At 44.6% G+C, this 104,200-nt stretch overlaps 3 protein-coding genes across 16 annotated transcripts; all 3 read left to right on the forward strand.

Annotated features, from left to right (window-relative positions):
- Positions 1–352: 352 nt before the first annotated feature.
- kat6a (K(lysine) acetyltransferase 6A) lies at positions 353–30,433 on the forward strand. 6 transcript variants are annotated; one of them, XM_019265989.2, is made up of 17 exons: positions 353–794; positions 2,224–3,720; positions 13,913–14,021; positions 15,178–15,293; positions 15,825–15,906; positions 16,037–16,151; positions 16,366–16,682; positions 17,864–17,976; positions 19,224–19,339; positions 19,736–19,877; positions 20,597–20,758; positions 21,200–21,293; positions 21,454–21,685; positions 23,102–23,303; positions 23,405–24,112; positions 24,310–24,568; positions 24,681–30,433. In XM_019265989.2, exons 2-17 carry the CDS (start codon positions 2,983–2,985, stop codon positions 28,049–28,051), a joined length of 6,876 nt encoding a protein of 2,291 aa, XP_019121534.2. In that variant the 5' UTR covers positions 353–794; positions 2,224–2,982; the 3' UTR covers positions 28,052–30,433. The 6 variants fall into 6 exon arrangements, with proteins under 6 accessions (XP_019121534.2, XP_019121540.2, XP_019121522.2 ...); XM_019265995.2 differs by having other exon boundaries at positions 16,366–16,640; positions 24,307–24,568; XM_019265977.2 differs by having other exon boundaries at positions 354–794; positions 24,307–24,568.
- A 2,375-nt stretch (positions 30,434–32,808) lies between these two features.
- Positions 32,809–40,520, forward strand: ap3m2 (adaptor related protein complex 3 subunit mu 2). The gene is made up of 9 exons (XM_019266090.2): positions 32,809–32,946; positions 34,224–34,508; positions 34,606–34,777; positions 35,236–35,373; positions 36,108–36,193; positions 36,499–36,632; positions 36,738–36,945; positions 37,186–37,330; positions 38,901–40,520. Exons 2-9 carry the CDS (start codon positions 34,236–34,238, stop codon positions 38,999–39,001), a joined length of 1,257 nt encoding a protein of 418 aa, XP_019121635.1. The 5' UTR covers positions 32,809–32,946; positions 34,224–34,235; the 3' UTR covers positions 39,002–40,520.
- A 1,207-nt stretch (positions 40,521–41,727) lies between these two features.
- On the forward strand, positions 41,728–83,231 carry tet3 (tet methylcytosine dioxygenase 3). Of its 9 annotated transcripts, XM_027273284.1 has the most exons (14): positions 41,728–41,829; positions 44,004–44,092; positions 44,200–44,294; positions 44,377–44,777; positions 51,955–52,014; positions 64,169–67,103; positions 69,814–69,904; positions 72,188–72,281; positions 73,178–73,386; positions 73,918–74,068; positions 74,214–74,303; positions 74,704–74,841; positions 75,713–76,067; positions 76,346–83,231. In XM_027273284.1, the coding sequence occupies exons 4-14, from the start codon at positions 44,403–44,405 to the stop codon at positions 78,148–78,150; spliced, it is 6,303 nt and encodes a 2,100-aa protein (XP_027129085.1). In that variant the 5' UTR covers positions 41,728–41,829; positions 44,004–44,092; positions 44,200–44,294; positions 44,377–44,402; the 3' UTR covers positions 78,151–83,231. The 9 variants fall into 9 exon arrangements, with proteins under 9 accessions (XP_027129085.1, XP_027129076.1, XP_027129079.1 ...); XM_027273275.1 differs by having other exon boundaries at positions 44,004–44,294; XM_027273278.1 differs by having other exon boundaries at positions 44,004–44,247.
- Positions 83,232–104,200: the final 20,969 nt, after the last annotated feature.

Genomic DNA, 104,200 nt, shown 5'->3' on the forward strand with positions numbered 1-104,200 from the left:
TTGCTGTCATTTAATGAAATGTAACATAGTGGATCGCATAATGTTGTCCTCTGGTGGGAAAATAATACTGATTTCACAGTCTGACAAGCAGTGCATAGGTGAACTACCCTGCATGGACAGGTAATAATAATATGCTTTATCATGTGCTGTAATACTACAGATAGCATGTGATAAGTGGGAACTGGATGTGTGTGGCTCGCTTCCCATCATCATCTTAAAAACACATACAGCTGCTACAATAGACTGCAGTGTGGAGGGTGTCTCACTTTGATCTTTAAATACCCTCTAACGTTAAGGAACGCTCATTGGTTTTGATTTTTTTTTTTTTTTTTTTTTTTTTTTTTTTTACAACTGTTAGGCAAAATGCAGACGCTCCCTTGAATCTCCCCTTATGTAGCTGTAGTTCAGAGAATGCGTGAACACCTATCCCTCCCTTTCTATTTTTCTATTTTTTTCCTCCCTCCACCACCACCACCATCTGTCCCTTTCTTCCATTTCATGTGCTCAAGCAATATTCACACCCCTCTCATAGCAACAGCACAACGCCGCCGCCCCCCGCGCCTTGCAGTGAATTTTTCTTCCCCTGGATCTTCGCCTCACACCATGCAGACGGTCCCTTGGCCCTGCCTGACGGTTCAGTGTTCCCCCCTCCCCCATCAGCCGTGCTCCTGTTTCACTCAAAGATGGCGTCGGCTCTAGAACCCCTGGTCTATGGCTGCATTTTCAGGCTTGTTGTTGTCTCCGTTTCGCACGGTTTTGGCACCTTCTCCTTGGCGGCTCGACACGAAATTCCGGTGAGTAGCAGCGGAAGCCGGATAGAGGAGGGGGGGACGTGAGATTTTGTACACGGTATGCTTTACCCGAGCTTCCCTCGGAAACCAGAACCGGACCAGCTCGGGCTTTCAGGGGAACCGCGAGAGGTAGAGGGAGAGCGGGGTACGGAGGGCTGATGATCGCGGAGGTGGGTGGGGGGGTGGGGGGTGTACGGAGGGGGAGGGGGGAGCCGAGGCCTAGCTACGCTCCAGCGGCCTTGTCTTCACCGCACCGCAGGCTGTAGCGTTACGTGGGAGGGCGGCTGGTGGAAGGGAGGAAGTAAGCGAGGTGGGGACCGCTTGTACGGGCGTGTTTAAGCGGGTAGAGGCTCCTCGCTCATACCGAGGGCTGGGAAGGAGGCCGCAGAGCATGTAACACTGCAGAATCCGCCGCTATCATATCTTCATTTTTGCACTTGCCCGCTAGCCCGAGATGGCCGTCTGCAAGTTGCATTGTGCCTTTTACAAGGCCGCGGTCTCACGTTAATATCGGAATGACATTCAAAATGAGATTATTTGCTGTGTTTCCAGCGGTGTGCTGGTATGTACGGTCCGAAACGTCGGCGGAAAGGGCTAAACGTTGTGTTTTTGACCCGGAGCGCTGGCTAACCTCTCGTTTCACGCTGTTTACGTTTCGGGTTAGCGAGTAATGTTAGTAACATAACCGTAACGTTAGCCCGTCGGCTAGCTTTTTTTTTCTTTCTTTCTTTTTTTTTTTACGTTAGCTCGCTAAACAACAGCTGTTAGCGGGAAGGCTTGTTGTCAAACACTTAGCAGCCCGATATGATATCAGTGAGGGGAAACAGCACCGCGGGAAACTGTTTGGCAATGCGGCAATTGATTTAGCTTTGATTTTTGAGCTAGCCTCTCGGCTAATGTTTGCTAACAGTCTGTGTTTTGACTGCATCATGTTTACGTTAGCAACCCAACTAGCCCACCGGTCAACTTGCCAGCGTAGTTTTCAGTTTGATGTTTACCTCACGGTTTCCGTCCTTATAGGGCACACCTGTGCCGTTTTTAGCGGTTATCAGGTGTTTGCTTGTATCTCCATGTTGTGCTGGCTTTGGTTTTTGGCAGTTGTGTCCTTGTAACATGAGGACTGCACGGTTGTTTACAAAAATGATTACCAAGCTGTGAAGATGTGACATGTATCAGTAGAGTTAAGAGGAGCGTGGTTAAACCCCATGGTGCTCTGTGAGGGCATGCGTGGCTTTGTTTATGTCTGTGTGAGCTGCACTGCAGGGTGGACCGGTGTTGTTACAAAAGTTCTACTCTTTCTGAGGTTACCTGCATCTTCTCTCAAACTTGTCAAAGATATTATTCCGTTACTACTTTATCAAAAGATGTGAAACTTTTTCTTTTCCTTTTTTTACCCTCTCACTAATCTGTGTTTTTTATTCTTCTTATGCAGGGTTCCTCAGCTACCGAAGTGCAACAGGCATGAAGGTGATCAGCTCTGGCTGCTCCCTGGGGTGAGATATCTGTTCCGTCCCAGAACTGAGAGGTCCAGACTGCTGGAAGAGTGAGAGACGGCGAGAAAAGAGCACAAGGAAATGTGGATGTGGGGAATAATCTCTGAAAATATCTCTGCTGTGTTGCCCTCGCCTTTGTCACTGAAACACCAATTTCACGTTTTGGAGACTATGATCATCTTCCACGACTTGCACTGAGAACTGGATTGTTTTCCACTGACCGGAAACTGAGTGAACAGGTTTTATCGTCCATGTGTAGCTATTTTACGACAGGAAAAGTGGGAAGCGCCTCATTTTTCTGAAAGCCTCTTTTATTGACAACATCTCTTCTATCCTGCCTTGTGTGCTGTTGGAGTTTAAGTTGCCAAAACACCTGCTATTTCCTCCATTCCCCCTGCTTCTCGCCAGGGACCTTCTCCTGGCTGGGAGTGGGAGGAGGGTAGACAGCATTTTACCGGGTTGGCTCAGGGGGTTTGTGCTATGGTCAGCTGCTCATTACCGTGCTGCTCATACTCAGCTTCTGAGGGACTCTCTGTGCGACCCCAGGACAAGGGATAGTAATCAGGCAGAGGGCTAAGAGGAGGAGGCGGCGGCGCTACGGCGCAGGCCAGGTGTTTCCTTGGCTTACAGTCCGTGTTTTTTGTGTGTGGTCATTGCCGTAAGGCCCCAGGGCCTCCGCACCCACTCAGACCGCAGCCATGGTGAAACTGGCCAACCCAATGTACACCCAATGGATTCTAGAGGCCATCAAGAAGGTGAAGAAGCAGAAGCAGCGACCATCAGAGGAGCGCATTTGCAATGCTGTCTCCATGTCCCATGGTCTGGATCGCAAAACGGTTCTGGAACAGTTGGAGCTCAGCGTCAAGGATGGCACCATCCTGAAGGTCACCAACAAAGGTCTCAACTCCTACAAGGACCCAGACAATCCTGGGCGCTTGGCTCTGCCCAAGCCCAAAGGTAGTGGCAGCTCTGGAGGAGGAGGAGGAGGAGGAGGTGGTGGTGGCGGCGGTGGCGGTGGTGGAGGAGGAGGAGGCAGCAGCGGTGGTGGTGGTGGCGGCGGCGGCAGCAGCAGTGGTGGTGGTAGCTCTCACTCCCATTCAGGAAAGAAACCGGGACTCGACTGGAACAAATTGATCAAGCGGGCACTTGAGGGACTCCATGAGCCTGGCGGCTCCAGCTTAAAGAACGTTGAACGCTTTCTCAAGTGCCAGGCTGACGTGGCGGCTTACCTGTCGGGCAGTGGCTCCATGGGGCCCGGCCTCTTCCACCAGCAGCTGAGGGTGGCCCTGAAGAGGGCCGTGGCCCACGGACGCGTGGCCAAACAGGGTCCAATGTTCCTGCTCGTCAGCCGCAGCAGCTCCCTGGATGACGGGACCGGGACGGTGTCTCTGGAATCACTTCCACCTGTCCGGTTGTTGCCACATGAGAAAGACAAGGTATTACTTCTGCATGCACCGGCACCATAGACAAAGGTGTGAATGCACCTCAGACATACACATGTAGGTACATACGTGTAACAGCTGGGCACATTGATCTGACACTTCACTGTTGATGGTGAAAGTTTCGTAAAAAAAAAAAAAACATTACATGCAACACCTTGGTGTGTTGGCATCCGATGTTGCTGATAAGATTCTAAGTTTTTGTAACAACAGAAAAAAACTGGTCTGTGAACAGAGCACAAAACCAATTTCAGTCCTCACAACATGCATTCTTGCATAATATCTGCTGCACACCCAGAATTGTCCAGATCTATCTACGAGCTGTGTTCGGGATGTTGGCACAGCGTTTTCTCTGCTTGTTCAAATTGGTCATGCCCTACAAGGCTGTAATTTACTACAGCACAGTAAGGTCTTTGACTGTGTGAACGTTAGTTGTGAGTACTCGTCTCTTGCACACCAGATCTCGCATTGCATATTTTTTTAGAAGCAGCAGAGACACGTTTGGCAACGTTTGTAAGATCAGGCAGATGCCAGAGCGAGCATCTTTCCACACACTGGAGTGTGAATCTTTGTGTTTAGGACGTGTGCTGGAGAGACCACCTCCGAGTACTAGTTAGTAAGACTTCTGTGTGTGTGTGTGTGTGTGTGTGTGTGTGTGTGTGTGTGTACTGTTGTCCAGACGAGTAATACTAGAGTGATGTTGGGTGGGCGGCTGGTGGGCCAGTTTCTGCTGAAGAGGTCAGGGGAGAAAGTATCATGGCTTTAAGCCTCCTGCAGGGAGTGTGGACCAGCTGCAGGGCTGTTCCCTGTCAGGAGCTGTCAGGAGATGGGAGAAAGAGAGAGGGAAGGGGAAGAACACAGACAAGTGAAAAAAAGAGAGAGAGAGGTGGTCTGTAGTGGTGCCAGAGGAAGAGGCCTGGATGACGCAAGCTTCAGGCCTCTGTAAGCAGAAAGGGAGAGAGAGGCAGAGACATAGAGGGAGAAGAAAGCGAGAAAGGGAGAGAGAGAGAGGCAGACATGCAGGCGACAGAGGAGAGCGGGAACACACCCACTTTTGTAACCTGATCAGAGAGAGCAGCCGGCTGTTACCCTCTGCCTCTAAGGGCTACGGACATGTGTATACACACACACACACGCACACACACGCACATATGAAACCATACAACTGCATGCAAAGAAAGAAACACAGGATGGCATACACAGACATAAACATAAGCTGAGAGCATGCTGACATGAGACCACACACACACAGTTTGCATGTTATGAATCGTCCAGTTCACACGACCACAGAAATGCAAACATGCATTCTGACTAGCTTGTGAATAAACCTGTTATAGCTCCACGTTACTGCCAGCCTAGTGGCCGTCACTGGGTCATGTGTCGCTCCAGTTATCAGACAGCCAGGAGATCTGGGAGACATGAGATGGGCCCTAAACACTGTTTTGACTGGCTTTTGGCTTTGTGTGGGTGTGGGTGTGTGTGTGGCTGAGCAGCCATTGAAGCTCCTGGTAAAGACAAAGTAGGATTAGCCTAGAGAGCAGGCTGGAGTCACATGGGGTCTAACACAGTGACCCGCTTGGCTGCAGATGTCCCTCTTAAGACGAACAGAGATCAACCTCCTTCTTTCTCTCTGACTCAGCGGCTGATCGCTTCGCTACTACTACCGCCGCCTCACCGGACCGAGTGAAAACACAAACAAAGGAACGCATAGCTCAACGTGAGAACACATTTCTGATGTAACTTCACATTGCGCCATCAAATCCCTTAAATTCTCTGAACCTGTCAGAGGTTATAAATGAAATGCATGAACGTGAACAGCGAGGTTTTGATTATTGTTTGACTTTCATCTTCGTGCTCGATGGGGCGTGAAGAAACTGCTGCAGCATTAAGGAAGTTGACATTTGTGTCTTGGCACTCGCGCGAGCCTGTTTACTCTCGCCTTCCTGTGATGCTGCCTTCATCTATCTCTCCGGAGGATGCAGTCGTAACACTGCTCGATCACATGCACCTTGCGTGTGACTGTCTGTGTGTCGGCGTATACGTCAGTCTGCGCCAGCTCGAGCGGCACATGCGTCAAAGAGATAGTAAGCGCGCAGCCAAGGCAGAGTCGGCTGTTGCATGATCGTTCTCCTCCACGCTCTTAGTCTTCCACTGATGCATCATTGCCATATTGCCCCGCATGATTGCCTAACAGTTATGAGAGTGTGAGTAAAGGTGGGTTGGAGGGTGGGGTGGGGAGTGGGCAAGGAAAATCAAAACAAATGGCTAAGCACTGGCTTTGACCCCATTTGCTGGGAGATTTGTGTACTCAACATGCTGGTGTTTGTGTCAGAGCACTCCATTCAAACGGGATCCCAGACCCTATTTCTGTCTCCCCCCTCCTCACCCTAATAGGGTACCATTGCCAGGTCATGAAGGGGGACGTGAATGGGGGAGGGAAGTCATCCAGGGGTCACTGATATATAGATGGCAAACCTCATTGCCTCCCTGAGCGCCCGTTAGCCGTATGAGCCTATGGTCATTAGGTGGGATGGGCCCGACGCTGAGCTTTTGTGTGTGTGTATATCCGCGTGTGAGTGTGTGATGTTCATCCCGTCATAATAGGCAAGAGCAATTTCCCTGCCCCGCGGTTGCCCCCTCTTCAACAGCTGGAGCGGGGTGAACCAGAGTTCTCGATGTCGACGCGCAGTGTCACGGTGAGGACGTGTGAAAAACAAGTGACACGCGCACACAGTCACGTTTTCTGCCCGTGCATGCCGTTACGCTCACAGTGATTTCCCTCCAAAACGTCCCACTGACCCCTTAACAGGCCGGCATCCTGCAGCTAGTGTTTGCTCCGCTCATAGTGGTTGTGGAGCTGCTACATTAGGCAACTCTTATTATGAAGCATAATGGATATATTTATCCGCTGTAATTCATTCCACTTGCCGGTATCAGATCAACAGCTCCCCCTCTCCCATCTCTCTAACATCACACACACTAGCTCTGCTTGTGTTTGCTCAAGGTGAAGACATCATGTATCGTCTCTCAGAGCACCGTGAATACAAAATACCCTCAGACATTGATTATGTGCCTCGGTTGCAACCTGCCCCCCTCCGTCGCTGCTCCATCATGGTGTACAGTCACAGGAGATGATTTTGTGTGTTTGCTGGACAGATGGAAAACATTCTCAGGGTTAGCACCATGCCACAGGAATGCTGGGAATAATGACTGAGCTGGGTGCCATTGTCAACACTCTGTCAACTTCTTTAACTGTGCCTCCGCTTCCTTGATGGCCACTTTCCATTTAGCCAGAGCACTGGCCTCAGCTGACCTAGTATTAGTGCCTAAAGTTAAAAAGGCTTGTTCCACTCGCTGATGGCACCAGCGCTAACCTCACGCTGCGCTGCCACCTAGGGCTGCCACAAACGATTATTTTGATAGTCGACTAATCACCGATTATTTCTTCGATTAGTCGACTAATCAGATCGTACGTAAATTGACTGTAAACATACAGCTTATTGCACCAGCATGCAGCTGATCAGATCATTAGCCTTCAGCTTGACGTATGAGCTAACTCAGGGGTCGGGAACCTTTTTGGCTGAGAGAGCCATGAAAGCCACATATTTTAAAATGTATTTCCGTGAGAGCCATATAATATTTTTTAACACTGAATACAAATAAATGCGTGCATTTTTAAGTAAAACCAACAATTTTAGAGTATAATAAGTCTCTAAGTTTATTCTTTTTAAGCTAACCAATAATAAATAAAATACTACTTCTGGTGCTGCATGGACCCGATCGTGCACCGATCACCATAGCAACCGCTGTGTTTTGGATGTAGACGCGCATACATACTCACGTACTGCTGAGTGAACTCTCCGGTCATTAGCTCATAAGCAGGTTCTTTTCCGAGCTTTCTGTATCGTTAAAATTGAACAAAATGACACGAAACACAACTATTTACTCTCCTACTGATTTTAATTGGGACATTTTGCAAAAAACGTAAATACATTAAACGTGTGGTACGTTTCGAAGGCTGGGTGCAGAGGAGACCACCGGGCTCTCTCCGAGGGGAGATGCCTTGCCAAGGCTCCGTCCAGCATGAACTAAAACACAGCACGGACAGTTCAGAAACAAATTGGAATGAGTTAAAAGGGATTTTTAAACAGACAAAGTAGTTTTCAAGACTGCATATTACTAGCGGATCATTTTCTGACCCTGAGTGCTGCCATGACTGGTTCTGAATGAGGGCTTTATAGCAGGCAGTCGCTCCCCCATCTTCCTGGTACTGCGTACCGCCACTGAATGTTTTAGTGGTACGCAGTACCGGACCGGCTTACTTTCACCCCTGTCTATGAGCCAGATGCAGTCATCAAAAGAGCCACAGGTTCCCGACCCCTGAGCTAACTGAAAATAAAAACAATTAAGATGATAGCTCATTAACTCTTTAATGAGAGCCCACGGCCCCGGAAAACGGGGGCGCTGTAAAGCTCGCGGCCGGAGCTTTACAGCCAACCCAGAGCCGGTCACGGCGCACCGCCACGGAGGAAAAGCATCCGGCGGGGGCCAGCCAACGCCGGGGAGAGGTCCCACGAGGGGATCCTGCCGCACCGTGCAGCTGTCCCTGACCCGAGTTGAATCCCCCGGCAGACTGCGTAATAAGCGTGACTAATCGTGGCAGCCCTACCACCACAGACCCAGTTCTTGTTTGTTTCTTGTTAGTGGTGCACACCAGCAGAAAAATGGAAAAACTGTTGAGCATTCATTTGTTAAAAGGCGCAGTCCACACAAATGTGACTGAACATCATTTCTTCTTAACTTTAGTGGCGTCTTGTCCTTTGTGTCTATGTATGTGTGTCTGTGTGGATTTTTTTTGTGATGCCTGTCACCTCAAATACAATCACAAGAATGGAATTTCATTTGTGGTTCTCAAAGTACTGCAAAATTTGGAAACTCATCTATTTGCAATAATCCACAGACCTCACTGTCTGTTACGATGTTTAAAAAAATGAGTGAGGTCTGTGTTACATGCAAATGATGCTGGACACTGTTTCCACGGTGCCAAAGCTTTGCCAGTGTGTAGCCCGAGCCATAATTTGTCTTTTTCAGTGAAGGTGTTCCAATTGGCCCTACTGGCTGCAGGAGGACGCCCGGGAACAGGACGCGCTGCTGTCCACAAGTCTATAGAAACAGCATTAGAAGCAGTGTCAGAGCCCAGGAGGGAACAGTTACCTCGAGCTCACCAGCGACTGTGATGTGAATGGCATTTGGCACGGGAAGTGTAGCTGTGTGAGGCCTTGCGTATGGCTAACCTCACCACCCCGCAAATAGAGCCAATGTGTTGAACAGCTGTGGAAGTGACGGCTGGAGCATGGCCAGGCCCGCTCCGTTTGATGCAGTGATTTAGCTTTGTGCTCTCTGGCTAACCTCTGTTTTTTTCTTCTTCTAATGGAGGGTGATGCTTGGCTGAAAGGAGGGCGTGTTGGCACGACGCAGGGTCTTCCTCAGGCTGTTGTAGAAGTCAAGAAAATGTAGACCAGTTCATTTCCAGGCTACAGATCCCCGTCCCATCCCTTCTACCTGTCAACTGATATTCACTAGATACATCCATGCGTGCATGTTTGTGTGCTCTTCCATGAAAACGCGATGATGACGACGCGCCAAGGCGTGTCTAGTGACTACTACTGCAGAGTGTGTCTTTGCATGCGTTGTCTCAACAGTGATCAATGAGTTTGTGTTCAAGGTGGGTGCAGCCGTAAGGGAAGTGTAGTGTAGTGTAGTGTGTGTGTGTGTGTGTGTGTGTGTGTGTGTCTGGTGGGGGGGTTGCTGAGATTGGGCCTCCCATGTTAATGAGATCCTTGACTTGAGAGGAGACAAGGACAACAGCAACGCTTTTCCCTCTTTCTCTTTTATCCCTCTTATCCATCCCTCTTCCTCCATTTCTCCTTTCGCCCTTCCTCCATTGTTTTCTTTTTCCTGTCTCAGTCTCACGTCCTCTGTCTTTGGTTAACAGAGGCCAGCTTCTAAAGGGGAAACTGGGCCACCGCTAGTTGTTTTCTGTAACCTATTATCTGCCTGTGCAGCGTTTGAGACGGTGCTACACGTTGGCTCAAATGTTCATTTGAAAATAAAAATGGAAAGAAGTGGCTCACGCTCGAGCACAGCGCTACAGGATATATGGTGGGAGGGGCATTGCAACCGCCATAATATTGTGTTAACAAACCATTTACTTCACTTTAAAACATAAAACAACACATGTGCTTATAGTTTACATGCCTGTATTTCTTAGTGTATGAACTGAAACTCAAAATTTTGAGTGGGTGGAGACCAAGCAGCAACCTCCGCGCTGTGAAGTGAAGCCAATGTGGAAGTGCAGAAAACTGCAGTTCCTTGAACGTCCACCCGAGGCTGGCTGCAGAACCAGTCAATCTCCATAAGTCCCCATATTAAAATGTCCAACTTCACAGCAGAAACATGAGGCAGAAAACGTGTTTGCATCCCAGTACAATGCGCACATGCTGTCAATTCATGGCGGCTCGATTCCACCGGGTGCCTTCACCGGTCTGCATGTAGGTGTGTATTTGTCGAGGAGCCTGTAACTTGTAAGACATGTTTGTATGGCATTTCAAGTCCACCCAGTCGTTGCAGCTATTTGCTTACAGTTGTCACAAGGCGTGCCTTTTTGGCACAGGACAACATTTTGTTCCTGAATCCTCCCCCAACGTTTGGGAGGGAGGGAAAGCGCATGCCACACACCGGCCTTAAAATAGACACGGACGCCTCCACACACACCTCAAGTCAAATGTCGGCCACGACACTTAACTCAAACAGTCAGTCAACGTGAGAAATTTCTAGAGCAGCGCTCGCCGCGGTGTAAGAACAGTCCTGGCAGCTAGTGCTGGCTGAGGTAGAAAAAAGGCTGAAACAGGGAGGAAAACAGCTCTCGGGAGGAATCTGAGGATTGTGTTTCACTGTTCCAATATCCCTGTCATGGAAGGGAGATTAGCTTTTCATTTTTTAGTATCTGTTGGGGATTAATTTACAGTGGCAGCTAGTAACTGAAGCCTCACTGCAGCGTGCGTCTCTATACAGGGGGTGTGTGTGTGTGTGTGTGTGTGATTGAGAGAAAGGCGGCGTTGCTCACTCTTGGCTCGTGTTTACTCGAGCGCTCACAGGGCGAGTGGGAGCTGTTGACCTCCTCCAGCGGTGAAGGGGTTAAGCGTCAGGGATGATTGAGGTGTCGGTCGCACGCAGGCTGCTCAGAGGACTGCCGCTGCAGATTTTCTCTCTTTTCTTTACACTTTCCATTTCCTTCGCTCTCTTGCCCTCTGGATTCTTGTTTTTGTCCTCGCTCTGTCATTTCTCGCACTCCTCTGCTTCTCATCACTCACTTCCATTTCTCTTCACAGAGCCTGTTGGTTTTGTTTTTTGTATCGTGCACATGCAGCTTAATAATGCCTTGTTTTGGAATGTTGCAGTATAACCTGGTGCATGATCACCATTTTCTAGCATTCTACCTGTGAGAGTGTAAAATGGTTTCAGAAATAGAGAGCCAGTGTTCATTCTCCAGTCAGGCTCTATCTTCCTCTTTGCACCCTGCATGTCTCGGCTTATCAGTCCCTCTCTTCACTTCTTGTTCTTTACAACCCTCCTCTCTCTGTTTACCTCTTTCTTCCCTTTCTCCCTCTCTCTATACATTGGGAGGGGGGGGCTGACTCAGAAGGAAATGAACCCAATAAATCAAGCTCTTGTCCCTGTCTTCTGCCTGCCAGGACCTGCTGCCTGCCCAGCTCTCTGCAGCTACGTGCATTTACACTTGTCCCGTAGCAAAACCTCGCAACACCATCTTCGGTGAATAATTGGATTGTTCCCCCGTGGGTTTAAGTGCAAATTCTGACCATAGGTGTGCTCCTCTTAGAAAGTTTTCCATAATTTGGAAAAAAAAGTCATTTGCACCTCTCCTAAAAACAGATTCAACACATTACTCAGCACAAGCTACAGCCTCGTAATGAGTTGGATTAATTGAATCAACATCTGGCTGACACGGTCTCAACACAAAGTAAACATGCTCTGTAAGCACAGTGTGTGTTGCAGGTCGCTTCTTTCATAATATTCTAACACGTCCTGTGTGAATAAAGAAAAGCATTCTTTGACTTGGATACATGAAGCAGACACTTGGAGGCTTGGTGTGTTAAAAGCACATTTTCTACAAAAGATGTTTTATTATAAAGTGACATGTGTATCCTGTTTCACAGTATTAAAAGATCTGGCTTTATCACACGCGTTAAAAGCATTCATCGACCCGAGGCTATCCTTTCCACTTTTAATAATTAGTTTTTTTAATAACACAAGAAGAGGAAATCCAAGTGAAAACAAATCTCTGAAGATCGTGTCCGGATTGATCTGTGAAAGCTGAGACACGAGTCATGCTCTTGTCAAGTTTCAGGTGAACTGAGGGTGGACAGCAGGCCGATGTAATGACGGTTGCTTAGAGCAGGAAAAATCACACAGCCCATTGCCCCCTCACCAGTCTTTGATTAGAAACTGTTGAAGTGAAGTCAAAGTAATAAAATCCTGAATAAATAAATGTAGGTCTGAACATCAAACCATCTTCCAACAAAAATCTAAATGGGAGCGGTTTGAGCAATTTTATTATTTATTGTACATTACTCATTGTTTACATTATTTTTTTTAAGAAGCACAACACACACGCACAGTCAGCGCTCAATACAAAGTTCATCTAACAGTGAATCTGAACATTAAAACTCGGGAAGCAAACAGGAATACTCAGCTGACGGCCATGTGAGGCTAACTTAGTGATACTCTGACATCTCTGGACTTTCACCTCCTGTAGTCGGACCAGTGCACCGCTGATGACTGCAGGGAGTCGAGAACCTGGGAGCCTGGTGGTTCCACAGAGTGAAGAAGTCAGTGGATGGAGTTGGAGTCTTTGTGTCTCTGTGTGACTGGTGAAGGAGCCAATTTTGTCCAATAATGATCATTTTAAAAAACGTCCCATCAGTCGAGCTCTTTATTTAACCTTCAGTCATTGGTCACAACTTGATGAGACACAGATGAGCTTGATTCGACCCAGTATGTGACTAACACTAGCGGTGACGATATAAGCAGTTGGTTATTTTGCACTTTAAATGTGTGCTTGTATCTGTTTGAAGAGATTTGAAATCGCAGTTACACTTACTGTTGTTCAACAGTAACACGCGAAAAGGTCAAAAGCAGTTTTATAGACCGCTGTATAACACACGGTGTAAGTTTTTGCGTCCTTTGATGTGACCGGTTTGTACACTGAACACTTATGCGAGTTGTGAGTATGAAGATTTTTATAGTTCCATTGTGAGTGTAATACATTTTTCGTATCTGCTGGCTGCTGCTCAGCAGTAAACTTAATGTGTTGCTGAAAATGTGGTGTAGACCGGAGAAGCAGTGAGCCACCGCTTCCCCTCAGGGCTTCCTGGCTCCAGCAACTTTCAAGGAGAGTCACCCCACGGCCCCCCTCCCTCTCGCCTGTGTGAAGTGCACCTGCAGCGCTTCAGGGATGTGATTTTTTTTTTTCTTCTTCTTTTTTTCCCCAGCTTTATTGGACACACACGTCCTATTTGATGTCTCACAACATGCTAAGTGTTGTCCTGCCTCACTGTTTTCTTGGCTCAGTTCTGTGTTTGTGTGCACATCAGACACAGTGTTTGTTTTGTGTCTGCGGCACACACCTGCTGGCATGGTTCGTGTTTTTCGAGGACACGCTAAAAGATTTTCTGCAGCTCCAAGACTGAATGTCTGATAGCATGTTTGAGAATAAGTGTGAAAATGGGGACACTGGATTTAAACTCCACAGCCGGTTACAACCCCCGAAGAAACTGAGTCACATCTTTTGATCCACAACACAGTCAGCAGAGACATCGGGAGCCTCTAACATGACATGTCGCATAAATTATGCAAGCTCACTCATCACAGCTCTTGTGCTCTTCATTATCCGAAAGTCTCTGTTCACAGATCCTCATGCTGTACGGCGTCATTGTAGTTTTCAGTCTGTTCTCATCCACGGCAGCAACAGTCATCCACTGTGGAAGGACACACAAGGCCACTTTGTTGTTTTCATTTGTACAATTAAGCTGTTAATTTGACTGACTCAACTTTCTCTCCTCTCTCCCGTGTCTCCTCCTTTTCCCCTTCTGCTCTGTCCCTCTGCCAGCCGGTGGCAGAGCCCATCCCCATCTGCAGCTTCTGCTTGGGGACCAAGGAGCAGAATCGCGATAAGAGGCCGGAGGAACTCATCTCCTGCGCCGACTGTGGCAATAGTGGTGAGTGCTAGGCAAGCATCCCATGTCTCTGTCGTATTAACATCTAGAAGGATGAATTTAATTTGCCAGAGACTCACCCTGTTTTCCCTCTAAGAGATTTCACTGTGAACAAAAAATCTGTGTTGAAACAACATTTAATTTAAGTTCATGTGTTTTGCTGACACTGTAGTGTCTCTTTTCTCAGCTCTGTGTGTTTTCGCTGATGGTGGTGGGCACACAGAGCGGGGCAGAGGGGATCCAGATGACTGTACCAGTTATAAATGACACAAAAACACACTGACGTATTCTGTATTTTTAGCCGAGAATATTCAGTTAAAACAGACAAACATGCTGTGTTGCCCTCATTGTTATCTGTGAAGTTTGAAGCTGTGTTAATGTGACGTGTGAAGAGAGCACTGCATCGGACTCTGTTTAAAACAAACAAACAGTATCAGACGTTAACCTCCGGTCTTTCTTCTCTCTGATTGCTTGACTGCGTTCATTCGCTTCCTGTGCTTACACTTGCAGCTCGGTTTATCACACGTTTTTCCCTCACGCGATGAATGTCAAGTATCAGTTGAAGTTAAAGTGCTGAAAGCACTTACACCTCGAACTGCTTTCACTAATTGCATTTAGGCTGCCAGATGATTCTTAGCTGTGAGCACATTCAAATGTTCTGAAGCATTTTCTACTTGGCTCTAAAGTTATTTTTATAGTAAATCTTCTATTTGCCATTCATAAAATGAATGCACACAATGGTTGAATGCACATATTTGAGCACCTTCAGAAAAAAATGGGTTTTCTTCCAGATCAAGTTTCCTCTGTAGTATTCTGACTAAGCCTTGACATTGCTTCATGAAAGCAGATGAGAGATTGTGTTGCTCCTCTTCCCTCAGTGGCTTTCTGTCCCAGACAAGGCCGTCTTGTTTGCTATTCTTCAAACAGAGCAAAAGCATCGTTCTGACAGATTGTCATTTATGTTTGAACACTCTTTAAGCAGCCAGGTTTGATTCAGTGAGGGCTTTCAATTCCAAAAGGAGCTTTTTTTCTTCTCTCTCCTCCTACAATGATGCAAGTGGGTCACGGCTGTCAGTCAGCAGCAGCACCAGCAACAAGAAAAAAAAAGTCTGTGACGTTGACGCGCTTGTTTGTGTATGTGTGTCTGTCTTACCTGCAGGCCACCCGTCCTGTCTCAAGTTCTCCCCAGAGCTCACAGCACGAGTCAAAGCTCTGTGGTGGCAGTGCATCGAATGCAAGACTTGCAGCAGCTGTCAAGATCAAGGAAAGAATGCGGTGAGTGGATCAGCGAATATGGCGGAGTGGCAGCCTAACGCTGTCTGCGAACGCTCTCTTGTCTGCTTAAGTGCCGGATAGAGATGCTGAGAGACATATCTATGGTCCTAGGATTGAGCTATTTTAGTCAGCCCCTGCACTCTTTTCTCTGACTTGTCAAGCAAGGAATCATTATTCACATGTTTGTGAAGACAAGATGCATGACTTAATGAGGACGGAGAATCGATTGAAAACAAAGAAGATGCTAAAACCAATCAACCAGTGTTGGATATTTGACTTGTAAATACGGTATTTTAGTGTCTTTCTGTGCATAAAGCGGATCAAAATGTGTCATCAGAATGAGCTCAGGAGGGATGAACGTATCATCAGACAAAGTGCATTACATCATTCTCACTGGACACGGATGACTCACACTTGAGTTCATGAAGGCCGGATGTATCGTTGTACCTTTTCGTGTGTGTTTATCATGACTCGCCTTGTCTAAAATACATGCCGAGTGTGACTGACTGTGTCTGTGTGTGTACTGCACAGGACAACATGTTGTTCTGTGACTCCTGTGACCGGGGCTTCCACATGGAGTGCTGCGATCCTCCCCTCACGCGGATGCCAAAAGGTAAATAAACAGGGCCGCGTCCACTGCTTCATTATCGAGCGAAAATGTCTTTCTATATGTGACAGCATGTTGGTCTTGCCTAAATCCAGCTCAGTGTGTGTGAACCTGTGTTTTCCTCTTCCTCTTCCAGGCATGTGGATTTGTCAAATCTGCCAACCCAGGAAAAAGGGAAAGAAGCTTTTACATGAAAAGGCAGCACAAATCAAACGGCGCTACAACGCACCGCTGGGACGGCCCAAGAACAGGTAAAGAAACACCCGCAGCTAAAGGCAGAGAGCCGTAGCAAGATGACATGTATCTGCTTCACCAGAGTGCTGCAGCAGCTACAACGCCTACTCTCCAGACTGACTGACTCTTCTGTCTAATTTATAAATATGTATATGTGATATAATATAGCGTAGGGTTCAGCTGTTGACTGTGTTACCTCCCGACACAATCTAATCCTTTCTCCCTCCGCAGGCCGGGACGGCCCTTCAAGAAGCTGGGCGGGCGCGGTCGGCGGAAGCGGTCGGCCTCTGCCAACTCTTCCTCCAGCTCGTCCTGTGAGGGTTACCCCGGCGATGACCGGCTGCTTTTTTCGCTGCGGGATGACGATGACCTGTCGCAGAGCGGCCTGCGCTTCAACAACAAGACCAAGGGCCTGATCGACGCCCTTACTAAGTTCTTCACGCCGTCACCCGAGGGCCGCAAGGCACGGCAGGAAGTGGTGGACTACTCTCAGCAATGCCGCATCCGTAAGAAATCCCATCGCAAAGGAGAAGGAGACGATAGAGGGGGTGAGGAGGGGCCGTGTTCTTTTTTTTTTTTTTTAGTTTACAGATAAACAACTCAACCATAAATTCCGCTAAACGGATTGGTCTGAAGATTGGTCGAAATTTGCAACCGCTGAAAGTTTTGTTTCACTTTCAACAAAATCCAAGATGGCGGAAAATCTATCATGGCGCATTATGACATCATAGGGTGCGTTGAACTTGTTTTTGAAAATCGGGCGGGTCAAAAGTTACATGCACAAATGTACCTAAAACTTTGACCTGTTGGTGGCGCTAGACCATGTTTACTGCCAACACGTAACTCCGTGAAATTAAAGATCCAACTGTTCTATGGGCTGCCATAGACTCCAATGGCGGAGTCACAATGTATTCCCGCAGCTTCGCTGCTTGGACCCCAGTGAAGTAGGCTATGAATTTTACCATCTTAAAAACTTCCACATCATAAATTGACAATAGTTGCACTTTAATGAGTCATCAGCATCACTGCATTATGAAACATATTGCATCCTTCCAAATGCTTTTATCAGGCTCAATCTGCGGCCGTCAGCTTTGCTAACAAACACACTCTGCAGCAGCAGCTGTTACCGTGATGCATGTTCCTCCAGAGTTTATACGTCCTGTTTTCAGCCCTGTTGTTATATTTGGAACTCGTAGAGGATAAAAATGTAAATTGATTTGTCACTTTCTGCGTCTGTAGTGTGGCTTATGCATCTAAACAAATTGCTTTGTAATATGAAGTGGCCACTAGCAGAGGACACACACACACACACACACACACACACACACACACACACAAACAAGAAGAGCGTAACTGTGACACAGCAGATGCATCAGGAGCTCTGTGTTTGACCCACTTTGAAAATGTAGTCATACAATGGATGAGCAGGTTCAAACATATCATCATTCAAAAGCAGCATCAACCATAATGATAGCTTTCATTAAGCGTGTGTTTATCTGTGGTGATATGGTAAATATAGCAATCTATGCTTACCTTATTTGTATTGTTTACTTGTTTGTGTGTTGGGAAGCTCACATCCAGCACAAACATGCACAGTACGTTAACACTGAACCGTTAATTGCTGTGGCGGCAGCACCATTGTACAAATCAATCAGCAGACATCCTGGCACCCCGTCTAGCAAGCCTCTCGCCAGATTTGCATTAATATCGACTGCGTTTGGATCCACAGACAATCAGGAAGGCAGCGACTGGCGTGATGAAGACGACAAACTACCGGGCCACGAGAACCTGACAGAAAAGGACATAGAACTGTTCAGACACATCCAGGAGCTGGCACTACAGGTACACAGACATGATATGAAACGTCTTTTAAATGTGGTGAGTGAACAGAGGTGGGACAGTGGAGTGGAGTGAGACGGCATCAACAGGGGAAGCCAAGAAGAGACTCGTGATTCAATGGAGAAGAGATTATGTAAACCCACACAGTGCTGTGGGGTCACTGGATTGGAAGGAGTAGAGTCGACAACACCCAGGTTGTAAAGGAAAGAGAGAAAGTCAGTGGCTCAGGCAAGCTCTGTAGGATGTAGTTGGCATGTTTGTGGGTGGAAATGTCAGTGAGCTGCCATTCTGTTTCAACACTGAAAGAAATGATTCTGCCAGATTCAGCATGTATATTAAAACCAGCAATTAGCATATATGCAGGGCAGACGATGAGCGTAGGATTCGGTGAGGGTTTTAGGTGTCCAGTAGATGCAAATAACAAGCAGTAATTAAAGGACAACAGCTTCACTGCAGGGTAATTAAAGTTTTGCGATGTCATTGGAAACTTGCTTGGATTTCACACACTTGTGATCGAACAAACCCTCGTCCACCTCCTCCTCATTTTAAAGGGCAGAGCCGGTGAGTGTAAGCAGTGGTCCAGAGACTTCTACCATGTCTCAGTTAAACACATAAAATTAATGATAGTGTCCAAGAGCATCTTATGTTAGGCCAGCCAGGGAAACATAAAGCAGTCACATTAACGTCCCCTTTCATGCTGATTAACTTGAGTTTGGTCAGCGTCATTGGTATTATAAAAACTATCCCCGACCCAGACTGAAACATTCACACCGGCGTTTCAGTGTTGGATGCGGCGTAGTAAGAGTTAATGATGTGTGAAAAGGCTTGATGTGATTATCTAGGCTGAGTAGCGGTGGATTAAAATACATCATCATAAACGACAGGCAGGGACGTGGTCTGGCAAAGAGGTCTGTAAAATTCCGAGGTGGCGCATATTCACTGCTCCACTTAAAACTCCATCAGCATGCTAACAGGTAGCACGCCTAGCCACTGTGAGGAATTAGTCAGGCTTTTGGTCGATTAAATGTTTTAGCTCTCGTGCCATCTTCTTTTTGGGCCCCGCTGCATCGCCTGTATCACTTACATGTAGGTGATGTTCTCTATCTGTCATACTGAAGTGTAAGATCCTAGGCCAATCGTCCTTGGTGTGTAATCCGTCTGCCTGCCGCATGATCTGCTAATCTCTCCAGTAGTAAACAAAGAATTGACCTCTCTCTCTCTCACTTCATCTCCGTTGCTCACCCAAACAGAAAGTCGGGGTGACAGGTCCACCGGACCCTCAGATGCGCTGTCCATCTGTCATCGAATTTGGCAAGTTTGAAATCCAGACGTGGTATTCGTCTCCCTACCCCCAGGAGTACAGCAGGTAAGCCAACGCTCTGAACACGCCGGCGTAATGTCCTGCATATAGACAAAGAAATCACCACAAGCGTACTAGATCAGATTTAAGGTTGTTTACAGTACCACCCACTTTGGCAGGTAACCAGCCATGTATGTGTATGTAAGTAGTGAATATAATCTGGTCTAGTATTCTACTTACCAAACCAACAAACAAAATTCTAAGAAGTATTCACACGTAATAAAAGACTGACTGACTCTGTCAGAGCAAAATTATCTGTTAACCCTTAAAATGTCCAAACATATTCATTTTACTATCCCAGAACACAAAGCAAATATCCAAATCTGCAAAGAAGGTACCAGAGGATGCTTAAAAATGACAACCTTTCATCAAATTCTTTCATTGCTCCTCTTCCTTTTCCAGACTACCCAAGCTCTACTTGTGTGAGTTCTGCCTGCGCTACATGAAGAGTCGCAGCATCCTCTACCAGCACATGAAGAAGTGCAACTGGTTCCACCCCCCTGCTAATGAGATCTACAGGAAGGATGATGTCTCTGTATTTGAGGTCAGGAACTGATCAGGATCAGATTATGTTAATGAGACGGTTAATGAACTAAAAGGTGGATGACAGAGAAAGATAGGCGTCCCCTATCGAAGACGCCTTCCTCCATCTCTTCATCTGATTTTACCTCAAAATTACTCCTACTGTTCTAACTCCAACCCCAGTGTTCCACTCAGACTAAGTAAAATTGTCGAACATGTTTTCCATAGACTATCAATAGTCAAACAGTAATTAATCGCCAATCTTCTTTTGTGTACGTCATCAGGGGAGGTCACTGTTAATATTAGAAGAATTAATAATTACAGGTTTACAGTGAAGCTGTTCTTCTGGGTGTTGTAGCGCAGTGGCAGATTAATTCAGTGGATTGTTGTCTGCAGGCCATGGCCACTGCAGCTCCCGTTTCCCCGCTCTGCAGTCTATCCTCGCTCGGAAGAGAGCAGAGATGACTGGCGAGCTGCCAACCCGAACCTCCCTCCTCCTCTGTCTCTTTACAGCTCTTTGTTTCTCCTCTCCACCCTCTCTATCTGCCGGGGTCTCCGGAGACACGGCTGAGATCATTGCCTGACACTAACTCCTACTCCGTTCACCTTCACTTTGTTCTAACAGCAGCTTAAAATATGTGCTTTTGGACACAAGTGTTTCTGGAAACTGAACAGTAGTCATTAAGGAACCTTTGTGTCGTTGTGTTGTACTGATGTGTTTTGTCACTAATCCCGCAACAGGTTGACGGGAATGTGAGCACAATCTACTGCCAGAACCTGTGTCTGCTGGCCAAACTGTTCCTGGACCACAAGACCCTCTACTATGATGTCGAGCCCTTCCTTTTCTATGTCCTCACCCAGAACGACGGCAAAGGTTGCCACCTTGTCGGTTACTTCTCCAAGGTATGGACAGGATGCTCCCAGCCTCATCCCTGTGTCCACCATCCATGCCTCATTCAATTTCAAGGAATACACTGATATAAATTGCATTCATCCCACACAAACTTAATGCAACAACCGCATCAACCAAAATGGACGGAAACATTGAAATGAAATTGAAATGCTTTGGCATCACTACTGCTGCATTTCTACAAACATACAGATGCTTGCGTTGTGTCCCAGATAAACACTGGGTGCTGTGAGCTCCGTTGCCCCCTCTGTGGAGTTTGCAGTCGCAGGTGCTCCCATTAACATGCCTCATCTCTGCCAAAACACAGCAGTTAGTGCGTGTACGCAGCATCATCAACACCCTGCTGTACACCCACATAGGCCTGCTCTGTGATGTAGTTTTCATGATTTGTTTTCTAATTGCGGAATGTGTCTGTGCCTTTCTCTCTTTTCCAGGAGAAGCACTGTCAACAGAAATACAACGTATCATGCATCATGATTCTTCCACAGTATCAGCGCAAGGGCTACGGGCGCTTTCTCATCGACTTCAGTAAGAGCTTCAACGCACACAGTGACAACACTAATAACTGTGAACTGTTTCTGTTTATACTCTATTTAATAGACAGATTAATCAAGTCAAAAACAGAATAGTGCTTTCCCTCTCCATGGCTCATGTTGTCTGCGTCCTTGTTTTGCCCCCACCCCTGCAGGCTACTTATTGTCCAAGCGCGAAGGTCAGCCAGGATCTCCAGAGAAGCCTCTGTCAGACCTCGGTCGGCTGTCCTACATGGCCTACTGGCGCAGCGTTGTGCTGGAGTGTCTCCACGAAGTCCGCGACCGGCAGATCACCATACGGCAACTCAGCAAACTGACGGGGATCTGCCCACAGGACATCACCACCACCCTGCACAGCCTCAACATGCTGGAGCAGAGAGGAGACAGGTCAGAGACAGCACCGGCACACACTCAGTACCTTACTTAGTACAGTATATTAAACTGGTCAAGGATGCACTCCTGTCGTTCATACTATAATCCCACATAGTTCCCAAGTTTCTCCAGATAGCATAGTGCTAGAGGTACATTATGAAGTGAATGAGATTCTCAGTCAGCTGTATATTATTTTTCACTTACTATGGTGCTATAATGCAGTGAGAGACAAAAGGAGGATCTGGTTGCCAGACGGTACGCAGTGGCAAACTATTAAAGGCTCTTGTAAAGCGGAACCCAAGTGAAACCAAATATTGCCAGTGGCCCGGCACGCGTCTAGACATAAGTGGGATCATTGCTCACATAGTTCGCATAATAACGTGGAGGCAGTTGATTAATTTAAATTACAGTTTACAATTCCACTTCAGTGGTGACAGTAGGAAGCATGATGGGCAGTTGGCTAAGTATAATTCACACTGTTTCAGGTTATACTAGTGTTTGCGACTCGTCGACATAAGGACATTGATTGCAGAAATATGTTGATACGTTGCATAACGTGCACTACTTTCAAAGAATGGATTCTGTCCAGGAACGAGCTGCAGCTAAAAAGCCTCACCCACCATTATCCAGCTGAAGTTAGAGCAGCGTTTTTAGACGGAGACCCAACATCGTGGTGCTTTATAAACTCTGCAAACTCTAAATGCATTATTGCTTTTACACAGCAGCAGAGTAACAAAACTAAAAGTCCTGTTTACTTTTTGCCCCCACACAAGCACAATCTATTGTAATATTTCACATGATACACAAAACAGATTTTCTAAATGTTTCTTCCTCACCCCCATGATAACACATCTTTTCTGGTAATGTAACGTTACACCATGCATCATCTGACGTTGCTGTATTTCTTTGTTTACTACAAGCTGCTACACATGATTAGAGGCGAAAGTGTTCTGCGCTGGCTGTGCCATTGTTTTGCCATGGGGAGAGCCGTGACGCCTAACGGGGCGAAACGGGGCAACCGAGAGCTGTGCTCACGCGAGCACAGCCAATGAGATCACAGCTGTATGTGACACATCCACTGAAGGAAATTTAACTCAGACCCAAACTCGCAGGGCTGAAATGCTAAATCCAATGCTGAAGTGATCTGTTTATGTATGTAGCTAGGCCAGGTAAACACAGCGACAGTGGATATGCTTCGCCTCACAAACATAGTTATATAAACACTGGTCACAGAAAATATTAACTTATAAACAGAAAGTCCCATCATGCTGTTGTTTTTGGTGAAGAAGTTCTAAGAAGTAAGAAATAACTTGTATGTTTGCTGTCGACACTGCACTTTGTCTCAAGCACTACGAGCTGTGCCCTACCTCACAGTGAGCAAAGGAGCAAGTCTCTCATCGTGTTTCTCTGTGCTGTGTTTCTTCTTTGCAGGCTGGTCCTGGTGCGAAGAGAGAAACTGGTGGTTAGCCACATGACACGTCTCAAGGCCCGGCCACGGCAGCTAGAGGTTGACCCCGAGTGTCTCCGCTGGACTCCCGTCATCGTGACCAACACTGTGGTTTCTGACGCAGATGGAGACGATGATGACAACGATGAAGAGGATGAGGAACCAGAGGAAGACAACCGCAAGGAGGTTAATTACATTGACTTTACATTTGCTCTAAGAGATAAAAGATTGATTTTCTATGCATTCGCAATTAATGAATTGTTTTATTTTACTTCATCTGTAAATAGATCAAACCAAGTCACAAGGTCCCACCATTGTCTTGGCACATGCGCAAAGGGAAGAACAGGGACGAAGAGGAGGAGGAAGATGAAGAAGAAGAAGAGGAGGAGGAAAGGAAGGGCTTCCTGGGATTTCCCATTAGCCAAAGCTCTCCAACTTCCCCTCCAGTTCGCTGTCCACCCCCTGTCCCAGAACCAACACGACCCCCTCCTGCAACAAATGGAGAACGCAGACCACGAGGACGCCCACCCAAGAATTGGCCTTGGGGCAAAGTGAAAGACAGTGCACGAGTAGGAAGGCCACCTAAGGTCCGCCCGGTGGACGACGAGGACGATGAAGATGAGGAAAGAACAGAGGGAGGAAAAAACACAGGTTCTGCCAGCAGCCCCCCCTCCCTTTTCTCCCTGGACAAGGAGTCCACAGCCTTTCACCCGCTCGACATGGCCAGGCACCCTTCCATAACCCCCACGCGGAGAGGGCGACCCCCGAGGAAAAAGAGAGGCCCTAAGCCCAGACTGACGGAAGGGCCCGGAGAGAGCCTGGCACAGCTTCCTGCGGTTTCCAGGTTGATCGAGTCTCCGCCTATCAGAAAGAGCTGCTTCAGTGAAAGCAGTGAAGAGGAGGAAGATGATGATGATGACGACGAAGATGATGAAGAGAGGAGGGCGTGTTCCCCGCCCATCCTCACCAAACCTGCCATGGGGCTCAAATGCAAGGTAAGAAATGGAATGTGTCAGTGTGCCCAGAAAATAAGAATAAATTAGCATTCATCTGTATTTTTGTATTTAGAACTTGATTTATGTTCTTGCTGTCAACTTTATTATAATTATCTTGATCTTATGGTCTGTAGTTGTCATTTTTCTACTAAATTTCAAAGGCACACCTAATTCCCCGTCCTGTTTCTACCTAGAAGCCACTGAGGAAGCGTCGCTTTCGCCAGCGCAGCCACCCTCACAGCAGCGTGGTGACAGAGACTATTTCTGAGACCACAGAGGTGTTGGATGAGCCCTTTGTAGACTCCGACTCAGAGAGGCCCATGCCCAGGCTGGAGGAAGAGACGCCCCTGGGCCACCCGCTACACCGCTACCACCCAGGCCGCTCTGCTTTGAGGTTGTCTGACCCAGCACCCAAAAGAGGCCGTCACTCCAACCTCACAGATTCAGAGGAAGACGGTGAGCACACAGACACTTTTGATGCCAGGCTTCACAGGACTTTGTGAAGTGGTACACACAGACATGTATGCAGCTGTATCTAACACTGGCTTTTCTTCTTTCCTCCTCTCAGAATTGACTCCTGTGCTGAAGCCTGTGGCAGCCCTGCCAGCAACGCAGTCAGAGACCCTAACGTCCAACCCTGAGGTTCCAGTCAAGAAGAAGAAGGGCTGGCCCAAGGGAAAGAGCCGCAAACCGCTGCACTGGAAGAAACGGGGGCCTGGAAAACCACCTAGTGGTGGGCCCAACCAGCGTGCGACTGCAGACAGCCAGACCCAAAGTGGGGATCCTCCACCGCCCAAGATCAAGATGAAGCCTGGCCGCAAGCCTCGGAGCTGGTATCTGCAGCGAGCCCAGGAGGAGGCAGAGAGGCAGGAGCAGGAAAGACAAAGGCTGCTGGAGCAGCAGCTGGACAAAGATCCTCAGCTGCTCCAGACAGATGACCGCAAGCGAGTCTGCAGAACCAACACTGACAGAGACAGCAAACAGAAAGACTCTGATGAAGAAGACGACTATCTCCCTAAGCCTGTTGAGCAGAAGGTGCCAAGGAGGCGAGGGAGACCGCCCAAGAACCGTGCCCTCCGCCAGCCCCCACAGCCTGCCCCCAAACCACCTCCCACCTCTGAGCCAGAGGAGGAAGAAGACGAGGAGGAGGTGACTGAAAGAGCCTGGGAGGAAGACAAACCCAGCCGTACACCATCTCGTCCTCTGATGTCCCCTTCTTCTTCATCTTCCACCTCAGGGCCCCGGGCCCCGCAGTCCCGGCCTCAGGACACAGATATGGGTAACAGGGAAGAAGACGATGACGACGAGGAGAGGGAGGAAGAGGAATGTGGCAGCATGGGTAGCAGCAACAGGCGAGCAGCAGTCACACCAGGTTCAGGAAGCAGGCGCAGCGAAGACCACGACGCAGACGATGAAGGTGACGGACACTTGGAGAACAAGAGCAACGGCAGCAACGGCGGCAGCAAGAAGAGAAAAAGTCAGGACTCTGAGGACGAAGATGACGATGAAGATGAAGAGGAGGAGCCTGCATCCCGTGCGAGCTCTCCTCCGGTCAAAGAAGAACCCCAAGGTGCGGAGGCTTTTTTAGACATGGAGAACAGCGTGGCCCGGGAGTATGTCAGCAAGCAGGAGGAGGAAGAAGAGGAGGAGGAGGAGGAGGCTGAGGAGGAGGTGCAGGAGGCCAAGTGTCGGCCCTCCTCAGCCGACCCGCAGCAGGAGGAGAGGCGGCGCAGAGAGCAGGAGGAGTCCGCTGCAGCAGCCGCGGCAGTGGAAACAGTTACGGCCATGTCTGTTCCTTCTGAGCCAATGGAGCTGCAGCCTCTGCACCCGGATGACAAGGACGTCACGCTGTTGATGGAACCCCAACACACACACCCACACTCCCACCCTCACCAGCACTCTGACTTCAAAGAGGAGCTAGGCCACCATCACTCACACCACCCCCATCATCACTCCAATGAGCTGGACCTGGAGACTATGCAGGCCGTCCAGTCCCTGACACAGGGGGAAGCCCAGGACGAAGAGACTGAACCCCAGCCTCACCACGGGGCTTACCAGGACTGTGAGGAGACCTTAGCTGCCTGCCGGACCCTGCAGAGCTACAGCCACACAGGGGAGGCCGAGGAGGAGGCGCTGGCCTTAGTGGAGGAGTGTGGGGCCTCCCAACACAGCAGTCCCCTCCCGAATCCCCCAGTGCCACCCCTGCCTAGTCAGTCTGTGCGCTCGGTAAACAGTCCAGGGCTGCCCTCCAGTATCATGGACACAACACCAGCAGGGCAGAGGGGAGGGACGCCTGGCCCCACTGGTGCAGGGGGCAGTGGTGGAAGTGCTGGAGGAGGCTACACCCAGATCACACCAGAGCATCCCAGTTCTCTGTCAGCCCCCTCTCAGCAGAACATGGAGACGTCGCCAATGATGGACGTACCATCTGTGTCAGACCACTCGCAGCAGGTGGTGGACAGTGGCTTCAGTGACCTTGGCAGCATTGAGAGCACTACAGAGAACTACGATAACCCCAGCAGCTATGACTCTACCATGGGTGGAGGGGGCAACGGAACGGGAAACGGCGGGAACGGAGGGGGGTTATCAGCTGCTGTAGTTGCAGGAGCTTCCACGGCTTCCTCATCATCAGCCTCCTCTTCTTCAAGCTCGGCCACGCCGTCGTCCTCCCAGTCTAACAGCTGCTCCTTTGTGCCAGCACCCAGCCTTACATCTTCCACAGGAACTGCAGGATCCCAACTAGCAATGGGCAGCTGTAGCCTCATCCAGCAAACAGGACCAGGGCCCAACAGTGGACCAGGTTCCAGTAATGTAGGCAGCGCTGTTCCCCAGCCCCCGCCACCACCACCGCCGTCCAACACCCCCAGCTGTGGCATTAAGTCTCCTCAGAGTTGCGGTGTGATCGAGAGGCCGCCCAGCACCAACCAGCAGCAGCAGCAGTCCCAGAAAAAGGTTCCTCAGCAGCCTCCACAGCAGCAGCAACAAGCCCCCAACCCTCAGCCTCCACCTTCAGCCCCACCGCCACCGCCCCAGCAACAACAACAGGCCCTATCCCAGTGTAGCATGGGCAATGGCTTTGCCTCCACACCCATGATCATGGAGATTCCAGAGAGTGGAGGTGGAGGAGGAGGCCGCACCCTGTATGAGCGCATGGGTCAGGACTTTGGCACAGGGGGCTACGCCCAGCCCTCAGCAACATTCAGCCTGGCCAAACTTCAGCAGCTCACCAACACCATCATGGACCCCCATGCTATGCCCTACTCCCATTCAGCCTCCGTCACCTCCTATGCCACCAGTGTTTCTCTCTCCAACCCTGGGTTAGCCCCTTCACCTCACACTCCTCTCCCACAGGCACAGCCCACCATGACCCCACCTCCTAACCTTAGCTCCGGCTCCATGAATCTGGGTGCCCTGCAGTTGCAGTGCAACATGACCCCCACCAACATCGGTCTTGGACCTCCACCACACACACAGCGGATACAGGGCCAGATGGCTACAGTCAAAGGCCACATTTCCATCCGGTCCAAAGCCACTCAGCAGCTGGCCCCGGCCCCACACCAGCAGCAGCTCTATGGCCGCAGCTCAGGGGCTGTGGCCATGCAGGGCACGCCACGCACCTTGGCAGTGCAGCGCGGTATGATGCCAAACCTCATGCCTACGCCGGCTCCATACAATTCCATGAACATGACACCCCTCAATGCCATGTCAGCTGGCTACCGAATGCCCCAACCCATGATGAACAGTGGTTATCACGGCAACCCCCCTTACATGAATCAGCCAGCCCAGTACCCCATGCAGATGCAGATGGGCATGATGGGAGGGCAGGGTTACCCGCAGCAGCCTATGCAGCCCAATCACCATGGCAACATGATGTACACAGGCCCCTCCCATCACAGCTACGCTGGTGTTCCTAAACAGTCACCTTACATGAGCAGATGAGCAGCCAAGAACTACAAAAGGAGACATGGGGACCAGAGCTAATACTCGCTGTACTCTAAATGTCAATTACTCCTGTTCACCCTCTCCAGTGCCATAGCAGGCACAAGTGAGAGGAGGTGACTGGAGACAGAGAGGGTCCTTGGGTTTCCTTTTTTTTCTATGTTGTCATTTTGTTTATTATTTGGGCTCGTTCCCCCTCCCCTCCCAGCTGGCTGTGTATGGGAGTAGGTCTGTAGGAATTCAAGGCCGGGGCACGTGTGTGTGTACATGGACCACGGCTGTACAATGCTGCTTCAGGCCAGGCTTACACAGGTCCTCTGTAATGTGGTTTCTCACATGGCCCGGGAGTCTCCTCCTCCTCATCATGACGTGCAGGAGGAGAGCAGGGGAGGACAGGAACGACGAGGAGGACGCACAGAGAAAGACAATACAGGAATACCTTTCTTTGTCTGACTGCGAATGAAAAAAACAGTGGTTAACTGAATATATTCAACCATGCACACAATCTTTTAATTGCTATGGGAAGCCTTACCGTGGAAAAAAAAGAGACAATGAAACATTGTAGGCGGACTCTTGTTTTGTTAAACATAATGTTGAATCCTATTTTTGTTGTCGTTGTTTTTGTTGATTGTTTTTTGAAATACTCGTGTGCAGTCCGACCTCTTATATGCTTTGGTCTTTATATGTGTGGCATTCTGAAATGATGATACATCTTCTTGCTCTCTCAGAAATACCCAAACATCTCCGTGGCCACGTGGTCAAGACAGCTTTTCACCTAGTTCCAGAAAAGCAGAGGTGTTGGACCTACGGTGTTTGAGGTGTTGAGTTGTTTTTTTTAAAAGTCTCTGGCTTCCCGGGTGGACAGTGTTGTACCAAAAACAGCAAAGACACAGAAGAGAGGAGCACGTTACTGTCTTATTATATGTCCATAAATGAAACAAGTAGCATTATTTTCCAGTTTGCCGCCACTCTGAAACGTTTAGATGTAAATATTCTGGTACTTCCCAATATCCAACACACACACACACACACACACACACACTCACACACACTGACTAGCTGTCGCCAATTGGTGGCTAGCTCAGGAAAGTGCAACATTCAGCTGTTCTTGTCCACACTCCACTGACAGACGGTGTACTATGTCAGCCTTTTTTAGCAGTTTAGGGGATGCAGAACAAACAGTGGGATATCCATTTAACTGCTTTAAGGAAAGTCAGTTAACTATAGCTGACTTCTCCCCTCCTTAAGTGTTAGTGACCCAAAGAGGTCGAGGAGTCTGCTTTTGAATGGTGTATTTTTTCTGTATTTTTTTATTTTTATTGTACCTTTTTTCTTTTTCTGCAAAATTCTGCACTCCCATTGGCTAGAAATATGGCTGTAGACAGTTAGCCTTTATGAAAGGTGTGCCTAAATGCCTGATCTAGTGCATGGTTTGGCCCTCACATAGAGGCACACTCATATAAAAGCAGGGTCGGAGGTGAGGAAGTGTTCGAGGTCCTGTTGGTAATGGCGTTCAACTGGCAGGGGTGAAACGGTTGACCTTGTTGCTCCATGTACCAGTATTCAAAGTCAAAAGAGGAGTTTTCATTTTCTTACAGACCTGACATTGCATACTTTCTTTGTGTGTATTGTTCTGTTCTGTACTTCTTTTTTGTTATGTTTCTTTCTGAATTTTATCAGACTGGGCAGCTTTCTTTTATGACACAAGCTGACTCTTTTTGACTTTAGAAAACCTATTGTAGAGAAAATGTTTTTTCTATAATATAAAAGGAAACTCTGACATTGATATTGGTACTGTCATTTTTTTCACTTCTGTTTCAGGAAAAAAAACAATACATATTTTTTAGCTCACCTCTTGGGTAATAATTACTAAGAAATTAAAAATTTAAAAAAATTACCACTCACTTTTAGTGACTTTAAGATGCCTTTAACCTCTCCATTCCATCTCATCTCTAGAGTTTTTCTATCTTTGTGTAGTATATTAATGCTATTTTAAACAAAAGGACTACAAATATCTAAAGGTCACTTGGCATTCTTTTCTTTCTTTTTTTTTACTTGTGTGTGTATAGGATGACTTCCTTACATTTAAGAGGCATGTAAAAAGGAGCTCAGTATATTTCTGTCTGTTTATATCGCTTCCCTTTTTGTATCCTTTGTAATTGTACATGTTGCGTTGTATGCTAAGAGAGAGCGCAAAATAAAGAGAGGAGTGACAGCTGGGCACAGTGAAGGTTGATTTGCGCTCAGCGGCCTCAACTCTCAACTCTGTCCCTGTATGTATTTCCATTTATTCTGTTTTTTTTTTCTTTCTTTCTTAGCAAGTACTTTCAAAGAACTCTGTACATTTTAACATAAAATGAAAATAAATTATGTTGAGCCATTCATGTTTTCCTTGAGCTCTTTAAAGTTTTGTCTGGGTCACTTTTATAATGAAGTTTTATCATTTAAATCCGCTCCTTCCTGATTAGCTCCAAACGGATAAAGATGCTATAAATATGCTAAATACATGCATGTTTTCCAAAATATGACATTTGTATAAAATTAATATTTTATGTTTGGAATTGGTTTTAATTACTAGGAGGTTATTAGCATACAGGTTAGTGATGTCAGGCCCTCATTTATTCAAAATACTCAGTGAAAGAAATATACTTTGCTATTCATTTTGAAAGTTTAAAACTTAAACTACAACTTACTAATTAATGTTCAGAATAGGACATTAATCAGAATTAATCGGAATTGTGTGTGGGTGGTCTGATTAGTGATAAAAGGTTGATTTGAAAAAACACCTCTGTTTTTATTGTCCTAAATCATGTTTTTGTGCACTTGGGTAATATGAATCAAACTAGTGTTGGTTTATTCATTTTAATTATTGTGCCATGTTTTTGCAAATGAACTCCTCAACAAACCCACAACTATCATCAGATTCTGGTTGGTGCACAGATGTGACATTTTATCACAGAACCCTGCTCATTTCAATCCACTGTAAACAAAAAAAGGTAGGGCAGAGACACACATACAGTTAAAATAACCAACAGTGTTCCAGCTCTGTCATGTTTTCATGGGTCCTGATCTCTCAGAGCTAATTGAGAAAATGGGTCTTGAAATACTGCTCATTTTCTACATTCATACTTCAAGTTAAAAATCTAGGTTGATAGTCAGAAATTCATATGAAAAATATTTTTGCCACATGCCTTTTAAGCTCCTCTTCTACTATTGAGGATTAGGATGACTTCTACCATGTATTCTGATAAGTAGTGATGATCAAGAATCAAGATCATGAATTAATTGATTCATTTTACCCCAGATTTTACCATAGTAACATTGATAATGGACTTAGAGGCATGACTTGATTGCTTTGAACTCCTGTGGCCACTAGATGTCCATGTAGAACGTGAGAGTGTCATGTCAAAAAGCACTGATGTGTTATCTCCTCACCCCACTTCAAACTGTCTCCTTGAGTTTTGCTGGGTTGTGAATGAATGTTCACTGTTACTAATAAAGGTTCAGTTCCATTCGGGTCAAACAGTCAGGGTGCTGCAATAAATAGAACTGAACCTTAATTAGTATAACTAGTAACACCTCTGTTGACCCTACTACTTCATGACAAAATGTCTGCTGTGAAAAAGGTCTTTTGCACCAACATACTGAAGCTGTTGTTCTCTTATACGCACTCGTTATAAACACAAACTTCAGCGTCATTACAATTTGGATAATAACTGTATTCATCCACATTTAGTGATCAATTCACTACATTTAATGCAGAAAGTAAATGTAATCATTGTAGGTTTGCAGGTCCTTAGTAAAAGCAGTGTTCCACAGAACAGGAGAGACACTACTTAAAGGCAGCAGCTCGTATACTTGCTTCAGCATCATCATCACAAACATATACAGACCCAGTACCTGTTACTTACTAACACAATGTGCAGACTTACAAGCTGACCTGTGCTGGTGTATTAATCACAGAGTTGTCTGAATCAACACTAGTCAATAGAGATGCAGATTTTTCTGCATCAAGAGGCTCTTCATGGTCATAACTGATGGATGAGGCTGTCATCTTGCAGAACTGATTTCAGTTTAGAGGTTTGTTCTGGTGCCTGTGCTCTTGTGTTTCATACGATTGAACTGATCAACACTCAGGATAATATTTCTCATAAGCTCGTTGTTTGCGTGTGTGTTGAAACTTTATCTTAAGGGCGTGAGCTGCGTTTGGAAAGGAGGTGGAGCTGCAGACCGTGAAGTCTCAGACATTTTATTCATTGTGTACGCAGCTTTCTTTCGTCCATGTATGTATGCTCTTTTGTATAAGACCAGCTGAGACATGGCTGAAGGTTATGACACTGGTATCTGCCGGGTAGTGTGCACTACACAGTTCACACAGAATGTCGTATTTATGGTTATTTGCAATGAGTTTTCATCTATATTTAATATATTCTGCAAAAGACATTTAAAAGAAAACAGTGAATAGACCATAAACCTTTCTAAGTACTGTGTCTGTTGCTGTTTATTGACTCTAGGCGTGTTCATATCATTCTGAGTGTTTGAATGGAGAGTAACTCACAAGATGAAATCTGATACTGGAAACAAAATGTCAGACCAGCTACATCTCAGGGCCAATCAGGGGGCAGCGTAACTGCTGTTTACTGTAGCTCCTTCTCTCGTGATCCAATCACAGCCAAGTCACGAGTCAGTAGCTTCCGTATTTTTGACCTATGACTCTCTCCAGTGGGCGGGATTTTTGCAGCTTCCATGGATTCTGATTGGCTCGTTTCACTCCTCTATCCCTTCTCACATCAGGATCCGCTCCACCACCTAACGGGAAGCAACGACGGCTGCTTAATCTTTCAGCGGGGGAAAAGGGCGACAGGCGAGACGGAAACAGAGAAATTTAGTCTTCGGTAAGTCTGTTGTCATTTATGAATGACTCGGGGTGCAAATGGTATTTTTTCAGACCGAACAGCCTCGTTATTTTGGTGTATTTCCATCCCTTGTACCGGGTGACGGGGCTGTTCCTCCTGTCATGAGACCGTGCGGGGCAGGAGGAGGGACTGATGTAGCATCTCGTATGGAGACGGAGGCCTTCAATTGCTATCCGACATAGACAGCTGGTTATTCGGATGAACGTGTTTTATCGCTGTAATAATTATTTGTAACCTGGCTGCACTTAGTTCACGTTATCCGAGTTAAGCTTCATCCGGTACGAACTCGATAGCGTTGTCGCATATTTAATGGATATTCCGGTGTCGTGTTACCCAGGCACCATAAGTTGATGCTAACTGAAGAAGACTTAACTTAATGGTACTGCATAAAGTAAAACAATAGATATGTACAAGCCAAACCTTTTTTAAAAAAAATAATTATCATATTATTATATTATTATTATTTAATTTAAAATGTATTTTTTTTATTTATATTGAGTGAGTGAGTTTTACCTTTTTCGTCGTAGCCATCCTGACATGACGTAGTAGGGTCAACACAGGTGTTTCCAATTATGCTTATTAAGCTTTAGGTCCATGTAGTGTAGCAGAGACGTCCCACCATGCACCGCAGCAGCACCCTGAATGGAACGGGGCCTTAATTAGTATCATTGCTAACACCTGTGTCTATTTCATGTCAAAATGGCTGTCGTGACAAAACTCTATTAACAATGTTAAAATGTAAAATTGTGTACTAACACCTGTGTATGTGGCTGTGGATTTTACGAGTAGCATGTACTACAGGCTTCACCTCTGGAGTAAGAGAAAAGCCTTGCACTTCAGCACATGAATAAACAAGCGTGTAATTACATGGTGTCCATATGTTAAACCGAGTAACACACAGCACACAGACCCATCCTCTGCTACGGAAGTTAGCCCAGTGACTGAGCAGCCAGAGCTGGCTTTTATCAACCAACAATGTGTCACGTGAGAGCAGGAAGGGATGTCCTTTAAGGCTGGGCAAAGAATTACTGAAAGACTGTAAGATTTCATTCAAATGTCACTGACTTGAAATCCCAAATATTCTTATTATAGTCGCACTAAAAAGACTGCAAAAAAATAAAAGACTGAATAACTGCATACAAATCATTTACCAATATGTAAAATACTGAGATTTACTCTTTAATAACTGATTTTTTTGAGTAAAATACAAATCCTCATGTGAGCTGCCTTTTGTTTTTTCTCTTTTGTATCGTCAGCCTCCAGCCAAAATGATCCACAGCCTGTTCTTAGTTAATGCCTCAGGAGATATCTTCCTGGAAAAGCATTGGAAGAGCGTTGTCAGCCGCTCTGTGTGCGACTACTTCTTTGAGGCACAGGAGCGTGCCACCGAGCCGGAAAACGTCCCACCGGTGATCCCCACACCTCATCACTACCTTATCAGCGTGCTCAGGCATCGTATCTACTTTGTTGCAGTCATCCAAAGCGAGGTGCCACCGCTGTTTGTTATTGAGTTTCTGCACAGAGTCGTCGACACGTTCCAGGTTCTGGCTCCCTTCCATTTTTCAGTCCACTTTCAGTTTACTTTAAATAACACACATCTGATTTTCAATACCCGGTATGTGTTTTGTTTGTTCTCAGGACTATTTTGGAGTGTGTACAGAGGCTGCTATTAAGGACAATGTAGTAGTGGTCTATGAACTACTAGAGGAGATGCTGGACAATGGCTTTCCGCTGGCCACAGAGTCCAACATCCTCAAAGAGCTCATTAAGCCTCCCACCATCCTCCGCACAATGGTCAACACCATCACAGGTACAATCCATCCACATGTTAACCACAGGCCTGTAAAAGTCCAACTGAATTGGATACATTCACTATTTATGGAGCAAATAATGTTTAGAATAATATGTCCATAAATAATCCAGGTAGTCCAGGTAATTTGTGTATAGCACTTAAAGCGTCCAATTAACATTAAATTACCTATAGGTTGAACATTTGTAAAGGGATTTGCCACCAGCTTCTATGTTGTCACACAGTAGGAACAGATTCACATGAACTGCTGTTAATGTGATGTGCAGTGTATATATGCACCTTTTAGAGGTACATGTCTGTATTCATGAGACAACACATCCATTCAAACCAAGTACTGTAACAGTCATGTAGAAAAAAAGAGATAATGTGAGGTCTAAGTCACACATGCAGCAAAAAATACTATTCTGTGTACTGTGTGAATGTGCTTGTTGTACATTTGATTAATGTATTTATTACAGGCAGCACCAATGTTGGTGAACAGCTCCCTACAGGCCAGCTGTCAGTGGTCCCATGGCGACGCACCGGAGTCAAATACACCAACAACGAAGCCTATTTTGATGTGGTGGAGGAGATCGACGCTATCATCGATAAATCAGGTATTGCTCTAAACAGCCTCCTGGTCAAATTCAGCCTCTCCGTTAGTTATGGACCTGTTAAGGTTCCACATATCACTTCATGAAAAAAATGCAAATGTCAGGTTTCTTCCTATTAAAGGGGCAATAAGATCAAATTTGTCAAATTATTATTAATTACTATATTATTAACTTCGGAAGGTACTTTCTTGTAACACCAATTGTGCCTCGAGAGGCGATAGTAAGTCACTATAGCGTTCCATCTGCTGTTAGTCCAACATGAGGACTAAGTAGAGAACCAAGGGAGCGGAGGGACAGAGCTTCTGCTAGCAGACAGTCAGCTGCTGGGGCCGGCAGAGCTCCAGGAAGAGACGTTAGAGACAGACCGAAACCTCTTGATGAATGAACACCCTGCTCTGATCTGCAGCTGTGTACTGGCAGGATGGAGGAGAGCACACACATTTCTTTGTTTTGTTTTTTTAACTTTTCGGATTGAAGAGTGCTGAAGTGGAAATACAGACATACACCTTTGTTATTATAGCTATCTGTGGGCAAGCAGATTGCTTGAAGAAATTCAAATCAAAACAGAAAAATCAGTTTATTTTGGGTTTATGCTGCTATAACATTAGGGAGTGGGTTCAGCGGTTCATAGTTACTTGCATGAATAAACATTAAATATATAGCATATTAGTACATTTGTTTATCTAAATGTTTTTTGCCTTTTCTGCTTTCTCACATGAACCCCCACCCCTCTTCAGGCTCCACTATCACAGCAGAAATCCAGGGAGTTATTGATGCCTGTGTCAAACTGACAGGCATGCCTGACCTCACTCTGTCATTCATGGTGAGTTTTGTCTTTTCCAGAATTTTAACAAATACAATATTTTTAATTAAAATGTGGATCTCTATCAGACTCACAGAGAACATTTGTAAATACGTACATCATTGCAAGAAAAATCTAAAGAGTATCAAATGCATCTTTAGGATGGGTACTGTCTGTTCTTACCAAACTCAACTTTTTTTTCCCTCTATTCAAGTCTGTTAAGTCTATTCAAGCAGCTGGAAATCAAAAATCAAAAGCCATCAGCAAAAGCATACAGAATGATGAGTATAAATATGCTATCCTGGCCTTCTGACTCTATCTCCCAGAATCCTCGGCTGCTGGATGATGTCAGCTTCCACCCATGTGTTCGGTTCAAGCGCTGGGAAGCTGAGCGGATCCTCTCCTTCATCCCTCCTGATGGAAACTTCCGGTTGCTCTCCTATCACGTCAGCTCTCAGAAGTCAGTGTTTTTTTTTTGGTTTTTTTTGTTCGTGTCACTTATAGAGAGGAATTTGTATGACTGTTCACTGATGTGACACTTTGTGCCGGCTTACTTTATCTTCAGCCTGGTGGCGATTCCAGTGTATGTCAAACATAACATCACCTTCCGGGAGGGAAGCTCCCAGGGACGTTTTGACTTGACCCTGGGACCCAAACAGACCATGGGCAAGGCTGTGGAGTCTGTGCTAGTCAGCAGCCAGCTGCCCCGGGGAGTCCTCAACGCCAACCTCAACCCCTCCCAGGGAACATACACCTTTGATCCAGTCACAAAGGTACTTTGAAATTGTAATTGTGAGCATGTTCATATGCTTAAAAGATGGAAAAAAGGGAAGTGTACATGAACATAGGAATGAAGAATGATCGCTTTATAAAAAAAGCTGAAGCTCTCAAAAAGCCTCATATTGTTTTAACTTAGACAAATCTACTCCAGGATCAAATATGCTACCATTTGCATTGGTAAACTGTGGTGTTTATCTCATATTGCCATCTTAAATGTTTTGTGTCATGGCTAGATGTTGTCATGGGATGTTGGTAAGATCAACCCACAGAAGCTTCCCAGCCTGAAAGGCACCATGAGCCTGCAGGCCGGGGCCTCCAAACCTGACGAGAACCCCACCATCAACATCCAGTTCAAGATTCAGCAGATGGCCATCTCAGGTACATACACCGAAAAACACACTCCTAATATCATTGCCATTTTTATCATGTAATCATGGTGGTGTCCTTCCAGGAATTAACCAAACCGCCAAACTCTCCCACACATCAACATATCACAAATGTCTTCAGTAACTAACAAATCATTTCATTTATATTTTGAGTCATTTGACCTCATCCCCCACACATAAGATAAGCTTTCATCACAGCCTGCTCAGCTGATAACCACCTGACTGTCCCAGTCTGTGAGCACAGTAACACAATGACCACTAGATGGTGCCATATACAACAAATGCACCTCCTCACATGACATCAGAAAGTACTCTAAAAGCAGGTTTTTTCAGGTTCTCTAGTATAATTATTTTTCTTATTTTAGGTTGTTGTCAATGAATTGTGTGTACTTATATTAATATAATATGAATGTAATATGTTATATATTAATATATGGTATATGCTTTAATGGCAATCCTCAGCTATGGAGTGATCTAGCTCAGTTAGCAGACAAATTTCACAACTTTAAAGGTAATATTACTAGCATGCATTTTATTTTAAGTAGTAAATTAGTAAGTACAGTGGTCCCTTGTTTATCGCGGGGGATACATTCTAACAATAACCCGCAATAGACGAAATCCACAAAGTAATCAGCTTTATTTTTTACAATTATTATACATGTTTTAAGGCCCTAAAACCCCTAACCACACACTTTTATACACTTTTCTCAGACAGGCATTAACATTTTCTCACATTTCTCTCTTATTTAAACACTCTCAAAGTTCAAACTTTTGCAGATTTAACAAAAATAAGTACAATAGTGTATTAGTAAATTAAACCAAAGATCAAAACCTGTTTTCAAGCCCAAACGTTTTTAACAAATTTAATTTTAATGATCAATCTACGAGGTTTGACACATAAGAAATTATTACCAGTAACTCACGCATATTTCACAGTTCCTCTGACTGCAAACATACAGCACTTCAGAGTCACACTGCTAGCGATTTCTGTAAATCTGGCTAGCCGAATGCATTTTGTACAGTACTCCCTTAGCTAATCAGGACGCAGAACACAATGCGCGTTCATACTGTACGGTACGCTGTAAAAAAAAACCTGCAAAATGACACAAAAAAAATCAGTGAAACAGCGAGGCTGCGAAAGGTGAACCACGTTATAGTGAGGGTGTATAGTTTTCTGTGTTTAAAAAAATACATTGCCAAGCTCAGATGTGATTTGCCTTAGCTTATTTGAGTCAGTGTCATGCAGTGAGCATATATTCATCCAGAAAGTTAAAAGAATCTTAAAGGAGTCTACAAATACTTTGTGAACAGTGGTGCATTAAATGACAGTCTGTAAGATCAAATGCTTTGTGCTGTGACTCTATTGTAACGGTAATACTGAGCTGAGAGTGGATGTAGGGTGAGGTGGCGTAGAAACCTAATGCTGACATCTCTGTGGTTGTCGTACATCCACCACTCGTTTTGCCGTTGCTGCCAGCGTTTGTCCTTGTCGAGTATCACCATAACAAATTATGTGCACATCAGACTATGTGTATTGAGGAATTGTTGGTATTCATCAACAGGGTTGAAGGTGAATCGACTGGACATGTACGGTGAGAAGTATAAACCTTTCAAAGGCATCAAGTACATGACGAAGGCTGGAAAGTTCCAGGTGCGGACATAAAGACTACTACTCAGTGACTACTGGACCAAACCACCATGAGACTGAGGGGGGATCTGATTGGGGAAAACGGAGTTGGTACATTCCCTGTGTATATGCATTTTCAGGATTGACCTACAAATATTGGAGGCTCCTTGTAGCAGTTAAGAATGGACCATTGCACATATAAACCTCTGTTTAAGCATACACATCAAACATCCACTAAACTGCAGTGTGAACAAAGCATAAAAAAAACATGGATGGACTGAGATAGACAGGCATTCCAAGCGATGGACAGAGATGGAAATGTCTGTCCATCCCAGTCCATCGCAGGCACAAACCCAACAGATCCTGATGTGTATATGTAATATACTCCTGATATATACTGTTAACAGCATTTCTATTGATAACTTTAATCCTGAGGACAAAACAAACCCAAACGGCTAGTTTGTATCCATTCAGGTTCCATCATGTTAAGACATAAATCTTTACCAAACAGGCCACAACCTGATGCTGTTCAGCTGCAGGTATTGAGTTCAAATGTAATCTGTCATCCACCTTTCCACATCTGCATAGATATGTGCAGGTTTTTACACAAGAGAGCAGTGAACCAATAGACAATAGTTTCCTTAATAATAAATTGATATAGCATGAGCTGTACATAATGACAGATATTCAGTATTTTGGTGGATCTGCTGTAACAGTGTATACAGGCCTGTGTTACTTTTCTCTGATCTTTAGGAACAAGTCCTCATTGCAACCTACCAATGAAAATGGATAGCACTATTTCTTATCCTTCTTCTCCCCCCTGTTCTTCTGATTCCTTTTCCAGCATTTCTTCTGTGTGCTTCTGTTTGGTCTGTTCTCACGCTCTCGTCTTCGTTGCAATGATTTGATGGTTTTGTCTGCAGCACTGGAGTCAGCACACTGACATATGAGAATGTGACACTGGAGCCGTCCTCAATCATGCACTTTCACATCTGCTGGTACTAACATTTCATTTTGATGCAAGTGAAATGGATGTAAAGTTAGAGAACTTGTTTATTGCAATGAAGAAATTTTTCAAGTACATATTCATCTGTTTTTATTCAACTTTCAATATTATTTATTAAACAAAACAAAGGACCCATTGTCTCGTGTACAACGTTTCCCATTTCTGCATACTGTCAATTCTTCAAAGCTTGAACTCTACAGAAGCTTATTATTCAGCCATATTTTGACCAAACAATATGACCTATTTTCACTTTGAGGATCTATGATCTATTTCCCAGATTTTGTTCTCAGCATATAGAAACACACGGCCAAGATAAAATGTTTTGATCTCGTCAATTTGGTGCTAAGTACTGTGATCTAAAATGACACACAACCCTTACAGTCAGAACAGCTGGTTAATGTGCATCTTAAGATCTATTTAGCAAATCAAAATAGAAATTTCCTATTATGGTTTAATGGCCAGGTACCTCAGAATAAATGTTGAAGGTTTGCATTTTGTGTGTGTGTTTGTTAAACAGCCTCCAATGGAGTGTTCTAATGGTGTAAAAAATAAAGATTTGATGTGTTATAACTGAGTGCTAACATTAATTATTGAATATGTTTTATGCTCTATGCTATATTGTAAAGACCTTTGGGAATGATTACTTCATTTCAGTTGTCAGTGTTGATATGTAAATTGTTAGTACCCGTACATGGTCAGATGCACACAGATTCATGCACAAACGTTTTTTTTTTTTTTTTTTACGTCAGAACCATTAACAGATGCACAGGGTGCACTGATATGATGCAGCATTATAAAGTCTGTATTGTGCCGTCGTGATTATGGGAAGAGTGAAACCACAAAAGTTGTTTCTATTCTGTTCTGACTCTTAATTTCATATTCAGTATACAGCAGCTGCATTCAACTGAATCAGCATCAAATGTTATTATGAACAGAGTCCTTGGAGTTTCTGTATCTGATTATATTTGCAATAATAATATCTAATGCTGCTTATATGCAGTACTTTGGGGTCCATAAAGGATCAATAGCTGACTCTGCTAGTATAACTATATGCTATATATTTTCAGATGTCATCCACCTGAGCTTTTCACTGCTGGTTTTTTTTTATTTTTTATTTTTTTCAAAAGGCCTAACAGTTACTTTTTTACTGCCAGGTTTCTTACCAGGTACTATTTTTTTCATGAAGGGATTTGAACCTCGCCACCATCTACTTAACTCATAATATTAGCCCTAACTGCTCACCTTCTGAACAGAGCTGGCCAAATTTGTCCAGGGAGGGAGACAGGGATTCAGACATCATGATGTCATAACATCTGGTTTAAAAAGCCACTCATGACATCACAGGAAACCACTCTAATCTGCTCTCTGACATTAAAGTTATCTATTAAGGTGTCATGACAGCATCCTGAGGACAGCTTCAGACCATGTTCTGGAACTCGGCATCACAAAGGCCACTTTTAACCTCCACATCCCCATTGCCCCCCCACCCCTTGCTCCAGCTGGTTGGACTCCACTCCATAATTTCCTGAGGACTTTAACCCTTCCAAAAGATGCAACCTCTCTCTCTCTCTCTCCCCCCCCCCCCTCTCTCCTCCTGCACCATCGACCAGACGGCAGCTTTAAGTCAGAGATTCGCCATCGCGCTCGAACTTATTTCTCCGTCTCCCCTTTTTGACTTGACTTTATTTAAGTGAAAAAAGTTTGTTCTAGGTCCATTTTTAGCTCTCGGATTATTTTACGAGGCTCTCTAACGACTTTTGTTCGCTTTAATTTGATTTCTTTTCATTTTGCGAAAGTCTTGAAAGGCTGAAGTAAAAAAGGAATAACGAGCCATTTAAAGCCCAGTTCATCGCGGGTGGTAGGTCGCATCTTTTTATTGATGATATTATGAATGTTCTTTTGTCTGTGCAAATTTGTTCAATTTACATATGCATAACTCACTTGTTTGTCTGCAGGACTATAACAAAAACTTCTGAGCTGCATTATTTTGTTAGTTTATATAGTTTATATACCAAACAACTGGAAGTTGTGTGGAATTATAGTATACATGACATAATTCACAAGTTAACTCCATCTAACTTTTATTAGTTATCGTGTCGTGTGGATGTCAATCAAAATGTGTTCCCGCCGCTGGGTGAAAGTGCTGTTTTTGTCACCTCGAGCAATTATCCACTCACAGCGCTGATGTGCTGTGTGTATCCCGCTGTAGATAATGACCATTATCTTAATGTAAATCTAAGGAAGTTAGTTTTTATCTGCTGGTGCCTTTGATCGGTGTGGGCTGACCCGGGCTCCCCTTAGGGATGTTTCCCTGTCGGTAACCACGTGCACATACAGTAACAACAGAGCCGACGACGTCCCCGCGACAAAAGTGCTGATTAAACCGCGTGCGAACCGCGCTGTTGCTAAGCAATGCCGTTTCCTGTAAATACTCAACAGAATCTGGGTTTTTCAAAGATATACCCATTAATATACAATTAATAAGCTCATTAAACTACCATAACATTATCATTGGTTAGTCATTGTCTAATGTCACACTGCATTAAGGGCATTGATGTTTAGCCAAGTAATGGAGGGAATTACAAAATTTGGGTTGGACACATTTGAGTCATTATGATGTGGTTGAGTCTTTGTTCATGTATATAACTAACTGTAAAAACTACTAGTGTGAACTTCACACAGAGTAACGTCAAATAAGATACACCATGGCTCTCCATATGGTAAGGTGTTTGTCCTAAGCAAAGCTACAAACAAGCTAAATGTTTAATTTTACGTTTTGGGTATACATTTAGATGGTTGAATTGTTGCATTTCAACACTGGATTTTTTTTTATTGACTTAGTAAGTTGTTAAGTCTTTTTATTTATTTTTTTTACAAAGTTGCAGCCTGTGTTATGCTGATGGCCAGAAAGCAAAACAACCACAAACATTAATTCTGTTGGGATAAAAGCCAATTACTGACTTTCCCGCCTTAAAGGATCTACCATTGCTATATGGTTTTTAACATTTTCAGTCTATATCAAAGGAGAAGCCCACTGGGTGATGTTAAATTAAAGTTGCCTACATATTTTATAGTAAATTGAATTTAGGTGGCTTTTACTTTGCACTGCATTGCTGTTAACTATCTAAAAACATGTTCAGTGCAGGCTGTGAAACCAGTCAGTAGCAGAGAAACAGTGGGCTTTTTCAACACAATTCACTTTATTGACGGTTGACTGGAGCGTGTGACCACAAGACAAAAAGCACTGTCCCTGGCATCAACTTATCAACCCCCGTCTTTCATTCAGGGAGACATAAGCCCCCCGTCCATGTGGGGTCTGCCATTACAACACACTATCTTATCACACTGCTCACGTAGGCTCGTGTGGCTATGAACCAACTGGATGCACGGCACCGACAGCTGTGTTTGGAAACCAGACATAATGCAGACAGCAATCAGGGGTGACAGACTGAACTCCTACATAGGGAAATCATCTATTAACTATTTAAGTACATGGACGGTTGTAAAGTCACTAATAAGATCATATTTTGTTAATCTGATAAGTGATATATGTAATACAATAAACTATTCAGTTTTCTTAGTTCTACAACTTGATTAAAGCATGCTCTGGTGTGTAGGATCAACCTGTATGTGTAGGTTACATCCTGGAAGAACCTCTGATATAATTGCATCTTATTTTATTTGTCTTTCTTAGTTAGACATTTTTAACAAAAGAACATGCTTACCCCAAGGCCTATAGTGGAGAAATGTATCTGTCCCACCCCACCTCAACCCTTAATATTTAAAATTCTTCTTAGTAGAAAGTCTTCAGTACCCCTAACAATGTGCTCTCTGCCCATGACATGTAGGCTACAGTGCAAGTTTGTTTCTCATTTCCTAAGGTGAAGTGTATCACAGACACTCCCAGACTCCCACCGACATGGATACCCTATGGGTACCAATACCTGTATTGATTTCTTTAGTGTCCTATCATTAATTTTGAATGTTTTGTCTTGTCCTTCTGTTGTCTGTTCTGTCTCTGTACACTTCCAGACTTTGCCCAGGCTGGGAAGACAGTGCCATGACTCCCCAGGCTTCAGCTATGCTGGCCAGACTGTGGTGGACCGCCAGCCATCCATCGGGTTAGTTGGGAGGGATGGACACCATACTGAATATTACCACCATTCTCCAAGGCCACCTGGGTGACCAAGAACACGATATAGTAAATAAGTTGTCCCTGGATGTCCAGTGTCGTTAGCATCTAGATAGACAAGTCAACAGCAAAGACTGATCCAAGGCAAGTTATCTACCTCCCAACTGTTGTTAGGACCAGTGAAAGCTACAGTGAGTGCAGCCAGACATTCATGATACATTTGGGTGGTGTTGATTTTGACTCTAATTTTTAAACTTAACTGTGATTATTCAGAATAGGCATAAGGCAAGACTGTCACCATGCCCAGACCAAAGGCAGCACCTGCTCCACCACCTGAGGACATTTCTGAATTTTCCATGGACATGGAGGAGGCTCAGTCTTTCCGCTTGCATAGGAAACCCTTAGAGACAACGTCTCCTCTGAGCAAATATATTGAGACTGAACACCAGCAAGCAGGGCTCTTCTCTCTGTCTCCCTTCGATGCTTCCCTTGACGCCACTTCTGACCTCCAGAAAAAAAGGAGGAAGAAATGTGGTGCCTGCACTCCCTGCCTCCGCAAAGAGAACTGCGGTACCTGTGTGAACTGTCTGAACCGCAAGACGGGCAAGCAGATCTGCAAGCTGCGCAAATGTGTCCAGCTGAAGAAGAGACGGAGCGAGTGGGAGGTGAACGAGGTACAGATATGTTTATTGTCTAATAATATTACATTTATTGTTTATGGGAATACTGTGTGAGTATATCAATGGTATTTATGTTTCAAGGTAGATCGTTGGAGTTGAAAATAGTCCATGTTTTTAATGGTAGATTCAATTCACAAATTTCAGTAATCAAGGCTATTGGAAACATATTAGTCTCAGGCTCAGCATGTCTGTTTTTGTGAAAAAAGGCATGTTTGTTACTTACATGTGAGCATTCATAGATTAAAAAGTAGGAAGACACCCTGGACAAATGACCCAAAAGACAAATGTCAACTTAAAATTTGTTCTTACATCTGTCTGGTAAGCAATGACTGATGAATGTAGAGAGAAATCAATAACGCTGATGATGGGGCAGGTAATGTTGGAAGTTTACTGAATTATTATTGAATATTGAGTCGTTGTGGCATTGTGGCACCATGCTCACAATATTCTAGCAGAAGACTAAATGAGAGCAGGGAGTGTATCCATCCACCCACTTGCTGCAGTGCTTTCATTATAGACCATTACAGGCATCACAGCTTCTTGTTTGAGGTGTCCATTCAGACAAATAGCTTTAAGCTTTGTAGCTGCCGGTGCTACCATTGGCATTCCTTTTCTGTCAAGCCTTGACCTGCATCTCCTCAGGCTGGATTAGGAGGACTAGTAAGTTGCACGTCCCTATATATATATACATATATCTCTATACTATATATAATATATATATATAGAGGGACGTGTCAACTCAAATATATTTATAGAGCTCACTTCATACAACGATGCAATGTTGTGTGCTTTACAAATGTGATTAAAAGATCTGGTTATAATACAACTACTAAAACTATGAAAAAGATAAAGAGAACAACCTTTTAGTGATTTGTAGTCATTTTTTACGGAGACAGTTACAGTTTGCATCCTGGAAAAGTTGATAAAATTGCCTGACACTACTTGTACTAGTAAAGTGATTGAGACAATTTATTGGTTAAAAAGAAATCAGAAATGTACAACCACTTAAATCAACCTTAGATATAGTTATTGAAGTTATAAATAGAGTATGAATGCTTATTGTGTGTGTGTGCTGAGGATTCAGATGGGTAATTTTCAAAAAATCATTGTGGTTATAGATGCTGTCTCACATTCTACTTAAATATTTTCCTCAAGAGTGAAAAGGTTTTGGTTTGTTTTAGCAGACTGAGTGGACAGTGTGTGTGTGTTTGCCTGGCTCAGAGGCTACCAAACAGCAGCAGTGGAGAATTCCTTCAGTTGCCGGGGCTTTGTCCTTTGACCTCTGAGGCCTTGGATAAGGGGTGGGGGTTAACCTTAGGCATTTTGTATTTGTGTGTGTGTGTGCGGGTGTGTATGAGTGGGTGGATGGGTGTGTGTGTGTGTGTGTGTGTGTGTGTGTGTGTGTGTGTGTGTGTGTGTGTGTGAGTGAGTGAGTGTGAAGAAAGAGAAAGAGTGAATGTTTTTAAAGTGTGCACTTGTGTGTTAATGGAAGTCCACGCGTGTGTGTGCGTGTGTGGCTCTGTGTGTTTGTTCGTGCATCAGCATCTTAAACGAGGGGGGGATGGGCTGTGAAGTCAGGGAGGACAGGAAGATGCAGCTAATGGTCAGCAGTGTTGGAGGGAGAAGGAGAAAAACCAGACTAGGCTCCTGAAGCATGGCCAAGGAAGGAACACTTACTGCTACTGCAAGGGTTAGCAGAGCACAACACCGCTGTTTTCCCAAATTAACCAACTATATATATATATATATATACATCCAAGCTATTTAAACAAATGAATATGCAACACCTCACCACTACACATGTTTGAAGAGTAGGGTCACAAACAGGGAATCAGGTTTTCCATCAGCATTGTAGAGACCTGTCCTGTCCTAATGGCTAAGAGGTTTCTAAAGTGGGGGTCTTGTTACAGGAACACAGTTCAGTATTAAACCAACAAAAAATAACTGTGGGACAAAATGAGCTAATGTTACTTTTTTATGACCCAAAACATGCAAAAAGACTCAAAGAACTTGCTCATACCTCTTAGACTATTGTACAATGGAAGAGCTCTTCACACTCACACACAATAACACATCATGATAATAAAAACTCACTTTACACATCTTTTGTTTTGCCAAATAGTCTTGGGAGTCTTCAGTCTCCTCACAGTTTGATTACACTGCACCTGTCAACAATTCTCAATGAAAAAAGTAGGCATGTGCATTAACATAGAAACTTGAGAATATAAGCAGTAGCAGCAGATTAATCTGAACTCCCTTTTGTATTAAAAAAGGAGCCTTCAAAAATAATATTTTCAATATCATTTGCGACTGAAGTCGAGGAATTATATGTAATTGCTACTCAACTAGCTGTCATATTTATTAGCGTTACCGTTAACTCCATTACCTAGGCCACGTTTGCTTTCGAAATAGTTTTTTTTATCACTTGCTGCTGATCTCTGCCTCCCTCTGCCTCCCTCTACCATATTGCCAAACAAAAGTAACATTGGTTGGCCAAAAGATGTTTCCTTTCCCTGCCTAATGTTTTTCCACAATTCAATGCAAGAGAGATTCATTGTAACTTATTATTTATTAACTTATTATTGTCCAGCTGAGGTCAGAAAATAAACAATCGACCTTAGTCTGCAACAATTTGCTTCAGCATTTTGTTGTCGTGGCTGCAGACTCTTAGTCTGATAAACAGTTGCATGCTTGTAATATTGGAACAACACACCGTTTCAGTCATTACAAGTTGCTCTGTGTATGTCAGATAAGTAACCACAATGTAAATGTAACATGGGGAAAAAAGGGACCAAATTTTCAATCAGTACGTTTCACTAGATCTGTCTAGTCATGCTGTCATATTTATTAATTATCTTAGATCCCAACACTGGCCAGTTATGTTGTCTGGCTTGCATAATGGATATTCTCCCAGACCATAGCCAGGCCAAGCCTCTTTGTGGCCTCACTCTGCCTCTTACACTGTCAATACTGTTCTGTACTGTACATCTTCATTGGTCCGCTGTCTCTGACAACAGTGAGTGTAGTGAGTTGGAGCATCAGAAGATGTGCAGTTGGTGTAGCGTTTCTCCATACACAGCTTTTAAACAAAGTGTCTGTCCATCAATCAGTCAGTATCCCTCCTCCACAATCCCTCCATCTCTGCCCTCTGACCTCGGCATGGATATAGCAGCTGAGTCCCTTATTGCCTGGCAACCAAATCCTCCATCTTCTTTTGTGACACCTGCTCTCTGCAGCTCACCGTTGTACAATGTGAATTTAGGCAGTAGTTTTAACGTCTGACTGTTCAGAATACACACCACTAACCAGTTTCCTTCATCAGACCAAATGTGTACATGAAATATGTGCTTTACCCATGAACCTTTACTTTCACATAACTTTTGCTTACCTGATAGCTTGGTTAAGATTCCACACAGTCAATAATGTGTGGATTACAGTATTCTTTCCAGTTACACCCCTTGAGACAGGTTCATGTGTGTGAAATAGAGGAGTGCAGTGCTTTTGTCAGGATAAAGGGTGGGATAAACTAGCTTAATCAATACCATTCATTAGACTAATTAGTCTAGTTTCAGGCAAACTACCCCAGCAACCTCATCTTCTTCCTCTTCCTGTATTCTTCCTTTGCAACAAATTGCAAATGTTTACAGCGCGCTATCAGAACGTCTGTAATGAGCCTCCCTTCTCTGTGTCTGTGTGCAGCGAGTGTGTTTTTGTTACATGTCTGCAGGTTTGCAGACTCTGAGCTCTTCTTAAATGTGAGCAGACAACAGCATCAGACAGGATGTTGGTAAATAGATCTAATGCAGACACGTGTACGTCAGGATTATGACGCTGTCTACGAGTAGATAGGATTAGCTTCTGTGTCTGATTTTGTTGTCAGTGATTGTCAGGTGCCCGTTGAAGTTTGAAAGAGGAGGGAAGGTTTGATCGATGAGAGATGTGCCGGATTATGTTTCTCCTGATTCTTCTTTAGGGTCTTGCACAGACACTGTAGATTATTCGATCAAGCCCCTGTGACAGGTGCTGCTAGCAGCTAAATCTGTGAGATAAGGATGTAACAGAGGACTGTATCAGTTCCTCTACTATCACTATTATTTTTAATCTTGCTCTACCTCTCTATTGGCTTTCTCTATTGTTATACTACTACTTTTATTCCAACAATTAGCGTTAGATTCATTACTTAAACTTGTATTATTTATTCCACCACCTGTTCTAATATCATAACTACTTGTCCTACGACAATAGTGCTACTATGACGACATAAATATAAATATGCTACGACTACTACGACCCCGGCCACCTGTAACGAACACACTGAAGCCTCTCTCTCGCTGTCCGGCTTACCACAAACACGCCTGTGCTCACACGTAAACACACACACACACACACACACACTTACACACACGTGGCTCGTCTGACGTCAGCAGAGGGGATTTCCCATGCCATAGGAGAGCGTCAGACAGACACTACAAACGCTGTGTCACTGTGTGGCTGCCTCGCCTCACCACGCCACACTTCAGCTCCCCTCTCTCCTTTCGATTCTCCCTCTGTTTCTGTGTCTCTGTCTCTGCCTCTCTCTCGCTTGTCTGTCCATTTCGCTTCAATCCGCCTGCCTGTCTTCGCCAGCCTGCGTGAACTTTCGCTGACTTCGCCTCGTCTTCCGGCGGTTACTAATTCAGCAGCTCTTTTCACTCTTGCACCTCTTTGCTCATATCTGAAACTTCCCATTTCACAAAAGCCGATCAGAGACAATTTTTTTTAAGAGGGCTTCATTAAAAAAGAGAAATGCGTCGAGGCAGCAGTACCCGGTTGCTGATTTGGACAAAACCATTTCCCTTTGGCTTTTGTGGTTATGTTCAGCACTTGGGCAAGAACGTGCACTGATGTCTGGTTGAAAAAGGTACAAGCTGGAGAAAATCCTTTGCACTCAGGATGTAAACATTATGCAGGCTACCAAAATATGCTTGGTATGTCATTCTCGCGCAGAAAAGCGATCGCAAGCCCCCGGCTGCTTAGGTACTGTTTACACCTGTATGCTGCGCAAATCACTTATTCATACACGTGAACACGATCATAGCTGATGATGTGTGATCTTGTGAGGACATGACAGCTTGGCTTATGGCACTTTGATGTGCATCTCTTTCATGAAATCGCACAGTATCAGCGGCGCTGTGCTCATTTTCAGTGTCTTCGCTTGCTTTGAGTCAGCATGTTGGACTTTGCTGTGTAATTGTGGATTTTGCCAGTCGGAGAGGGGGTGGGCTGTATGTGTGTGTGTGTGTGTGTGTGTGTGTGAGGGGATGGGGCAGCGAGCTTGCTGGAGAGGGTGGTCTGTGTGTGATTTAGTGTGTGTGTGTGTGTGTGTGTGTGTGTGTGTGTGTGTGTGCTGTGCAGTCCAGTCCAGATATTGCAGGCAGCCCTGACACAGATGGTGCTCAGCGATACCACATACCAGAGGCATTGTTTAGGGAAGGCGAGTTCGAGGAGATAATTGACAGGCATAGAGAGGACCCATCCCCCCCCCCCCCCCCTACACACACACACACACACACACACACACACACACACACACACCTCCCGTCCACCTCCACTTAGTCTCTTTATGTCAGCCTCTATTTTATGGCGCTGCTCACACACACACACACTAAGACACACGCAGACACAGACACTTTTTATTTTAACCTCTTTTTACTAGCTCCAATTTTTCTTCTTCTTCTCTCTCTCTCTCTCTCCCTCCCTCTCTCTGTCTCTCTCTCTCTCACCACCCTCACCCGCTCTCCTTCAGTTTCACCCTAGCAGCAGAGCCCAGCCTGGCCTCTGATTGGTGGACGGACTGCCTTTGTGTGCTATCTCTAGCGTGACGTCTCTCCGGCAAGCTCTGTATATGTGTGTGTGTGTGTGTACATTTGTTCACGAGTGTGTATGTTTAAAGAGAGAGAGGAGGTGGGGGTGGGGGGTTGTTGAGGGGGCATTCACATCATGTACATAGAAGGAGAAGAGAAAAAAAAACTGAACAAGGGTGAGGAAGAAGTGATAGCGATAATAGTGTGTGTGTGTGTGCCTGTGTATGTGTGTGTGTGAGCGTGTGTGTGGTAGACCTATTGGCATACTAGCAGGAGAGAGAGCGACCAAGCAAGCGAGAGAGAGAGAGAGAGAGAGAGAGAGAGAGAGAGAGAGAGGGAGGGGGTAAAGCAAGAGAGCAAGCGACAGGGAGAGAGAGAGAGAGAACGTGCGTACGAGGGCTCATGTAAAACCAGATTAAAAACACAAGATGGCTTCCTGAATGGGCTGCTGGAACACAGACGAGAGAAAGAGAGACCGAGAAAGAAGAGTGGAGAGGTAGAGAGAGAGAAAGAGTGAGCGAGAGAGAAGAAAGGGATAGAGGGATAGAGGTGAGGACGAGAGGGAGCCCGATCCTTCTGATGGGGATACGGCCAGCGGACGGAGGAGTACAAACCAAGGCAGCTCAGAGGCTTGGAGGGTAAATATTCATCACTACAGACTATTTTAGGATTGATAGGTGGGTGGAGGAGGGAGGGGGTTGGCGGGACTGGGGGAACAGCTCGAGACAAAACACATCATTTAACATTGAGACAGCCAATGCCAAATAGACAAGGGGGACATGCTGTGCCACATAAGAAGATGCTTTTCTTTTAAAACATCAACCCTGCTCTGGTGAACCATTTCCATCCATTCCACCTTACTTTCAGCTAACCTATCCACTAACACTTGTGTGTACATTTATGCCAATTGACCCTGACAAAAAGCTGGGTTATGCAGACTTTGTCTAATGCATATATTAGGGAGGCTGTGCCAGGTCAGGATACAGACATTACATAATTCTATAATTGAAATTGAATCTTGCTTTGCTGTCTCTTATTCTCTGTCCCGGCAGTAGAGGGAAGTGCCGGCTCACTGTTTGAGCACAAATCAAAGAGATTTGTGTGCGCTGCTGCTTTTTGATGATGGCTGAGGATGACAGGAATGATAAGGGGACGGTGTTTGAAAGAGCATGCATGTTGTACCTGGTGGTCCTCCTGTCCTTAATGACAAGTCTTTTTGAGCAGGCCCTTGTCGCATTATTCTATTGATTGTTATTCTCTCCCCCTCCCATCTCTCTCTGTTTCCTTCTCACTCCCCCCTTCTCTTGTTCTCTTGAATGGCTGTAAAGGTGGAATATTTTGAAGACAACAGTCGAGGCTGCTTGGGAGACTCTGAACTGGCAGCTGAGGTAAGAGATTGTGTTTCTGTGCAGTTTCTGTGCACATGTGTCATCTCTGTCATCTCTGTGTAATGTCTGTCTATGTTGCTTTGATTCTCAGCTGTTCGTCAGTGCTGTGAGGCTCCTATGAGGTGTAAATGTAGTGGTTAGTCAAGGAACTGGTTCCTCTACTCATTCTATGTGACTGTTCACACGTGCATGTCTACAAATGTGGCCTATGCTCGGTTTTCCTGTGTATGTGTGTGCATGTATTTGGGTTTAACTATTGATACCTATTATGCAGAAAAAGCTGCGACTGTCACCACTGTGTTGCTGGGATGTCATTTGACTATGGGCTTCACTCTCCGGCGAATACATAAGTTCATTATATTAGCCCTGATATCAACATGGGGTGGAATAAAAGTGCATTAGACTCCTTTAGTCGCCTGTCCTCCCTTACGAGTTGCCCTCCTCGGGAAGCTAAATCAGCTACTTCGGCTTTATCTCCAAGCCGCGGTGTGCTGAGCGCCTCAGTGATGAAGTGGCGGCGTCCTCAGTTTAAAGCGTCCCACGCTGCCCGCTGATTGGTGCCAGAGCCAGGCATGTGTAGTTACAAGAGACCAGGGAGAGGAGGAGGGAGGAGGAACTCTACACGCTGGCTCAGGAGCCAGGGGGGCCGTCCTTCTTCTCCTTGGTTCTGGAGTCAAATGAGGTAAAGGGAGTAAAAGTTAGTGGGTCACGCATGCGTACGTGTTTGATTGTCGGGCGTAGTAACCTGTGGCCGCTGAGAGCTGCTTTTCTACAGCTTGCCGAGTCGGGGCACGCTTGTGTGTTTATGTGGAAGCGGAAGCGACTTCATAGAGCAAGGATTTACTGAGCACCAAACAAACTGACGTCGTTGGTAGAATCTTGTGATGTCCTCTCCAAGTAGACGAAATAAATCTTTGATTGCCATTGGATGCATAGTGATTTCAGTGTTGTAAACCTAGACACATGGAAGTGCTAGGATATGACTCGAGGACATTTATGCCGGCAGATACACTCAACTGCATCACCCAGGTCATATGAAATATAGGTTAGTAAATCAGTTTCAAATGTCATGAATGGGTTTAGCTCGGTTACTACTAACATGCTCGAGCTTAACTCTAAGCCTGCTCTAATCTCTCTCTTTCTCTACAAGGTATACATGACCATCTGGTTTGCAGAGGAAAAAACATAAATTGAACTGTTGACTGTGTTTAACACATTTCCTCAGCTCCTGTTTGTAGACATTCATGGTTACTGTGTGTGTGTCCTTGGTGGAGTGTTGTTTTCGTCAAGGTCTGTGTCCTTGTCAAACGTGTCCCTGATTACACAAAGACAGTCTACACCCAACAACCTCGGGGCACTATAATTGACAATTTAAATGAGTAGTTATACAGTATCATCAAGTATTCTAGGGCCCGAACAACAAGATGTTGGACATGAAAAAGATTTTGTGCTAATAGACACGTAGAATGGTTTCTTTCAGTCTGTTTAGTAGTTCTTTTAGTTGTTAAGGAAGCAGAACTAAATCAAGCGCTTACCACAACAGGTTACAAGCCAGACAGACTGCGCTCGCGTGATTTTTTTTTTCCACGCCCATACACAGGATATCCTCTTTATACATGAGATTATCTTCACACAGCACGCCGGTGGGAAAGAGTAAAAAAGCAGAGTAGAAAACACTCAAACTACCGAGTGCGTGACAGCAGATGGAACGTTTGTTAATCATATGTTTAGCCTCGCGTGGAATCCCCAAGCCTCGTCCTCGAAGGGTTAACACTGACCTAGTTTCCGTGGCAACACTGAATGTCTGATGACATCATTGCTTTAATTTTAGCTCAAGTCCGGCATCCAAGGTTGGTCACATGACCAGCTAGCCGGCACCACATGTGTGTGTATGTGTGTGTCTTCGTGTAGTAAGTGGTTTTGTATATAGTACAGTCTCAGGAAGTGGAGGGTTTGACATCACCTCTTCCACTGAGCGTTGGCTTTCGATGTATTTACTGCTCTGTAAGGTTTCCACTCAATCAGTAAAGAACTGCATCTTTGTTTCCCACGTGTGGTGACACGCAACTGGTGATCTAATGGTTTATTAAAATATGAGTAAACTGTGACTTACATTAGACAGTTATAGTTAAACCAGTAGTCATGGTTTTGGCTCTCAAGAAGAGACTTGTGCTTTAATCGTGAAGACATGTTGTCTAAAAGGTATTTTGAGATCTCTAACAGGTTGTTAAAAGTATTATTTTTTTAGACCACTTTCACTTGGATGCTATACGTTTGGTGTTGTGTGAACAATCATGACTACAACATGGCCAGAAATATAAACCAAGATGAATTATCTTTACAGATTTTTGATGGATAAATTAGGCTCAAGGCTTATCAAACATTGTCTGCAGTTAATTAGGTGACTGATTATCATTTAACCTGGACTACAGCCATGCATACAAACCCAGGAAAGAGTCGGGTACTACCAGCTACTGAACAACTCCTTTATCTGCAGTGAATCACTTCCTTTAATGGTTGTAATAGAATGATTTAATCAAAGACACCTCAGGGACATGAAGACAGCACATCCTATAAAGACTCATGGGATTTCATGTGACATTTTAATTTATATATTCACCAACACTTGCCTCACGTGCATGCGATCATTAAGAACTTGATGCACTGTTGTCATGTTTCTTCTCTAATTAACGGCAATTAGCAGATGTTCATCTCTGCGCTGTCTGTCCCGCTACACTGCTTATAGTCCTGCATGTAACAGACAGTGAACACGGCTGGACTGACTCCTGGGCTGGATCAATACCCCGCACGGCACGAGGAGTTGTGGTTGGTGGCTCGTTGGCATCATTGGTGGTATCTGTGTTTGATGTCGGAGGGTGGTTGTCAGCCGCCTGGTGCCGCAGTTAATAAAAAATGAATGGAGGGAGAAGGGGGAGGAGCCCTCAGCTGTTGCTCAAGCTCTTTAACTCTCACCTCTCTGGTGGCTGCTCTGCTGCTCCCACTGGGCAACACGATTTATACAATCCTGAATCCCACTGCTGCCTGATGCTGCCAGGTTTTATGTAACACAGCGCCACAGCTGTTGGAGTTTTCATCACACACTATTGGAACACGCACATGAAAATATTGATTTCTGAAACAACAGAGGTATATTAATATGAATTCAGTGGAGGCTAAAAAAAATGGTGGAGGTTTGGAATGTTTATAATATAAAAGGAAGGCATAAAACCAGTGGTAGCTCAGAAATACCTGGCATGAACTCCCACAAAAACCTCACATTAAAAGGGCAAAACATCACCCAGCCACCATCTTCTGGGAACCTGCCTTTTATTTAGATGATTACAAATACATTTTGACCTCGATTGTAAATCTGGATGATTTAGTGGCTACATGACTTCATAGTGCACAGTCGAGTACTGGCCCTTTAAGCCCGGCTACGCCTGACTTGAACATATGGGAAGCTAATCTTAGCCCAAGTCCTGAGAGAGACAAGGCTGGCAACCAGCCACTGTGCAGAGCTCAGGAAGGTTTCTCTTGCTTTCTCTCTGTTTTTCAAGTCTGAGCATTGTCTCATTTAACCCTTCTAATACTGTCTCCAAAAACTCAACACATAGTCACTCAGGCTGTGATGTGTTTCACCTGAAGAATCCTCAAAATGTTGTTAATGATTACATCATTGTTCTGTGAGATCTCACTGCTCAGCTCTTTTTCATGACTTGGCACACATTAGCCTGGCAGGTAGTAGTACACAGTGTTCCTTTAAGGTTTTTGAACCATTTTAACTCCCTTGTTTTCCCTCCATTTCCTTCTGTCTGTTGTCCACTCTCTTTGTCTCAGACCCAACATATTCTATTGATTACATCCCTCTCCTTCTTTTCATGTCCCAAACCTCAAGCACAAAGAGCTGCCTCTTAAAAAACAGCGCACCACTCTTCTTCCTCCTCCTCCTCATTATTTTTTAGCGGCTCCACCCTGCCCAACAGCCCCCCCACCCATCACCACCTTTTTTCTCTCCTCCCTCCTAAACCACTCCTCCCTTTCTCTTTGTGAAGAGTGGCTGTGGGGGGGGTGTAGGCCTTCCCCAGCTGGGCTATTCGTGCCGACTTGCACGTGCCGAAAGTCAGGAGGTATGAGGAGGTATGACTCAGACTGGATACCCTACACTCAGTACTACGATCTACACCCAAACACACCCTGAACCTAACACCATCCTGCCTTGGAGCGTGTCGTGGGTGGGGGCAGATACCAATGAAAACAAAGACAAAGAGAGAAAACCGGCCAAATAGACAGATGCAAAGATGAAATAACAAGGTGCTGCCTTAAATATGAACAGCATGTTAACAATCTGTTCCTCATTATAGACATGGAATGGAAAGATACAGTTCATACACAGATACATACACCCTCTGCATATGTGCAACCCTTTTTTAAAATCATATCCTAATAATAAATATAAGGGTTTTCAGCAAGATATAAGTCTTATTTGTTTAACAAGGCTGAAACTCAAACCCATGTTGTTTCTCAACTGTGTGCATACTGCATGTGTTCAGTGCAGCTCTGCAGCTTTTTGTCCTGCCCACCAATAAACCCAGTGACCCTCAGAGAACAATCCAATACTGTATGCATAGTAGCATGCATGTGTGCGGAGAAAGAAATCATTAAAGTGTGCCTCTGCATTTGTTGCCAATGTGTGCCTTTAGAGGAGTCTTTAGTGTCTGCCTCTGTGTGCAAGTGATGGGAAACAGGCGTGTGTGTTGGGGGGACAGGAAGAGAGAAAGAAAGTGAACGATTAAGAGACAGAGAGCTAAAAGAGAGGGGGGGGAGTCACACAGTGTGTCAGATCAAATGACCTTGATGCCATTAGACTGCAGGGCAATATGGGTTGGGGGTGGGGGTGTATGGAGGTCGATGGGAGCAGCGGTGGAGGAGGGAGGTGGAGTCAGCTGACAGGAAGAGATGGGAGGAGGGGAAAGGACCCTCATGTCATGACCGCAATGCTCATGTGGGTTGTTTAATGGCGTTTTTTTTTTTACCCTAAATGGCACAAATCCTCCCACTCATGAGAGGTGATGAAGGTGCAGAAAAAGTGAAATCACATCAGTTCTTCTAAAGACTATTTACCCATGGTAGTTTAAAAAAAGAATACGTTGTTCTTTATTGGCTTTTATGAGATTCACTCACCCAAACCTCCTACTACTGAAATGTTGAAAAAGCTTGATTTGGTGTGTGTTTCGGTTAATGTCAGGACTTTGCTGAGAAGAAAAGACAAAAATGACTCAGTCTTAGTCATGCAAGTCAACCCAACACACACTGCTGAGCATGGACTTTTGTTATCTGTCATCCCTCCTACAAACAAGACCTTTCCTCTGTGCTGCTGAGAAACAGTGAGCAAGAGACAGAGAAATGAGCGATGGAGAGGGGAGAGACGAGGGCGTGAAACAACTCACATGGACGATAATTGGACTAGATAGTGAGATGAAGTGATCGATGCAAGATTTGGAATCTCTGTTGTGCCTTCCTTTCTCTCCACATGCCGGGTTACAGCAGGTTTACCGTAAGTGTCATACATACTAGTTCATGTTTTCCATTTCATTTCCACTAAAAGGTTAAGGGACTTTGAATGTTTTTTCAGTGTCTTGACGTCTTAGTGTCATGTGAAGTGAACACAGTTGAATTAGAAATTAACTAAGACGTGGCTACAGACTGAATGCCTTCCAGTTATAGTGTAATCTGTCACGTTGTTGTGATATCTAGTTGAAAAGTAACCCTTTGTGCTCAGGAGGTGATGTCAGGACAGCTACCATTCTGGCAAACCTGAATGGTAGCATCGTGCCATTGCCTCTGTGCGTGACTTTAATCACACAGAGTCATCTTAAAGCCAAGAACAGACTGTTTCTGTCAGTGTTGCTTATCTAAATTCTCTGGTGAATCTCCATTTGTCAGAGATAACCAAACACAACTAAAGTAATGCTGAGCAAAGTTTCACTTGAAACGACCCTTGCTTCGTGTTGCTGGTTTTGAGTCATTGAGCACATGTGTCTGAATCAGGAGTTTCAGTTTGTTCTACCTACTTACAGTAAATTATGTCTCATATGCTATATGTACAGTGTTGTTTAGCATTTGCATCATATGTTGGAAACACATGGGTTTAAAGGTTCCTTCTTCTACGTTGATGTTTTGGTCGAATCGTACTTCTTTGTTTTACTCAGCCGTGTACGTGGTGACAGTCACACAGAGTTCATCTTCTCAGAATGCGCTTGAGTCAGGTAATGTATTCAGTTGAAGTACGGGACTCTCCTCGAGATCACATGCTCAGCTTTTGTTTCTGTCTTCTTGACGTTCATTTAAATGAGGTGAAAGCCATGTGATGTCATTCAATTATAGCGCTGTTTATATTAGATGGAGCTGTGATGACTGCTGGTCTGTCGCTGTCTCCTCTGACGGACGTTTTTTTAAATGATTTATTTTGGCATGGTATTACATGACAAAGTAAAGTGTGAAAGGTATACCGTTTTTATTAAAGGATAGAAAAAGTCTTGTGGTGTTCAGTAGTTCTTTAAAATGAGGAACTGTGCATGGAGTGCATGTGATTCTGGGGTTAAGTCAAGCTTTGAGCTAGAAATGCAGCGTCATTGCAGCCGGGGGCGTGAGCAAGCACTAGTGAGTGGGCTGAATGAAAGAGCATGTTTTCGAGCGTCCGTTGGTGTGTGGTGTTGGTGATAGCAGATAGTGGGCATGTGTCGGATGACACATCTGTCCACCCAGTGGTGGAGGCAAGTGTCCTGGTGGGAGACACTGATGATGACGACGATGATGACAATGCAGCTACGTCATCGCCACATGTGTTTCCTACCTCTCTTGCTCACTGCTCTCCCTCTCGCTCATTGGCACTCCCTGGTCACATGACCTAATGCTCTACTTCTCCTCTCCTTCCTTTAGACAGCTTAGGCTGCGCTGTTTCTCTTTGGGATTGACGCTCATCTGTGTGTGTGTATATACGAATATGTGTGGCAACAGAGAGACAGTGTACAATTTACAGGGCCAGAGAGCGGGAGCGTCAGAAAGTGCTGGAACTGTAATGCAATAAGCTATGCTAGAAGGAGGGAAAGGCTCAGGAAACAAAATAGAGAGGCAAACCGGGAGAAGAAGGCAGAGGCAGTTTTGAGAAAATGAGAGATCAAGAAAGACACAGGAAAAGCCAAAGTCAGAGAAACAGGGAAAGGCTACTGAAGTTCCAGATCCAGCCATTGCACAGCGTAGCCGGCACACGCTCAGTAATATGAAAGAAAAATACTACGCAGGAGCTGACGACGATCTGCATGGGAGAGACGGCCATGTTTTTCCCCCCTCCTCCTCCTGGTTAAATCTGCTCCAGAACTCCAGCAATGTTGGAGAGAAGAGAGGAGACACCATAAGGCCGGTCAGCCAGCAAGTGGGAGAGAGGAAACATCCAGCAATCACGAAGACGTTGATGATGATAATAATGGCAATGACGCCAAGACACAACAATGGTGAGAAGAGAGAAGAGGATGTTATCATACGCTGGTGGACAGGAGAGGAGAGAAAAGTCCACAGCGAACTGTAATGGGTTGATTATTTGCTGTTGCTGTCATCATTTGGCAACAATCTGCCCATTCTCTTTCTGTTTGTGTCTTCTTCCTCTCCATCTTCTTCCCTCCTGTTACAGAATCAGTCACACGAATAACTGAGCGACTCTTTTGACTGTTTTCTCCACAGACTTCCCTCTTGTTGTCTTCCCTCTCCTCAGTGTCTTTCTTCATTCCCCCCTCTCTTCATCCTACTAATCTTGCTTGTTGATGTCGAAGTGTCATCCGCTGTTCCCTCTCCATTGCCTAGCGTAGTTATCTTGCACCTCTTGTGCCTCTGTTAAATTCATGTCACCATCGTTTTTCCATTTTTTCCCCCTATCGCCCCTCTTGTAGGTTAGTGAGTTGACATTATATTGTCTTGATGAAAGACGGTATCTCAAGTGACCCACAGTTTCCTGAAGTGAGAAACCTTCCAGCTCGTCTGTATCCTCTGGATTTTGGAGGAAGGGCCAGCAAACCCGCCAGCAAGAAAGCTCCGACTTCATCTACCAACCTTTCTTCTTTCTTGTGCATGCAGCCCTGCTTAAGGATCTGCTATCAGGCACAGATTTAAGATGGAAGGTTTTTTTTGTGTGTGTGTGTCGTACCAGGAATGGACCAGCGATGTGACTGTAGCCGAGGAAGAAAATGGATATCGAAGAACCATGGCTTCTCCTTTGGCCCAGGGCTGAGCCGAATCTAGACGCTCAAACACTGAACACAATCTCCGTAAAGGAAAACCAGATGCCATTTGCAGAAGGCATAAACAAGCAACGTGACGTTCCTTTTTCTTTTTCCTGTTGATGCCGTTCTGAGTCGAGATTGTGTACTCGCTTGGCAGCCGCCGGTTCGCCTTTGCACTCGAAAGCAGAGAAGATCTGTTATAGTCGAAATTGCCAGTACTGGGCTTTTGTGGATAAACAAAACATACAACATAGCCTTATATGTAACATCATCTAATGCAGAGCAAGTAGTGTTCGAGGGCGTGGAAAGAGACAGGGAGAGGTTTTCTCATTGGTAGTAGCTCTGCTGCACTGTGCTGTTTCCTAGGCTGCCACTACTGGCGACTATCCCCCACCGCTCTCTCTGTTTCTGCTCACTGCACACTCCTCCATTCCATCGTACGTGCCCGCTGTGGCTCAGATAATGGCCTCTCTCTCTTCAGTGTGTGCAGAGGAGATGGAGGGAGAGGCTGCGCGAGAGGGAGGGCAATGAAGGGAGGGAGGGAGGTAGAGAGAGAGAGAGAGAGAGAGAGAAGGGGGAAGGTGGGGGCTGCGAAGAGAAGCCGACTGCATGTGTAGCTGAGAGAAAGAAAGAGGATATTGAAAAAGGGAAGGGAGGAGCAGACAGAGATAATGAGAAAGGAAAAAGGAGAGAACAGAAAGCGTCGGCCATAAGAAGAGGCAAGAGAATGAGAAACGTGTGTGCTGGGGGGAGGTGTGTTGTGTGTGTGTGGCTGGCTGGGTGTACGTGGGTGAACGCATGCATGTGTATTTCGGCGCTTGCTCTGTCTGTGCGCTGCACGGACTGGAAGGAATAAAAAGGAATACAACCCCCCAACAAGGCCGGATTGCTTGTGGGCTGCTGTGCCGGCAAGCAAGTCTCATGCTTCTCTCTGTCTCCTCTTCTACTTTATGCTCTCCGACTGGCAGCCCCATCTGGACGTTTAGGAGCACGTAAGTGTGCGGTCACTGGTCTTCAGGCTTTCAGCCGGCTTCATATTGTCAGGATCTCTGCTTCATGTTCCTGCTCGGCACGGCAGCAAAGGAAGGGGTGGGGGAAGAAGGAGGAGGACAAGAGGGAGGATGGGGAGGGTGTTGTGTATCTGGGATTTGGGTTCAGCTGTCTACTCACAAGCTGAACTTAACCCCCTCACCACCACTAGTGTCTTTACACGCTTTGTCTCCTCCCTCTAGTTTCTCTGATTCTTTTTTTCTTCTTCTTTTTTGCAGTGTCATTGTTAAATAGCCCTTGCTTTGCTCTCTTGTTTAAAGGGCTCCTAGTCTCAAGTGTCTGGTCTACCAGGTTCTGCAACACCTGATCTGGTTTGGTGTGCTGATGTTGTTTTAAACACTTTTTTGTCAAGCGTGTCAAGCTTGTGTACAAACCTGTGTGTGCGTTTGTGTGTGAAAAAGAGTGACACAGTTAGTTAGTTAGTTAGTTAGTTAGTTAACAGACAAGAGATAGACTCTTGGTGAAAGAGTAGACTCTGTCACGGTGTAAATATTTGTCAAAGCACGTGGTCTGTAGAGCCAGAGGCATCTGGATAGGTGCAAAGCGCTGCAGGTGTGAGCGCAGCATACCCATCCCGCACCGGCGAATGGAGAAAAAAAAGTCAATCAAGGTTAATCAAAGCTCAGATCATATAAGAATTTAAAGAACTTATTTTGTGCGCGTTGTGACATTAGTTATTTGCACCTGCAAAGCTAAGTTAAGTTCTGAGTGCAGTTGTGGCGGTGCTGTGTATATGTAACTGTGAGAAAAAAAAAAAGAGGAAAAGAGAGTGACAGTGTGACTGATTGTGTGTGATTGTGGGATGTTGTGCAGTGTTGCAGTCACTCACTGTTTCAACACACTGCAGTTCTCATAACTGCCGCACAGCCGCCACCCCCACCTCCACCCGCCTCCTTCCTCTTTCCCGTCTGATGCCACTGATAGTGCAGACATGGGGCCTCTCACGTATTGCATGCCGGCTGTTCACTGCCCCCCCCCAACAACCCCACACCACCTCTCACCAATACCACCACCCCTTGGGACCCCCAACAGACACCCGGCGCAGAAGGTGTAATTCAAAGGACTGGAGCATACTGCCCAGTAATTAGCCACTTCAAAGACTCATTTCAATAATATTCAAATGATGGGGAAGCTGGACGTCAGGCTCCCTTCTTCTGTCACACACTGACAGATCTACAAACACAGAGCCTTTATTTTTTTTAATCTTCTGGATCAGGAAGTCGTTCATATTGATGTTGGACTGTATGGCAATCAGCTAGCTTTAGGTTAGTAAGTGTGTATATGTGAGTATTCATTTATTTACCATCCATTACTCTGTGTTAGTTCAGTTTTGAGTCTTGTGTCAGCGAAGGATTGTGCTTGCAACCAGAATTTTGAAGCTACTGTAGTGTGAAGCAACCAGTAGATGCTTGTTTAGGGTATCTTGTCTGTTGATAGTACACACAGGCTGAAGGCTTTGGCATTAAAAAAGTTGATTTAGTATGGTGGCTTCTTTCTATAGTGCTAACACACACAAAAAATAGTGGTAGCGATTCTCCCATTGTTTTCTTTCTTCTCATAAGGGCTATTAGATATGTTGTAGTCCACTGTTCAGCCACAACATGAACTCTGTCAATGATTTCTGAGCCTGCCCTTGGATTATCTTTGTTTGCTGTTCCTCTGCTCATTTGATTATAATCTATGAGGAGCTAAGCTGGGCTGAATATTATTTGCAAGTCATATTTTAGGATTCAAGTGAATTAAAGCACCATAGTTGGATGGTTATATATATATATATATATATATAGTAATTTACACAAATGTAGTAATTTACACAAATGTAGCAAAAAACTTGTATATCTGAATTGTCTCCACATTTCAAGCAAACTTAAGTCAACAGAATGCCTTGAAAATGTTATTTCACAGAGGTCCAGGTGATGTGTTTTCAGTTTTCAATGTAACTACTAAAGTAGTAACTGTCCCAATTTGAGCTTAGAGGGGAAGTGAGATATGTGGCTGTGCTGATCAGCTCCTGATTAGTGTTACCAAATGTCTGAGAATTTCTTGCTAAAATGCTAAAATGACATAACAGTCCATATAAAATACAGATGCAGTTACTTTTCCAGTTGTGTTCAGTTGTGATTGCATTTTAGAACGTGTCCTTTAGATTATTTGGGTTTGTGACAATGTGTCCAGAGTAATTTTCTATATTTGTATTTTGTTTTCTTCACCTCTCAGTGTGCCTGCCTCTGGCCCCACGTCCACCACCACATGTGACATGCTTTGCATAGCCCAACCGATCTAGCGCAAAGGGCCCATTTATAAACGACAGCAAAATTATGTCACATGACCTGTGACTTCCATGACAAAACACTTTTCTGTTGTGAAATCACTCCTTAGCCCTATTGACCTGACCCTACAGCACTGTATGTTCTATACATGTGATAGGTGGAAAGGAAATCCCGGATAAGTGGTTGAAAGACGGGAATGGTGTCTTTATTCTTATTATCATTTTGATGACTGTTATTTAACATTCTGTCAAATTATTTTAATTTTACGGGGTGCCCAGGGTTTGAATCCGACCTGTGGCTTTTTCCCGCATGTAATTTCCCATCTCTCTCCCTACATTTCCTGTGACTCTTCAAGTTGTCTCTGTCAAATAAAGCTAAAAAAATAATAATTAATAATAATAATAATAATTAATTTTACAATTATTAGTAAACACACATGGGCAACACCAGGTGATTATTTGAAATCATGACTAAAGTACAGTGTATTGTAATTTGCATATCATTCCCAGATTCATTGTATTGTTATGACCCCACTAACCTCACTCCATGTTTGTCTTTCAGACTGTTCGCGAAGTCACTTCAGTGGATGGCCCCAGAAGTGGAGGCCAGATGGAAATTGGGTCACATGACCGCCTCCAGGAAGGCGCGCTGAGTCTGGAACTGGCCAATGGGGTGAATCGCTACCCTAATGATGATGAGACATCTATGGAAACAGAGCAACAGAGAACAGGAAGCGTGCCTCCAAGGCAGTGGGTGTCAGGACATGGCAAGGTCAGTGACACTCAACAACAGCAACCATGTTGGAACAGCAGCAGTGGCACAAACCCTGGTGAACCTGTTAACCATGCAGACATGGAGGATGCCCACAATCTAGTGGCTTTTTCTGCTATTGCTGGCTCCTTGCCTCCTTCTTCCTCCTCTTCCTGTGGTGTGCAGCTGAACACAGCCCAGCTATATGAAAAGTTCACCCAGGAGATGGGTTCTGAAGGGGTTCAGGCCAAACTTTCTGCAGTGGCTCCTGAAGGTAGCTGCCAACCTCCAGAAGACCTGAACACCTTACAGACAGCACTGAGCCAAGCCAAACATGGACACAAGCCCCCCAACTGCAACTGTGATGGGCCTGACTGTCCAGACTATCTTGAGTGGCTGGAGAAGAAGATCAAATTGGCAACGAGTGGGGATCAAGGTTCCTGCAAAATGGCTGATGCCCCCCCGCACTTACAGCCTCACCGACAGCAACCCCATTTGCAGCATAACCCTCAGCCGTACACCCAGGTGAATGGTGGCCACCGTCTGTCTAGTTCATACTCCCAGCAGCAACAGGGAACTCATCCAGACCAAGTACCCTGCTCCAAACCCCCAATTCCATGTTCTCCCCAAGTGCTCTCCATAGCCAAGGAAAAGAACGTCAGTCTTCAGACAGCCATTGCCATAGAAGCCCTGACCCAGTTGTCTGGAACTGGTCCACAAGCTGCCGGGTCTCCAGGTCAAGCCCCCTACAACAGTAACCTCCATCACCACCAACACACCCAGAGCATCTTATCTCAGCCTCCTAATGGCACTAGCTTGATCCTGTCCACCTCTGGTAACCACTCATCTTCCTCGCGCTCTCAATCCGTCCCTCCAGGACTACACACCAGCCAGCAGGCCCCAGTGTCCTGTGAGCACCACAGGCCCCAATCCCAGGGCCAGCCACCCCATGCTACCCCGCTCCCATCCTCTACCTCTCCCTTCCCAGGTCAGGGAAAACATCCAGGCCTCAGCCCAAATCCCCAGCAGTGGCAGCAGGGCTCAGGCAGAAGCTCTGAACAGAAGAACCCATGGATGTGTATAAAGTCTGAGCCCCAGTCTCACTATGCCGCTGCACCTCAGAGTAGCTCAGACCCCATGTCAGAGCTCAAACAGCTGCTTGGTGACACCAGTGGCAAGTTCAGCACTGGTCCTTTCAAGCTTCCTGTCACACAGCAGCTCAGATTGAGCCAGAATGGAGTCCTGGCCCAGGACAACCTAGCATTGGCCAAGATAAAACAAGAACCAGACTCTAGTGAGCACTACCATCACACTGCCTCCATGGGACATTATGGCATGGCTAATTGTCAGCAGCAGGGTCAGCACTACCCTGGCACTCCCCTGTCTCCTGGCCAAGCAGCCATCAGTCACTCCACTCAGGCAGCTCTGCAACAGCACCTTCACTACAAGAGGAACCTCTTCTCTAACCACTCCCCTAGCTTTGGCGCTGCAGGCCCTCATGCATCTCTGGCTTGCCAAAACTTGAAAAAATGGTGGCCACAGATTGAGGCGCAAGGTTTGTCACATCTAGCCATCAAACAGGAACCCAAGGAATCCAAGAAGAAAAAAAGCAGCCAAGGATCTCCTGTCATAAAAGCTATGAGTGGGATGCTTACAGCCCCTCCCCTGCCCAAACCCAAACAGATAATCATCAAGAAGACCAAGCAGAAAGCCTCCATGCCAACCTTCCTGCCTCAGACTCAGATCTCCATACAAAAACCACCAGTCCTCATGATGGACAGAGCCTTGGCCCTGACCAGCCTGCAACCAGGTTCTCTTCCCTCTCTGCCCCTCCACAGTAACTCCACTCAGGCTGCTGCTGCAGGCCTACCTGCCCCAGCCCAATCTCAGGTATCCATTTCCAATTCCTCACTGACTCCCTCTTCCATTGTTTCTGCTTTGCCAGAAAACACTCCAGCCCTCATAGGTCCTCTGCCCCCACCTGCGGCCTCTGTAGCCTATGGTAATTCAGAGGGAACTGGCAGCCTGGCCTCCAGTAACACCAGCACCACCACACCTCTGACCTCCACATCTCCATCTAGCACCTCACAATTACGGAGTCTCGTCAACATAGACCCAAAGTACGAAGAACTGATACGCCAGTTTGAGGCTGAATTTGGTGAGTCTGATGCACCTGCCAGTCAGCCCATGGATGAAAATGCTACAGCCCCTCAGCCAGGGAATCGATCCCAGACCAGTCCTCAGGACCTCAGTCCCACATCATTATCCAAATCCCAGTCAGCTCCCTTAAATCCCACCACTCAAGCCAGCTCCACACCTCACTCAAATGATCAGGAGATGGAAGTCAACAAGGATGAGTCAGGGACCCAAAGTGAAACAACTTTGAACCAGGCAACTACACAAAGCCCTATGGAAGATCAGCATGGGGGGCCCCTCCACATCTCTCCACCTCAGGAGGCCATTCTGGACAAGCAGCAGCAGCCCAGTGTATCAGAGGAAATGTTCAGCATGCCAGGTTTTCCACTGCCTAAGCGCATGAAGCTTGAATCCTCGGGTGATGTAGCGGTACTGTCCACCACATTCTGTTCTGAGGAGGACACGCCTACTAAGGACAGTCTACCACCTTCTCCATCTCTAAGAGGCTTCCTCGAGTCTCCTCTGCGCTACCTGGACACTCCCACCAAGACCCTGCTGGGTACTCCTTCCAAGGATCTACAGGCAGAGTTCCCCACTTGCACCTGTGTGGGTAAGTCAGTGTGTTAATGATTGTGTATATTCAGGGGCACTAGGTTGCTGTCCATCAACATTTTCAGACAGTATTTAATAACGTTCTAGCAAATGTCACACCACTTGAAACATTACCCATCCTTCTCTGAGTGGAGATAAATTTAAGTGGGTCAACAAGTGCAGTAAATCTGACTTGTAAAAGCTTTTTTTCTGAAGCGGAATTGTTTTATAGCAGCAAGGGAGCATGCATATTTTTTAGGGAAGACTCTTTGGGGAAACATTTTCTAACTTTGAATATGTTCATGTGTTGCTCTTTCTATTGAGGTAAACATTAATGAACCCATAATATTGTCACTGTGCTTCACTCTACCTATTGAACTACACAGGTCCACTATTAGGTTTTTCAATCTCCTTCTGCTTCAATTTCTCATTCTGGATGCTTGTTTAGTGTGACAAAGTATGTGTGTGTTGCCAGGGTTGTGTGGCTTCAACCATCCAGACTGCGACAGTGTGAGGCACTAAAAGCAACAAGCAGGAACAATAGCAGTGGTGGCAGAAGGAGCCTTTTGTGTGGGATTGGGTCTAGCAGACAAGCAGAACAGAGCCTTTGTGAGACAGAAAGTGGTTTAGTCCCATAGTTTGGGTAGTACCCTACTCAGGTTATTTGTTTACAACAGAGTAGGTGGTCTTACAGTAGCAATCTATGAAAATGTCTTGATTATATTATATACTACATATTTAAAATAAGTGAGAAAATAAATGGTTAAAAACAGGCAGTTAAAGTTAGGTGGATTGAACATTTGATACACTCACATTATTATATAGTATAAAAGGTTGAGTCTTTATTTAGACCCGGCCTGTCTGTTGATGAAGTCAATAATTAATGAATCTGAATATTATTGTTGTAGCTGCTGTGGGTAACGCTTCATTAACTTAGTGCATTGAGTAAATAATGTAACATTTTGTTCTCAGGAAAGCTATCACGAAATAACCACCATTTTGGTGTTAAGTGTAGGGCTATAAAGGGTTAAGGCCTGGTAAATAGACCCTTGCTGTCCCTACACACTGAAGAGGGTGCACAGCATGGGAGGGTGCAGCTGCAGGGAAACACTTGCTAGCTGTGTGCTGTTACTTATAAGACCAGCTGACAACAAGTCCTCAAAGTAAAATGCTTACCCTGTCAACTCCCTGTAGCATAACACTACATTGGAATCAGATTGCCTCCAACACATACAGATACATTATACCGCCATGATGTGCACAAACAATTTCCACGCAAGAATTTATGTGACTCCTTCACTTCCTGCCATGAGTCACACCCTGGTGCCTCCCTACACCAACAGGGTTATGTGACCTCATATTACCTCTGGACTAGAGAAACAGCACTGAATGTATGTCCTTATTAGCTGATATTGTAGAGCAGAGTGTGTGCTACACTATAATAAATGTGTTGTGTACAGAAGCAACAGCAACACATCATTAGTTGCCACACAATCTTGTTTTGAAAGAAATAGCAAGCTGTTGCAGAGCTAGGCAATTCAAAGTCCATTAGTCTAATATTTAATGTGGGATACATTCAGCTGCACAGTGTAAGTGTAACATACAGGATTATCACTGAAGTCATAGGATGTGGTTTGCACCACATATGTGTGTAAGACAAGGGTCAACTGCACTCACACACACATATACACATACTTACAACATAAACACAGATGTACACAGCACAGACACACCCATACTCCCTCTTAACACTCACACAAACTTAGTCATTCATCACTACCTCAAAAGGCTTCTGCTTTCCAGAGTGTCTCCACACATACACACCACACCCTGCAGTCACAGTCCACTGTCTGTGTGTCTAGAGGGTATGTTTGTTCATGTCTTTGTTAGCTACAAAGAGGATGTCTTTGAGTTGAACTTTTTCAAAACTCTTCATACTGTTTATAGATTATTATGAATGTTATCAACTGGAATGAGACATTAACTCAATTCAATGGGGCAAACACCATTTAGCTTCAAGCAGGACTCCAGTAAATTATTCATTTGATCAATGTGATGTGCAAAAACATTGCTAAAACCTGAGCAGTATCATAGAAGAAGAATTTGGTGATGCTGCTGATCCTTGACCCAAAAATCTATGTACAGTACAAAAATTTCTCTTCTCTTAGTTTCAGTACACAGACCTAATCTGCTGAAGGTCTGTGTCTTACTAGAAAAGCAAAAAATGTGCTCTTAATGTTTTGTTGAAATAAAGCATGACATGAGTCAAATTTTGCCCCACTTCCTCTCTGAGTGTATAATAGGGAAGTTAAAAATGAATCCTAAAGTAGTGTAAGTGTGCTATTAGTACATATTATAGCATAATAATAATAGAACAACCAGGCCTAATAAAAAAAAAAAATATATTAGAGTATATTATAAAAATATAAAATATATATTATATATATATATATATATAAGATTATATATATATATAATATTATATTCTATATATAATATCTATATATATATATTAGATTTATTATTGTTATATTATTTCGATTTAGGTCTTTATTTCAGAGTGGCTATAATGTTATAATCCAACTTTAGCATAAAGGTATTATCATCACCAGTTGTGAGACAACCAATTGTTGTTTATTGTGAATAACTGTGTGCATTAATGTTTGTAATGTAATGTTTCAGGCCCAGTTATGTGCCATTTCCTCACCTTTTACTGTCTCTTTTTCTAGAACAAATTGTGGAGAAAGATGAAGGGCCCTACTACAATCACCTGGGATCTGGACCTAATGTAGCCTCTATACGAAACCTGATGGAGACGAGGTGAGCCTTCCCCTTTTCTCTTATCTTGTCTTCTCTTGTGTTGCATTCCTGTCTGCTCTTCTCTTCTCTTCTCCATTTCTTTTCCTCCTACATGGTTGTGCTTTCTCTGCCTCTCCCTTCACTTCCTCCTCCTCCTCCTCTCTCTCCACCTTCCCTCCTCCTCACATTTTGTCCTCAGGGAATCCATGACCCAGAATCCAGTAGGAGGAAGGAACAGGAAGTATCAGCATCATCAGCATATCAGAGGCAGAGCAAGAAGCATAGGGGCAGCAGCAGATGATAGCTGAGAATGAGAGGAATGAGGGAGGAATACTAAGAGAGAGACAGGAGAAACAGCAACATTTTAGTATAAAGTATAATAGAAATAGTGCACCAATATTAATGTAGTTATTTATATTATGTAGCAGCCCTCTAGCATTAAATAAAGCTGAAATTTGGTGTTGTATATCTTTTTACCAGCAGATACAAAGCTAAATCTGCTCTGTCTGAAACTTCAAATGAAAGAAGCTCACAGCCAAACTGAACAGATGTCAATTGGCATTAGCTATCAGGACTCATATCTAATCCACGTCACATACACAGTACTAAGTCATCAGTAATAAGCTGTTGTGCCTTTGTCTGCAGTGAGTCAGCAGAATCGATAACAAAAAGACAGCTTGAGCTTTGCAGTTTGATCTTTATAGGATTAGTATTTATTCAGTTTAGGAAGACCAACAAACTCCTCAGCTGGTAATTTCAGTAATCAAAGTGCAGCTACAGTCTCTATAATGGAACTGTTGTTAGGCTATCTTAGTAAAACTCAACACTGATTGAAGTTAATCATCTATTATTAAGCATGAATCAAGAGATGTTATACTTTTAGTAAGCTTGGTTAACATCACGTTTTGTCATGTCTGTTTTTGATAACCCCAGAATGTAAAAACACCTTGTACTTAGTGTAGTAACTTCTATAACCGGATCCGTCATTGTGTTGTGCTTCATATTAATAGCACTGAGCATTGTACTGATGCACACATTTGGCTGCTGTTCACAGAGAGGCTGGATTTCAATAGGACCAATGAGTCATTAGTCCCTCGAGAGAACAGGCTGAGTGAGGGGGGATGTGAGCCAGAGACCACTTTTTGTTGTTTGAGAGATGACATAAGAGTTAAGACCCCAATGTCCTGAGCTGACCTTTGACCCACCCCTAACCCTTAAAGGCCACCCCTGTGGTGATAGAGCCTACTCCCCATCCTGTCTGTCAGCTACCTCAAGGTGATTCCTATTCAGCGGGAGCCCCTTGTATTCACAGTCACACCAGATCTGCTCATGGCTGAAGGTTTCACAATGGCAGGTATCAGGCAGAAAGGAGACCTGATATGAGCCGTGAGCATACATCTGACAAGTTCTGAAGACCTAGTCCCCCGTCCAACACAACCTCTGACCCCAGTTCCTCCTTTACACCTCCGAACTCTAAAATGCACCATTAGGAGTACAATTAAATCATCTCCCAAAACAGAATGTAGTATGTAGAAACATACACACAAATACATATGTATCCACAAAATAAGCTCAAACATGCACAGAAATGCTTCCAAGAGCAGTCCCTTTTGTTGGCGTTGCGTCAAGGCTAGTGGGTTCTGGTTTACTCTGCCGGGCTTGTGTGAATCTCAGCAGAGGCTTGTGAACACTCCTCACCAGCCACTGCAGCTGAGGTTGGCCTGTCTTTGTCATATTTGATATATACTACTACTCCCACAGACTGCTGTGGACACAGAGAAAATACCACAGATTCAGAAAAAATAAGAAACACTCTTGATGAGGTTAATCATGACAAAAAGAACAACAGGATTACAGTTCAGATACATCAAGCCACCAGTCAGCAGCTGCTAAAGTGCTGTTGTCTTTGAGTGACCAAGTTTTGCGCATACTTTTTGCAGTGTGCATTTATAAGTAACAATTTGGTCAACTGTATGTTTAATCTTAGCGGTCAGATTCTTCTTCATCTTAGTAAATTAGTAATTTCACACTTCCTCTGTTTTTTATGTTGGGCATAAGATAGTTTAAACAGTATGTGGGTCAGTTTTGCTTGTCTTATTGTTTCACATGCAGAGCAGACTTCTTCCATACTGGGAGTCAGTTATGAGCTTCTGACCAGTCGGTCTTTGTTGGTGCTAGTTTGAGGTCATCTTGGTGGCCCTTAGAATCCAGACACAGGATCTAAGGAGAAACCATTCTGGCTCCAAACACCAACTGCTGAAATGGATGAACTTAAAACAAATATTTGTTTCTCCATTTGTGCAGGTATGGAGAGAAAGGGGAAGCCGTCCGAATTGAGAAGGTGGTGTACACAGGCAGAGAGGGAAAAAGCTCACGAGGATGTCCTATTGCTAAATGGGTAAGTAGAATCACATCACCTGATCATCAATTGTGTTTAAAGTAAGAGAGAAAAAAAAGAGGTGTCATCTGCCCCAAATGACAGTGACAGCCAGTCAACAACACATTTATGCAGTGCGTGTGTGCGTAATGTGGGGTCCTGGGGAAAGACCTAGTCAAGTTTGTCACCAATCCGGCAGGAGGTCTCACTGTCCAGCCTCCTCTCCCATGTCAACCCTCACACATCCTGCTAATGACTTTATGGATTCAAAACAAACATCCTACTGAGGGAGAGTGTGTGTGTGTGTGTGTGTGTGTGTGTGTGTGTGTGTGTACTGGAGACAGAGAGAGAGCAGGCGAGTGTAGAGATAATAAAAGTGAAAGAGAGAAGGCTTGCACATACCAAAAGACAGATGTACAAGGTTATATGAAGCAAAATGCTGGATTTTTATGTTCTTTATCTGTTAGTATATTTTTATAGTTTAAAAATGACTTTATTCTGCATAGAAAATATAGTATGTGGAATGTGAATTGAATCTCTGGGTAAATTCATTTAATCTATAGCATCAGAAGCAGATTGGTATCCAGTCAGCACAGCAGGTCAGGTTTCAGGTATCAGATATCCTTCCATTATGCAGCGTAACCGTCAACTGTTTCTCACCGTGCATTTGTGTGTGCTGGACATTTAAAGGTGACTGCTTTGTAGGCACATATGTAGACAGATAAGACAATAGTGTAGGTTTTTCCACATTTTATGGTTCAACCAACATTTTATTTATGAGGATGTAATTTTCTATTAAAATCAGAGAAACGGAACTTGAGCATGAATTGTGTTCCTTGTAAAGCACAAGGATATTAAACCTAATATCCCCTCAATGGGTAAAAGCTAAAATAATTAAAAGCTCTATTTCCTGTCAGGTGATTCGTCGTGGCAGCGAGAAAGAGAAGCTGCTATGTCTCGTGCGTCACCGTGCTGGCCACCACTGTGAGAACGCTGTCATCATCATCCTCATTTTGGCCTGGGAAGGTGTCCCGAGAGCCATGGCTGACATGCTGTACCGTGAGCTCAGCGACAGCCTCACCAAATTTGGCAACCCCACCAGCCGACGCTGTGGCCTCAATGACGAGTGAGTAGCTCATGGGTACACCTTGACACTAGTTTTCATGTGAGAGCAGACAGGTTGTTGGTATGTCAGCATTATATTGCACTTCTGAGCCTTCACTGCACATTTATGTCCATGTTGGTTTCATGGACACAGCCTTATCTGCTGGGGGTCCATGGCCTAATCTGTGCTCATGTGGGTATATGTGAGTTGAAAAGTACCCCAGAGACATAAAGCTAAATTCAAGACAATAATGTGCATATACACAGAGAAAAAGTGATGCATCTTTGCCACCAGATGTGTACGTGTTGATGTGTACGTGTTGATGTGCACATTTATGTTATGTATGTTTTATCTGTCTGTAATGTAAGATAAAATCAAATATTTGTTTCATGAAACAAATATGCTCTAAGATGCTCCAAATGAAATATTGCCCACATTTCTCTGCTACACTGCCACATCCCCCTCAGCCCAATTAAAATGTAGTTAAGCATGCACGGGTTACACATCATTTCTACATTAAGCTGAGAGACTTCTCACTGTCTCCCCCTGCAGTCGTACCTGTGCGTGTCAAGGCAAAGACCCTGAAACTTGTGGTGCTTCCTTCTCCTTTGGCTGCTCCTGGAGTATGTACTTTAATGGCTGTAAGTACGCCCGCAGCAAAATGCCACGCAAGTTCAGACTACAAGGAGATCACCCTGAAGAGGTACTTATCACATAAAAGCCACTTGTTTTATTGAATTAAACATGAATATAACAGTACTAATAATGAATAAGTCACTTTTGGAACCATTTGAGCTCTGTGGATCTGTGTTTTGTTCTTTCCTGTGATTCATGTCTTTTCTTGTCAGGAGGGAAAACTCAGGGATAGATTCCAGCATCTGGCAACTGAGGTGGCTCCTTTGTACAAGAAATTGGCCCCACAGGCCTATAGTAACCAGGTTTGTTGTTGTTGCAGACAAATACCCATCATACATCACCATACATTTGTTACACACCTCTTGACACAATAACATCCACATGCAGCCATCTATTACACCTGTCATCTTATACACATACAGTAACATGTGACATAATAAAAGTAATAAAGTAATAAAAAGTGAATTTCCCCATTGTGGGATCAATTAAGTCTATCTTGTCTTATAAATTCCTTCTTAGCACGAAGATTAAATAACATAGAAGATGGTAGGGACTGACTTAACCCAGCAAGTTATTTTTACAGTATAACATCTTACACCTGCAAAGTGCTGCCTTTGAGAAAGGCAAAAAAATTAACTGCTCTGTGTGTACCTATCTTGGATGCCTGTAAAGAAATAAAATTATCTCTGTCCTCTTCCTCAGTGCCAGACGGAGTCGAAAGCTCCAGAATGCAGGCTTGGCTTGAAGGAAGGCCGTCCATTCTCTGGAGTCACTGCTTGCATGGATTTCTGTGCCCATGCTCATAAGGATCAGCACAACCTTTACAATGGTTGCACAGTGGTAAGACCACTCACCATGCTCCTAAATTTGTGTGGAATATAGGATATATTGTTCTTTGAGTAAAGTTACTTCAAGGAATTTAATTTTATGTTGATTCTAGCGTCGCCTGTAGATACACATGGTAGTGTTTTCACCACCTTCTGACGAAAAGATTTTGATCTGGCAAGTGGATGCATTTGTTTTGATAGCAAATGAAAGAAAGACGTGACTCATTTTTAAATCTGCTTTTTCTTTTTAAACACAGCTGTGTGTGATATATTCATCTTATATATTTAAAAAATACTAATACATAATATGGTATAATACAAACTGTAATATGACGATGGTGAAACAAAGTAAACGTTCTTTTAACAGCATTCATACATCTGCATAGGTTACATGTAAACCTACAACTAACAGATCTAGTTGGTCAATCATCATCATTTTATTGGAGAAGCTGAAGTTAAAGTTATTCTGATCTTATGTCTTTCTAATAAGAGACCAAAGGCCAGTTGTAATACAATAGTAACACTGTGATCTATGCCTCCATGTACTACTGTAAGCATAGACATGTTACAGTCTAAGAGTAGGGCTAACTCAGTTCTCCATCTGTTGAGTGACTAACGTACTAGTCACTGTAAACATAAGTCCTTCCGTCTGCATGCCATAAATGGTTTCATCTGATTTTGTGGGGAATTAGGATAAGATTAACTATATAGAAAACCAGTCTTCTCCCTGAAGGTCTTGTTTGTTCATGTAGGTTATATAGAGACATCAGTATAAATTGAGACTTTCAGAACCAATTTAAACTCTTTGTACTAACTAGAAAGTGTTGTTTTGTAGCTTCGCACAGTTTACATTTTATCTTATTCTTGGTTGCTCTATCTTTTAGGTGTGTACTTTAACTAAGGAGGACAACCGTAAGGTGCAGGAGATCCCTGAGGATGAGCAGCTCCATGTGTTGCCACTTTACAAAGTCTCCCTAACTGATGAGTTTGGCAGTGAGGAGGCCCAGCGCCTCAAGATGCAGACGGGGGCCATCCAGGTGCTTCAGGCCTTCCGCCGTGAGGTGCGCAAATTACCTGAGCCTGCAAAGTCCTGCCGGCAACGTAGACTGGAGGCCAAGAAGGCCTCCTCAGAGAAGAAGAAAAATAAACTCCTGCAGCAGGCAGGGGAGACGCCAGAGAAAGCTGTGGTCAAGGCTGAGGTCTGCATCACTGGTTCCCCTCAACTCCAAGGCAATAAAGGTTAGTTATTGTGTTGTGTTTGTTTTCATGTTACTTGTGAGGTACTTTGATTGTGTTAAAAAGATATCCAGGCTGTAAGGCCTTGTATTTTAAATTGCCAGTAGCCTTATCTGGCAGCCTAAAATGCATGTATCCTAACTCTAACCTCTGACAAAACAGTGTGACAAAACTCGGCAAATAAAAAGGTCCGCAGAAGATGTTTATGTATTCTGCAGACCTTTATTAAAATAGATTTCATTTTGAATTTTTGTAATGTATCTTTCCTTTGTTTCATTCAGCAATTATAAAACAAGAGATGAAGCCCAACATCAAGAAGGAGCACTTCAATGGATCAAGAGATGGATACCCTGTGCAGGCAGCAGACCCATTCAACAACATATATCCACACCCTGCCTACTATGCAAGGGGAGGCCTTCCCCCAACTGGCCAACCCTCTGCACCAGACCCAGTAAATGGTTACCATCACAATCTTCCCGCAATGCACTATGGCTACTACAACTACCCGCCCAATGCACTTTTCCCTCCTAAGCTGAGGACCTATGAGGGTCGGAATGGCTCTTTGCCCAAAGCAGGCAGCAAGGCTGACCAGGTAGACAAGAAGCCTGATACTCAGAGCCTTCATGCCAGACTGGCCCAGTCTTACCCTAGCTACCCAGAGCAAGCCAACCAACCAAACCACAGCAGCTACACCCAGCCTGCAGACTACAACCAGTCCCGTCCTTCCTCTGTCTCCTCTGAATCCTCCAACAGAGGCACCCCAGTCATCAAAGCAGAGCCTATGGATGTGCCAGTCTATGAAGGCACAATGTCAAGCCAGGCTGGTGCCAACACACCTAGCACCACCCCCCAGCCTATGGCCTGGCCAGGGCACAAGCTTAATGGAAGTATCGTTCCCAACAACTGGGATGGCCATCTGAACCCTAAACAAAGTCCTGAAGCCTCGTTGTTGACTCCAGACAAGCAGCAGTTTCACCAGCATCCCCAGCAGCGACAACCCTCCCCTTTCCCACAACAGTGGACATCTTACCCCAGCTCAAATGCTCTGGCTTCCCCTGCTCCATCACCGTCACTCCAGGTACCCCCCTCTCCCTCTCCGTCCCCTCACCTAGGCACAGTGCTCCCAGGTAACATACATCGAAGCTCCACACACCTCGTCCCACCACGCCCAAGCACCCCTCGCCCAGGTACACCACAGCCTGGTAGCTCTCACTCAGGCTCAGTTACGCCACAGCAAGGCACCCCAGCCCCAGGCACCCCGAGGCACTGGGCCAGCCCTGCTCCTAGTCCCCAGCCAAATGCTTGGGCCATGGGGCCTATGGCATATAGCCCTGGTTTGAAGCACAGCAATCCTGCAGGAGCCTACCCTGATAAGATCTGGTCCAATACTGGAGAAAGCCGGTGTTCCACTCCCCTTGGGCTCCAAGAGAAGGCCTGGAAGTCGTGTGGAGGTTCAATGGCAGGTACCCCGTCCCCTGCCCCTGAGGGTCGCCTCTTCCCTGATGCTTTGCAGCAGTCAGATCAAGCCTGCTGGAACCCTAGCCGAGCTGAGAGTGACATTGAAAGCACCAAGGGCCGTGAAGAGTATGATGATGAGGTGTGGTCTGACAGTGAGCACAACTTCCTGGATCCCAACATTGGTGGTGTTGCGGTAGCACCAGCGCACGGCTCCATCCTGATTGAATGTGCTCGCCGGGAACTACATGCTACCACTCCGCTCAAAAAGCCTGATCGGTCCCACCCCACCCGCATTTCCCTGGTCTTCTACCAGCACAAGAACCTCAACCAGCCCATGCACGGCCTGGCTCTGTGGGAGGCCAAAATGAAGCTGCTGGCAGAGCGAGCACTGCAGCGACAGCAGGAAGCGGCTCTCCTTGGCCTCTCCCAGGAAGACATCAAGGCCCTCGGAAAGAAACGCAAATGGGGGGCTACGGTGGCAGGTGCCAGTCCAGGACCTGGACAGTGTAAAGACAAGAGGGAGGGGCCAGTGACACGGTTAGCCCCCACGTTCCACACCACCTCTACGGTTACTGTGTCTCCCTATGCCTTCACCCGCCTCACTGGGCCCTACAGCCACTTTGTCTGAGGTTAGACAGACACAAGAAGACTGATAGCTACAGAGTGGTGCAGTGGAGGGCTGGAGAGAGCGATGAGCAGGATGAATGTCTCTCAGCCGTCCCGCAGTCTGGCATCTCTCCATCCTGCCCCCTCCGTGTCCACTTGGTGGAGGGGACATTTTTATTGTTTTTTACCTCATGTCAGGCAGTGGTTTGGGCTTCAGACACACTGCCTGTGGTGCTCTTCCTCTCTGTTCCCTGGAGAGGAACTCCATTGCTTTTTCTTGTTTATAGAATTTTAATGATTCTAATTATTGCTATTATTATCAATATTATTATGATTGCTATTGTTACTGTCAATGTTGTTATTACAGGTATTATTATAATGAAGACTTGTTTGTTTTTTATTATTGCTGTTTTCATTAATGTTATTATTAATGATGTGATTGTTTTTGGTTATATATTTTTTTAAATCAATCAGTCTGAGTCCATCAGACTCAGACAATTGCTTTTTCCATGTTTGGAAAACGTGTACCCTATTTTCTGTTTGATCTTCTTTGTCAATCTTCCAGCTGTACTTTGAGGAGGAGCCATCGTCAGCTTGGCAAGACAACAAACTAATACTACAGTAATCATATGTATGTATAGGAAAAAGGCCTTTCCAGGAGGTTTGTCTTAGATATCTATCTCTATATTGATGATATACAGATATTTATCTTTAAAATATGTAAAGCCAGTTTAGGCATTCAGGAGAATAATTACAATTATTCTCAACCTGGACCTATATTTCCTAGTTTTAGTAAAGTAAAGTTGTAAACAAAACCAGTCACCATGATAGCAGGTTTCCATGTTCAAAATAATTGTAATTTGACTTTTAAAGCTCATTGGGGAAAAAAACATTGTTGCTTCTCTTGTTAGATGATGCGCTCCTCCTCTCCTGCACCCCTTCAGCTTTCGACTGGTGCTCAACTTCCAGCTCTGATTGATTCTCATTCTGCTACTCTTCATGGCACTTGATGCTGTACTTAGGTGCTCTATCTCAAATCTGGCTCAAGTGGCATTAGCAAGTAAATATTCTTGTTTCGACAAAGGTGGAGTAGCAGAATTTTGGGATTTATTGTTTCAAGGCAAAGGTGTAGAAAATGTGTCATGCAAAGAAAGGTGTAAAGGATTATCTAACAAATGCTTTCCTCTGCTTGTCATGTTTACCTATCCAGAGAACATATCTGGTAATCCACATAAGCTAAACTAAGTGAAACTACTTGCTAATGTCATCTGACCCAGATCTGCAATTAACACATTAAGATGGAACAGGTGACACACTTAATCTTCCTATAACGTTTAAGTTGGGGTGAGCACTTCCCACTGTAAACTCTAGAGGGCAGCAGTGGCTGCCTTTTCAAAGTGGTGTGTACAAACAAACCTACAAGCACTTGAGATCCATTCAGAAGCCAGTAGAGCCTTGCCTTAGTTGCTTTAACCATCCACGGCCAGTAGAGGGGTATCTCACCCCTTGTTTACTGACTGTGGATGGGCCTCACCAAAGCAGCACAAGGCAGAGCTGATTTTTGTCCCATTGTGGCACAAATGTGAATGAAGTCTGGAGATGCTTTTGGGAAGCCCATGCTGGGTTAGAGCAGAAGGAAACAGTGTTGGAACAGCAGTGCTTTTGGTGCTCCTACACACACTTGGTGCTCTCCTATTACACTTGATTTACTGTGAAGGGCCCACTCCTTCCTCTGCATGGTGCTGTCATCTTCGAGCAGAGCTAGGCGTGTCCTTCAGCAGGCACCTTGTCACCACAGAGCCAGCCAATCAAAGTGGCTGCCCTATGGTTGCAGCTCTGTCATTGGGCTCAAGAACTGGTTCCTTTTGAGGAGCTTTTGCAGTTTCTTGCGGCAAAGTGGTTTTGTCTCAAACAAAGTACACTGTATAGGGCAGAGAAAGCACAGTCACTCAATGCATTTTTGGTAACCCTTTCACAGAGAAAACAATAGTACTGAGAGTCAATGGGAGACCTTGGAAAATTACTGTAGCTTCTGGGAGTTGTCGCTAAATGCAACTGCATTGAATCATTGAATCTCTCACTTTGTGTGTTTGTGTGTGTGTGTTTGTGTGTGTGCATGAGTGTGTGAAAGAAGAGCCAAAGAGAGAGACTATTTGATAGCTTGAATAGAGTTCTTTAACTCATTTTTATTTTTTCTCCGTCAACCTTGTGACTAGTGGATTCCTTGAATTCAAACAGTGACATGGTTTGCTTGCAACATCTGCTGAAAATGACAATGAGCGACTAATAGAACTCGATACAGGCTAACTCCTGGTTGCTGGGTAGTTGTTTGGGTTGAGGCCCTGGTCATCTGTGAAAGACCCTCTTATCCTCTCCCTAAGGTCTCCAGCTCTCTACCTCACGCTGTAGAGACACTGGTCACAATCACAACTTGCTACTGAGGGCAGAGAATCATGCATATGTCCCTTTGTGTGCTCTATATCTCCACACTCATTTTAACCTGCTTTTTTTTTTACTCTTATTTATTACTACATGGTGATGATGATAATGATTGTCTTTGATGTTATTGCTTTTTTCATCTTTTTTTTTATATATAGCTAATACAAATTGTACATAGAGAAGAAAAGATTTATAAAAGCACTTTTAATCTTGATTTTAATGACAAAAAGAAAGAGCCGATTATTGACAACTTGAAGCTTAGGTTTTTGTTTTGTTTTTCTCAAGAGAGAGATAAAAATGTAAATATTAAAATATTTAGGTAAGATTATTTAACTGATGAGGATAGTAACTAAACCATGAATGACAAGGGGGTATTTTGAAGTCTCTGACAGCCCTCAACAACAGTCAACAACACTTGGTCCCGATGTGTTGTGTGTAAATGTGTGCTTAGTAACACTGCTGTTTTGCTTTCGTAAGTACTGTACCCCTTGTCAGCATGTAACTGACAGAGACCTGTCAGTTTTGGAAAAAAACAAATTCATTAGCCCAATTATGTAACAACAAACTACACTTGACTTACTCACTGGCGACAGTCAAAATAACTGGAGGATCCCCCAAGTTGCAGTTCTCTGACCAAAACCTCATAGCCTACAAAAAGCATGCATTTTAGAGTTCTAGAGAAGCTTGTCTGCTCCTATATAATGACATTTTACCGCAGGTGTCAACAACCCAAGAGAAACTCTCATCACAAATTAATGGCAAATCAGATGTCAATTTAAGATGGAAAAATACCAAAATTATAATTTTGTGGTACTCAACAATTTTGATCTATTGTCAGTAAGCTAAGGACAAATCCATAAAGGTAGCCATAAACCTGGTGTACTGTTTGTTGTTTAAAGGAATAGTTTGACAGGAAATCGGCTCATTTGCTTTCTTGCCAGGTGTTAGAAGATAGGTTCGACCAGCCATAGCATAAAGACTTGATACACTGGAAAACAGATAGCCTGGCTCTGACTAGAGCCGAGATTAGAGCAAGTCACTGCACTCTGACCTTAACTCAGAGCCAATCTAGCCGTTTCCCCCCATTTCCAGTCTTTGTGCTAATCAAAGCCAAACAGCTTCTTCTCATCTTACTCTCAACAAGAGAGCGAATAGATGGATTTCCAAAAAATGTTAAACTATTCCTTTAATCACGTGCAGGGCCGCATCCAGAGGGGCGGGAGGGGGGCGATGGGTTGTAGGAACATACTGGGTGTTGCAGAGCCAGTCTGAGGTGAATCGATGGGCGATGTTTTAGCATAGCCCAGCAATCTTTGTCAGTTGTGTTAGACTATCAGGTAAGAGACTGCTCCCTGCTTGTTTAGATGTATCTATCATTATTATCCACTCTAGTTTTCATAATAGTAAATATGCACCTGGCATTTATGACACCCCTGTTTAATTTGTAACAGTTAATCATATGATACACACATCATGGTCAACAGGTGCAGGGGCTGGGACTGATACAGCAACAGGCCGATTTTACTTTTTAACCATAATGCATGGCCCACATTACACACACACACAGTCACACACATACACATACACATACACATACACATACACACAACAATGGGTGCTGAGAATACAGTGTACATGATATCTTAATAACTTTGTAAAATTCTAAATGTCTCAAGAGTCTGGTAGATGGTTCTCATGAGAGGCGCCACCTCCCAAGCACGTACCGGGATGGGGGGTCGGTCAGCTGGTGCTATAATGCTACACCTTAAAAATTCACTGTGTTAAAAAAAAAAATGTAAGGGATAAATGATTACCACAAATATTTTTCTGAGCTCTTCGAATGTCAAGAGAACTATACTTTTGATTCAGGCAGTTTCACAGGATGGGAAGCTGCCCTGGTGCTGACTTTATGAAAAGTCTTTTGTTACAACGCTACAAATTTACATCTCTTTTTGAGGGCAGGGGGGCACTCAAACAGTTGATCACATTCTCTATTAATATTCATTCCATATTGTACTTGAACTCATTAAAACTAGGATGAGAGATAGGATCATATTATATGAAGACTGTTATCTGGGTTTCACATTTGGTACAGCCAAAGTACTAAAGGCTATTGAAATTATCTTTTAAGTATGTTGTACATGTTGATGGTAACTGAATGCTAAGATATTTGAACAATACAAGAATAGCAATTGTGTACTGCCTCCCTCTTCCTCTCCCCAGTCATGCACTTCCTTTACTCAATTCCACTCTTTCTCTGAACACTTGTATTTTTTTTTCTCACACACATACACACACACACAGACATATATAGATATGCATCACACTGTGTATGGCCCACTTTTAGAAGTCTATTGAACACCTTATTTAATGAACACTCTCCAAATTTGGGATAGAGACTTGGACCCTGGCCCATACAAAAAAAATAAAAATGAACCTACACAACTGGCAGCTACATTCCTTTTTAGTTTTTCGAGTTTTAGGATTGTTCTTGGTTCATTATTTTCATGTCAAGGATGCAGTATGTAAAAAAAAAAAGTGTTTTTGTTCAGTCTCTCTCTCTTTGTAGCTGTATGGTGTATTATGTGAATACATAGTGTATGTGGTGAAAATCCCACAAAATTGTTTTATGTTGCGCGATAAATAAAAACATTGAAGTGAAAATGTGTTTTGGTTAAGTGACTTTATGTTCTCGTCAAGCAGCCATCAGAGGGGTCTGAGAGTCAATAGTATGTTCTGCTCTGAAGGTACAATGACTGTTCTAAAGGTAAAGAACACAAACTGTCCTGAAGCTAAAAGATTGTTTTGATATTATTGGAAAGAAAAGGAAGCTGTTAGGAAGAAAGTGTTGGTGTTGTTGGTGTGATGTTATCACATTATCTGGGTTGGATCCCAGCAGGACTGCTTTAAACAATATGTGTGACAGACACAAGCTAGACATGAGAACATTCAAGGGACATGGACATCTGTCCTGGACTGTCCCCTAGACTCCATAAAGGAAGTAGAAGAGAGGAGGATGTTAGCAAAGCCAGCATCCATCATGAACAACTCCTCTCACCACCTGCATAACACTGTGGAGGCCTTAAACAGCTTCTTCAGCAACAGACTTATACTCCCACGATGTAAGAAGAAGCACTGTGGGATCATTAAAGTCTTATCTTATGTCCAGTTTGTGGCTTTATTTATGGAATATAATATCCATGGGAACATGCTAGATGAGACAGCACAGTATTCTGGAAGAAGCCAAGATAGGTAACATGCACACAACGGGACATGAATGTGTACAAATAGTGAGGGAGCAAAGAAGAGAAGAGCTCAGTGCATCATGGGAAGTCCCTTGGCAGTCTAGTCCTATAACAGCATAACCAGGGGATGGTTCAGGACTTAGCTGAGCCAGCCCTTACTATAAGCTCTATGAAAAAGGAAGCTTACTCTTAAATGTGAAGACAGGGTCTGCCCCAGAACCCGAACTGTGAGGGTGAGGTAACGTGTAACTTAAGTATAAAATGCGTTCTGAGTTTGTCAGACCAAATAAGAAAGTGTTATTATCCACTCAGTCAGATTTGAATGGTTAAAAATATTGACAATTTTATGAAATTGGTGTCAAAATCAGGTAAAAATTCATTCTCAGCTCTGGGATTGTGGGGGCGTGTCCACCAAAAGTGCTGAAGCCACACCCCCTAGTGGGAGCAGTCAAGCAGCAATTTTGAAGCAGCTGAAAGGTGTCAGATGAGTTCAGAAAGTGACATGACATGACTAACTTTGAAACACTCTGAGCAAGATGAATTAATCTCTATCTCTCTGCTAGTGTGTAGTTGTATGCTCAGGGTGGCTTCAACTTGTCATCCAGCCACCCTTTAAGGACCACCCACAAAATCCTGGACTGAAAACTAACTCCATATTTCAGTAATATATCGTTCAAAGTCTTTTCACATGTTTTCAGCAACATATTTAATGTATTTTGGAAGAAATCTCTGAATTGCCTTCACACAGACTGTAAAGGTATGTGCAAGGATGGGCAGTGTCTAGTCATTTGTAGTGGGCTAGTCCAGCAGATAGTTAGGACAATGGTGGAGAAATCATTACATACTGTATGAATTGCTGGATTTCATTTACACTGCAGTCAGTGCCTTGCTATAATAGTATAATTCTAACCTCACATTTCCAATGTATATAATGTAAGGTCTCTGTGAGATTTAAGTCTCAAGGCCAACTCAAGATAACCCTTCACCATTACAGCCCATCACCAAGACTTCAGAAAGCTAACTAACTAATAGGCTGAGTGGTACACTTCATGATGAGTAAACTTCCTATTTGCCTCAGTGCCTCTTTAACTACACAGGTAGCCCTGAGAGAATAATACCTAAGAGGACAGAACTAGGTTAGTCTACTTTCAGATGCTGTTGCTGCAATGCAATTTCCCAGTTTGGGATTAATAAAGTATTTCTAATCTAATCTTTCAGATGCTATTGCTTTTGTAGCCTGACAGACTAGTAGATGGGAACTGAATGAGATAAGAGCATCTTGGTTGTAGCATTCATTAAGGCACACTGTACCTTGGTTAAAATGCCCATAATGATAATTGGCCTGTTTGAAGCTTTATTGTATAGAGACAGCTTGAAGAGTGACAGGGATGTGGGTAAAGAGAGATGGGGAATGACACGCAGCAAAGGGCTGCAGGTTGGATTCGAACCCTGGGCCAGTGCAGAGTAGGGCGGATGCTCTACCAACTGACCTAACCAACACCCCGGGCAAGACACTCAACCCCTAATTGCTCCCGGAGGCTCTGCCATCAGTGTATAAATGTGTGTGAATGTGTGAATGAGATATGTAGTGTATGTTGTGGAGAAATTGCTGAAGTCAAAGGTCAATGGTGAGGTTGAGATAGACTGACACCTACTGATCTCAAACAAAGCCAAACAACTAATACTGCTGAGGACCTCAAGGCCCACATGTGACCTTGTGTAACCTAAGGATGCAGAGGACAGCAGCTATGAAATCATCTGAGATTCACAGCACTTACAGGGTACCCAAAGTCAGCTAAAAAACAAACATATATAAGTAACCCTTCAAATGTCCATAGAAAAACCAATAACTTCCACACAATATAGCTATATATACTTCTTTTGCATCATGCTATTCTTATAGCTCTGCAGCTCAGCTGAAAGTAGCTTGTTTTATAATTTCATGATAAATTAATGTTTTGGAAAAAGCACTACAGGGCCTCATGCTTTAAAATTCTATTGTAAACTTAGATATTTGTTTTAGAATGAACATTTTTGTGACAGCAGCATGATTAGGAGCTCCTCATCTACTACATTCTGTAGTTTAATTGGAAACAAGACCAAGAGGCTACAATTATGCTAGCAGCTCTGTACTTGGACAACATCAACATCCCAACAACAGGAAGGTAACAATGACAATATTAACATGTTGATGTTGCAGGTTTACTATGTTAGCACGAAACTCTACACCTGGGGCTAATGGGTTAAGGGATTGTTTCATTAGTGCTGATGTCTTTGTTTATGAATCAAATTAAAATCTTGAACTGATGATGGCACTTGATGAAATGTTAACATTCAAGTTAATTAGGGTTTCCAACCGTTCCAGTTGGGAAGTATTCAGTCAGAATTTGCAGAAGAGAATGACGCCTGATGACAGGTAAGTTGACTCAATGATCAGTTTGACAATAAATAAGGAATTTATGGTCACCTACCACATGGTTTCTGTGGTCTACCAGGTCATATTTGAGAGTAGCAGAGGACTTTGAAACTGATGCATAAAACATCATCAGAATGCAGGAAATGAAGTGTTGAACACTCATCTCAATCTCATTAGTTTGAGTCCCCCAGGTATGCAATCACTTCTAAAAAGTGTCCCTTTTTTATCAAAATGAAGGTGGCAAGCCTTGAAGTTAACACAATTTATCCAAGTAGAACATGAATTATTTTACTGCAATCCATTTAATAGTTTGTTTTGTTAGATTTGTATTTAATTTCAAATGTTAAGGCGTTTTGCTCAAAACTGAAAATGTCAACCTCATATTGGTGTTAGGGGGAAAAGTCTGTCAATCCATCCAATACTTCTAGTAAGGTTTTGCTGTGGGCAAAAGTTCATGGATTCCAAAGGTCACTGCGCTAACTGTAATCTCACAATGTGTGAAGAGGAGAAGAAGGAAGGCTGAGCACTCCAAGGCTGCTGCGTGGGTTGTTTTGAATAAATAGAACAAACAAAACATTTTGAATTGGCTGTGAAACTTCAATAACCACTGATAAATTATACACCATGTCTCCACGATCAAATGCTAATGTGAGCGAGAACACTGCCCCCTCAGAAAAATCCCCTTTTCACTTCTCGAACCCTTTAGGTGATAACACTAAAGGATCATAACATTTCATACATCCCATAGATGCACATATTTTCAAAACCCCTTAAGACGCACTCACCTCTGTTAGCTTCCCAATCACCTGCCTGTACCACCAACTAAACCAGTCCTGCTAGTGTGTAACCAGTAACCATGTGCAAATATTGTATTGTACAAAAAATATTGGCATTGTTTATAACTCAAAAGCAGAGTTGTAATGTGCCGGTTACTGTGGACTCACCATACATCTGGTTCCTTCAAGCATCTGAGCAGTGCAAAACAGCGGAGATAGAAGAGCTGAAGATATTCTACCGATTCCAAAAAAAGGACTCAAGGTTTAGCAATACACAATAAATAAAGATGGGCAGATGGATGGTAAACCTTTGAGTAAATAATATATCATTCACTGGATATAGCCTTCCCTCTATCTAGTGGCATTATCCCTCAGAAACTGCTCCTTTATTTAACTTTGAGAAAATGCTGTCTATTCACTATTATTCTCTACCATGAGAAACCCAACAAAAGACTACTGTTCCTGGGTGAGAGCTCAACACCACCACAACAAGCATCGACAACGTGATTTTGGTCATCACCGTGGAATTAAAGCAAACTGGGGATGTGGTAGTGCAGTTTAACACATTATTTTTGGACGATTTCAAAATTTTAAAGAATTCTGAAAGAATTTTTAAATGGATTCAAGATATAAAATGAGTCATTTCACTCAAAACCACAAATCTCAACCTCATGGTGGTGCTAGAGAAAAAATCTGAGGCTCACCAATGTGACCTGGGCTCCATCCTCTCGACACCATGGATATCTGTGTCATCTTTATCCAATAGTTGTTGAGGAAATTTAGACTGGATTGAGAAGCTGAAACAAAAAAGTCAAAAAAAGGAGAGCGAATGTGAATTCTTGATGGCTATCAGAAGATGCTCAGCCTGCATTCAACAGAAGAATTCATTTTCACCCCCCTTTTTTTCCACGGACAACCCCAGCACAGTGTCTGAAAGGGCCTTTCCTTATCGTATGTAACGATCACAGTTGTCCTCCACTGCCAATGGAAAATAACGGACTGCTGGGTCCTCTTTTGTTGCTAGCTCAATCACTGTTTCTGTGTTTTCTATGTTCAAAACATCTGCAGTGATTTAGCTTTGCTGCCTGTGTATTTTAGCTTCACCTGCTGGGTTTCTGAAAAGACATCGCTTTTAGTGTCATTGCTTTTCAGCGAATCCTTTTTGTCTTGTTTTGTGTGTTTCTCCCTTTTCCCTTCTATTAACACACACATTCTGACACAACTTATACACAGCCACACTCACTCACACACACACATGCACATACATATTGATTTAAATGCCAAAGTGGTTGGTGGCAGCATAGCTCCTCGCCTTGTTCCACATCATCTTGCAGGTAGATGTGTGAAACACGTTCTCCACATTGTTCTTCATTCCTTCGTGAACTCCACAGTTTTGACTACCATTGAGTTCATGTGTGCTAACCACATTCTTACTCTCCCTGTCTTTACCTTCAACCATTCACTCAAACCCCCACACACACGTTCACACAGGTTTTAGAGTTTTATGCGTGTTGCTGTATTGTGACATATAGTATTGTGATAACAACTGGTTGTTATGGTCAGTGCTCAGATTTGATCCTTCATTTTATAAATGTAAAATAATAATTACTATAAACAGTATATAATAATAATAATAATAATAATAATAATAATAATAATAATAATAATAATAATAATAATAATGAGATTGTTACTTGAACTTCCCCTATTGAAACTACTACAGTTTAATTATCAGTCACTGATTACACGGTGGTGCCCTGTTTAACAACTTTATTCATATTTATAATCCTATTAATATGTATAAATATCTTCTATTTTGCTAAGAACCCAACTTGCCCTAAAAATATTGACTTCATAAGGCTACTTCAGTCATTAGTCTATAATATAACATTTCATCCTGGCCACAGAGAGGTTCAAACAATGGATTTGTATGTTTGTGTGTACAATAATAAAAGATGAGAACGTTATTGTGTAGTTATCTAGTTTCCAGAAGATGAAACAAGAAACAATAACCAGGACTACTTAAGATATTTGAAATGAAGGATTTTTTATTATAGAATAATACAGCAAAAAGTAAACTTGGATAATCTGAATAACTAGAACTATAAATGCAGTTCAGGATTCAAAGAATGTAAAATAATATCAGCACATATTGGAGAGAAAGGGAAGCACAAGTTCGTGCTAATACAGAACATTGTGCCAGATCAGCTACTTACAGGAGATCATTAGCTTTCAAGAGATGCATACATAATTTTTTAACAAGTCGAGTATTTCATAATGACTACTGTGTTTAGACCCAAAATCTCCAGGTTGGTCATTTTGTGTGGTAGAGCTTTCTCTGAATCATGCAAAAGCTTTTAAAGCAGAGACAGCCATTTCATTGTGGAGCAGTGAAATTTAAATTAGTCCTGTTTAATCTGTGCTGCAGGGGATAACAAATGAATGTTTTTCCCTCACTAGTACAGTTGCTGGCAGAATGAAGTGACATTTCCCTCTTGCGTCAACACTTTGGCTGCCAGTGGAACTAGTTAATAACTACTAGATAATTTAACCTTGTGACAGAAAATACATGATGTATGAGATCAGACACTGAACAACAGGATTTTGATTATATTGTGGGTGTGATAGTAGTTAAAACAAAGATCCTCCCACAGTCCAAACACATAGACAAAGACATGCAGGTTGCCCATAGCTGTGAACTGGCAATTTATCCAGGGTGTACACCACCTATCACCCTAAGTCTGGGATAGGTTCCAGCCCCACCATGACCCTGACGAGGATGACCAGTTAGAGAAAGTGAATGGATGGATGGATGCATGGATGGATGGATGGGTATTTACAAAGCACAAAGGTTATTTTAAGAGTACCTAAATCAGTTCATTTATCAGAGCTCAGACCTGCACAGCAGCAATCACTCTCTTCAAGCCACAATCAAACAGGAGTCAAACTGTGACAGACGACCATGTAATCAGATCATTTTGAATAGCTTATCAGCCCTAATAATTAACCTAATTTGGCTGAAACAGCTGCTATCAACAATGACAGCCCCTCAGTCATCCTGCAACTGATGTGTCATCAGATATTTAAAACAATATGAATCAGTCCCTTTGCAATTTATTACTTTTTTTGTAGGATTTTTGCTTTTGTATGGTTGAATGATGAAATGACTCAGATTTGACAGAAGGGAATGTGGATTTTCAGTGACCCAGGAAGCCCTACACCAGTTTGACTACATTCTGCCAGCTCAGTGCAGTCTGCGACGTGATAATGTAATCTCAATGATCAGTTCCTGATCCTGCAACACAACAAAACTAAAGACATTTGTCTACCTGGTTACTTCCTGCCTTAAAGGTTCATTCAAGAAAACAACTAAATCCAACCAATTGAATGCCTCATGCCCTTCCGAGTGTGTGAGAAAGAGTCACACCAAGTCAAAATAAAGCTGTTCATTGTATCACTTCTATATCACTACAATCAAAACATGAAGTGCAGGTTAAAACAAACAAAGCAAGTACAAAAAATGGCACATTTGCAGCATTTTAATATAATAGTTAGCGCTGCATCCAAAGAAGGAAGCTCTAGCCTATGGGAGTCTGTGTGCCATCATGTATTGCTTCTTGAAACTTTTCAATAACTGTGTAAGATTAGAATCTGGGTTGTATTTGAACATTTCCTTTTTTTATATTTGCCATGATTTGTGGCTGTTACCTGATTGAAAGCAATTGCTTCATTCAGTGTTCAGTCAGTGCAGTCATTGCCTGTCAGCTGTAAAAAAAAAAAAAAGCTGGCTAGAGGTCATAGATGTACAATAAGACCTGGATACAGTGTAGCTGCCCAGCCTTGCTTCCACTTTTAAAAATATTTCTCAACAATTTCCTTAGAGTTCACCATTATAAAAGAGACATCTGTAAAAGTGTTGGCAAGACATCTAGAAACATCATCATCAAAATCTATTAGGAAATTTTTAACCATGAAGGTTTCGTATTTGCAAAACTTCCCCTCAAAAAAAGTCTATGCCCGAGCGGGACATGAGTGTATGCAGCCTGTTACTGTAACATCAAAAAATGACCCTGACCTACAACAACACAGAGTCCAACATCAAGTTGTTATAATGAGGCTGTCTGCGTCCTAGTTTATTCCTTTTTCTTTTGCCTTGTCTGAACATCTCTACACCTGGTCCTCATCATCTAATCAACCTCTTCAGTACAAAAGAGCGGCTCCATCTCCCAGACTCTGGCAGCTTGGTCAGTTCTTCATTGTGGGATAATGTGCTACAGCCAATTCTTTGTGCTTTTGCTAATTAGTGATCTCTGTGTGCTCAAGATAACCTCTACTCAGCTACATCTTATCTTCATTTCTGTTTGGACCTTGCCAAACCACCACCAGCCAGTGAATTCCCTTTCACCTTGATCTCCATCTGCTCTTGCTCATTCCTCCTTTTTCAAATATACTGTTATACTGTATACTGTTCTGTTCATGACTGTGATTGGTCTAAGACTTGTGTTTGCATTCTGGGTGTGCTAAACATTTATTATAACGTGTTAGATCCCGAGTTAACCCCTGTACAGGTGGTACCGGTCCAGCTCTCCGTCTCACGGGTCCGATCCTCAAGCCCCTCTCGGGACCGTACAGAGGACTGTTTAAGCTGGTGGCGAGGAGATTCGCCTAGCTTCTAACTGCCTTCATCCGCACGTCTACCCTGCTTACTCTAGTATAGCACCTGACCGAATAGCCCCTGTGGGCCAAATACTACACTAGCCGCGTGCATTCACGGCAGCTCTCCTCTCATTGATCTGTGCACTTGGTGTGGTTGCTAGGATATTTTTTAGTGGCTCGGACAGTGAGCCCCAAGGGTCTGTCAATTTCAGTGGGCTAGAGTAACCTGTTAGAACCTTATTAGATGTTGAACACACTATACCTCATGATTACACCCTGTAGGAGATGTCATAAATGTGAGGTCCACAACTTAATCTTTAACTGCAGTGGATATATTTATTGCAAAGTTTTAGCAAGGGCAAGCATACAGTTTAATTCATTCAGATTTGATTAATCCTATCCTCTAAAATCACTATCCTTATATTAATAAATTTGATAACCTGATACGAAGGCTGTTGCTGAGTTACTGAGGTTGGTCCAATTTGAAGAGAGGGAGGGAAAGGGTGGAGCGGTGATCAGTCGATCCAATCCTTTCACGACTGCCGTACTGCTGGATTTAATCAAGGGTCCCTGGCTTTGTCCAAAGCCCAGAAAGTCCCTGATGTCAACAGTCTGTCCTCGGCAGGATGAACACGAAAAGAATTCTGGTTGGTCCAGTCGAGACCCACAGCTGGTTTGGGGGTGGTTATCCTCCTTGCTCGGCTCCTTCTTGCCAACTGTGGCTCCCCAGATTCTTCTCTTTGCGATGTTAGGCTATTCGTCTGTTCCCTCTCGGTGGTTTAGAGTTTAAGTCCGTAGATTCAATGCTCCCGTTTTGGTCTGTCGTCTAGCATGTCTCGAACTTGGGTACCGGCTGACGAGGATAACCTCGAGCTCCGTTGTGCAGTGGCTCTCATACTCTCCGTTTGTTGGATTTCCCCCCTATCAGGCTACAATGAGTCACTTGCCGGAGTGCAACCAAATTAGGTGGTAGTTCATCCTTCTGGTTCATTTCTCCAGATGTTTCCTGTTTGCTTCACTTATCCTCTCCCTCTGGTCCAGTTGCTCAATATTTCCTGGGCCAACCTCTCAGCATGATCTTGTTTTGGTTACTCACTTAGTTACTAGCTGTCACAATGATTTCACAATTTCTAGTAGTCAAAATCAAAACACAGTTATAATCACTCTTCTCCCTTACTGTCACTCTCATTTCAACATTTCATTCTTACATCATTTAACACAGAATCATCATTGATCACATTTCAGTTTAGCTCATTTTTCTCTTTATGTATTACTCACACTCAGACAGAGAGTCCCCAATTGTCCTGCTCAGAGGTGGATAGTTCCAAAATGTCCAAAGGTTTATGCCATTACCGGTCATACCAGAAAGCCCCCATGACTATCACATTAACTCCTTCGCTGCGTCAGCGGATCAGGGATCTCAGCTTACTTGACACCCCCTCCTTGAGATCCCCCGCTGCTCCTGATGCCTATTCCTTAAGCCTCGGAAGACAAGAAATCGTCCTCCTCGCCGTCATCTTGGAGAAGCAACACGTCCGGGTAGTTCATCCATGCATGGAGTTTCTGCTTCCACCTCTGCCGCTGGGGTAGCCCTGTCGCTGAGATCTCCCTGGGTCAAGATGGCAGTGACCCTAGCGTCGGCTTGTTCCTTAACCTCCTGGTATGCCTTGGACATGGGATCCTCCATTTGCAGGGTTGGTGGCTCCTCCGGTGGTGTGGTTGGGATGCTAGGGGGTTGCTGTGGTGGCTCAGGTCCGGTGTCCGAGTTGTCCTCCGCCGCTGAGTTATCCACCGCCATGGGTTCCAATTCAGCAATCTCACCTGCTCTGTCTTCCCAGCACCACACCATCCATTCGGTCTGCGTTTCTACCTATCGCAGGGTGATCGGCGGGCTTAGTCCCGGGCTGGTGGTAGTTCTGGATCTAGGGAAGAAGGCAGCGTAGGTCATGAGCCACATGACCACCACTATCTGGTTAACTCGTTTCATCCAATACAAAACTGCTATCACGCCCCAACCTAGGCACCAGAGGGTAGCGGCGACGAGCTTGATCAGCCAACGCCTTCTTCCTCTTTCTTGTAGTCCCATGGTCAGGTAGGCCACGTGGCTTAATACGCCTATGATTATCAGGGCCTCGCACAGAGTACCGGCAATCTTGAGGGGTGGGTAGAAGATGTTTGCTGTGTCCAGGATCATCCAGAACACTATCGCTGTGCCCTGGCAGATCCTCTTTTGATCGGTGGATATGGTAAGGCGGCCCAGCATGTAGGTTGCAAACAGGGAGACTGCTAAGTCTTGCACTCCACCCCACAGACTAAGGATGACTACTCTCGCACACCCTTGTAATAAAACCAGACTAAGGATGACTACTCTCGCACACCCTTGTAATAAAACCAGCCATATTGCCAGAAGAGCGTAGAAATCTGCCGTACTCACTCGGAATAGAGCTGTACTGTCTGCATCTGTGGTGTTGTTAGCCATGTTTAATGTATCTTCTTCTTCTCCCGTTGTCGGTTCTGTATTTTATCACTTATCTGTTTACCAAGGCTGCCTATGCTGCTTCTTCATAGAGTTCCGGGACTGCAACTGGCTAGGGCGTGCCGGGGTTAAGTTTTTATACGCTATCTTGCTCCTCCCCTTTCCAGAGGAGGGGTTTCTTGTCTTCTTCCTTCCTTGGGGATTTTCTCCTTGGGCATGTGATTGCTTTAGCTCCGCCCTTGACTAGGGCGGCCACTATTGCTCCTGCTATCACGAGGCCAACGAGCATCAGCAGATAGGGTCACAGTTGGGTAAATAGGCTAGTTAGCCAGCTCTTTATTACCCCAACTCCTTCTTCAATGATTTCCGTAGCCTCCTCGATTGCTGCCGTTACAACCCCAGTGACTGCCATTCACGCCCTCTTGATCAAGGTGCACTCATGTTTTTCCTTCCCACTTCCACAGTGCATCCAGTGTTCTTCCGGGGAGTGACAGGTCCCATTGTTGTAGATCCGATTCGGTCCTAGCCATTCATACCCAGTGTTTTCTTTGCCCTCACACAGGCTCTTTCGTAAGGCATGTCCCTCTGCTATGATGATTGTTGGGTCAACTACAAATGGTACTGTCTTTCCCAGTACTTCTTTTCTTTTTGACATTCCATGTCCCAGGATTACTTTGGCACATCCGACCCCAGGAGGGTATGCTCTTACCCACTGGTTCTTTATCTTTTTCCAGACCACCTGGCTCCCATGGGTGTCATACTCGCCCTTGTAGTGCTCCAGGCAGTGTATCTTCCATCCTGGAACATGTTGACAGTGCCTTCTTGCAAGACTGACAGTGCAGGTGCTGTTGGCACTGTCACAACTCATAGCCCATGGTCTTGGACTAACTACGGGCATGGGTTTGCTCCACATCCCCGGCCATATGTCTCGATCTTTGGAATAGACTGTGGCGATGTACTGGTACTTCACCCAGTAGTTGCTGGTGTTTACTAAGCATGGCACGACCCTGCGTCTCACCTCATCTTGCTGATGAGTCTCTTCGGTACCCTTCTTTCCAGGCTTGTAGGACCCCTATTATGGTTTTATTGACTTTTAGTCCGCTACAATTCTAGATCCAATGCGCCCATGTCGTTGTTTTCACTTGATTAAGTGGGCATCGAGGTGATTTACCGTCGCTCACGAACACTGTGTTATTCAGGTCCTGGAAAATCTTTTCTGCTACGCATCGGTCCACATTCTGGAAATCCCCACTAGGCACTGAAGTCGTCGGGTCTTGGGACTTTTTGGACATACATGTCGGTCTGATATGGCCCTTTGAGCCCCAAGCCTGTCCACCGCTGTCCCTCAGGGAAAGCCCCTACGAAGTGCTGTAGCGGTGTGACCCATATCCAGGGCAAGGTGTTATTCAGCCAATCTTCGTGGTACGCATTTGGTATGGTACCGTATGCCCCTTTCTGGTCCATGAACCATGGCCTGGTAGCTGGTGTCACGACCATGTAATTCTGACCATCACACTTCTTCCCGGTGTTCCAAAAGCATGGGTTCAGGCTTTTTAATTGTTTATATACACAGTCTCTGGTGACGTTCCTGAGCCATTGTGGGTACGGGCCCTCTTTGGGTTCAAAGCCTGGATCTATTAATTTTAAAGTGGACTCCTGCATTGGTGCTTCCACTGGTGTGGCTGTGCCTGGTGGAGGGGTAGTACCTGGCGATGGGGTACTCTCCGGGTCCGGTGTTGAGGTCGATGAGGCTTGGGTATCATCACAGTTGGCTCCCCTCGTGGTGCTGTCCTGTTTAGTCCTTTTCTCTTCGGGTCTCCAGCCTTTAGGTGCTCGGCTACTGGTAAGATCACATGTGAGATTAAGGCTCCCCCAGAACGTCCACTTGGGGAGTGCAGCGGGGCATGTGTCGTTTCGTGGTGGTGCTGGAAATATGACTTCTTCCCAGTACCCTTGTTTCTCCAGGCCTGCCAACTGCCTACATCCCCACGTGCAGTACCATCCCGGTTCTTCGGATCCTGCCTGTATCCACGTACATCTCACAGTTTTTTTGCCTTGTAGCTTTAATACCCGTAGCATGAGTTCTCTATCTTCCATTTGTTGCAGTGCCTGTAGCACCTCCGTTCCATTGGTTGTGTTGCCGTTTTTAGCTGTGTTCAATTTAATTTTTGTTCTATTGAGTGCTGCTAACCAGTTTACCCACTCTCCCTCTTGCCTTCTTGTGGTGAGGTTGAGCCAGGTCTGGTTCTTGTCCCATTCCATTAAGATGGTTCTTGATTCTACTGTCCAGCAAGCCTGCTGCACAGTTTTAGTCGTCCCATGTTGGACCCTGGTATGGGTTAGGGCCCAAGGATGACTGCCATAATGGTACAGGATGGCCAGGACAGCCATCAGTCCTGCCATTACTGCCATTACCTTCGCCAGGGCCTTTATACACATGCAAGTTTTTTGTCCGGGTGAGCGTTTCCCTTGTGATTGTCGTTGTCCTTTGTCCTCAATGCTTTCCTGTTCCAATTCTTCTAGGTCCGGTGGGTGAGGCCCTTTTAATCTTGGCCTCCCCCTCCAGGCTTGGGTCTCTAATAATGGCAGGTCCATCCGTCCTTAGTTGAATAGGACCAGACAGTGCTCCGTCTTTTGTTCTTGCTTTTCCGGGGTGTTCTTTGTAATGTTTCTAGTTGCACTATTACCGGGGGTGATCCCTTTCTGCCGCCGCTTGAGGATCTGGTGGTTCGTCGCCTGAGAAGTGCTTTATACACTGGTGATTTGTACCAGATCTCGGGGTCCAACCCCTTCCACGCCCATTTCCAGCAGGCGACCAGCACCTGTTCCGGTTTGGGTAGGGGTCCTTCAGCAGGCGTTCTTCCTTCTCGATAGCCCCCAGTTACGAGGTTATCATATGCTTCCCAGAAATGCTCCCCGTCCCCTCGGGCTTGAGTTAACATCATATATAGGGGCTGTTTAGGGTGGTAACGTTGGGTTGGTGACTCGATGGTGAGGTTTGTCAGTCCAGCTCGCATATCATGCTTTAACGCCTGCAGGTGCTGCGAGGAATACATATAGCCATCAATCAGGGGTCACCCTGCTGAGGCATCCATTCTGCTGGTGACCCTTATGTGCTCGTGCTGATTCTCAACCACCACACTCCCTGGATCTCCTTCCTTTTGGGCGAGTTGTCGATACATTTCTGGGCTGCTAGTCCAGATCTTCCCCGATCCTAGTCAAAGTACATCCCCTGCAGGGGTTCGGCATAATTGGGCCCCCACCTTAGTTTGAACAATTTTCCTTTGATTGCTATGTAGGCCGTGTTCAATATCCACATCAAGTTCTCTGGACACCTTGGCACCGGCTGGTATTTGGTCCTTGCGGGGTTATAGGGCATGTACTTCTGCAGCTGCATCCCATCCAATATTACTTCTCGCTGCACCGTTTCCCCCGAGATTGATGGGCCTGGGTTCGACAGATCTGGATCTCGTCTGTACTCCCAGTTGCTGCAAAAATACCCTGCTGTGCCTCGGTTCCATCCTGTGTCGAAATCTTTTTTAGGCCAGTCCAGAAATACTATGTGGTTCGGTAGCACTAAGCTTGGTGGGCTCTTCCTAGTGCCGGGATTGTACAGAGTGAAGTGATCCAATCTAACTGTCCGTTTAGTCTTCCTACTCATTTTGTGTCGACTTCAGGTTATCCGGTTCCTGGGCTCGTTTTTATTCTCCGGGCTGGGGTTCCTTCTGTGATTTTCCTCTTCCAGGGAACGAATGCCAGAACCATGAACCTAGTCGCTTGATTGATCTCCTTTCCGGTGCTTGCTTTGGCTCTTCTGGCTTGGCGTCTTCTACTACTGTTACGTCTGCTCCTACCGAGTAGATTCCTCTGTATGGGACTGCTATCATCTGGACCGTTATTTCCACTTTTACTGTTTGGTCCGGCCTTATGGGCGTGGCCGCTCTACTGGCCACTCTTCCAGGCATCTGCAAGAGTCCGTCCCTATGCCACGCTTCTGGTGTGACGTAGTACTGGGCCCTTTTTGCTTTTGCCTTTGCTCCGGAGTTTCCCCAGGCGTCCAACCCCGTCACGAAATAATACAGGTTAGTGCCTCTACCCCCTTCTTCTCTTGGGACTTCGGGTAACTCTTCGGTTGAGATACTTGGGCTCTGGACAACTTCCTCAATTAGTTTTCCCCACGTAGTGAGTTCCCAGGGCCCTTCCCATCCTTTCTCACGGGCCTGCTGTCGAGTCCTGTAGTGTAGCCTGGTTGCGCTGGGTCCCTGAATACTCTCATTACCAACGGCACCTGGTTTGTGGAAAATGGTGGACATGCCATTTGCCCATACTGAGGGGTGTAAGGCCATCCATGGTGTACTGCTTCCTCCAAAAGTGATCTCCTTCTACTGCACCCCTCAGTTATCGTGCTATATCCTTCCAATTCATCAGCTCCTATGTCTGGGTACAGGGCTGGCGCTGATGGGCTGGTATCCGCGTACCTTCGTGGCTCCTCGTTTCTGCTCCTCTGGGGCGCGGCTGCAGCCACAGGTAATCTGCTCCAACTCTCTTCTCCAGGTGGCGATTCAAAGCCTTTCAATGCATCCAAATACCTCCTTACTTGCCAACCTTTGGCTCTGCCCACCTGCAGAAGTCTTCCAGTTCTCAACTGGCTGGAGCAACCGCTACAGTGCAGGATGTGGGACCCATCCCACTGACAGCTACACTCTGATGGCTCCAATTTCGTCCCTAGCAGATCCCATTGAGTCATGATGATCAGCCTGGGTAGCTGGACTATTAGGCATAGTCCACAGACGTAAGCATCCATCACTTTTACTGGTTTGTAGTGCATGAATTCTCTTTTTGATCCATCTGGCTTGAGTGGTTTCTCACTCCCTGGTCCCTCCCATTGGACGGACAGGGTGAATGGCTTTGAGCAAACCACACAGGTGTTTTTTACTTCTTTCCATTTGATGATCTCCTTCTCTTCTGACAGGAATCCTCACTTAGCGCAATCTAGTTTTCTCAGTCCTCTGCCTGCCCAGAGTCCCGAGGTCGTTCTCCTTAGGGCTACCACCCCATAGACGGTGGCTGCTCTGACGTAGGGTGGTAGGTTCTGTGTGTTAGTAGCCATTCTTGGTTCCTAGTTTCTCCTAGCTTGGAACAGGCTTAAGCTGCTCTACTCCCTGGATTCCTTTCTTCTTTAGTAACACTGTGTTGCTATCTAAGATCTTGTCTACTATGTCTGATACTTCGTACTTAGCTTTGACTGCAGTATTCGTGGGGTGGTCGCGTGCTTTGATCCACACTCTCTGTCCGACTTTGAATGGGATTCTCAGTCCTGGGGCCGGCTTTTTCTCCTCTTCGCCCCACCCCACCTTCTCTGACGTCTGGGCGTCCGTTTAGCTCCTCTGAGGAGGAGGGCCTGTCACTTCGATGTCGGTCGTTTAGGGCCTTCCCCATCTCCAGGGCTTTGGTGCTCCATTCTTTGGTGTTGGCATTTTTCCCAATCCAATTCTTTACCAGGCCAATGGTCCGTTCCACCACCCCATTTGCCTGGGGGGTGTACGGTGGAGAGTAAATTCTCATTACTCCGTTTTGCTGGCACCACCGGTCCACTTGGGCATTGCGGAAATTAGTCCCATTATCCGTTCAGAGTTCTTTGGGCACTCCCAAAAGGGAGTATACTTGATCCAGCATGCTAACCACACTGCTGCCATTGATTCTTCTCATGGCTTTGACGAGTACGTACCCTGACATAGAATACACTAGCACTAAAAGGTACTTCTCGCTCTTTTTCCCTGTAATCCCCAGCGGGCCAGCTGCGTCCATACATACTGATCCCCAGGGTACAGTGCTCTTTATGGTGAGGCCGTCCACCCTTCTTCCTCGTCGTCCTGCATTGTATCGACCACATACGTCGCAGTCCTTGAGGACTTGGCGGACTCGGCCTCCTGGAATCCAGAGTTGCTGCTTTTCCAATTCCTTCCGTGTAGGCATGGTGCCGACATGGCCTAGCGCTTCATGTATGGCCTGCACCACTTCTACCACGGAACCTTCGGGAACCACCCTTCCTTTGGGTGTCTGTTCCCACTTTTCTCTCCCAACGAAGACGATTCTTCTCTGTTGTACATACCGATCCACTTCATCATTTCCCTTCCAGTGAGTGCCTTCTTTTCCATGGGCTCTCTGATGCACCACGTCTAGGCACATCTTTAGTCATAGTTCAGCTATTTTCTTCCATAAGTCTTGGTGGGCCACCATTTTGCCCTTGGCTCCCTCATACCCATTTTCTTCCCAAATGGTGAGGTCTTCTTTGAGTGCTTGCACGCAATAGTGGCTGTCCGTTATTATTCTGGTTGTCTTTACTTTTCTTTTTTCCAATTCCAGCAGTCCTTCCAGGATCGCTGTTACTTCGCCTGCTTGGGCACTTCCTGAGGCTCGACCCTTCTGTCGAAACTGCTCTTTTCCATCCTGTTTGAGGATGTAGCCCCAATACGCAGTATTGTCTTGTCCTTTTCGTGATTCGTCGGTGTATAAAATCCATTCGTAGGATTTTTCTTCTGTTTCTTGTGGTTTCTGTGCCTTTCTGTTAGCTGGTTGTGCCGGGCCAATTTCAAGATCTGGGTCCAGCAAGATATCCTCCCACCTTCCCCATCTTGTGTTCGTAGCTTTAGTACTTTCAATTGTCTCTTTCCTCAGGTACCGATGAACTTGGCTTTGGGTGATAACCTTGATTCCTTGCCCTTGGGCTAGATCTTTCATTGTGCCCCAGTATCTTGCCAGGACTGCCAACTCCTTTTCTTCTTGCGGGAACTTCTTCTCCACTGATGATAAGGTGTAGCTCCACAAGGTTACCATTCCCCCTCCTTCGTTTTTCACCTTCACCACTGCATCGTCGTCCTCGCAGCTTACTTCAGCTACTAGCCTGGTGGTGAGGCTCCTTGGCTCCAGCCTGATGGCGTCTTGAATCACAGCTTTTAGGCGTTCCAGATTTTGTTGGTCTGTTGCTGTCCAGCTCCACTTGTTCTGGGTTTCTTCCCCTGATTTTTCCCCTTTCTTTTTCAGGCAGGCATAGAGGGGCTTGGCATACTTCTGGTAGTTTGGGACATGGTCTCTCACATAATTACACAGGCCTAGGATCTTCTGTAGGTCATTCTCCGATGCCGGTGGGCGGACTTGGTTCAGTTTTTCTCGGTATCCGTCCGACAGTCCCAGGTCTGCGGCGACCTGGAACCCCAGATAGTTCACCCGAAACTGACCAAATTGACATTTCTTCAGATTGAGCTTCAATCCCGCATCTGTCAATCGCTCCACCACTTGCTGTAGCCTTTGAAGGTGCTCTTCTTCGGTGTCGTCCGCCAGGAATACATCATCGATGTAGATGGTTACTCCGAGGTCTTTCAGGACGTCCATTACACCTGCCTGGAAGACGTTCGGGGAGTTCTTGTATCCTTTGTGTGTGAACGCCGTTTTCCCTTGTGACTGTTTGGCCAGCCTGAGGGAGAAGAATCCATTCGCTAGGTCGATACATGACTTAAACCTCTTCACCTGGAGTGTCTTCAGCGCTCCTTGGGAGTTAATCAAACTCGCCCGATTGGCTACAGTCCGTCGGTTAAGGGCCTTGAAATTAATTACTGGCCTCCAGCCGCCTCCCGCTGCTTCTGATTTCTTGACTGCCTGAATAGGGCTGTTAGTGATCGGGTTCGGTTCTTCTCGAATAATTTCCAGTGCACTTAGTTCTTTTACTATTGTAGTGTATTTTCGGTGGTGATGCTGATGTTTGAAGAGAAGTTCCGTCTTAGTTGTATAACAAGTTTATTACAACAAGTTCAGTATCGTAACAAGTAGAAACTACTTGGAGAGCTCCTGGCCGAATGATGAGAGACTCTCCCGAACTATACAGGGCAAGCTCTTATATACCATGGGGGAGAACATGCATTCAGAATAAACAATGTTTATAACTCTTGTGTCATAAAAGGCCAGAGAAAGAGAGAGAGCCCCCTCTCCTGGGATGCCCCAACAAAAGGCCTAGTGTCGTACAGGCCCGAGAAAGGGAGAGACTCCTCTCCCAGGACAGGATACCCCAACAAATGGGCCCTTTGATCTCTGACCTGATCTCTTCCTCAACCTTGTAAATGGAGAAGACACAGGAAAAAAACACCATTTGGGACCCGAAGTACTTTCTATCTAAATTACCTCAAAGTCCAGATGACCTTAAGATAACAGCTACTGTGACAAAACAAGTAACTTCATGTAAACCATATGTAGTCAAAAATACTAATGTTAGAGGGAACTATGCATCTATGCTCGCAGACACCTCATATTCCCCCCTTCGGGACTACGTAGAGTCCCGATAACAAAATATACGTGTTTACAATGCTAACCCCTCACAGAATAAGCTTAACCATAAAGTATTTTTAATGGAGTGTGAAAGCGAAAACCTGTCTGGCACCATCTTTCCGAAATATCCGTCCATCAATCTAGACAGGAAAATTTCTTTCACGGCCCCTCTGCCTCAGGCGGCCACATAAGTACTCCAATCCAATAATTTTACTCATTATATATTGATATCACTTAAAGCAAATACATATGGTACAGATAACATTCAGATAACATCATATACATGCATTTCTGTTCCATTTCCGTTCTTTCTTTGTCACTCATCGGGGCCACAGTTCCTCCACAGTGTTAGTAATGCCTATTTGATTTCCAAGTTGTGATTATGTTTACTCTGGACATTCTCGCAATGTCCTTGTCCAGATGTCCAGGGTTATTTGTCCTTTTCGATTGTTTCTTATTGGTGTCTCTGAATCCTCTAACAGCTGGGGATCCTTGAATCACGACCACCTCATGGCGGTCCTCCCCCCACTGTGTTCTGAGGGAACAGAAAACACCAACCAGATTCTTTGCAGCAATATCATTATATGCAATTAAAATCATCAATTCAATTCATATTTCCCCATAATTGTACAAAGCCTCCTGGTTAACAGTGACTGCATGGACTACTACCCCCCCTTTAACCCCAATCACTACCGTACCCCTATAAATAAACCAGAAATAAATGTTACACTTAAGTATGTTGTACATGAAGAAATGATTTTTCAAAAACCCATTACTTTTCACACATTCCTTGACTCTGCGGGTTGAAAACAGCACCCAAGACACTGTGTTATTCACAATTTGTTACAAGACAAATTATGTTTTGTCAACGAACTCTTTACATTATCTGAGGATATCCAAACTGGAAGCCCCCACCTGCTTTATAATCTTCTACATAACAAACTTTGGCAAAACTTGGCAAATGACTGAGCACCCATCTTAGTTGGGAAAAGCTTCAGCCATCGTGAAAATCAGTCACTACAACCCAACATATACCCTCTTACCATTATCTGGTCTGATCTTATCAACAAAGTCCACAACTAGCTCACACATAGGACTCCTTGAGTCGGAAATGCGCGCAGGTGGAACCATCACCCCCTTCCAATTATTTTCCAAAGATTGTGCATCTTCCTTGACATAGTTCAATCCTGTGTAAGTAGACATGGTGCCAGAATCCATTATCCTTTTCTTCTTAACTCCACCCTTTGCAGGATAATAAGCTAAACTCATGTGATACTAAATCATTAGCCCCTAACAGACTTGAGGAGATTATAGCTCCCTGATGCTCTTCCCAAGACCCCAAGAATCCCGGGTGGGTCTTGATTGGGCCCACATACTCCTCTAGAATTCCATCTAGGCTTTCTTCCAGTTTCCTTTGCTGTGATGACTCAGAATTTATAACGTCCTTCTGTTTCTCTCCTATTGTTTGGTAGGTCCCATATGAACTTAAAAGTTTCTTATTACTTCCTAGTCTGCTGATTTAGTGTTGTGTATACAGATTTTTGTAGTACGCTTTTCAACGACATTTTCTATTTTTCCTGGTCCAAATACTAATGACTTGGTTATGGGATCTCTGATTTTTGGATGTCTTCATGAGTGCTGTAGTTCCTTAATCGCCCTAGCTAGTATTTTTTACACTTTGGGTGCCTGATTCATAATAAGTCTGCTTTAGGAAGTCTAGATTCTTTTCCACTTAGTCTCCTAGT

The sequence above is a fragment of the Larimichthys crocea genome, chromosome III, assembly GCF_000972845.2.
Source record: "Larimichthys crocea isolate SSNF chromosome III, L_crocea_2.0, whole genome shotgun sequence".
In the NCBI taxonomy this organism is placed as follows: domain Eukaryota; kingdom Metazoa; phylum Chordata; class Actinopteri; family Sciaenidae; genus Larimichthys; species Larimichthys crocea.

Excerpts from the sequence above, each read along its gene's own strand:
- kat6a (XM_019265977.2), top strand. The coding sequence starts at position 2,983 with ATGGTGAAACTGGCCAACCCAATGTACACCCAATGGATTCTAGAGGCC. Across the intron at positions 15,907-16,036 it reads CCTCACGCGGATGCCAAAAG|GCATGTGGATTTGTCAAATC; the intron begins GTAAATAAACAG and ends TTCCTCTTCCAG. Across the intron at positions 16,152-16,365 it reads CTGGGACGGCCCAAGAACAG|GCCGGGACGGCCCTTCAAGA; the intron begins GTAAAGAAACAC and ends CTCCCTCCGCAG.
- ap3m2 (XM_019266090.2), top strand. The coding sequence starts at position 34,236 with ATGATCCACAGCCTGTTCTTAGTTAATGCCTCAGGAGATATCTTCCTG. Across the intron at positions 34,509-34,605 it reads GAGTCGTCGACACGTTCCAG|GACTATTTTGGAGTGTGTAC; the intron begins GTTCTGGCTCCC and ends GTTTGTTCTCAG. Across the intron at positions 36,946-37,185 it reads CCTTTGATCCAGTCACAAAG|ATGTTGTCATGGGATGTTGG; the intron begins GTACTTTGAAAT and ends TGTCATGGCTAG.
- tet3 (XM_027273275.1), top strand. The coding sequence starts at position 44,403 with ATGCCCAGACCAAAGGCAGCACCTGCTCCACCACCTGAGGACATTTCT. Across the intron at positions 52,015-64,168 it reads ACTCTGAACTGGCAGCTGAG|ACTGTTCGCGAAGTCACTTC; the intron begins GTAAGAGATTGT and ends TTTGTCTTTCAG. Across the intron at positions 69,905-72,187 it reads CGAAACCTGATGGAGACGAG|GTATGGAGAGAAAGGGGAAG; the intron begins GTGAGCCTTCCC and ends CCATTTGTGCAG.